This window comes from Sminthopsis crassicaudata, chromosome 3 (genome assembly GCF_048593235.1).
Source record: "Sminthopsis crassicaudata isolate SCR6 chromosome 3, ASM4859323v1, whole genome shotgun sequence".
NCBI classification, from domain to species: domain Eukaryota; kingdom Metazoa; phylum Chordata; class Mammalia; order Dasyuromorphia; family Dasyuridae; genus Sminthopsis; species Sminthopsis crassicaudata.
The window spans coordinates 257,824,193-257,939,894 of NC_133619.1; the positions used below are offsets into that span (position 1 = coordinate 257,824,193).

Genomic DNA, 115,702 nt, shown 5'->3' on the forward strand with positions numbered 1-115,702 from the left:
ATACCAAAGTGGCAGAATCAAAGACCCCAATAGATCAGTATCAAGTTGAGTTCTACCGCTTAAAGGCGGGGAATTCATGGTGAATATTACAGCTCCTACTATAACTATTCCTCCATTCTCTACTATTGATGTTCAGATTCAGACGAGTGGAGGAAGATGTTTGTAGGTCTTCCTGCTCCATCCCCAATTATAGTTCATACAATTGTGTTATATAATGGGGAAAATAGTATATCAATAATCAATCCCCATGCATTTTCCACTACTTTATCTCCTCAAGATACAGTGGCTCGAGCTATTCCATTGAAATTGGATACCAGAGGAAATCCCTCTGTTATTTCCTCTGTGCAAATTGCCTTGGCACAACCCATTGATTTTCCAATGCCCAATGTTAAAAATATTAGTTGAAGGCATTCCATTTATGGGCATGTTAGATACTGGGGCTGATACATCTGTAATTAGGGAAGAAAAATGGCCTGCTATATGGCCCTTAGAAGCAGGCAGAGTTGGGGGTAAAAGGAGTAGGAGGGAGTCAACATGCTGCATGCTCACAATTAGGTTTAAAGTGGGAAGTAGATGATCAACAAGGGAGGTTCCAACCCCTGGTGCTTCATTACGGGGCTAGGATATAATGTTTGAGATGGGAATCACCCTACAAACAGACTATTGGGGGCCATTGTTAAGCTAGTAGTACCAAAAATAAAATAGTTGGATTTAAAATCTATTTGGGCACAAATGACCAATGAGTCATAGAGGTTATGCAACCACTGTCAATTCTGAAAAATACCAAAGAGCTCACAGAGGTCTTAGGCAAAAACAAAAACTTTATTCTCTTGAAAGAGGAAAATAGATACTCGCTGAAGGTCTCCTCTAGGAGGAGATACATTGTAGCAAGGCTGATCCTTGAAACATACAGTAGTGACTGGACAAATAAACATGCAGAGAGCTGTAGCAGTGACAGTGAGGGTCTAACAGCAACAATGAGGTGAGTCTGATTCACGGGCAGGAATTCATGACCAGAATGTGGTTCCTGAAGGTGCCTGCAGAACTCAAGGACCACCTAGGGCTATTGTGAAATAATTCTGTGATTTATCTACATTATCTACATTAGAATTCATCCAGAGGGGGCACAGAAATTCCTGCTCACAGCTCATTGATTTTTGTGTAGAGTTCTGTTCTTAAACGCTATTCAGGCGCTCAGATCGTTGCTGAATCCTGCTGCTGCTTCCAGTGAGAAGACAATCCTATGGCTTGTGCCACTTGGGTTCAGGGTTGTGACTACAAGTTCCCATTGTATCTGCACCTGCTGATTTGCCACTTGTCCATCACCACAGAACTTTGAGATGGGTAGAAATGATAAAAATGGTATGGGGATGTCTTTTCATTCCTGTATAAACTGGATTTAAGTGAGGCAGAGTTGCATAAAGTCCTCCTCACTCTGTCTTCCAGAGTCATTACTGTCCAGTGGCAGGAAGAGTCAAGATGACTAATGATGACTCGAGATATAGTAGATGGGGGGCCGCTAGGTGGCGCAGTGGATAGAGCACCAGCCTTGAATTCAGGAGGATCGGAGTTCAAATCTGGTCTCAGACACTTAATCCTAGCTGTGTGACCCTGGGCAAGTCACCTAATCCTAATTTCCTTGGAGAAAAAAAAAAAAGAGAGAGAGAGAGAGATAGTAGATGACCTTAGTGTCCTTGGTGTCTAATCAAGCTCTAAATGCTCCACAGAACCAGCTTCACCTGCCTTCATGGCCATTTGTTAAGAGCCTCAGACAGTGGGGAACTTCTGGGTGAGGTATAAGACCCTTCAACCGGTGTCTGGTTCAGCTCCCATTTCCCCTAAGGTCTCTGCCTTTCTGAGAAGTCAGGGAGTGCAGACAACCTGTATTGTGATTGAAGCAGAGATACCAAGTGGCAAAGAGTCATCTACATACAAAAGCAAGTTGTTTATGTGGTCCTGCAGGTTAGCACATTGGCAATGCTGCTTTGGTTATATAAGGCTATTAGAGTATATAAGGCTGAGAGACTCCAAAGGAGTCTGAGTCCAAAGGAGGCTGAGACTCCACGTTTGACTACCCATGTGAATCCTTCCTCTTCACTCCTCTTCTAAGACCAAGGACTCTTGCTGGTACCAAGATCCTCCAGAGCTAATCTGGACACAACAGCCATTGGAACAAATTGTTCTCATCTGCCCAGTCCACTAGGGGAAGTCTTCACATCCTTGGGGTAGACCTGCTCCTAATTCACCATAGGATTTGAGATCCCTTGGTTACCTTCAACCTAGTTTAACTCATCTGCAGAAACTGTTTAATGGGGTGTGGTCACTGTGCATGCTACAGCTTCTTGGAGCTGTGGGTAAGAGTTAGGTAGATCTAGTGGACACCGGGAAATGACTTGGCAGCCCTCATCCCAGAGGTACCAGCTTTCCCTGAACACATACTACCATCTCACATCTGAAGAGACACTACAACTCTAGCTTCTGTAGTCACATTTAAAAAGAAATAATGTTGAATGGTTTATTTTGGCCTTACTTCTGCTCCGGGACCCCAGAATCACTTTAATCTTTTGATACTTACTTTTAGTTACTAATTAAGGGGATCTAGAACTGCAATGCTACTTTTATTTCCTGGATTCCTTTCTGAAGATTTCATTTGTTGTTGTTATCTTAAATTGGGCAATATGTCATTCAAGTTTATACCAGATATATATTAATTTCATTTTCTGCTTTCTCAAGTTTCCTCTGCATGGGTGGTACCTGTCTTTTCTCAAAGCTCAATTGTATTTTCTATGGTGATATGGTTCTATGTTATAACAACTATTACCACATAAGGCTATGTTCAAGTCCTGAAATGTAAGACTTTAGTGTCCAATGCATTCTTCTCCTAATAATATTGTCTTCCAGAGTCTTCCATGAACAAGGTACACCATCTCTTCACTCCAGTTATTTTTTCTGGCTATTTCTATTATGGAAGGAAGGATATGGTAGAAGTAGAGGAGGAATGATAATGTGTATTTAGGAATGAAAATGGAATGATATTAGGGGAAGAGAAGTTTGCCTAGATCAGCAATTCCCAAATGAGAAACCTCTAACAAACCAGGTGGGAACTTTTTCTGAGATCCACAGTCTTTATTTATTTATTTATGTGTTTGTTTATTTATTTATTTATGTTTATATAAATCTTTCCAAATTTTTCTGAAATCATGATCTTCAAAATTTCTTATAACACAATATTACTTCATTACATTTATATACCATAAATTATTCAGCCATTCCAAAGCTTTGGGTCCTCTCCAGTTCCAATTCTTTTGCTACTAGGGAAAAAAGAAGAAATGTATTTTTGTACATATTGGTCCTTACAAAAAAATTTCCTTAGGATACAAGCCTGCTAATGTTATTATTAGGTCAAAAGGTATGCAGTTCAATAGCTTTGGAGGCATATTTTTAATTGCTCCCCAGATTGAATTTATTAACTCATAATTTTATCAATAGGGAAGTAATATACTTGGTTTCCCTGTAGCCCCTTTAAGACATCCTTTTTCTTTTTCATCAGATTTTCCAATCTGATAGGTGTAAAATAATCTCAGAGTTTTTATTTGTATTTCTCTAACTATTAATAATCCAGGGAATATTTTGTATTTTACAGGGCACACTTTATTGTCACCTATTTATCATTTATGATAAAAGCAGTATAAAACATTTATTAAGCACCAATATATAACACTATTATTATGTATTTTAAATAATGATTTATCTATATCAAGTTTTTAAAAATATTGTAGATCTATATTTTCTTCTTAAGGTTGGGGAAATAGTCTAACAGCTTAACTATGTAACTCATTGGGAGAGATTTCTGAAATAAAAACGTGCAGTCATTTAAGAAAGGTAGGAATACAGATAACACAACATATAATAGGGAGAACATCTGAAAGAGAAAAAGAGGTGGAGATTCAAATATCATTCAAAACCTTCTATTCATCCATGGAGAAATCTTATGTCTAAATGTTCAAAATATATATTGTATGTCTTTTAGGTATAGACATAAATTAAAAGACCTGTTAGTTTTTGTTTTGTTTTTAATTCTGGTTTTATGTCAGCAAGCTACTGTACTAATAGGAGTTTTCAGCTAACTTCTTTCATATAGAAAAATAGTAAGTGACAGAGAAAAGCAGCTAAAGAGATTGTAGATAACAAATACTTGGCATTGAACTTGAGGTTCTTGCCTCAAATTGATAATCACATTAAAACAATAAAAGCGTTCTCAATTTTCTTTGATTCTATAAGTAAAATCACAGGAAGGAATTAGAAAAGTTGCCATGTTTTTAGCTAAATTAAGTTATAGCTTGATCAATAGCAGAGATAAGAGACCTCTAATAGTAGCAATGACTCATTTAGGTATGCTAAGTACTTCCTTATTTTTAAGCTCAGGCTACATTCACTTAAGAAAGAATATGTACCCCGAAGTCATTTGAACAAAGGAAAACATTTGGAATAGGGATTGTTTCACTGTTTCTTTATATCCCTAACAGCTAGAATAGATGTCTGATACATGATAGGTACTTATTTTTTTTTTAATTGAAGCTTTTTATTTTCAAAACATATGCAAGGATAATTTTTCACCATTGACCCTTGCAAAACCTTGTGGTCCAGTTTCCCTCCCTTTGTCCCCCCCTTCCCTATATGGTAAGTAATCCAATATATGTTAAACATGGTAAAAATATATGTAAATTGAATATAGGCATACATATTTATACAATTATGCTGCACAAGAGAAATCAGATCAAAAAGGAAAAAAATGAAAAAGAAAATAAAATTCAAGCAAACAACAAAAGAAATGAAAATGCTATGTGGTGATCTCCGCTCAGTTCCCACAGACCTCTCTCTGGGTGTAGATGGCTCTCTTCATCATAAGATCATTGGAACTGGCCTAAATCATTTCATTATTGAGAATGTTGAGGGCGGTAGCCCCTTGATATTCCTTGTTTGATCTACAACTTCCTTTGGGACTTGGACCTTTGATACAAGATCTGGTCAAACTAGTCTGGGCTTGTACCCAGTCCCCCACTGGATCTAGCTGGCTTGGATAAAGCCCGCCAAAAATCTGGCCTTCTAGGAATTAACCTGAGCTCTGCCCATTACTTCTTCAAGCAGATAAAAAGAGCAAAGCTAGAACCATCTTTGGTTCAGAGATTTGAAAGATGCCAGTCAAGATGCTTGCATCAGAGATTCTCTGTCCCCGCCGCTTTCGGCGTTTATCTTCCTCTATCTAATGCCTTTTACTAACCAGACCTTAACCTAGCTTCCAAACTCTGCAATAAACATCTTTTACCCATCTAGGTTTTCGGGCCTGTAAATTCATTTACAGGGGACTCTCGCCGCCACTAGACCTGATTTAACTTTGTATCCTTGAGCCGAATCCTAAGGGGGTTGGAGGGGAGCTCCATGTGACTCCCTGTACCCCGAATCCTGCCACTAGACCTCACTTAATCCTATTGAGGTATATACCTCATTATTAGGTATTTATCTCATGATTTGGTTCAAGTTACCTCATCATTTTGGGGTTCCCTATTACCTCATCAAGTAGAGCCACATCCATCAGAATTGATCATTGCATAATCTTGCTGTTGCCATGTACAATGATATCTTGGTTTTGCTCATTTCCCTTAGCGTCAGTTCATATAAGTCTTTCCAGTGTAGAGAATTTTTTCATGATTGTTAATTGTAGTGTTCTTGGTGGGTTTCTGGAGGTGTCTGGAGTCAGCCTTTGTTTCAGTTCAGTAATCACCACAAGAGTAGCCAGGGGTTAAAATCCAAATCCTTTATTGTCTCCTTTAAAATCTTGTCTCCTTGCCTAGGGCCTAGCTAGCTTTCTTAAAGGCCTTCTGGAGTCTTGGATTCAGTGGAAAAATGAAAGAGGAGAGCCTGTCACCAAGGTGGTGTGAGATGGGATGAATGAATCTAAGTCCAAGGACTTGTGCTTCAGCCTTCAGTCCCCTTGTCTTCTCTAGCTCTGAATGAATCTAGCTGAGGTTCCTAGCTTATATGCTTTACACTGAGTATAAACCAATCATTATATCACTAGGAAACCATTATTTGTTGTAAGATTAAATGAATCATACTGAACCATGCTAAACTAGATAACCATTGTCTCATCAATTCCACTTAGTAACTACTTGTAAGCGTCCTTGTTTCAAGTTCAGAAGTCTGGCCATAATAGTTAATAGCTCAGATTTTTTTTTTCCTCTGAAAATAGGATGTTTACATTCTTTGATCATGTATTACTTGGGGAAATGTCCTTATTCTTATAAATTTGCAATAGTCCATTATATAACCTAGAAATGAGGGGTATTATCGCAGAAATTTGCTGCAGAGGGTTTTGTTTGGTTTTTTCCCCCATTCAATTATTTTAATATCTGTATTGTTTCTATATTCACTTAGTCCTTTGGCTCTAATAAATCTAGAGTTTTCATTTATGGTCAGGCTCTTTTGTGTTTCATTTATGAGTAGCCAGGCTTGTTTTATCAGTTTTCACAGATTCTGATGATGCTTAAATTATTACTTTGACCTTTTTTTCCAGGTCAGCTTTTTTTTTTTTTTAAACTATCAGTTCTTGCATTTAATTTTTAAAATGTTGATATTTCTTGTTAAGTCATGAAATCAGTAATTATTTGGTTTTCAGGAAATCTTTTTCTGATATGGTTAACCCTTTCCTGATATAAGGTATTCCTCTTCTAATTCTCTCTTATTATTGTAGATCCACAGATTTACTCAAAGAAGGAGCAAATGACCTGGCAAAAATTATAACCAGTGACTCAAAGGAAAAATTAATGTCCTCAAAAGACTTCATGACTTACCTTCTTTGAGCGAATTACCTACAATTATTTTTATACTATTTTTCTTTGATTTACTTCTCTCTCCAGCTAGAGCTCCTGACTTAAAACTTTGTATCCAAGATCAGATTCTACCAAGTTGTGTTTTTCAGGGAGAGGTTAGGCTATCTGCCCAACTCATTATGTAATGCTGGAGAAACTGAGGCAAGACAGAAATTAGTTTTTAATATTTTAAAATGTAGAATTTGGACTAGCCAAAGCCAGCTGGTTGAATTGGATTCATCTCAAAGCATTCAGCACCAAGTGATTAATTCCAGAGACTTTTATAGGGTTCCAGTTATCAGGGAAACAAAAGCAAATTGGGGTGGGGCTGAACACTGGGTGAGTGGAAAGCCATAATTCCAGGCCTGTCAGGATGGGGCTCAACATTGGGAGCAGGAGACAGAGAATATAGGACGATAGTGAGCAATACACAGGCATTTGAGATAAGCCACCTGAACTCAGTGGAATGTAAAAGTCAGAGCTTAATAGGGTAAGGAAGAGAGAGTGGCCATAATAATTTTATTCAGAGCATAGCATAATAATTCAGGAAAACTGAGGTAGGGAAGTTGATTAGAAATTAGTATGTAGAATAAGACTATTGGCTCAAATAAATCAAATAAATCAAGGAGATTTCAAGGCAAAAGCAGAAAGGAATTTTATTACAATTTTTCGAGAAAGGGTGGCTCTCTCCTCATAAGCAGTTACGCAAGGAGAGGCAAGGCCCAGTTAACAGACAAAAATTAAATAGGGGCCTCCTATTTAATAAGAATTAAATAGGTAACACTCCCTATAGGTTGGATCTTTGCCCTGATTAGCCAGGATCAATGGCCTCACATTCTAAGTCATAAATGAGGAAAACCTTTCAACCCAACCATATCTTTAATTTTATTAAATTACCTTATCTGGGATTTTCAATGCCAATGTGGCCCCAATTCAGTCTCACTATGTAGTCCTTCTCCTTGTAAATCATGTGATTTCTGGATACATACATATATATATATATATATATATATATATATATATATATATATATATATATATATATATATATAGGGTTTAATATTACCTTGGTTCTTTTCATCAAAACCAAGTCTATTCCACATGCTTTTGCTCCCATCTTCTCCCTCCTTTGCCACTAGAATGCATTTTCAATCATACTCCCATCTTGAATCTTTAATCCTTCCATGTCCCCATGTCCCTGAGGCACAGCTGACCTTCACTCAATTTTTAAAACACTGTCTCCATCTTGAGAATTAGCTTTTGTTGGAATACACGGGAGCCACCTGATAGTGGCTGCTGGAGATCCAACCCAGAATGGATCACGTCTTGTGAGAGAATGATACAAGGAGACGGAGAGCCAGTTCCTGTTCTCTAACAGAGGCCATCGAGCTGTCTGACCTCTCTCCTCTTCCCTCTGCCTCCAATTTATCTCATTCCCAGTTCTCAACACCTGTGTCAGCAAAGGCTTCCCTGCAACTCCTTCAGATGTTATGATCCACAGCTGTGGAGGCTCTCAGAGAATTGATCTGCCCCTTAACAAGCTTTCACAGTTCTCCTTCATTCATTACTAACTATAGTTTCTAATTTGATTTCTTAATCATTATTTGGTCTTTTATAAAATCAGGTTTTAGGGGGCAGCTAGATGGATAGAGCACCAGCCCTGAAATCAGGAAGATCTGAATTCAGATCTGGCCTCAGACACTTAATACTTCCCAGCTCTATGACCCTGGGCAATTCACTTAACCCCAATTGTCTCAGCAAAAATAAACAAATAAAATCAGGTTTTGATGTAATATATATAAGCTGGGCTTGTTTGTCAGGCAGCCATTCTGGCCACAGTTCAAGGATGTGAAGTTGATTTTGAGGCTGGAAGTTGATTTTGAGGCTGGAAGTTGATTAAGGAGTGCTCAGACACCTTGAAGAACTTTACTTAAAACCCTTTGATGTCATCTTGCAACTGTCTTTCTTCCCTCCAGATCCTGACAATATGGTAGTCCTGTTGAGGTTGGGAATGGGGGGGACCCCAAAAGTCCCAGACCAGTGTTACAAAGTGTCTCAAAAGAATTTGTAGGCTTAAACTCATCTCTTAGTCAAGGGGCAAAATTTTATCAAAAGTAATGATATGCTATTACAAAGTGGACTGAATTCTAATAATTAATTAAAAAAACTGAAGCAAGGAGATACACTTAAACAGTTTTCAATAAGATATGCTAATTCTATGGCTAATAGTAGGAAGGAGAGGTCTCTGGAAGAAGTGGTTCTCGGTTGATCAGATTATTACTGACAAGATTACTAGTCAGCAATGAGTTGGAATGGTCTTATTCACTATTGTCTCAGGAGTTGATCTGTGGGAGTTTCCTGAGGCCAAAAGCTATCTAAGGAGTGGTTAAAATCAAATAGATTGGGCATAGGAGTTTCTTGAGGCATGTATGTATGTAATTATACTAATATAAATTATACTAATATAAAATTTACATCAGGAAATGCTGTAATATAAAAATTACATCAGTTCTCTTCATCAAAACCAAGTCCATTCCACATGCTTTGCTCCCATCTTCTCCCTACTTTGCCACTAGAATGCATCTTCAATCATACCCTATCTTGAATCTTCAACCCTTCCATATATATTGAATCTTTTCTTGTTATTTTCAAAATGCCCAAGCCTTTAATATTCTAAAAACAAAAAAATTCTACTACACTCTACCATCCCCACAATTTAGTATTTTGAGTCTTCTCTTATTTAGCAAAACTTCTTAAAGACTGGCTCTACTGTCTCCACCTTTTTCTCCTTTTCTTTGTACTCCTATGTGCTTAATTTTTTAATGTTATTTTTCCCTAATTGCATGTAAAACATTTAGCATTTTTAAAATTATGAGTTGAAAATTCTCACCCTTTCTTTCCACTCATTTCCTTCTGTTCCCCTCCTTTGCCTCCTTTTCCTTGAGATGGTAAACAATATTTGTACTCATGTAAAAGACTTACAAATTAGTCATGTTGTGGAAAAAAACCTGAAGTTTAAAAAAGTGATAAGTAGTATGCTTTGGTCTTTATTCAGAAACTACCAGTTCTTTCTCTGGAGCCAGATAACATTTTTCATTATAAATATTTTGCAATTGTTTTGAATCATTGTGTAGCTAGGTTATTCACAGCTGATCATCATACAGTATTGCTATTATTGTGCACAATGTTTTCCTGGTTCTGATCACCTTACTCTTTATCAGTACATATAAGTCTTTGCAGGTTTTTCTGAGAGCATCCTGCTCTCTGTCATAATTATTTACAACTTGTTCAGCCTCCCAATTGATAGATATCCCCTCAATTTCCAGTCCTTCATCACACAGAAGGAACTGTTATATTTTTGTACAAACAGGTCCTCTCCCACCTCTACCTCCCCCTTTTTTCTTTGGTATATAGACTAAGTAGAGATAGTGCTGAATCAAAGGATATGCAGTTTTATAGTTCTTTGAGCAAAGCTCTAAATTACTCTCCAGCATAGTTGATTCAGTTCACAACACTCACAGGGCATTAGTGTCCCATATCTATTCCAACATTTATCATTTTCCTTTTCTGTCTTATTAGCCAATCTTGACAGGTGTGAGCTGATATTTCAGAATTGTTTTAATTTGAATTCCTTTAATTAATGACAATTTAAAGCATTTTTTTTATAAGATTGATTACTCATCTGAAAACTGCTTATATTCTTTGACCATTTATCAACTGGGGAACAATTTGTTTTCTTACAAATTTTACTTAATTATCTATATACTTGAGAAATGAAGCTTTTATCAGAGATACTAACAATAAAAGTTTTTTCCCCAGTTTTCTGCTTTCCTTCTCATTTTGGATACATTTGTGTTTTGTGTGTGCAAAAACTTTTTAATATAATCAAACTGAACCATTTTATATTTCATAATCCTCATCTCTTATTTGGTCCCAAGTTTTTCCTTTACCCATAGATCTGAGAGGTAAATTATTCCATATTCCACTTTAATTTTCTTAGGGCATCACTATGTCTAAATCATGTATCCATTTTGACCTTATATACATATATATATATAGTGTGAGAGGCTATAATAGTTTTCCAATTTTCCCAGCAGTTTTTTTGTCAATTAACATGTTTTTATGCCCAAGATTCTGGTTTCCTTGAAATCTTTTGAAGTCTAGCTTTTCAAATTATTTTTAATTAGCCTACTAGCCAAACTAAATCTGCTCTCTTTAAAGTTATCAACAACCTCTTAATTGTCAAATTGTCTTCTTAGCTTTTATCCTTTATCTGTGGAATTTGACACCACTAACTTTTCCCTCCTGAATTCTAATCTTTTAGTTTTTGACTTCTCTCCAGTTTCTTCTCTGATCTATCTGATCATTCTTTATCCATATCATGCCTCTAACTCTGTTTCCCAAAGCATCTTTCTTCTTATATATCTATATGGAGATGACTCAAAGATTATATAGTAAATATTCTGTCAAATCTCTCTTGAGCTTCAATTCTGCACCTCAATTATCGACTGGATATTCTAAATTGACTGTTCTAAAAATACCTCAAATTCAATATTCTACTATTTGTCTAAGGGTGTCTGTATCTTTCTAATAAAGGAGCTGTTTAATTAAAAATTAATTTTAATTTAATTTAATTAAAACTAGTTTTAAACATAGGCAAATTTTATTGACTTTTAAGTTATGATTTCTGGAACTCTAGGAAGGCCTTGTTGCTTCCCAAATATCATTCCCTCCAGCATCTGATCCTATTTTACATCCATTCAGAGCTTTTTTTCTTTTAAAATTTCTTTTAGTTAATGCATAGACCTATCAAAGTCCATGTCTCCAGAAAGTTCATCTTTCATAACACCTTAGAATTTTATCCATTTTCTTACTGGCAGATTTTGGTTGAGGAAGAGGAAAAAGAATATGAGTGTACTAATCACTTGAGGAAAGGATAAAGGTGGGGGAAAAGGGTGAAGAATAGAGTTTACAAAACCATATTTATTATGCAATTTTTGCTTAGTATTAACTCTTAGTCCAAAGTTATTTTAAGAACATCCACTAACTATAGCATATAGGGGCCTGTACTCTCAAACTAATGGCTAAATGCTACCAAGTACTTTCTAACTATTTACCAATACTATATAATAGCTCCTTTAACAAGAAATACACAGTTCATCAGCAAAGTGAGCGAATCCAATTCTTAAATGTCTAGCATGCAGATTAAAAAATCCTGAAATAAATATAAAAATAGGTGTAAGAAAAGAATTTGAGATTAAAAAAAAAAAAAAAACCCAGCCTCTCAATAAGCTATAATAAATTACAAGTAGATACTGGACTTAGTAAATAACAAAATATAAAACAGATCATTTAGAGCATATGGAATTGATAAACTTTTCCCACAAATAAAAGCAATGGTACCTAGAATAAGAAGGAAAGCCGAAAAGATTATTTTTTCTGATATGGGATGTATTAATCGAAAATTCATAAGTTATATCACACAAATATGGAAGACCAAGAACCATTTTCCAATGAATAAGTATGTGGTCAAAGAATTTTCTTGAAGACTTTTCAAAAGAAATGAAAACTTTTAATAATCACAGGAAAGACTTTTTAATTAATTTTAAAAGATGAAGTAAGGGAAATAAAATCTTGACACAAGTTACTCTTGAATTGATTTTATTTATGGAAGAGAAAATGCAACAACTCACAATTTGAATCACAAAGAAACTTGAAATTTTTCTTTTGACTCAGTTGTCTAGGGGACTCTCACTTTGAAGATTGCTGAGGCTACCTAAATAAAAATTAAAAATCAAAAGATCCAAGTTAAAATCTAAGAAGGTGTAAGTGTTGAAGTCATGATGCTTTAGGTTCTTGTAAGTAGAATTTTCAAATGCCTCAGCATTTTCAGTCTCTGTGGAGGAAAAATAAAGCTAGTAAGTTGAAGAGTAGAAGACTCAATTACTTCTTGGATAAGCAAGTCATTTAAAATATTGGGTTACTTAGATATTAAAACATTCTCCAAATGCCTAATCCATTACACTGTAATTAAAATTTGCTAAATTGTTTTTTTTTAAAGAATGCTTGCTTATTAAAAATAGTTGTTCAAAGCAAAATGAAATTAGTCTTACTTATATTTTAAAAATATGAACATTTTCAAGATCAAAGTAGTAACTAATCATGTCATTAACATTTGCTTATTAATATCCTCATATTTCTAATAACATATGGCTGCATGATTTATATGCTAGCCAGACAAATTCATAGAAGCACATTTAGCAAGCTTGAAAATGAAGGTAAACAATAGCGGAATATTTTTTAAAAAATCAACGAAAGCTGAACTATTTTCCCTTAATCTTAATGACTACAGAACATTTAGATAAATTTCACCAGTAAACTGTCGTCAATAAATATTTTCTTGGCTATAATTAAAATGAACAGATAAGATAATTTAATGTTTTTTGTTTTTTTTTTAAATCACTAGTATTATCACTAAAGCCATTGGATTTGCCTGTTTTTTGTTTTTTAAATGGTAAAAAACATAACTTTATTTCCTCATTCAAAAAATACAGAAATACAGTGAAATGTCTGAATAATAATTTGATAAAACTATTTTAAGCAATAGTCCTCATTCCCCCCCCCATTCAAAGGTTCATCTGTGAATCTGACACTTCTTATACTTGCTGTCTTCCCCATTAGAAAATGAGCTTATTGAGAACAAGGACTATCTTACTTTTCTATTTATGTCCCCAGTGTAGAGCACAGTGCATTATATGTAGTAATCACTTAATAAATGCTTTTTTCATTCCTTTAAATAAGTTTCTTGCTGGTTGAAAATCCATTGAAAACTGAGAAATAACATGCTTTCCAGAAAATGAGCATGCTGCATAAAATGAAATAAAATAAAAGTTATATGAAATATTATATTTTTATTTAAAAGTACAGCTTCTAGACTAATGAGTTCATTAAAAATATCTCTTCAATTTCTGTTTCTTGAAGCCAAGAATAATACCTGACTTTTCTATTGCACTTTAAGTTTACAAAGTGCCTGGCATATAGTGTCACAGTTGATTCTCAACAACATGGTGAGATAAGTGTAAACAGGTACTATTAACTCCATTATAGAGAAGAAAAAAAGAGAAGCTAAGGTTAAGTGATTTGCCTAGATAATGATAACTGAAACAGAACCTATTATCCAGAGAACCATTCTATTTTTACTTTATTACTAAATTAGCTACTATAGTAATATATTGGCTAAGAACCATACAGAAGGTCTGAGTTTAAGATTCCTACCAACTTTCTCTCTGGCTCCATTTCTATTAGATCACATTGTCTCAACCCAGATATTACAGCCTTTGTTCCTTTGCTTTCTATGTTTAAGTTAAATTAAATGTGACAAAATATTGTTAAAAGAAATTTACCACTAACTAAACATATCCAATGTCTTCATTGGTGCATAATTAAATCCTCAAAAAATGCTTGAATATATTTAGCTATGTCATTTTGAGATTCAGAATTACAGAAAAATCTTATTTCTATAAAAAACCAATGTTACATATCTTTTCCCTTTTAAATTTTAATGTCTTCTTTACACTTAACAGAAGGGGAGAAAAGAGATCTTACAAGGAACATATATCCTCAAGGAATTTTCTCTATGTAAATAGAGACATTTTTGCTAACTGAAAAAACAAGGTACTCACAGAATACTGAACTCACAAAATATAATTAACCTTATTTCTAAATTTCTAGTATTACTATACAATTCAAAGGATATTTTTAAATGGAAGTAACAGAAAAAAAAATTATTTTTTGCAATCCTGGAGCAAGTTCTGTAAGCTAACAGCATACATGCATGATGTTAGAATAAGTTAAAAAAACAAAAAACAAGCATAAGAGCAAAGAAAATACATAAACTTAGTAAACACATTATAATGTATAAAGGAAATATAAATATAAAGATAGCACATAAATTAGTGGGCAATAAGAGATTTTTAACTAAGTTGTATAGAGAAGAAGCAAATAATCTTATTAGCAAACATTGTATTTTAGAGTAGTATAAAATAGTGGTACTTAGAACTATCTATCTATAGAGAGACCAAAAGAGCAATACAATATGTATAATGCATCATGACATACAATCCAAGCCATTAATGTATTAAATACCTCACCCTGAAAATTTTTTTAAAGTAGCACACACACCTAAATTTATAGGAAACTTTCCAGTTTAATGTTCAAAGAAAAGAAAAATTTAAATAATAGCAAGCAAGTTATTAACACCATTTGACTCTTTTTAAAAATATATTTTATCCAAAATTATTTTATAAAAATAAATCTCAGAAACCAAAAATATTAGGTCTCCAATACTGTTTCTGTGGTAAATCAGAGAAAACAATACAGTGCAGAGTACATAAACATGCTTAAGCCTGCAATCACAAAAAAGGTAGGGTTTGCAACCTTTTAAAATTGAGATTTCTTTTTTTCCTTCTCAGGGATGCTGTGAGATTAAAACAGATAGCATTTATATAGCATTTTAAGGTTTGCAAAGTGTTTTATAAATATTATTTCATTTGACCCTCACAACAGACTTGTGAGGTAGGTCCTATTTATTATCTTCTGACAAGTTGGAGAAACAAAGGTAGACAAAAGTTAAAATTACTTGCTCAGTGTCATATATACCTTAGACACTTAGGTAAAATATACTTTGAACTAGTAAGCATAAAAAAACAATTATAATTAAACCAAAGACCATATTGTCTTTAAATGATATTACTTAACTAGATGATTACTTAGTCACAATGACATGACATTAGAATACATGACTATGCCCTACACATAAAAGTTAAGGCAAGGAAGAAAGCTGTCAATGTTCAAAAATTTTATTTCTTATACAATCCAGATTACTATGTCACCTTTCCTCTCCAAATAGAAATATACATTAAAAATATTGTAGAGCTGTCCAAAGTATATCATTAGCAAAGAGATGAATAAATCTGCTAACCAGAGAAATTCTCAGAAGCCATTTTTTGGTAACAATGTAATTAAACAAAACGTATATTTATAAATTTAAAAATAATTCTTTTTATCACAAAAACCTCTCAATGACATAACAATGCTTTGACAAATTAAAGTTGTACCCAGTATGATGACTTGATTTTTCAACTTCACTGGTAACCCTGGAAAGACTTCTTCCTTTGTACCAGTATTTCCTGCAGGCACATTTTCCTCTAAGATGTCCTCTTTGGTCTGAGGAAGAAATGCTTCCAAATTTAGGATGGGTACCTGTTCCTCTAAAATGTCTTTGTTCTTAAAATGATCTGTTGTAAAATCAACAACTGTTGGTTTCTTTTTCCTATTTTCTTCCTTTGTTATCAATAGTTTTATTTCTATATCTAACCGGGTTAATGAAACTACTGTTTTGGTTTTTTGAGTTTTTTTTGCCATTTAATTCAACTCAAATAAAGAATTCTGCAAATGTGCCTCTTTTTGTACCTTGTTTTCTAAAAGACTTCCAATTTGGGCATCTTAGGCTCTTTTTGGCTTCGGATCACTCAACAGTGATTTTCATCTCTGATTGATGAGGTTTTTCCACATATGTAGAGTCCATGCGTACTTTTTGGAACTGGGTCTTCTTGGCTAATCTCAAATTTCTTTGGGCCCTCCGCTCAAAATTATCTCCTTGTGGAAACTCTCTTTTAGTTCTGATGGTAATCTTAAGTTTCAAGACAATTTCTGAGACACCATCTTCTCTATCAGAATCTGAGTCAGATGAAGAGGATGCTAAATCAACTTCAGCTGGTTTCTGGATCTTTTGGTGATTTTCTAAATAAGTATCCTTTGCTCTGAATGAAGGTGAAACTTTTTGTGGAAATTCAACTACAGTCTTTTCTGGTAAAAGTTTTCCAATTTCTTCATCTATCGATTGCTTGATGTCATCAGAATTAATATTAACTATGGTCTTGCCTTTATTCACAGCTAATGGATAAGAATTAGTTGATGATAATTTTTTGGGAAATTCAGCTCTTGGGGCTGTTAATTGCTGGATCCCTTCCTTTGGTGCCACTACATCTAGGAAATGGCATAAAAAGAAATATTAATCTTTTTTATCAAATATAATTTTCTTATAATACAGTTTTAAATGTTTTTAAAAGTATAAAATAAATCACAGTTTAGTGAAGTAAGATGCACCTAAATGCATGAAAATCAGTTTAAAACCATTTATTCAGATATTAAAATAATATCTATACTGCTTGGAGGTCAGGATACACATATAACAATCAAAAAACTTATACATTTTCTACCTAATTTTCATATTACATTTATTTGAGCAAATTTAAAAGACTGTCTCCATAATGTAAAAAAAAAAAAAAAAAAAATCAAAGTAAAGCTGTTCAACATAAAACAGGAAAAAAAAAATCTGTGAATACATACTACACAATAGCAGATTTTACTAAAATTTTTTTTTCAATAGCGGAATGAAAAAAAGGCTTACTATAGTATATAGTAATAGGAACAATGAACAATTACTAATGAGTTAATTAGTGACTCAACTAGCCAGACATTTTCTACCATTACCATAAAATATTAGTAAACAGAATTAGAAAACACAGCGAAGAAATATTATTGGGTCAAAGAGCAATTTTAGATAAATGAAACTGAGAAAAGTTTAACATTCCAACAAAAAGAAATAAGCAAAACCTCAGAGCAAAAAAAAAAAATCACCTGAGCACAAAGACTTTTTTAAGTTGCTAGAAAAATTGAAGCTTGAGATAAAGAAATAAAATCAAAAGTGAAAAAAGAGCTCAGGGGGAAAAAGTGAAAGGAAAAAAATAGTTGACAACAGGAAATAAAAAATCTGAGTCAAGAAACTGACTATGAAAAATGAATCGAAGCTAACAAAACTTAATGACTCTAAGAGAATAAAAATAAATAACAGAAAAAGGTTAAACAACTGGAAAACTTGAAGAAAATTTAAGATAGCTAACATATTTATATAGATAATATCTACCTTTCAAAAGACCTGGAAAACAGGTCGAGAAATAATTAAAGAAATGTAAAACTTACTAAAAACTATGACAATGATTGTGCCATCATATTTCAAGAAATTATGAATGAAAATTGCCCATATTTAATTAGAATCAAAGGGCAAAAGTGGAAAAAAAAAAAAGGAAAGAATTCAAAAACATCTCTCCCCCCCAAAAAAAACCCCATAACTGAAACTGCCCAGGACTGTCATATCTAAAATCAAGAACTTCAAAATCAAAGAAACAAAAAAGTTGACCAGCAAAAAGACAAATTTCAAATACCAAAAAACCTGGGTAACAGAAAAGAAAAAAATACATACATCATACATAAAGGTTTACAACTAGAAACAATTAAACCTGAAAAACTTAAGAATAAAGGTGGAAAAATTGATTTTTACTAGGATAGTGAACTTTCCCCATATTCCTGCAAAAAAGCTAGAATCTTTGAAATGCAAATACAAAAGACAAGAGGAACCAAGAAAGGTATAACCTTTTGAGGAATTGGAAAGGATAAAACATTGAAGTGCTAACATTCTAATACAGAGAGAGGTGACAAGTATTCCAGTAGAATACTAATTTCTTCAAGGATCAAAGAGGAAGACAAAAAAATAGAGGAGTTGTGTGGGTTTATTAATTTAGTTGGTTTTTAAACATATGTTGGCATATATTTTAATTTTTAAAAAATATTTCCCAATTACACAAGCAAATTTTTACACTGATTTTTAAAAATTCAGTTAAAAATGCTAGATAGAGAGCAGGCCTGAAAATCAGGAAGACCTGAGTTCAATTCAACCTCAGACATCAGCTCTGTGAACCTGAGCAAGTCACTTTACTTTGTTTGCCTCACTTTCCTTATATGTCCAATGAAATGGAGGGGGAAATGACAAATCATTCTAGTATCTTTGTCAATAAAATCCTAAATGGCATCATGAAGAGTTTCCTGGATGAATGAAATAATTGTTTATTTAAAGCATTTTTGTGTGTGTGACTATCATATCTTTGATTTCTTCTGAAAAATACCTGTTCTTATCTTTTGATCAAATTATCAAATGGGGAATGGCTCTTATTTTTATAAATTTGGCTCATTTTCCTATGTATTTGAGAAATGAAGTTTTTAATCAAAGAAACTTGCTGCAAAAAGCTCCCTTCCCCCGTTTCCTATTTCCTTTTAATTATGCCTTCATTAGTTTTCTTTGTACAAAATATTTTTTAATTTCATAGAATCAAAATTATCTATTTTACTTTCATCTTTTTACTTTTATTTTTATTATTTTCTTATAAATCATTATTTATTTTATTATTTTTATTACTATAATCTTCTCTATTTCTTGTTTGGTTATAAACTCTTCCCTGATCCATAGATCTGACAGATATATTTTTCCATGTTCCCTTAATTTGCTAATTGATAACAATTTTTACCATCTAAATCATATATCCTTTTTGAACTTATCTTGATATGTGTTGTGAATTCTTGGGTTAAGCCTGTTTTCTTACAATTTGCTTTTTAATTTTCCTAGCAAATTTGTCAAAAGGTAAGTTCTTGCCCCAAATCCTTGGATTTTGGGGTTTATCTAATATCAGATTATTATAGTCATTTTCTCCTATATATTGTGTACCTGATCTATTCCACTGATCCACCACTCCATTTCTTAGCCAGTTTCAGATTGCTTTAACAATTATCACTTTGTAATTTGACATCAGGTATCCTAGGTTGTCTTCTTTCACAATTTTTTTCATTTATTCCACTAATATTCTTGACCCTGAACAAATTAGGGTATATGAGTGGAATAGAATATTGTTGTTTTAAAGAAAAGGATGAAGGAGATGGTTTCAGAGAAACTTGGAAAAATCTATATGAAACTAATTCAATGTGAAAGGAATAGAACAAATTATACAAGAAAGAGGCTTATAAATCACCTAGACTCTTTCAGTCAGTGAGTAATATGTAGCCAGTATGTATGACCAAAGAAAAGTAAATTGCCTAGTATGGGAAGAAGCTAAGGATTTTACACTCTAATCAGAATTCACAGCATCAAGAGAAAAGTCAGAATGTAAGTGACAGGATGAACAAAGGAGAAAATGACAAAAACCATCAAAGATTTTGAGGAAAACAAATTCAATTAAGAACCTAGAGAACAGCCATTCATGAATGGATAAGTAAGTGGTCAAAGGACAGCTAGGTACTAGCTGGCTTAGTGGATAGAGCACCAGCCAGGCCTAGAGTCAGAAAACTTACCTCTCTGAGTTCACATTCAGCCTCAGATATTTACTAGCTTGTTTGATCCTGGACAAGTCATTTAATCTTGCTTGCCACAGTTTCCTTATTTTTTTGCTTTTGCTGAGGCAGTTGGAGTTAAGTGACTTGCCCAGGATCACACAATTAGGAATGTTAAGTGTCTAAGGCCACATTTGAACTCGGTCCTCCTGAATCCAGTGCTCTATCCACTGTGCCACCTATCTGCCCCGAACAAATAACTGTTAAAAGAATGACAAACTGTTAAGAGTAAGGAAAAATACTTCCAATAAAGGAAAATTGGCAAAAATTAACAATGGACGGGAAAAGTTAATGTTGGCATTGTTGATGTAATTGTGATTCAGTACAATCATTTTAGAAAATCCTAAGAAACTTTGTAATTAAATGGAATAAAATATCCATACTCATTGATCCAGAGACTATTTTACTAAAGATCACTGATAAGAGAAAAGTTCCTTTAAACACCCAAATATTTGTCACAGTACTTTTCATGGTAGCAAAGAATTGGAAACAAAGTAGATGCCCATAAATTGGGGAATGACTAAACAAATTGTGGTATTGAACATAATGGAATATTACTATAATGTAAGAAACAAAGAATAAGATGAATATAGAGAAGGATGAGAAAGATTCCCATGAACTGATGCAAAGATTAAATAGTACCAACAAAACAATGTAAATGTAAAGAACAAAAATTAAAGTGGAATTTAAAATAAATGCTGCAAAATTTCAAAGAACAAATATATCCCAATGTTAGGGGTCTCAGCCCTAACTCCTAAGTGGAACAGGTCTTATGTGACTGCACTGCCTGTCTACCTGAACTGATGAAGACTGTGAGCAATGAGGGGCAAGAGCCAGGGTGGTGTGACTCCATTAATTACAAAGACTGCAGGTCCTATTATCATCTTGGTGCTTGTTTCTAGTTACTACTTCATATGTAATCACATCCTAGCCTATAGTAGATACATAATTCTCTACAGGAAGCTACACATAGATATGTTTTGTGCATTTCTTTCCTAATAAGGATATCCAAGATACTCCCCTCTAAGGTCCAGCATGCCTCTCCTAGGCCACGTTGCTCCTTAGGGTGGGACCCTCTTCCCCCAGAGCTATCTTGTTCACCCATAAAAGGCTACCCTCAAATTACCTGAGCTGTGTCCTGTGCTGTATCCAAGACTGCCAGGGGGATTGGCAGGCCCTCTTACACCCCAAATGAAAACATACTTTCCTTGGCTGATGCGAGAAGACCACAAGTGTGGTAGACTGCATAATTTTTAGATTTTTTCAAAAGTATTGATCAGAATAGTTGTATCTTTCTCTTATTCCCTTTCTTTAAAAACTACTGCTATAAAAGATGGATCTCTAGGAGATCAGGAATTGAAGGGATATGAGGAAAACTTAAGTGATATAAAAACAAAAGATATCAATAAAGTTATATTTTAAAAACTGGATTATAAGCAGTTGAATTAACATAGGATACTAAAATAAGAATAAATAACATGAAAAGAATTATAAAATTTTAAAAATTAAGTATTACAATAAAGAAAATCAAACTAATACCTGGTGGTTCAAAACTCTATGGAATCCCCCCCCCAAATAAAACCATCAAAGAATTTCCTAGAAGGTTCAAAAAAGAAAATCAAAAATTTCAAGAATGGTTCAACAAGAAATATTCTTTTTTCCAAAAAAAGTGGTAAGAGAAGGTAATAATGTAATAGTTAGAAAATTTGAAAAATGTGTACGGAAAGTACTAGCAAAGTACTAAACCTCCCCCAAAAAAAATGTAGAGGGAGAGAATATCAGAGTTTGAATACAAATATGGCACAATGAAAAGATAATTTTGAAGAGAAAAGGCAATAACTTTGGAATAACAGCCAAGATAATTCTCTGAATAACTCTGAACAGAGGAAGATGGCTCAGTTCCCTGCCTCCTCCACAACAACTAAAACTTACAATTTCAGGAGATTTAGGATGGTAATGACATCCTCATCCAGAGAGAGAACTATGGAGACTCAATAGATTGAAATATACTATTTTCATCTTTGTGTTTGTTTGCTTTATCTTTCTCATGTTTTTTCCCCCCTCTTTTTTGTATAACATGCCAAATTTGGCATGATTTGTCAGATTGCTTGCTATATTGGGGTGAGGGCGAGGAGGAGAAAGAAAAAAAAATTTGGAACACAAAATTTTATAGAAATGAATGTTGATGGGAAAATATTTTTACATTCCAAGGTTCTGAAAAAAGCCTTATTACCAAAATATATACAGAACTGACTCAAATTTATAAAAAATCAAGCCATTCTCCAATTGATAAATGGTCAAAGCATATGAACAGACAATTTTCAGATTGGCTAAGATGACAGGAAAAGATAATGAGGATTGCTGGAGGGGATGTGGGAAAACTAGGATACTGATACATTGTTGGTAGAATTATGAACAAATCCAACCATTCTGCAGAGCAATTTGAAACTATGCTCAAAAAGTTACCAAACTCTGCATATCCTTTGACCCAGCAATATTACTTATATCCCAAAGATATTAAAGAAGGGAAAGGGACCCACATGTGCAAAAATGTTTGTGGCAGCCCTTTTTGTAGTGGCTAGAAACTAGAAATTGAATGGATGCCCATCAATTAGAGAATGACTGAATAAATTGTGATATATAAATGTTATGGAATATTGTTCTATAAGAAATGACAGGCAGGATGAATACAGAGAGGCTTGGAGAGACTTACATCAACTGATGCTGAGTGAAATGAGCAGAACCAGGAGATTAATATACACAGCAACAACAAGATTATATGATGATCAATTCTGATAGATGTGGCTCTCTTCAACAATGACATAATTCAAACCAGTTCCACTTGTTCAGTGATGAAGAGAATCATCTACACCAAAGAAAGGACTGTGGGAGCTGAGTGTGGACCACCACATAGCAATTTCATTCTTTCTGTTATTGTTTGCTTGCATTTGTTTTCCTTCTCAGGTTTTTTTTTTTTTTTTTAATTTCTAGATCAGATTTTTCTTGTGCAGCAAGATAACTGTATAAATATGTATATTGGATTTAACATATATTTTAACATATTTAACATGTACTGAACTACCTGCCATCTAGGAGAGGAGGTGGGAGGAAGGAGGGGAAAAATTGGAATGGAAGGTTTTGCAAGGGTCAATGTTGAAAAATTATCTATCATATGTTTTGTAAATAAAAAGCTATTAAAAATAAATGAATATTGAAAACTATCTTTACATGTGTTTGGAAAAATAAAATACTATTGAAAAAAACTTCAAGAAAACCCCCTAAAATTTATCCCAGATTAAATAATACTATTGTATTGTTTCTACCTTCACCAAGATTAAAACATATAGCAGTTATATATAAGCCCTCTCTCTCATCACATCAAGGCAGGAAATCTGGCTGTTCTCCCTACCACAAGTCTCTATCCACTGCAATCCTTTTTCCAGTCAATCACCAAAGAGTTTTTTTTTTTTTTAAATGTAGGTCTGATAAGATCATTAATCTTGTCTAATTTTTAGCTCAAATATAAACCACAGTCATTTGAAGTCCTTCATTGCCTGGCCTCTTTACTGCCTTTCCTTTTCCCTCTTATTTACTTTCCCCTCTATATCCTCTTAGATCTAGTAGATGTTCCTCATAAACAACATTCTGTCTCCCAAATGAAAATAAGCTACATAGTTATATAAGGAGGGAGGTATATTGTAGTCAGATACACTAGAACTGTTCGTAGAACTGTGAAACTGATTCAATTATTCTGGTAAACAATATGGAACTTTACTCAAAATATTACCTAATTATATATATCTACAGACCCAATGATATAGATCAAGGTCATAAGAATATGTATGATTACGTGTGTGTACATACACATAAACACATTTGTTTTGTAGGAATAATTCTTGTTCTAGTAAAGAATTCAACAAAACAGGTATTCAACAAATAGAGAAATGCTAAAAGAAAAAAACTGTAGTACATGAATGTAATTTTACTGATTTTAATCTAAGCATTATACATAAAACCAAGATTCCTAATTTTAACATTATCTTTAAAATGATGAAATATGAAGTATTCAAAGAAATACAGAAACTTATGAATATTGCAGAGCAAAATGTATACAATCAGGAGAACTACAACAATAATGGAAGGAGAAACTGTAAAAGATCAGAAAATTATCAAAATGGTGTCCAATGATAACTTCAAACGACTGAGGAAGAAACATACCTTCCACCCAAAGAGAAAGATGCAAGAGTAGCAGAACATAACTAGGCATGCATTTTCAAATACAATCTATGCTGATTTGTTTTGTATATTTATTATAAGAGGGAAAGAAAGGAAAATGTTGTTTATGTGTAGTAATAAACATGAAAAAAGTAACATTGTATTCATTTTAATTAATTCACATTTAATTGTAAATGCTAATTGTACTGATAAATAAAAAAAACTGACAATAAGAAAAGAGGGTAGAGTTCAAAGGACTCTGCCCAATGTCCTCACGCTTTGGTTAATGATTTTCTATGAAAAAAGTCATTGAGAAAAAGAGGGGAAGAAAGCATAGGAGGTTATATGGAAAGGAAAATTGCTGAAGAAACCAAGAAGGAGATAGTATAATGAGACTCATCAAAATAGTGAATCACAAGTGTATCTTATCCTTACATTATAAAAACAACCAGAGAATAGTATATATGTTAAAGAAAGGTGATTAATAATGAAAAAATGACACATGAGTTTAAAGGACACAAATATTTCAAGATTAAAATTTTAAAAAGCAGGGTAATAAGAAATCTGGTTTATTGTAATGTGTTCATTAGAAATGAAAGCATAACACATACAATGTTGTAACATAAAACAATAGTAACAGAATACAAAGAAGTGATTCAGAACAGCACTAAAAGATGAATAATAGACCGAAAGATTGTAAATTTCAGTTATAGAGTTAATAATCTATCTGACTTTAACCTGGGCAATGTACAGAAAATGAAAATTCATAATTTAATGCTATTTTAAATGACTATGCATAGTTTTATTTATACTTTGTAGAACTTTCTTTTTGTTACTATAATAATCTTACTTTTTGGTGGTTGTTGCAATTTAGCCTTCTTTTGTTTTTCCTTTTCATTGTCTCCTGATTTTGAAGAGGGGAAAACTGTTGAAGCAAATTCTCTAAGCCCCCATGCTTTTAGTTCTTTGGTCTGAAAAAAAAAAAACAAAACCAAAACACATTATTGGCATTTCTTATTACAATTTCAGTCAATTAATTTTATTTATTCTGGCTATTATTGTTGTATTGTAGGATAAGAAAAAAATTTATAACATCTTTTTACTGATAAAAGCTAAGGTTTATCTGCAAAACAGTATCACTTATTTTTGCTTTCAACTTCAGCGAATTAAAAAATCAAATGCTTTACAAAGCTTTACAGAGAGAAAATATGTTTTTTTAAAAAAACTTCCAGAAGAGCAATCTGGAATTATGCCCAAAAAGTTATCAAACTGTGCATACCCTTTGACCCAGCAGCGCTACTACTGGGATTATATCCCAAAGAAATACTAAAGAGCGGAAAGAGACATATATGTGCCAAAATGTTTGTGGCAGCTCTTTTTGTTGTAGCTAGAAACTGGAAGATGAATGGATGTCCATCAGTTGGAGAATGGTTGGGTAAATTATGGTATATGAAGGTTATGGAATATTATTGCTCTGTAAGAAATGACCAGCAGGAGGAATACAGAGAGGCCTGGAGAGACTTAAATCAACTGTTGCTGAGTGAAATGAGCAGAACCAGAAGATCACTGTACACTTCAACAACAATACTGTATGAGGATGTATTCTGATGGAAGTGGAAATCTTCAACATAAAGAAAAACCAACTCACTTCCAGTTGATCAAGGATGGACAGAGGTAGCTACACCCAGAGAAGAAACACTGGGAAGTGAATGTAAATTGTTAGCACTAATATCTGTCTGCCCAGGTTGCATGTACCTTCGGAATCTAATGTTTATTGTGCAACAAGAAAATGATATTCACACACATGTATTGTACCTAGACTATATTGTAACACATGTAAAATGTATGGGATTGCCTGTCATCGGGGGGAGGGAATAGAAGAAGGGGGGGATAATTTGGAAAAATGAATACAAGGGATAATATTATAAAAAATATATATATAATAGAAAATTATTAAGTAAAAAAAACAAAAACAAAACAAAAAAAAAAACTTCCAGATCTCCTTCTGTAAAAATTTATAAGCTCTAAATCATATTGTGTGATTTGGCATCTCAGATTTTATTACTTTCCCTTATTAACCAACTATTTTATGCTAATGCTTAGGAACCCGGATTTTACTGACCTCACATTCACATTCTAGTATAGGCTTTTTTGGGAAAACAATCTAGTTTCTCTCTGGCTTATGTAAAACAGCGTTTGTCGCTGCCAAAAACTGGGATTAATTTGGGTAAACTGATTAAATTTTAATTAATTAAATTTTAACCAGTTAAATCATGAGCTAATTGGATTGACAAAGATGTCTACAAATCACACAAAGCTTCTGTGATTAAAGAAGGGGATGTCAAATAGGATGGGGAAATTTTGTTCTTTCTCTGGCTAAATGGAATAAGTCCTGCTTTTATTGCACCAAAATATAACAGTCAAAGACAAATAACATAGTTAAGACTCATGTGACATCACATCCAGCACTGCAGCACATGCGCACAGGTTCTCTTCTCTTCCCTCTCCTCTTCCCCTCCCCCTTTCCTTTTCCCTCCAAGTTTAATGTGCCCGTGGGAGAAGACTTGGGCTCATCCTTGCTGAGAGATCCCGTGCTGGGCTCTCCACCTCGGAGGTCCTAATGGATCCCACTACCTACACAAAACTTTCCCACTTTACCTTCAGTACGGCCTCTCGGCCTAGTCTCAGAACCGAGGAAAGGGCCATGGCAGTAGAGTGGGGGGACTCTAGGTGAGGTTAACCCGGTCGACGTTGGCTGGACGCCCCCAGAGTTAGCTCGAGCTCACTTCCCTTCACCTAGGTGTGAGCATAACCGGGGGCGGGGCCAGAGTCTGCCTTCCTCTGGGGTGGGGGAGGGCATCTCAGCTCAGGGTCCTTGTGATGCGCATCCCTCTTACCCTCCCCCACTTGACCCCCCCCACCTCCACTGACCCCGCCCCAGTGAAAGGCAGCAGATCGTCTTGATCACAAGATGTCTAAACCCAGCTTCTGTTGTGCCAGGGCAAGAGTGGCATGTCGATAAATCAATAAAAATCCTCAAAACCAAACCAAACCAAGCCAAAACCCAAGAACTCAAATGCATAATTAATACCTTTAGCAGCACCCCTACCTTACACAGTGATTGGGAATCAGTTCCAGTGATGACTGATGTCTTTTCAACATCTTAAAATGCTAAATAAATGTCACTTCTGATTTGTGTGGGCTTTTATTCCCTCCAACTCCCCCTCCCCCCAAGACTAAGCAAGTGGAAGAACTCCATTTACTGAATAAACTTTTTGGGTTTTATTTAAATTATCATAATATATCAAGCAGCATTTTTCCCTCCAACACCTCCTCCTCTACAGAGAATTCACTACGGTCATTTGAAGTATGGCTCCATGATTTCATCTAGTATAAATACTGTCTCTGCTACTAATGGAGAATTCCGATTCTGTTCCTTTCTACCCGAGTAGACTTCAGTATGAACTGAACATATACTCCAGTGCCTGGTGACTTCCTCTAATATTTTATGTATACCAACTAACATTATAGTAGCAAATATTTAAATTTTCATTCTTAATTACATTTTAAATTTTGATAATTTTTTTTAATTTCTATATCAATTTTTAAATATCTCTCCCTGCACATATATAACCTAATTATCCTTCCCTTAAAAAGAACAATTATCTAAAAAGCAAAACTAGCCCTCACAGTGAATTAATTTCCTCCCCTTCCTCCACCCCCCTTCTGCTTACTTAATTGTTGAGTTCACACAAATTCATACAGATCTATGTTTCTTTAAATTTCTCACATTTATTGTTTCTTACAGAATAATAATATTCCAATACTTTCATGTAGGACAGTTTGTTTAAGCATTCCTCAATCACTATGTGCCACTTTGTTTCCAATTCTTTGTTATCACAAAAAGTGCTGACTGCTCTGAGCATTTTGGTATATATAGATGAAATTTTGGTCTTGGCAGTCCTTTGATTATATTCCCAGCAGCAGGAATTTGATTCCTTACAGGAGTCCACTCAGACTCTAAAAAGTTTGGGATCCATTCATTAACCAGTTCCAGTTTCTCCCCAAACCAAAGGGTCCCAAAGTCCTTTGGAATATGGAGCATTGATCTCATCTTCTGAAATTACTTCCTATTAATAATGGGAGAGATCTAAATCATCCCATAGATTCAATCCCATAGACCCATCCTGTAGAGTCACAATTTGGAAGGGTGTGCCCTGCAGGAACTGATTGAATCAGTGACCTGTCCAGCAGGTCTTCAACGTGGGTCAAAAAAAGAAGGACATAGACCGAAATTAAGGCAAAAGCCTGCGGGGGCTAAGACAGCCCGGGAACAGGATCTAGAGAGAGAGAGAGGGGAGACTACTCAAAGTAATGGTCAAGCATGTCTCGTTTATTAGCTTACAGTTACAGAATTTATAGGCAGAAAACCGCAATGCCATGTATGCATAAGGATTGGGTAGCATGATAGATGAGTCAAATATTTTTGTAACATTTACCAGGTGCAGATTATGAGACGGTTAGGGGCCCAAGGACGGGGTGGAACAACGTAGTTTTGTCTATTCCATATCAGTTCTGGGAACTGTGGTCTTGACATTCCTCAGAAATCATCAGCCTCAGGGCCGTGGTGACCTGGGTTTGTTCAAGAGGGGGGAAGAGCAAGGGGAAAGGTTGGGGAAGGTTCCTGACAAATCAGCATTCAGTGGATTTCTGAGTCAGATCCCTGAAACTGGTCAATACCTCTATCCAATGCTAATTATTAGAATTAACCAAAGTCTAAGAGACAAAAAGAGCTAACAAACAGAGATTAGGGACGGTAGCATAGCAGATAATAAAGAAGTTGATTGTGTAGATAAGGTTGCTTGTGCCAAAGTGCTCAAAACTACTCAGGCATTGGATAGAGTTGGTGACAGGTTTGGGAAGAGGCGGTGTCTTCAATCAGAGGTATTTTTCTTGATAAAACCTTCAGAAATATTTAAAGAAGGTTCCTCATACAGCCTGTAGTCTGGTCAAAAAGTCACTCCCCACTTGTATAAGCCCACAAGGTGAGTCAGGGAGGCTGTGTGCACATGCCCAAGAGAGAGAGAGAGAGGGAAGGAGGAAGGGAAGGAGAGAGGCAAGGAGGGAGGGAGGGAAGGAGAAAGGAAAGGAGGAAGGGAGAGTGAGAAGGAAAGGGAGAGGAGAGAGAATACTTGGAATTAGAGCCCTCATTCTTGGGAGATATCTTCCCTAAAGATTCTATAAATAGTGACTTAGGCATCGTTTCTTTTTATAGGTACTGCATTATCTGTAAGAAGAGACTTGCACTCAGTTGATAAAGCCCAGAAGTCATAATTAAAAAGAGGATGAGGTTGAGTCTCCAGAGATCTGGTTTTCCAGGAACCTCCATCAAAAGCCTATTTAAGAACAAAAGACCCCTGTAAGCTTGGGATATTTATTAGAAGTGAGGTGCCAAGTGAGGAGAGTAGCCAAGATTCCCATGAAGGAGACTGCTTTGTGGTGCTGAGGTTAGTTTAACTCAAAAGTAATTTTCAGAAAAGAGGTTCCCATCAGGCTAATAGAGGCATCCAACATTTCTATAACAAGGATATGAGAAAAATCACCTGGCAAAAATCAGGATGTTAATTAACCTAAACTTCTATAAGAGGCATATATGTAAAGTTTTCTTACCAGTTTTTTTTTTCCTAGAAAAGTATCACTCCTCTGAATAATTTTTAGAAGAGAGGGTTTAATGAGACTTTCAGGAGTCACTTGCACACAAAATATCAGACCTTGGGCATGTCTGATAATCTCACCTAATAGTTTCTCCTAGCTTCACAAGAGATTGAAGGGCATTCTTTGTAGCCTGCTGTAGGTTTAAGTTTCCACTGGCTTGTCTCTGGGATTAGAAGTTGGCCTGCAGATGTTTAAAACCATTCAAAGGGGAAGGAGTATATCCCCTCTTTGCTAAGGTCTGTTATTGCATGTACAGGGAGAGGAAAATATAGATTGGCCAGCAGCTTTTCATATCAAGTAAATTAGTTATGAGAAAACATATTTGTCACAGGACACATAGGACAAATATGTTATTCCCCATTAGTTTAAATAAAATTGATTTTTTTTCCTCATGGCTTTTAAGCTAACCACTTGCTCTGAGTATTGAAATTTGTTGTAAGAGAGAAAAATCAGGGACAGGAAAAAGCATCCTTAGTTTGACTTCGGTTATGAAAATGGCAAATAAATTCCATCCCATTGCCAGACTTGGGAATAGATGGGTATCATTCTTATAGAAAGGAATACCACTGGGAAACTTATTCAGAAGAAACTGACTTTAAGTAGAGGTCAACTTTGTCCCTCCAGTTCTTGTCCAGATGGCATCCCTCTGAGTAACTCATGGCTTTTCTCTGGGATGATAGGTTTCCTTCCAAGAAAAGGGCTCAGGCTCATGCTAAGGAGAAGCCACATCCCATGGGGGAAGGATAGACTATGCCATCATCTTCCTGGGACAACTGATCTAAAGTAAAAATATGAAACTATGCAAATAACTAGTATGCAGTTTTCAATCCTAAATTTCAAATGTACTTCCAAAAATCCTAATCAAGAATTTTCATAAATTCAAAAGTGAAGAAAATTTAAAACTATTTCACCAGAGCAAGGGAATTTTATACCTAGGACCAAGCTTTTCCCATAGGGCTGGTAACCTTGTTAGCAAAATGGTTTCAAGAAACAATTAGGCAAGTTTATAAATTAGGGAAAGGGACTCCAGAGCAAGGACTTAGTCTAACCCCCCTCTTTTCTAGCTTTAGAGTTATTGTGGGCTTTTCACACATACTATCAATTTTAGGTTGCAATATTATAACAATAATCACAAATAAGTTAGTGACTATGTCTTTTTTTTTTTTTTTCTCCAAGGAAATTAGGATTAGGTGACTTGCCCAGGGTCACATAGCTAGGAAGTTTTAGGTGTCTGAGATCAGATTTGAACTCTATGCACTGTACTACCCAATAATTGACAATATCATAATTTTCATAAGTGATAGCTGTCAGGAACCTTCCCCAACCTTTCCCCTTGCTCTTCCCCCCTCTTGAACAAACCCAGGTCACCACGGCCCTGAGGCTGATGATTTCTGAGGAATGTCAAGACCACAGTTCCCAGAACTGATATGGAATAGACAAAACTACGTTGTTCCACCCCGTCCTTGGGCCCCTAACCGTCTCATAATCTGCACCTGGTAAATGTTACAAAAATATTTGACTCATCTATCATGCTACCCAATCCTTATGCATACATGGCATTGCGGTTTTCTGCCTATAAATTCTGTAACTGTAAGCTAATAAACGAGACATGCTTGACCATTGCTTTGAGTAGTCTCCCCTCTCTCTCTCTCTAGATCCTGTTCCCGGGCTGTCTTAGCCCCCGCAGGCTTTTGCCTTAATTTCGGTCTATGTCCTTCTTTTTTTGACCCACGTTGAAGACCTGCTGGACAGGTCAAACTGGCGCCCAACGTGAAGGCTCAAAAATAGGGACTTTGACCCGACAGAACGCTCCCCCCGCCCGTCCGGACCCCCAGAGACGATTTCGCTCCCCCAGGCTGCTGGCGTTACGGAGCTCCGTGAAACGAAAGTAAAAAGAGGTAAGTGTTCGCGTCTGTCGATATCATGGGATCTAAGTTGAGTAAGGAAGAAAATTTTGTTAGAGAGCTTAAAGAAAATTTTAAAGAGAGAGGTATTAAAGTTAAAAAGAAGGAACTTATAAATTTTTTTATCTATATTGATAAAGTTTGCCCCTGGTTTATAATAAACGGTCCTGACATTCATCCAGGAAAATGGCAAAAGGTAGGACAAGACCTAAACGAACTCATTAAAAAAGAAATCCAGGGAGGAGAAAGCGTCCCCCAGAAGATTTTAACCCTCTGGAAATTAATTAATGACATTGTAGAAGATTCAAACAATAGTGGCAAAATTAGACAATTACTTATAGAAGCAGAGTCTTGCCTGCGTCCTTTGTCTCATGCCGTGTCACATAGCTCTATTCCACCAGAATCTGTCCCTAAAAAGGCTCCCTCTGTGATTATTGAAATGCCCCCCTACCAACCTAAATCCATATATCCGCCCATCTCATCATCCCCCCTGCCCCCTTTGGAAGGTTCCCTCCTGGCCTTTCCTGTTTTTCCCTATAAACAAAACCAGCCAAGAAATAGAAAAGACAGTGAGAGTCTCACTGAAAAAGAAGTAGCAGAATTAGAAGAGGAAGCCGCTGCTTACGATCCCTATGGGGTGCATGTCTCACAACATCCTTCGGCCCCTCCTATCCTTAAGAATTCCCTTTCTCACCCCTTTGTTACTCCAGATCTTAGTCTAGTCCAGGAGGATATTACCAAACGCATGTCTGCCTTGCGGAAAACCTTAGATTTACAGAAACAATATCTTGAAATGACAAAGGAATTTTCGGCTTTACAAGCCTCCCTTCAAACCTCCCCCTTGCTCAATCTTGAAAATCTGGCCCCGCCTTCCCAGACTTTAGCCAAACACAACTCTAGCCCTAAAAAGGATCCTAGGAATAACCCTACAAAAGCTAAACAACGTAGCTCCTTTAATTTTCCCGTCATTACTAGAAAGAAAAAAGCCACTCATGGCGCCGATGCGGCGCAAGAGGGGAGTGAGGAGGAAGAAGCAGACAATACTGATGAAGGGACAGATGAGGAAGAAAATGAGGAAAAAACAGAAGAAAATGAGGGAGGGATGGATTCTGAGGAAGAAACAGACTTTGTCAAACCCCGATTTAAAAATTTGAAAGATCTTCTTTCAGCTGTTAAAAATTATGGCCCTAATGCTCCCTTTACCTTGTCGGCCTTAGAAGCTGCTAAAAGAGGTGGTCTACTGACCCCTACCAAATGGGTGAAAGTTGCTCAATCGGTATTGACTAAAGGACAGTTCATAAACTGGCAATCTGAATTTGACCACCAGTGTAGGATTATAGAGAAAAGAAACCTTAAAACCAAAAATAAAGATTGGACTTATGAGAAATTAACAGGCAGAGGACCATACGCCCTAGAGAAAAAACAGAAAAAATTTCCTACAGGACTCTTAGAACAAATTGATCACGCTGCCCATAAGGCATGGCGGGCCCTCCCTGTTACTGGCTCTCCTTTTATGCCCTTAAACAGAATCAGCCAGAAAAAGGATGAGGAATATTCTGAATTCATAAGCAGACTTCTAGAGACTGCCGAACGTACTTTAGGGAATGCTGCGGCTGATGACCCTATTATAAAAAGATTAGCTTATGAAAATGCCAATAGTTCATGCCGCGCTGTCCTTAATGGCCAGTGGCAGGATAAATCCCTTAATGAGATGATCAAACTCTGCAGAGATGTTCAGGACACTACTATGAGCAAACTAGAAAAAATGTCTCAAGCAGTATTGGCCCTGCAAGATCCCATGAAAAACATGTCAGAGGCAGTACTCACTATAGGGGCAGCAGTTAATACAGGACAGACTGTTGGGCACCAGAAAACTTGCTTTAAATGTGGCTTGGAAGGACATTTTGCCCGACAATGCCCCTCTAACTTTCAGGGATTTCCTGGCAATACGGCTCAAAATAGACGAGCGCTGCCAGCCTCTGTGTGCCCTAGATGTAAAAAAGGCTATCACTGGGGCAACACTTGCAAATCCACACATGATATTGAAGGAAGACCTCTGCCTCCTCTGCCTCCCCTTCCGGGAAACGGCAGACGGGGCCCCCCCCGGGCCCCTCAAGGACCTGTTCACACAGCCACGGGGCCCCAATTCCTCCCCAGCTCCACAGGGCAACCCCAGGGAGCGCAGGGGTGGACTTGTGTACCTCCACCACCACAGTATTAAAACCTGAGGACGGCCCAAAAGCCTTGCCTACTGGCTCTTTTGGACCTCCGCCACCTGGGTCTTTTTTCCTCATTATAGGCCGTGCCTCATGTACCCTTCAAGGGATAATTATTCACCCCACCTTGGTTGACAATGACTATGAGGGAGAAATTAAGGTCATCGCTTCTTCCCCCCACCGCACTATTACAATTCCCCCGAAACAACGTTTGGCTCAAGCACTGCCACTCCCTTTAGACACTAGCTTCCCAGCTTTCAAAAATAAGAGAGGAATATCTAACCCTGGGTCATCTGACATATATTGGGTACAGTCCTTATCACAAGAGAGGCCCACCTTAAAACTAAAACTACAAGGCAAATCCTTTACGGGACTAATTGACTCAGGGGCTGATGCCACAATCATTTCTGCCTCCCAATGGCCCAACTCTTGGCCCCTGCAACCATCTCTCACACATCTCCAAGGCATAGGACAGACTCAGGAGACTATGGAATCTACACAAATGCTGATATGGGAGGATGCAGAAGGAAACAAGGGCATAGTACGCCCCTTTATAGTTCCTAACCTCCCCATCAACCTTTGGGGTAGAGATATTTTATCTCAAATGGGCATTATCATGTGTAGCCCCAATTCTATTGTCACAGAGCAAATGTTGAGACAAGGATTCCTTCCCAAGCAAGGACTAGGAAAGAATAATCATGGAATTCGGGAACCTATACAGCTGCAACCCCAATCAGACAGAACAGGCCTTGGCTTCCAAAACCAAAACCTTTTTTCATAAGGGCCACTGATCCCCCCAGCCTACAGGCGGATAAGATCACCTGGAAATCAGATACCCCCGTCTGGATAGATCAGTGGCCCCTCCCAAAAGAAAAACTAGAGGCTGCAACTAAATTAGTTCAACTACAATTAGACGTGGGTCATATAGAGCCCTCTAATTCACCTTGGAACACACCAATATTTATAATCAAGAAGAAGTCTGGGTCATGGAGGTTACTCCATGATCTTAGAGCAGTCAATAAAACCATGGTACCCATGGGGGCCCTTCAGCCAGGCTTGCCTGCCCCCGTAGCAATCCCCGCTGGGTTTCATAGGATTGTCATAGACCTTAAAGACTGCTTCTTCTCCATACCATTAAACCCTGAAGATTGTAAAAGATTTGCCTTCACTGTCCCTGTCATTAACTGTATAGGCCCATCTCTTAGGTTCCAATGGAGGGTCCTGCCACAGGGCATGGCCAATAGCCCTACCCTTTGCCAAAAATATGTTACTCAAACGGTAGACCCCTTTAGATTAAAATACCCACATCTCTATATAATCCATTACATGGATGACATCTTAATCGCAGGCCCTTCAGAATTAGAATTAGTAAAGGTATCTGATAGTCTAGTTTCAGCCCTCCAAAAGAGAGGCCTTCAAGTTTCACCAGAAAAAGTCCAAACTACCCTCCCCCAACTTTTCCTTGGGTTTGAGCTACATTTTTCTCAGGTAATAACCCAGAAAGCCCAGATACGTACCGCCCATCTTAAGACATTAAATGATTTCCAAAAACTTCTAGGGGATATTAATTGGCTACGTCCCTATCTGAAATTAACTACAGGGGATCTTAAACCCCTCTTTGACATTCTAAAAGGAGACTCGGACCCTTCCTCACCACGCTCCATAACAAAGGAAGGTGAGACTGCCTTACAGAAAGTCAATCAGGCAATATCCACTCAAAAGATTGGATACTATGACCCTGCAAAAAAACTCTGGCTTCTCATTTTTTCCACAACCTTTTCTCCCACCGGTTTGCTATGGCAAGGAATGCCCCTGTTCTGGATCCATAGCTCAGCAACTCCTAATAAAATACTTGCCACTTATCCCATACTTGTATCAGAGATTCTACAAGAAGGAAGGACCCTCTCCATAAAAATTTTTGGGAAAGATCCCGACCATATTGTCTGCCCATACACCAGCACAGAACTGACGCAACTCCAACAAAGGAGTGACGCTTGGGCTATTGCCACTATTTCTTATCAAGGGACATTGAACAACCAATACCCTCCAGATAAACTTATTAAGTTCCTTACAGAAAATTCAGTTACCTTTCCACGTATAACCAAGACTAGCCCTATAAAAAAGGCTCATCTAATATTTACTGACGGCTCTTCATCAGGGACAGCTGCAGTCACAATAGACTCAAAACTCACTTCCTTTCACACGCCTTATGCATCTGCTCAACTTGTAGAACTAGCCGCTATCCTCTGGGTATTCAGGAATATCCCCGGTCCCATGAACATTTATACTGATAGTGCATACATTGCCAATTCTGTTCCACTGCTTGAAACTGTTCCTTATATCAAGCCCTCTACTAATGCTTCCCCTATGTTTGCTCAATTACAAAATCTGATTCAGGAAAGAAGTCACCCCTTCTTTATTTGCCACATCCGTGCACACACTGACCTTCCTGGTCCCCTGACAGAAGGAAATACGAAAGTAGATCTAGCCACCAAACAAGCTCTCTTAGCTACAAGTGAATTAGCCTCTCCTGTTGACCTAGCCACTGAGGCACACAAGATGCACCACTTAAATGCTCACACCCTACGACTCCTATATAAGATCACAAAAGATCAAGCAAGACAGATAGTTAAACAATGCCCTGGCTGTTTAGTACACTTACCTGAACCACATTTAGGAGTCAATCCACGGGGACTGATACCTGGAGAGCTTTGGCAAATGGATGTCACCCATCTTCCATCGCTTGGTAAATTAAAATACATCCATGTGTCCATTGACACTTTCAGTGGGTTCCTTTGCGCCTCCCTTCAAACTGGAGAAGCCACTAAGCATGTTATCAGCCATGTTGTGGCCACCCTGGCTATGGCACCAAAGCCTAAAATTTTTAAAACAGATAACGGCCCTGGATACACCAGCTCCTCATTCAAACAGTTCTGTGCACACATGGGTATTAAACATATCACTGGCATCCCTTATAACCCCCAAGGACAGGGTATAGTGGAAAGAGCACATCAGACTCTAAAGAGAATGATTAATAAACTACAATCAGGCCCTGAATTACTGTACTCACGAGCTGGCAACCAGAAGACCGTCCTTAATCATGCGCTTTTTGTGCTCAACTTCCTAACGTTGGATGATAATGGGAAGTCAGCAGCAGACCGTCTCTGGCACCCCTCTACATCTGATACTTATGCTCAGGTCAAATGGAGAGATCCACTCACCAACAAGTGGTATGGTCCTGACCCTGTTCTAATTTGGGGAAAAGGACACGCATGTGTTTATGACTCCCAGGCCCAGAATGCCAGATGGCTCCCTGAGCGCCTGGTCAAACCCTTTCAACCACCCAGGGGAAAACCCTGAGAAAAGCCCCTTCTGCTTTCTTACAGGTACAGATAGGCCAAGGAGCCTGAAAAGCTTTATTCCCTGACCCCGGACCACCATCCCAACACTCGGCAGCTCCAGAGGCCCAACGCAGGGGTAATGTATTTTTCTCCCCTTCTTATTGCAGCTGTTGTCATCATAATAGCGCTTATTCTCCTTATTAGCTTCTGCTGCTGTTGTCCAAACACATCAATTCCCTGCCCTGCTTAGTATATTAGTTTACCGCTATGCAACTCATTTTTTTTAATCCTCCTTCTAGTGACCCCCTCAGTGCTACCCTCTGCTTTTACTCCGATAAATTAGGCCTTGTAGAAAATAGCTTACAGAAGGTTAGAGATAGCCTAGAAAAAAGAAAGAAAGAGAGGGAACAACAAGAATCCTGGTACCAAAATTGGTTTTCTACCTCTCCTTGGCTTTCCACCCTTCTCCCTAGCCTTCTCGGGCCTATTATAGGTCTCCTTCTACTCATCTCTTTTGGCCCCTGGGCCTTTAATAAACTAACATCTTTTGTAAAAACCCAAGTAGATACAGCAATTAGCAGGAAGAATCACATATACTACCATCGCATACAAGACCAAGAAGAAGGCAAAGCTGAAAACATCGAACCCCTGCATTTTAATGACCACCTCTTGAAGAAATCCAGACTTCGGCGGGCAGCAGAAAGAATTCGAAAACTTTGCCTCTGTTTTCAAAAAACCTAACAATTGTTCACCCTACTATAACTATAATTGTTCACCCTACTATAACTCCCTTATACATGCACAGTTTGCTTTGTAACACCATTTCATATCCCTTCTCCAGAGACATATTGTATCTCTCTGATATTAGGACCTTGTGTTATGCTATCAATTGTATTCCTAAGAATTGTAATTCATGAATTGATACTGCGGGTGCATTGGCACTCGAAACTACTTTTTAATATTCTAAGAGTACTTCATGTATTGCTTTGAGATGATTCTTTGTTTTTGGTTAAGCCTGATGCTTTTAAGAAATCACCCTCCCCTTACCCCTCTTTCCCTGTACCCCTCATGGATCCTGACAATCTGTTCCTTGCCATTTTTATGAAAAACTTTGACCTCTGCAATATGTAACCCGGGTATCTTTGGAAAAGGTTTAAAAATGAGCCACGGCTATAAGACCATTGTGATGCCATGACGGGCAACCTTGAGTGATCGATCTATCCATCTGAGACAGGGGTTGGCGTGGCAATCCCACGGATGGTATGGACAATCCCAATGACCTAAGACAGCGTCCAATGGCCAGCTACCTCCAGGCTGTACTGCGTGAGTGTTAAGACACCTGCACCAGCCATTACACTCCCGGTATTGCTGGAAATGGGTCACGAGGCCTGAGTGCCTCATTATTAAAGAAAAATGGGGGACATGTCAGGAACCTTCCCCAACCTTTCCCCTTGCTCTTCCCCCCTCTTGAACAAACCCAGGTCACCACGGCCCTGAGGCTGATGATTTCTGAGGAATGTCAAGACCACAGTTCCCAGAACTGATATGGAATAGACAAAACTACGTTGTTCCACCCCGTCCTTGGGCCCCTAACCGTCTCATAATCTGCACCTGGTAAATGTTACAAAAATATTTGACTCATCTATCATGCTACCCAATCCTTATGCATACATGGCATTGCGGTTTTCTGCCTATAAATTCTGTAACTGTAAGCTAATAAACGAGACATGCTTGACCATTGCTTTGAGTAGTCTCCCCTCTCTCTCTCTCTAGATCCTGTTCCCGGGCTGTCTTAGCCCCCGCAGGCTTTTGCCTTAATTTCGGTCTATGTCCTTCTTTTTTTGACCCACGTTGAAGACCTGCTGGACAGGTCAGATAGCCAGATGGTCTTAAAATATAGATATAACATATTTTATCACAAAAATGGATAGGAATCTCATGTAATTTACTGTCAAGTTTCTAATTTTAACATACATATCAATTGGGAAAGTTATTTTAAAATAAATCAGTATGTTAGTTTATGAAATTCCCTAAATTATAACTGGATGTTCCATTCAAACTCAATTACCTTTCAGTTGTTTCCCAATTCACACAAAGTTTATATCATCTATGCAGCAGAGCTGACAGAATTTTAAAGTATATCTCATACAATTTTTACAAATTGCACAATATACAAACATGTGATCTCTTTCAGTAATTTACCAGAGAACTCTGTTTTAATACCACTAGCCCCATGGTTTTTTGTTTTTTTTTTTTGGCTTATAAGTCAAATACAGATTTAAATTTCTAGTAGCAATACTTCAATATTAATATACAGATTTCTAAAATCTTATTCCCAAGTGAACCAACTGAAAGTAATTCTAATCATAAACAATTTAAATATGCAAAAATTTGGTTTACATTTTTGAGAGAAAACTCATCTTTTTTCTCAAAAAATCCACTCTTTTAGACTCCCTAAAATATTTTAAATGGCAGTAAACCATTTGAGACTTGAAATGGAGACACAGGCTCCTAGGAGCAAAATTGCAGTGGCTCTGATCTCCCCCCAAACTTTGTACTCTCTCCCAAATTCATGTGGATGGCTTGTATTTTACTGCTTCTATAGAGAAGGGGAAAAGATTTCAAAATGTAAGTGGATTCTTCTAGATTTCCCCTAGCCATGTGCAGATAAACCATACCCTTCTACAATGGAAAGAATTTTAGGATTCTGGGGCTCAGGGATGCAGGAATCCATCTAGAGAGAAACTAAGCACATGGAGTGGAGATTTTGGAAAGTCAACCATTCTTTGCAGAGGCTGGATTGGACATATCATCTCAAGTGATGACCTGGCTATTCCTCAGTTCCTCCAAAAGAGAGAAGCTTAGAGGCTGTTTTTATCTCTAAAAAAAAATTCAATTTAGTTTGAATCATAAAGAGAAATAAATTTTAGACTGAAAGGGGTCTGAGAGGCAAACAGAGATAGAGCACAGAAACAAAGAGAAAGCAAGCTTTAAAAAAAAGTCCTAGATGGCCATATCTTCTTATTTGTATTACAGCTGACTGAGATTTAAAATAGAAGACAACGCACACACACAGTCTTTAATTTTTTTTTCTATTTAGTACAGAATTGTTCCTTTCCTATTTTACCTCCTATTAGAGGAATGTTTCCACACTTTCATGATCCTAGAATACCCTAATATTTACTTAATTCTAGTTTTATTCTTTCCCCTATGGACTATTTTGGACAATTCCAGGGAGGGGAGTCTTCACCTACCTCTTCCCCAGGTGCCTTTGTCTATTAGTTTTCCTTCCCATCCTAAGACTCTTCCTCCTAAAGTTCTTAACAGGGCTGGTCTAGTTTAGGGTAGGATCCTGGACCAACAAAAAGTACTATTGGCCCAAATTTTATTTATTATTCTTTTTTTTTTTTTTTTTTTTTGCTGAGGCAATTGGGGTCAAGTGATTTGCACAGGATCACACAACTAGGAAGTATTAAGTATCTGAGATCAGATTTGAATTTAAGTCATCCTGACTTCAGGGCTGGTGCTCTATCCACCTAGCTGCTCCTATTTATTATACTTATTTTGTATATCAATTTGGATGTTCAGCTAGCCAGTTTCCTCTTTCCTGGATTTGTTTAGTAACTCTGCTAGGCCAACACTGATATCTTGGATCCTGTGTGCAGGATCCTCAGGAGCCAGAGGAGAGAGTTGAGGATCAGCAAAAAGTTAGTAGGAATGCTCTTCATCCAATCACCTCTGTGGCAGCCATCTAGGGATCTCAAGGGGTCCCAGATGACCCCCCAAGTTGTTATCAAAAGACCTTGGCAGAATTTAGCACGATCAGGGAGTAAACTTGGAATGCGCTGCTGCTGCCCACAGCTTCCCTGTTTGCACTTTTTCCAAGAGTAGTGTTACAATGAACACTTTTTTAGAGTGAAAGAGGAATTCTTTATTCAATTTGTATGAGAAGCAGGTATACTCCCAAGGGAGACATACTAAATACAGAATCAGGAACAAGCTTTATATTGTTAGTTGGGTTCCTTTGTGCTCCCCTTCAAGGCTCAGATTGGTTGGATTTATAGTCAGAGTTAGTTACAATTGTTTGGCTTAATCCAATCAAAGTTACAATTGGTCGATTTATAATCCTTTTTATTCATCCATTCCATATATCGAAAGGCTTGTGTTCTTTTATTGATCCTAGCTGGTTTGGGTTGGTTTAAGCCTGAGTCCTTTTGACTGGAACTTTGTTGTTTAGCCAGTTCCTTGATTCACAGGATAATCAGTTGAAGATATTTTAACAAGATACCCCCTCCCTTCATCCTGTTTTGATATCTGTGGAAACCTAACTTCTCATCTCCTCACATATTTGATGGTAATTGGCAATTCTTTTGAAAACTATTTTGATTTTTTTGGACAACTTTTCTATTAGACAATGGTCTTTGTTGTCTGTATTAATTTTGCGTTAGTTTCCTTTTTTGGGGGGCTATACCAGGCTTTTATCAGAGGTATCTGACAAAAATTTCCCCTCCAATTGATGTCTTTTTTCTTATATACTTGCACTGATATTACATATGCACAGACTTTTTAAATTTTAGAATGGGAATTAGATCTATGATTTTACTTATATAAGGAATTCCCAGGTGAGGAAACAACCTAGGGAGGTGTCACAGTGGATAGAACCTGGAATCAGGAAGTTCAATTTTAATTTTAATTAAGGCCAAGTCTGGCCTCAGACCCTTATTAGCTATATGGTCCTAGACAAGTTATTTAACCCAGTTTGCCTCAATTTCTCAGTTGTAAAATGAGCTGAAAAAGCAAATGGCAAACCACTATAAGTATCTTTCTAAAGAAATTTCCAAATGGAGTCATAAAGAGATTGAAAACAATACAACAATTTTCACTCTGTATGCAGTTCAATCTTAAAGATATCTAGCATTGAGAAAAGTGACTTATTTTGTTCTGTCTGTTTTTAATTTCATGTAGTTGAAATTGGAATCTCTATTTCTTTTCTCTCTTAGTCATAGTTGAGAAAGGTACATACTTCTATGCCCCTATATCTTTCTGATATGACCTTTTATGAGAGGCAACATGGGGTAATGGATAGAAAATTCTGGCTTTTATGTTACAATTCCAACATGTACTGGCTGTGTAACACAGGACAATTTAACCTTTCCATGATTTAGATAGCTGACTAAGATTATAAATTTCTTTTTTTTTTTTTTTTTTTAATTAAAGCTTCATATTTTCAAAATATGGGTAATTTTCAACACTCTCTGTTATAAAAGCTTGTGTTAGTTTTTTTTTCTCTCTTCCTTTTACTGCCTCCCTGTGATATCTGGATTAGCTCTCTGTTGACCTCAGGATCCGCCAGAATCAGGATCAGCAAAGTCCTTGATCTTTAGGGAGAGAAGTAAAGGAGACAGACAAACCTCCATGAGGCTTGCCACCAACCTCCCTTCTCCTCCTCCTCCTCCTCCAAAATGACACTGGCTTGTCTTACTCCACCCCCTAATCCCTCCTACAATTATCTGTATATACCAAACGACTGGGCCAGCACAGAATAGTGAGAAGGGCCATTTTCCAAGCATATGCTAGTAGAGTATTGTCCACTAGGTAATTAGCCTTAAGTGCTCTGTTGTCTGATTTCAATGCACCTATTCAGAGTTTCAGCCCTTTATACCTCCCCTAACCGACAAGTGATCCAATATGTGTTAAATATGTACAATTCTTCTATACATATTTCCACAACTATCAATTATTATCACAACTATCACAAGAAAAATCAGGTCAAAAAGGAAAAAAATGAGAAAGAAAACAAAATGCAAGAAAACAATAACAAAAAGAATAAAAATACTATGTTGTGGTTCACGTTCAGTTCCCACTGTCTTCTCTCTAGGTGCAGAGGGCTCTCTTCATCACAAGTTCATTGAAATTGGCATGAATCGTCTCATTGTTAATGAGAACCATGTCCATCGGAACTGATCATAACATTGTTAGTTTCAAAGGAGGTGATGACCTTCATTGGTAGAACTGTGGCGTTTCCTTACTATAGGAGTCCAGCTCCAGTGAATAGGATGATTGGATGAGTTTGGATATGATGATATACCTACCAGTCAGGAGGGAATCTGTTGAGAAGTCCATTTATTAATCTGAGAGTCAGAGTTTATATATTCTTTAAGCTAGTGCTACATTAATGCCAAGATTAAAACCAGAATTAAACTAATTTTGCATTAACACCAGATATTTCCAGGTGGCACTAGGTATATTCCAGGGTTAATGTATATACCATACTTTGACATTTCAGTTTGACATTAACTTTAAGCAGTAACATTAACAGTTGTAAATAGCAGTAACTAACAAAAACAATGCACTTATCATAGTAAAGTTATAAATTATATAGTTCATGATACCTTGTTCCTGTTACATGTATTCTTCACCAGGATTATCCTAAAGTTATATGGAGCATGTCTTTCATTCATTGTTAGGAGATGATGAGCCAGTGCTTTGAACTGATGCCCTTACAGAGAGTAAATCTCAAATAATACCTGTACTAGACTCTTCCTATACTTGGACTTTTTCAATACTGGCCCTCTTCACCTTACCTATACCAGTGAAATCATAGGTCCAGACCCTACCTTACCTCTAGCTTTTTTATATTTCCTTTGCATATCTATTTGAAATTTGAAGGGCAGAGAGTTATGTGGCATATGGTTTTAGATTTGCTTGCCACTTGACAAAAGTCTATATAAACCATTATCTACCTAAAGTATAACAGTAACATTGTGCAAAATGACACTCAACACATATGTTTGGGTGGGTTTTAAAAAAAAAATTGGGAAATATGGATCTGTGATTTTATCTGTGTAAGAAACCTGTGGAGGGGTAGTTAGATGGTAAGTGGATAGTGCACCAGCCCTGGACTCAGGAGGGTTTGAGTTCAAACCTGACTTCAGATACTTAAAACTTCCTAGCTGTGTGATCCTAGGCAAGTCACTTAACCTCTCTGTTGCCTCACAAAAGAAAAAAAAAGATTTTAATAATTTAATTTAATATATAATAATATGTTATAATTATATATTTAATATATAATATGATATATAATAAAATAAAATATTATATAATAATTTAATAAATAATAAATACAAGTTACTCCTGGAGTAAAAGTTCCTTCTGTTTAAGAAGATTGATGAAACCCAAATAGGATCAATTAATTTATTGCCAAACTTGATGGGAATAAGTTTTATTGGCCTCACATACAGTGAGCCACATAAAGACTCTTTTTTTTAATTATTATTTTTTAATTTTATAATTATAAAAAATTTCTGACAGTATATATGCATGAGTAATTTAAAAAAATTTTTTTATTAATTTTTATAATTATAACATTTTCTTTGACAGTACATATTCATAGGTAATTTTTTTTTTACAACATTATCCGTTGTACTCCCTTCTGTTCCAAATTTTCCCCCTCCTTCCCTCCCCCCCTCCCCTAGATGGCAGGCATTCCCATATATATTAAATATTTTATAGTATTTTATAGTATATCCTAGGTCATGAGTAATTTTTTTTTATAACATTATCCCTTGTATTCATTTTTCCAAATTTTCCCCTTCTTTCCTCTACTCCCTCCCCTAGATGACAGGCTATCCCATACATTTTACATGTGTTACAGTATAACCTAGATACAATATATGTGTGTAAATCTAATTTTCTTGTTGCACGTTAAGTATTAGATTCTGAAGCTTTAAGTAACCTGGGTAGAGAGACAGTAGTGCTAACAATTTACATTCACTTCCCAGTGTTCCTTCTCTGGGTGTGGTTGTTTCTGTCCATCTTTGATCAACTGGAAGTGAGTTGGATCTTACATAAAGACTCTTTAGCCATTGTAAATATCATAACTTCTTGGAAGAGCATGAAAAGGAATAGTGTCCTTTTTGTCCCATGCATAGAACATGGCTGTTGTAATTCAATGAAATATTCCCACCACACTTAGCAAAATACATTGTTTTGCCATGTTCACATCAATTTTCTTCAGAATCATGGTTCTTTCTTTCTTTCTTTCTTTCTTTCTTTCTTTCTTTCTTTCTTTCTTTCTTTCTTTCTTTCTTTCTTTCCTTTCCTTCCTTCCTTCCTTCCTTCCTTCCTTCCTTCCTTCCTTCCTTCCTTCCTTCCTTCCTTCCTTCCTTCCTTCCTTCCTTCCTTCCTTCCTTCCTTCCTTCCTTCCTTCCTTCTTTCTTTTCTTTCTTTCTTTCTTTCTTTCTTTCTTTCTTTCTTTCTTTCTTTCTTTCTTTCTTTCTTTCTTTCTTTCTTTCTTTCTTTCTTTCTTTCTTTCTTTCTTTCTTTCTTTCTTCTTTCTTTCTTTCTTTCTTTCCTTCCTTCTTTCTTTCTTTCCTTCTTTCTTTCTTTTTTTTTTAATAGCTTTTATTGACAGAACATATGCATGGGTAATTTTTCAATATTGTCCCTTGCACTCACTTCTGTTCCAACTTTTCCCTTCCCTCCCTCCACTCCCTTCCCTAGATAGCAGGCAGTCTCATACATGTTAAACATGTTAAAGTATATCTTAAATACAATATATGTGTACATATTTATACAGTTTTCTTGTTGCCCAAGAAAAATTGGATTTAGAAGGTAAAAATAACCTGGGAAGAAAAACAAAAATGCAAGTAGTCCACATTCATTTCCCAGTGTTCCTTCTCTGGGTGTAGCTGATTCTGTTCATCACTGATCAATTGGAACTGAATTGGATTTTCTCATTGTCGAAGATATCCACTTCCATCAGAATATATCCTCATATAGTATTGTTCTTGAAGTGTATGATGATCTCCTGCTTCTGCAAATTTCACTTAGCATCAGTTCATGTAAGTCTCTCCAAGCCTCTCTGTATTCATCCTGCTGGTCATTTCTTACAGAACAATAATATTCCATAACATTCATATACCACAATTTACCCAATCATTCTCCAATTGATAGGCATCTCATGGTTCTTTATTTCAAGATAGTGTAAAGGACTAATTTCCTTTTCATTTTAGATTTGATGTTAGAATAAGAGGAAACAAATTTAATTCATTTCAACAGTTAATAAAAAGTTTATTCATATTTTGGATTACTTGCTATCTAGAGGAGGGGTGTGGGGAAGGGAGGGAGAAAAAATTTGGAACATAAGTTGAAACTTTGCATATATCTTGAAAATAAAAATCTGTTATTAAAAAATTAAAGGTTTAGTTACCTTTAGCACAATAATAGATATCTGCAGCAGCACTTGGATTGATAATTTTTGGAAGGTTCCCCTGCCTTCTCTTAAATCCTTTCCTAAGCTCCATATTTGCCTAATCAGTAGGGCATAGTGTAATGACTCAAATTGTCATTAGACATTCACCAAGTTTTAAGGACCCCAATTCCATGTGGCTGGGCTTTTTTTTTTTAATGTCCTTAAATAACCAGAAAGTAAAGGCATCCTAGAAAGTTTATGCCAAGGGAGGCATAGATTGAGTCTTAGTCACTTCTTACATTTAAATCTAGGGGACAAAGTTTTGGTATTTGGAGTTTTTTCTTGGGGATTGGAGGAAAACAAGAATGTTGCTTAACCTTCATGGAGGGTGGGAAGGAAGGGGAAATGCTAATAGATAGGGATTCTTTCTAGCAATGGGAGGACAAATATCATTGGAGAGTAGTAAAGACTTATTTTGATAATATTTTGATGGATCTAAAATTTCAAAGTATCATTATTATTATATAACTTTCTGTGAATACATATATAACCAAAATCTGAAAATAAACAACCAGAGTCATAGTGATCATGCAACCACAATTCTGAAAAATACAAGAGTTCACAAAGATACTATCCTAATTTTAACTTTGAAAAATAAAATAAGACAAAGCCAAAGAGCTTACAGAGGTTAGAGGCAATAGGTTATTCTGCTGGAGGAGAAAACAGACAATTGCTGGGAGTCTACTCTAGGAAGAGACATTACAACAAGGCTGATACTTGAAACAGTGACTGGACAAAAAAGCTGTAGCAATGGTAGTAAGAATATAACAGCAACAATGAGGTAAGTTTGATTTGTAGCAGGAATCTATAACCAATATGTAGTGCCTGAATGTGCCTGTAGAACCCAGGGACCACCTGAAGCTGTTGTGAATCAATTCTTGATTTATCATCAGCATTAGAATTCATGGTGTGACATGCTGGTGTCACAAAGGATTGCTACTATATCAAACTCAGGGTAATGGGGCAAATAAGATCACAGAAAAAGACCATTTTCCTGCTAACAACCTATTGTCTAAGTAAACCATAGGAAGCAGCATTGACAAGATCTTTTTTTTTTTTTTTTTTTTTTGAGGCTGGGGTTAAGTGACTTGCCCAGGGTCACACAGCTAGGAAGTGTTAAGTGTCTAAGATCAGATTTGAACTCGGGTCCTCCTGAATTCAGGGCTGGTGCTCTATCCACTGTGCCACTTACCTGCCCCTGACAAGATAATTTTGAACCCATAGTTTCTGTATACAATTGGATGTTCAAGGTATAGCTGTCAATTGCTGAGATTATTTTATTTCCTGTAAAAAGTCCCCCATTTCTCCCTATTAGTGGAGAGTTCTACCCACTTTATGGTGTCATAATAAAGCTATTTCTCTTTAACAAACAGTTTTAATTATAGTCCTGATGTTAACTGGTTAGTTTCAGCTATCTGACTGAAACTTTACAGTTTGAGATCTATAACTCTGTGGTAGTATTTGTAAGAGTCCTATTTTATCTGATACAGAGTTTCCTTTTTTTTTGCCATCCATTTTTTTGATGTATAAATTATTACCTTCCTCTTCTGTTTCCTGGAAAATTCCCCTGTGCCCATCCTATCTATTTAACAAATAATTATATAAGGTCACTGAAATTGCTGCTAGTACCTTACTGATTTTTGTGTAAAGTTGGTCTGAGCATAATAAACTGAGCTCTGAGCATAACAACAATTTTTTAATCTCTATGTTGTTGATGGTTATGACTGGCAACATTATCTATCAATGGATCCCTGGAAAATTTCTGCTTGGAAATTTTCCTTTGAATTATATGTTAATAATCAACATAGAGACTATTATTGGATTGAAGGAACCCAATGATGTCAAGTGAAAAGCAAGAGCAGAAACAGCTACACTCAAAATCAAAGATTAGTCAACATTCCAGGGAACCAAGACAAGTCCATGGAGGAGAGAAGTGGTCACAATTTAATTAGTCAGTATTTCTTGTAATTGTTGCTATGTTTATGTGTTCATGGCCTTAATTTTTGCTAACTGATGAGTTATTCTTGTAAATAAATATTAATAAATTTTAAGGCATAGTATGTGTTATGCAAATCCTATGTGCTATGTATCAAAAAAAAGTCATGTTTGGGAAGCAAAACAAATACTTAAATTGGCAATTTTGATATATGATTCTGTATAGTACTGTTAACCTGGGTAGGAGATCTGAATATTATTTTATTCGTGTTCCTTGGCACTTTCTAATATCTGAATATTTACTATAGGTTACACACATTTCTTTATAAATAAATATTTTGGGGGGGAGACTGCTGATTAAGATTAAAAAATAAAACTTACCCAAGAAAGCTCTCACCCAAGTGTCAGTTCCCTGAAGTCTATATTGTTGCTTTCTTTTTATCCTTAATTTTCAAAGAGGACTGAAATGACATTAAAATATTAGAGCCAAATTAGCATGTCCAAAACGTGGAAATGTTCTCCCATAGGTTACACACAAATAGTCACTAAGAACATTTGGAGTGGATTCTCTAATTTTGTTCATCTCACATTTCTTCTGAGCTAATTTATTTCTGCTTTGCTTATAAAGAACAGCACATTCTCTAATAAAGGCATTCTATGTGAGGCAGTCTTGTGCCAGTGTCTTCCATATCATACAATCAATTCTAAAATTATTAAGACTTTGAGGCTTAGGACCTTGAGACTGTCCTTGTTTCACTTTTTTCTGACCATCTTGTGAGTGCTTGCCTTATATGAGTTCTCCATAAAATAGTCTTTTTGGCAAGTATACATTAGGCTTACGAATAATGTCACCAATGGAATTGTGCTCTCTCTGCAGTAGAGTTTGAATGATTGCTATTTATTTTGAGAAAGGACCTCAGTGTCTGGTATCCTATCCTGCTAAGTGATCTTCAGAATCTTCCTAAAACAATTCAAATGGAAGCTATTCGTTTCCTGAATGACACTGGTATATTGTCCAGGTTTCACAGGCATTCAATAATGAAGTCACTATAACAGCTCTATAGTCCTTCAATTTGGTAGTCAGTTTAATACTTTTGCTCTCCCACACTTTCATTTGGATTCTTCCAAACATTGTGCTAGCTCTGGCAATGATCTTGGTTAGCACCATTATCAATGTGGCCATTCAAAATAAGTGAACTTACCACAGTATTCAGAACTTCTTCATTTGTTGTAACTGATGGTTCCACATAAGGATGGTGTGGAGTTGGCTGATAGAAGAACTGTGTTTTCTTGTTGTTAATTTATTAGGCCAAAAAAAGAACTGTGTTTTCTTGTTGTTAATTTATTAGGCCAAAATTAGCACAAGCAGCAGAGAATCAATCTGTACTTTGTGGCATCTCAGCTTTGGAGGCTGCATTAACTGCACAATTATCTGCAAACAAAAATTCATCTACCAGCCCTCCCTTCACTTTAGTTTTGGCTTGTAGCCTTTTTAAGTTGAAAAATTTACCATCAGTGCAGTAATTTTGTGGCCATGCTTGTAACTCATTAAAGGCATTTGACAACATCCTGAAAACATCACACTATGACAAATATGGCCATATATTTAGAAGAACTGTACATATTTAACCTATATTGGATTGCTTGCTTATTGGGTAGTGGGAGAGGGGAATAGAGGGAGAAAAATTTGAAACACATGGTTTTGCAATGGTAAAGGTTGAAAACTATTTTTGCATGTATTTTTAAAAATTAAATATTAAAAAGCAAAAAACAAAAACAACATCATGCTAAAAAAAATAGGAGCATGCATCCATCTTTTTTTTATTTTTTTATTTTTTATTTCTGGTCTTTTAAAGTTGAAGAATTTACTATCAGTGTGGTAGCTGATTCTGATGCCATTAAAGGCATTTGATAACATGACTGAAAAGATCATGCTAAAAAGCATGGGAGCAAGCACAAGGCCTTCTTTTACACCATTGTTAACTAGGAAAGCTCAAGAGCATTGTTCATTGTCTTGAATTCAGGGAAGCTTGCCATCAGTGTACTATGTACTGATTAGTGTACTATACTGATGAACTTCTCTGGGCAACCACATTTTGATATAATTTTACATAAGCTGTCAAGAATGACAGTATCACAGGCCTTGGCCAGATCTACAGTTGTTGATTATACTCTCTGTTTTGCTCCTGACCTTTATTCTGGAGTTGTCAGGCAGAAAACACCATATTGACTGTTCCTTGGCTCCTTCTGAAGCCACACTGGCTCTCAGGTAGATGACCTTCTTCCAGGTATAGGATTAGCCTATTTACGAGGATTGTGGCAAAAATATTACCAGAAATGACTAAGTGAGAGATACCTCTGTGATTCTCAAAGAACAATCTATTTCCTTTACCTTTACAAAAATGGACAGTGGAGACTTCCTTGAACTCCCAGGGCATAATCTCCTCTTGCCATATGATCTAGAAAATTTTATTCAGCTTTTGTATAAACAATGGACCCCTTCACCTTGTAAATTTTAGCTGGAATAGAATCAAAACCAGCTGCTTTACCACCTGAAAGTAGCCTAATGGCATTCAAAACCTCTTCTTCAGTTGGAACTTCATCTAGGGAGTGATTGATTTTAACTTGAGGTAAACAGTCAATTCAGCATTGATTGATGACAATCTGTTGAGAACTCTATGGAGATGTTCAGCCCAGCTCTCTAGAATCATGTCCTTATCACTAATCAGTGTGGCTCCATCAGCACTCAGTAGTTCAGATGCACCATAGGTCTTTGGCCTATAAATTGCCTTTAGTGCATCATAAAGGTTCTTTGGATTATTACTATAAGCATAAAATTGAATTTCATCTGCGTTTTTACTGAGCTAAGAATCCTGCATCCCTCTAAGTTTCAACTGTACTTTTGCCGGAATTGAATGCTACTTTCTTAGAGATAAAGTATCCTGCTGCTACACCTTGTGGGGTTTTTATTTATCATTTAGCAGTTTCTGAATTTCTTCATCATTTTTGTCAAAATAGTCTTGTTCCTAAATGTTTTGACCCACATGAGTAAATACAATGTTGTACATCAGATCTCTGAAAACTGTCCACTCCTCTTCTGCTACATTGTTGCCAACTGTGTGTTGGCTCAATTTGCCCTCCAAATTAGCAAGAGAGAAGTGCTCTAATCTATTGATATTAATTCTTCTGATAGTCTTTTTGCCTTGGAGCCACGGTTTTGTTAACTGTGAATATTCAGCTTGGAGAGGATAAATCTGTGATCAGCCCAGCATTCTGCACCACACATTGCCTTGGTCACTCTCACATCTTGTTTCTTTCTTTTCTTGTAGTTAATAGACTAGGTTACTAGTCTATTAAATGCCAATGTTTTGCTGCGAGGGTCAAAGTTTTATTGTTTTAGGTAAATGGAAGACAGTGCTGGTGATGAGAAAGTCATGAGATGCACAAGCCTTCGTTATTAATTGACCATTGGTATTGCTGCTTCGAACTCTATTCTTCCCAAGGACTCCCTGCCACATCTAGTAGTCCGAGCCTACCTTGCATTAAAATCACCCAGAATTATAAGCTTGCCCTCTTTTGGCATTTGATGATAGAGGTCTCCAGACCTTCATAAAATTTTTATTTGACTTTATTAGCCTTGACATGATGGGAACATATGCACCAATGATGGTGGCCTAGTATTTTCTTGCAAGTGGTGATGAGATAGTTATGAGCCTATCATTCTCTCCTTTTTCAAAGCATACAAACATGTTTACTAGATTAGTTTTGATTGTAAAGCCTACACCAACTTCATGGCACTCTCCTTCACTGTGGCCTCTCCAGAAAAATGTGTATCCAGTTCCAATTTCAGCAAATTGGCTTTCATCAATAACCTTATTTCACTCAGGGCTGCTTTTTGAGTGTAGTGTCCATTGAGTTCTCTTGCAACAAGAGATACTTGTCTTTCAGGTCTATTGGATTTTGTGTTGTGTGTAAGTGTGTACACATTCCAGGTACTGATGGTGAGTGGAATCAATGTTGTAGAAGTTTTTGTACAATTTTTAGTGGTTTGATCATAGGGTAGGATTCCTGCCTGCCAGGATAATCAGGCCAGGATTGGGTAAGCAGACAATTTTTAGGGAACTTTTTCTAACCTCTTCGTCACAGCTGGAGGTGAGCAGTTCAAGCCTTAAAACGCTATTCAGACGCCTAGGTGGTTGCTGAATCCCACTGCTGCTTCCAATGAGAAGACAATTCTATAGCTTGTGCCACTTATGTTCAGGGTTGTGACTACAGTTCCCATTGTATCTGCCCCTGTTGATTTGTAGATATGGGTAGAATGGTAAAAATGGTATGGGGATGTCTTTTCATTCCTGTATAATTTGGATTTAAGTGAGGCAGAGTTGCATGAAATCATTATCTCTGTCTTCCAGAGTCATTACTGTCCAGTGACAGGAAGAGTCAAGATGACTAGTGATGACTCCATTTTAGCATAATTGAAATGCTAGTTGGATTCATTTTGTTAAATTTAAAAAAATAGCATTTGGAATTCTGGTTTAAGTATACTCATTTCCTTTTTGAGAATCACTTGAGATATTAGTGTTAATATTTATTGTCTATTTCATTATTAGATATTACATTTTCTGAAGTTGACATTAAGTTTAAATAATTAATTTTTTTTCTCTTAACAAAATTCTATTATGTCTCTCTCCTGCCCTCGTCCATTGTGTATTTTATGATTTTTGACAGGATATCAGAGACAAAGAGAGAATAAAGAGATTTTCTATAGTAATCTTCTGGTTCTTACTTGGGACTTTCTCTATTTTCCATTCTGATTAAGGATATTTATAGGATGAGAGACTACTCTTACTACTGGTATCCTTCATTAATATTTACCTTACCAATTGAGGCTAGCCATGGAATTAATATAAATTCCTTCTAAGGGTACTGATCTGGATAAGATGTGTACATACAGGACATGGGGCAAACCTAATTTTCTAAATCTCCCCATGTTATATTATTTAATGGAGGCAACATTCTTAGTTTTATATTTATATAGTAAGCTTAAGTGTTAAGTCTATATAATAAGTCTCATTACACTTAAGCTCTTATGAACTGATATTAGTTATTTGTTTCATTCTGCAACTTTTTGTGACCCCAGTTGGGATTTTCTTGGCAAAGAAACTGGAGTGGTTTGCTATTTCCTTCTTAAACAGAAGAGAAAACTGAGGTAAACAGGGTTAAGTCACTTGTCCAGGGTCCCAGAGCCATTTGGTTTCTCAGGCCACATTTGAACTCAGGAAGAGGAGTCTTTCCGATTCAAGGCCCAGCACTCTGTATTATGGCGCCCTCTAGCTGCCTTATGGGCTGATGTAAGCAAATATATAGCAAACTGGGGATCAGCATATAAAGATAGCCATTTCCTCTGATTTTGGAATCTTTTCCTTCAACAACCTGAAATGGAATTGATCTGGCCATTTTCACTCTTGAGCCTGGAAAAAGAGGTGCCTAAAATGAAAAGAACCTGAAGAGAGAACCTGAAGAGAGTAAAGAGACTTCAAGAGACAGCAAGACTCTCCCAATTCTGTCCTGATCTCTGCAGAGGAAAGTCCCTTGTGACTCTAGTGACACAATTCTGTTTGACTATTTTTGTGTTTTGTAGCAGTGTGAAGAATGACAAGGCCCTTTTGCCTAGACTTAGGTTTGTCTAGATTGCAAAGACTGGTCAACGAGATTGAGGAGAGCTTTAGTAGAATTCCTATATCAAGTATAAGGAGAATGGATTTATCAAGATACTTGAGATAGTGACTCTGATTAGTAATTTTCTAAGCGAGAAGTAAGAAGAATCTGAAGAAGTATAGTGTTTGAGTGAATGGAAAGACAATGTAAAAAATCTCTTGTTGCAAAATCTCTAAAGATCACTCAATACTATGTGGTAGAGAGCAAGGCTTATTAAAATTTTGCACTCCTGATCTCTTTTTGCCTGAGAAATTTTTACGTGACTACAGGTATATAACATTTGCTGATACCAATCATAATTTGCGACCCCAAATTCAGTTACCAGACACCAAATAGGGTCATGGAACACAGTTTAAGAAGTTGGTGTTTAGAAGACGAACACGTTAAATTCTCTGCACTTTTCCTTTCAGAAAAACCTTTATTTGGCTGTAAAATATAGATGATGCTACCTGCAGACCTACTGATGTGACACATAATAAGAGTTTACAGTTAATTCAACTGCCAGATATATCAAGGAATGCAAGGAAAGGTTTGTGCGAGTCGTCTCTGCGCATGCCCCTTTACTCCCAGGGAGTCCGCCTTCCCGATAGTCCCATCTCTGGCTCCAAGCGAGTTTTTGACGTCAGCACGCGGCGCGCGTTGAAGCCTGCGCGCGTTGGTTCGCCCCAGGGTCTCATGGCGGGCTCTGCTGCTCTGGACGTGTCCCGAGTTGGGCTGGTGGTGAGAGGTGGCAGCCGATTTCTGGCGACAGGTACAGACTGCAGGTTAGTGGGGTCGGGGCCTAGGAGCCGCGGATCCGAAGAGTACCAGGCTGTTAACTTCCCCACGGATTTCTGCTTTAGGGCCAGTGAGATTGTTGCGGGCGTCTGGTGTTTTTCTTCCTCTCCCTGAACCTCTTGGATTGCTGCATGCCGAGAAAGTTAGAGTTGTGTGCTACAAATTTGCAAAATAATATTTTAATATGTATCTTGCATAACACAGAAGACACAGCGTCATGAAATAGGTCGAGACTGCCTCATGCTTCTTAACTTCTTGATGGCATTTTTTTTTTTAACCTAACATTCTTTCACATGTGTTCATAGTTTACAACTCTTTCCAGATTCTTGCTAAATCATTTGTGCACGGCCGCCCTGATGTTTTCACAAAATTACGTCTTAATCATTAGAGAGCTGACCTCAGAACAATCACCAACATTTTAAAAAATGCTTCCTATGTGCCAGTCAGAGACCAGATGCAAAGCAAAAGACCTTGTTCGAGCTAGGACCTAGCTAGTTTACCATGTGGCGGAGTGTTATTCTGTAATTGATTCCTCTTTCTGCTTGACACAGTAGCAGTTAACAAAACTTTTCATCTCACAGGAATCTTTTTTAATACTTTCTTGCAAAGGGCCTTAGCTCATAACTTCACCCCGCTCTCCCACAGTCGCGACCATTCGTCTCTTCTCTGCGTCTTACATCTTTATTAAATTTATCCCCGACTTTCATCTGTTTGGAAACTCTGAAACCCTCCTATCTGTATGTTGTGCGCATCAACTCCCCCATGCTAATTTTCAATCTCTCCCTTTTTACTGGTTTCTATGCTCCCTACAAATAACACCCAAATCTTCTTCATCCTTAAAAAAATTCGTTAGATCTGATCATATACCATAGCTATCTTTATTTATGCCTTTCCTTCCCTTCCTAGCTACTGTGATTTCACTTTCCGCCCTCTATACCATCTTTCTATCTTATTAGCATTCAACTAAAATAGCTCTCTCCAAAGATCTTTCGCCAGTGATTTTTTTTCTCCAATTATGAAACTTTTAAAAAAATCCCTCATAAGTCCCTCCACTCCACTTGAAAAAAAGGAAAAATAAAACCCTTAATTAAAACTAATTCTCATGCTGTCCATGCTTAGAAACATCTCTCTTTGACACCTCTCTGACTTGATGTGGCTAGCATTCTTCATCTTTAGATTTATGGTCCTTTAGAATTATGGTCCAGAATTTTTTTTTTTTTTAACTTTAACATAATTTATTGTGTAGATTTGATTCTCATTTTACTCTATATCAATGCATGTTCTCTGAAGCAGTCTAATTATTTCAGCACAATAATATTATATTCAAATACCATATTGTATTTAGTAATTTTTTAATTGATGGGCACCCTACAAATGGTTTCTTAATTGTTAAATCTAATGGCATTTTCATTATCTGCATCCTTTTTGACTCCCTTTTTCCTGGACACTTTCTACTGTAGATTTTTTTTCCCCTTCTCTCTGCCTACTGAGTCTAATATAACTTCTGTTCTCTCCACAAACACTGCTACTACCTTTTCAAGCCTTTATCACATTTCTTTGACTATTGCTGTAGGTTTTTAATTGGTCTCCCCGTCTTGTCTCTCTCTACTGAGTTTCCAAACTTTTTCTTAAAGCATGGGTTAAGCATGGGTTTAACTGTCATCCCTCTTCTCAGTATCCTTCAATAATTTTCCATTATTTTGGGAAATCAAACATAAAGTTCTTAATTTGATGTTGATAGATTGATTTTTGTGTTAATAATATAGAAGTGATGTATTTCTGAAGAGTGACTTGCATTTTTTTATTAAGCTCCTGATTTCTCCTGAGTTTTGCTCAAGGAAAATGAGTTTGGGTAACTTTGCAAATATTTATTGAGTGTTGTCTTATTAAAACTGATTTTCAAAGAGTTTCAGGACTTTAGAGACTATGTATTGTCTGTGATTTCAGACTTGCAAAAATTTTGAAACCACAAACTATGTATGGGTAGTAACTTGAATTTATTACAAGAAAAAGAAAAAGACTGAGAACAAGGCAGGAATCCTATGATTCAGGAGAAAGCTTTGTGCATTTAAGTTACAAGGAAAATGGGAAGTCATGGGGAGGGGTACTGGAAGAGTCCTCACCCCAGGGGAGGAGACAGCAAGAGTGGGGCAATTCTTCCTCCATAGGAAATACTAACCCATGAACTTATTCACCATGTTTTAACTGTACCAACAGTTAATCAGCTTGATGCTGACTGTAGCTGCTCTGACTCCCAAGGGCACTCTGAGAGTTTAATCAAGGTTGAAAGTAGCAAATAAACAATTAATTAGGAGAGGCTTCATCCTTGACTCAAACTTCCTGCATAGTTCAATCTTGAATATGACAACTCAAGAAAACAAGTTCAAACCTCACTAATTCCCAAATAGGGGTAAAAAAGGATATGTAACTTATTGGAGAAGCAGATGAAATTTTTGGTAAGAATGATTGCAGTAATCTCTTATCTAGACTCTAAAAAAAAATTAGTTTGATTAAACTCATTGTATAGCTATGTATGACGTTTTATGTACCTGGTGGTCATTTAAAGATTATTTTTAGATCCTCCCAAACATTTTAACCACAGATCTTTTTTGTGGCAAAAATATTTTAGTCTTATTTAGACAGTTACTGACAATGCTGAACAATGAGCACCAGGCTTATTAATTTACTCCAATTTCATCAGATGATTTTAAATTATTTGAGAAAATCTGAAGGGTGGCAAACACAGATTTTTAATAACAAAACAATAATAATAATAATAATGTTAACTTTTAAGTGAGAAAGTAAATGAAATGCAATCCCTTGTAAAACTTGACTTTCTAATGTTAAGTGTGTTTCAGGGTATATTTTTCTAAATAGGCAAGATTAATCCTGGAATTAGAATAGAAATTTCAGTTCAGTCTTGCTTGACTTGCAGATCTTTGGCAAGTCCTTAAGTCATTGCACAGATGCAAAACTCAGAGGTTTTACTTGATAAATTTTTCATAGACCCTTTTCCTTGTCATATGTAAGAAACATTTAATTTGGAAGAATGTGGCCTTCTGGTTAGAATATTGATCTCACTCTGAGATCCAATTCTAGTCACTAGTTTTGTGAATCTAGTTTTCTCAGCTTTTGTTTCCCCATCTGTAAAATTCGAGTATAACAACATCATTGTGAGAATCAAATAAGGTAATAGTAATAATAATGATGATGATAATGATGATAGCTGACATTTATCTATTTATTATTTATGCTAGATACCAGGCATTATGCTAAGTACTTTACAATTATTATTTCATTTAGTTCTTTGCACCACCCTTAGATATTATTATTGTTATCCTTATTTTGCAGGTAAGGAAACTGAGGCAAACAGAAATGAGATGATTTCCCTAGAGGTCACACAGGTAGCAAATTTCTAAGCTGGATTTGAACTCAGGTCTTTCTGACTCCAGACCTATTGCTTTATCTATCAACTAATATATGTAACATCTAAACTTTAAAATTATTATTTAACAAGATGGGATTTAACTTTTTGTATTTTTATTTTTTACAATTTGTAATTAGAAAAAGGAAATTTAGATTCTCATTCTTTTTATTGATTTACTCAAGCACAGTAGTGACAACTGCTGACAAATTAGCACCTCTTTACTAATATGTTCTTTTTAAAATTACTTTCAGTGATGATGACAACTTCTTTACATATGACTGCAGCAAGGCAGAAAAGAAGCCACAAGAAGATAAAAGGTGAGATGATTGTGGGGTGTCAGGGTTCATTAATGGTTTTGAGATATTGAAATTATACTAGTGAAAGTTATTTAGAAACTGAATCTCTTAATTTTCCTGCAACTTCAGGAAATGGTATTGAAGCTTCTGATTTTGAATTTGAGAATTTTTTCAAGGCTTCTGTAGATTATCAGTGAATAGTGATCAGGAATATTAGCAGATGTGTTTAATATTAACAATAACAAAAAATCAAGTATTCCTTTAAGTTAAATGAATTAAAATGGTTTTGCTCCCGAAAAATTTCTATCCCTCTTCATCTCTTATTTTAGCTGGAAGTTTCTTTTTCCCTTCTATTAGGCAATCTTTTCATTAAAGACATTCCCTTTTCTTTTTTTACCTTCTTCTCCATAACCAGCCAACTTCCCATTTTCCCTCTCACCTGCTCTCCCAGCAGCTAACCTCTAAGATTTGGAGGTAGCTCAGGAAGGAGAGGCAGAAGATCTTAGGCAGCTGTGAGATGCCTGGGGAAATTATTTGTGATATATAGTGTTATAGGAGGGATTTCTTTGATTCAATTCTAATTAGTTTTATTTTTAATACAGTAATCACATATTTTAAAACATGAAATCTTTTACTTGATGGATTTTATGAATTAATTTGTAATGTTTTAGCTTAATTTTTCATGTGCATATTGGTGCCCAATCATGAAATTCAGATAGTGATATTTATTTGATGTTTATTCTGTCTTCTGCTGCTTAGAGAGGAAGGACAAACATTATATAAAGGAAGTGATAACATCCTGGCTTCTACCTTCTCAAGATCTGGCAACTATTTTGCTTTGACTGATGACAATAAACGTCTGATTCTTTTCAGTACAAAACCTTGGAAATGTCTGAGTATCAGGTATGAAATTCTGCTTTTTAAATCACTCAGGATATCATAAACATAAAATAATATGTATTGTCCAAGACTTGGGGAGCACTTTTTTTGTTTGTTTTGCTTTTTTTCTTAAATATTGTTGAATTTATGCAAGTCATAGTACGTTAGTACTTAAATGCTTTAAGGATTTGCAAAATAGTTTCCTAGTTGCTATTGCATTATTGTTATTTTTATTTTCAGTCAGGTGCATTCATTAACCACCTGTTCTGTGTTAGTTATAATACTAAAATCTGGGGATACTAAGGAGGCTCTCTGCCATCAAGGAGCTCATAAGCTAATGGGAGAGAGAACAAATAAACAAGTAATGTACAGACAAGCTAAAGGAAATTATTAAAAGAGAGATGAGATTAGAATCAAGAGGAGTCGGGAAAGGCTTCTTGTAGAAAGTGGGATTTTAGTTGGGACTAAAAGAAAGGGAGATCAGTAGTTGGAACAGAGGAGGGAGAGCATTCCAGGTAGGGAAGAAAGCCAGAGAAAATACCTGAAGCTAACAGATGGAGTGTCTCGTACTCTTCAATCTGGTGACAGTCATGGGACCATTGTCACTGCATTGAAGAGTATATGTAGGGGAATAAAGTATAAGAAGACTACAAGTGTAGGACAGGGCTAATTTATGAAGGGTTTTGAACACCAAACTGAGCATTTTTTATCTGTTCTTAGGAAAATAGAAAGCTATTAGAGTTCATTAAGTGGTGGAATTTGGGAGGGATGACATGGTTGAACCTGCAGTTTAGGAAATTAACCTTGGTGATTAAATGAAGGATGGATTAGAGTAGAAAGTTTTGATGCTAACAGATCCCCCGGTAGGCTATTGCAATAATCTAGGCATGGGGTGATCCCCTAGAATGGCAGCACTATCAGGGAGAAAAAGGAGCATATTGGAGAGATGTTGCAAAAGTGATATCAACAGGCCATGGCCACTGGATGTGAAGAGTGAGAGATAGCAGGGAGTTTTAGGATGAAACTAGGTTGTGAGCCTGAAGGACTGGCAGGACAGTGTATCTCTCTGAAGTGAAAAGAGTTGGAGTGGGGATGGTTTAGGGCTACAAAGATGAGTTTTGTTTTGGATATGTTAAGTTTAAGATCTTTACTTATGATGAGTTTTTGATGTCTGAAAAACTTTGGGAGATTTGAGATTGGAAATCACCAGAAAGTTAAGGAAAGGGTGAATAGATTTGAGAATCATTAGCATAGAGGTGTTAATTAAATCCATGGGAGCTGATAAAATCATCAAGTGAAGTAGTATGATAGGGGAAGAGAAGAGGGCCCAGGATAGATCCTTGAGGGATGAGTGTGGTTAGAAGGTATAGGCTAAATGAGGATCCAGCCACAGAGATAATTGGAGATAGAAGAGAGGTCAGATAAATAGGAGGAAAACCAGGGGAGAGTGATGTTCTAAAAACCCAGAGAGAGAAGTGACAATCAAGGGGAGGGGGTGATAGATAGTATCGGAGGCTGCAGGGGGGTAGGAGAATGAAAATTGAGAAAAGGTATATGATTTGGCAACTAAGAGGATTATTTGTAACTTTGGAGAGAGCAGGAATGATGAGGAACCTAAACTTTAGATAGGTCAGTGCCTTATTCATTGTCACATCAGTGGGAGATATCTGAGATAGACTTCAAACTATTTCTATTAGCTTTTCAAAGAGCTGTTGGTTTCTAGAAGGACTGAATCTTCTCTTTTTAAACATTGTGCCTGACACACTATTTTATTTTTTTAGTCAGGCCACATGCATTTATTTTATTTTTACTTTTTAAAAAATTAATTAATTTTATTTTTACAAAAATTTTATGCATAGGTCATTTTTCAGCATTGACAATTGCAAAACCTTTTGTTCCAACTTTTCCCCTCCTTCCCCCCAGCCCTTACCCCAGATGGCAGATTGACCAATACATGTTAAATATGTTAATGTATAAGTTAAATACAATATATGTATACATGTCCAAACAGTTATTTTGCTGTACAAAAATAATTGGACTTTGAAATAGTATACAATTAGTCTGTGAAGGAAATCATAAATGTAGGCAGACAAAAATATAGGGATTGGGAATTCTATGTAGTGGTTCATAGTCAACTCCCAGAGTTCTTTTGCTGCTCTATTGGAACTGATTTGGTTCATCTCATTGTTGAAGAGGGCCACGTCCATCAGAATTGATCATCATATAATATTGTTGTTGAAGTATATAATGATCTCCTGATCCTGGTCATTTCACTCAGCATTAGTTCATGTAAGTCTCTCCAGGCCTTTCTGAAATCATCCTGTTGATCATTTCTTACAGAACAATAATATTTCATAACATTCATATACCACAATTTATTCAGCCATTCTCCAATTGATGGGCATCCACTCAGTTTCCAGTTTCTGGTCACTACAAAGAGAGCTGCCACAAACATTCTTGCACATACAGATCCCTTTCCCTTTTAAAAAATCTCTTTAGGATATAAGCCCAGTAGTAACACTGCTGGATCAAAGGGTATGCACAATTTGATAACTCTTTGAACATAGTTCCAAATTGCTCTCCGGAATGACTGGATGTACTTACAATTCCACCAATAATGTATCTGCTGACACACAATTTAATAAATGCTTGTTGTCTTTCCTCTACTGAACCCTTCCTTAAGGAGGTAGAATGACTGGAAATTCAGTAAATCATAGTAAAAAGTAGGTGAATTGCTTGATACTAACAAATGGAGTTAACTTCAAATAAGAGCATGCTGAGTCAAAATGTAAGAGAAAAGGTCTCTGTTGCCTAAAAAAGTCTCATATTTCATACTCATTTCTAGCATCTTTATTTTCTTCTATTTCCTTACATACCATTTACTTTTCAACCCTATAACCTTTGACTTTGATTAAATCATATTGAGTAGTTAGGACATTGTTTCTAATGTAATCACAATGTGCTAACTCTTTAATATGTTTTTTTACCTAACCTTCATTCCCCCCCCCCCATGTCATTATAGCATTTTCTTCTGTTCTCTTACCCGTGTGGTAGATGAAAGATGAAAAGACTGAGGAAACAAAGGTTCAATCTTCTGAACATATTGATTTGTTAAACAGTGCATGGTGATTGCGCAATAAACTGGGATCAGACCTCCTCACTTTAAGGAGAATACAGGAAGAGACAGACTTATGTATTAAAAACAACTAAATAAGGCCAATTAATTAAAAGAAACAGAATGCAACATTAAATAATCTGATTTCTAATTGCAGGAAAGTTTTGGACTTTCCAAGTTGAGAGGGGGAAAATACAACTACCTGAAATCAGGAATAGAAGTCTTCCACTCCCTCCCCCATTGTTCTTTATGAACAATCAAAGGAACATGGAAGTAATAACTGATCAGTATGGGGACAGTTTTTAGATAAGGAATATAGATTGCTTGAAATGTACAATTAGGAGAAAATTTCTAGCATCAATCTTTGGGTCCAACTGAGTTTCTGGTCAGTATAGTGTAGGTCCTTTGCTTTAAATAGCTGGTAGAGGTAGTCCAATTTCCCAGGTGACTTACATATCTCTAAATACCTCCCCAATTTCTCTTGAATTCTACTCTGTCATCATTACCTATTAGACTTATTCTAAAATGTCCAAAAGGGAATTCAGTCTTTAGCCCTTCTACCCTACTTTGCTCCTTTCTAATCTTCTGTCTCATACTTTTATTGAGAGCACCACCATCTACTAGGTTTTTCCCTCTTTCTTTCTCACCATTTAAAAAAAAAAATTATCTTTTGTTTTTGTTGATGTAGTTGTGTCTCACTCTTTGTGACTTTGTGAACCATAGCATGCCAATACTGACCTTGGGGCTTTCTTTTTTTCTTTTTTTTTCTTTTTTTTTTCTTTTTTTTTAATTTTTTATTTTATTTTATAATTATAACATTTTTTGACAGTACATATGCATGGGTAATTTTTTACAACATTATCCCTTGCACTTACTTCTATTCAGATTTTTTCCCTTCCTCCCCCAACCCCCTCCCCCAGATGGCAAGCAGTCTTATATATGTTAAATATATTACAGTATAATTTAGATACAATATATGTGTGTAGAACCGAATTTTTTTTTGTTGCACAGGAAGAATTGGATTCAGAAGGTAAAAATAACAGTTTACATTCATTTCCCAGTGTTCCTTTTCTGGATGTAGCTGGTTCTGTCCATCATTAATCAATTGGAATTGGATTAGTTCTTCTCTATGTTGAAGAAATCCACTTCCATCAGCATACATCCTCATACAGTATCATTGTTGAAGTGTATAATGATCTTCTGGTTCTGCTCGTTTCACTCAGCATCAGTTGATGTAAGTCTCTCCAAGCCTCTCTCTATTTCTCCTGTTGGTCATTTCTTACAGAACAATAATATTCCATAACATTCATATACCATAGTTTACCCAACCATTCTCCAATTGATGGACATCCATTCATCTTCCAGCTTCTAGCCACTATGAAAAGGCTGCCACAAACATTTTGGCACATACAGGACCCTTTCCCTTCTCTAGTAGTTCCTTGGGGTATAAGCCCAGTAGTAGTATGGCTGGGTCAAAGGGTATGCACATTTTGATAACTTTTTGGGCATAATTCCAGATTGCTCTCCAGAATGGTTGGATTCTTTCACAACTCCACCAACAATGCATCAGTGTCCCAGTTTTCCCACAGCCCCTCCAACATTCATCGTTATTTGTTCCTGTCATCTTAGCCAATCTGACAGGTGTGTAATGATACCTCAGAGTTGTCTTAATTTGCATTTCTCTGATCAATAGTGATTTGGAACACTCTTTCATATGAGTGGAAATAGTTTTAATTTCATCATCTGAAAATTGTCTGTTCATATCCTTTGACCATTTATCAATTGGAGAATGGCTTGATTTCTTATAAATTAAAGTCAATTCTCTGTATATTTTGGAGATGAGGCCTTTATCAGAACCTTTAACTGTAAAAATGTTTTCCCAATTTGTTACTTCCCTTCTAATCTTGTTTGCATTAGTTTTGTTTGTGCAGAAACTTTTTAATTTGGTGTAATCAAAATGTTCTATTTTGTGATCAATAATGGTCTCTAGTTCTCCCTTGGACACAAACTCCTTCCTCCTCCACAAGTCTGAGAGGTAAACCATCCCATGTTCCTCCAATTTATTTATGATTTCGTTCTTTATGCCTAAATCTTGGACCCATTTTGATCTAATCTTAGTATGTGGTGTTAAATGTGGGTCCATGCCTAGTTTCTGCCATACTAATTTCCAGTTTTCCCAGCAGTTTTTGTCAAATAATGAATTCTTATCCCAAAATTTGGGATCTTTGGGTTTGTCAAAGATTAGATTGCTATTTTTATTCACTATCTTGTCCTGTGAACCTAACCTATGCCACTGATCAACTAGTCTATTTCTTAGCCAATACCAAATGGTTTTGGTGACTGTTGCTTTATAATATAGCTTTAAATCAGGTACACTTAGACCACCTTCCTCTGACTTTTTTTTCATTAGTTCCCTTGCAATTCTTGACCTTTTATTCTTCCATATGAATTTTGTTGTTATTTTTTCTAGGTCATTAAAATAGTTTCTTGGGAGTCTGATTGGTATAGCACTAAATAAATAGATTAGTTTGGGGAGTATTGTCATCTTTATTATATTCGCTCGGCCTATCCAAGAACATTGAATGTCTTTCCAATTATTTAAATCTGAACCTTGGGGCTTTCTTGACAAAAATTTTGGAGTGGCTTGGCATTTCCTTTTTTAGATTTTTGTTTTTACATTACCTTAACTTCTAATTTTTCCACCTTTATTTAGTGAGTCATCATAACACAGAGGTAAAGAAAAAAGTAAATTGGCCTACATATCAAATGTAATTACTAATTAGTATCCTTGCTGCTAGTCTTCTCTGTACAATCCACATTCCATACAGATGTGAAAATAATCTTTCTAAGACTCAAGCTTGATTGTGTTACTATCCTGCTCAATCAATAGTGAGTAGCTTCATGATACATCTAGGATCAAGTACAAACAAATTTCTGACAGGCATATAAAGCTTTCTACAATTTGGCTTCTATCAGCTCTTCCAGAGTTAGTTTCAGTTACTCCTATTCATATACTCTGTATACCTGCCAAACTAGTTTACTATGTGTTCTCTAAATTTAGTATTTCATCTTCACTTTTCCCCCTTTATCAAGAATATATCCTATTAACCTAGAACTCAAAAATCTTAAAAACAAATAAAATAATTGTTTTGAATGTAACTGGGGAAAAAAATTTAAATAAATAAAATTAGAAAAAGAAATTGATTATAATCTTAAGAGAATTATATAAACTGTATCTGCCTCAGTTTCCTTCTTTAAAATGGGAATAATAATAATAGCACTGATTTCAAAGAGTAGTTATGAAATTAACAGGAGAGAATATGTATGAAAAACTGAAAATCTTGTGCAATATAAAATTCTAGTTATTATTTATTTAAAAATATATAGAGATATATGTTTATATATCTCTCTATATATTCTATCCTTACCCTTATGTGTCTGGATCCTTATTTTCATTCAAAGTTCAACTTAGGTGCCACCTCTATGAAGCCTTTCTTATCTCTTCCCTAATTTATATTTATGTTTTTATATATGTTCAACTTATATCTTTCCAATAAAATGTCAATTACTTAAGGGCAAGACCTCTTTATTTTTGCATCTTATTCCCTAGCCTTTAGTACAATTTTTGCTACATGTTTAGTTAATTGAATTGAATAGTGTGACTGTTTCCTTTTTTGTAAAATGAAGCAGGTGGATTAATTAATGTCTAAGATTTCTTTCATTCCTCACATTCAATGATAACATTATAAGGATATATGATATTTTTCCTTACTATTTTTATTAATCACTCCTTAATATTCTTTGACTTCCAGGACAGTGGTGAGAAGATGTACTGCTCTGACATTTACAGCTACAGATGAGAAGATTTTGGTGGCAGACAAGTCTGGAGATGTATATTCATTTTCAGTATTGGCACCATTTCAGGATGGAAAACTTGAACTTGGACACCTGTCAATGTTGTTGGATGTGGTATGTAGTTGACCAACTCTTTTTTCCCTTTTTCTTTAAAGACTAAGTCTCTTGATCTCATCTACACTGAAAGTATTGGGGCTATTTGTAGGCTTAGTCTTACTTCTCAGCATGGGAGCTTTGACCTGCTCTATTTCCAATCTCGCCTGATTTGTCCCTTCTTAAGCAACCTAGTGATTGGCAAAGCACACTGCAGCTTAGAACTCCTGAGTTCAAGAGATCCATCAGCCTAGTTTCCCTAGTAGCAGGGATTACAACTGTGTACCATTCCCAGCTCTAACTTTATCTTAAGTTCAGTCATGTGATTTTTAAAAAAATGGTCAATAACTTATAATTACTTCTACATTGAGTTTAATGATGTTTTCTCTCTTTTTTTTTTTTTTTTTTTTTAAATCATGTGAAGATAAATTGAGAAGGTATCTGTCTATGGAACCTATTAGTCCTAGGAGAATACAAAGTATCACTGTTATTTTCTTGGTTCAGTTCTTCAAAGATCTGTAACTTTGTAGGGATGGATATAATTCCTCCAGTATTATGGATTATAAATTCCATATTACTCATAGACAGTTTTCTGAAGTTGCTGTGGTTGAAAAATTCACCCCTTTAAAGCAATTTGACAATAAGCCTTCTCAAATTTAATTAAGTTAGCTTTCTTATAGCCTGCATAGGATCTTTCACCAGGCTTATAAACTCTTTCCAACTTATTTTAAGTGGAATAGTTTACATTTTCCCATTGAATTGGGAGAGTTAGGAAAAATTGAAGACAAATCCCTAAATTAAAATTCGCTTCTTATTTTTTTCACTATACATTCAAGGCCTGTGAAATTTTGGGATTCAGAATTTAGAACTTAGTTTTGTCAGTGTTTTACATTTGGAGGAATATAAAAATTAAAATGAGAAGCATTTCTGCCCACACAATGATATAATGCTGAGTTTGGGGAGCAGTTGGCACGCCAAGTTGGCTAATAGCTAGAGCATGTGAAGGACAGAAGTGTGGAATAGATCTGGAAAGGAAGTTTGGAGCCAAATTTTGGAGTGCTTTCTGACCAAAGGAGTGAAATGGTTAGATCTTTGTTGAGGGGAAATTGTTTTGGGCTATATAGAAGGATCAGTTGAAGAAGTGAGGCATTAGAAACAGAGAGCAATTAGGAGACTATTAGATACTCTATGTTGTATCTATAATTCATGTAGAAGTTTGTTGTCTTGAACTAGTGTTGAGTTAAGGGAATAAATAAGGAAAATGTTGTGGAGGTAGTTAGCATGATTTGAACAATTCAGATCAAGTGTTTGTTAAAAAACAAAAGTTAAATTGTGCCTGCCTTCATGGAACTTTTGTTATGTTATGATATATGAGCAAGAAAGAGTCAGGAATAACTCTGAGATTAAAAATTTGAGTAACAACAGGTATAGGCAAACTTGCAAGAAGAGTCAGAGTGTGAGAAAAGAAAGAATTCAGTTCCGTGGCTCCTTATTGCCTATAGAATCAAATACAAAATACTTTCTTTGATATCAAAGTCCTACATAACTTAATTCCCTCCTATCTTACCAGATTTCTTACACTTTAGTCCCCAATGCATAATCTTCAGTCTAATGACATTGGCTTCCTGAGTCTTCCATGAACAAGACATACCATTTCTTTGCTTCGGTTATTTTTTCTGGCTGTTTCCCATACTTGAAACATTACTTCTTCTATTGACTTCCTTTAAGTCCCAACTAAAATTCCATGTGGAAGAACTGTAAGCCTTCCTTAGCCTCCCTTGACGATAGTCTTTTCCCTTTTAATTATTTCTTATTGATCTCATAGAAATCTTGATTTGTATATATTTGTTTGCATATTGTCTCTCCAATTAGATTGAAAATTTCTTGAGGGCTTTGAGACCATTTTTTGCTTTAGTTTGCATCTTCAATGTTTAGTACAGTGCGTAGCACATAATAGGTGCTTAATTAATGTTTATTCATTGATTAAGTTTTGGATATATCATCTAGATAGAGATGGTAATTGAAATCATGAATGGTGATAAAGCAGATTCAGGATTAAATTGGGATAAATTGGGGATCATAAACTTATAAAGGAGATTAAGAAAAAATGGTCAGGAATGTAAGAGAATCAAGAGAGACCAATGTTAGTAAAGCCAAGGAAGGAAGTAGTATAGAGGAGTGGTTAAAAATACTTAAAATAACGAGAGAGATCACATTAATAAGTTGGATGAGAACAGAAGAAACCAGTGAATTTATCAGGTAAAGATCATTGATAGCCTTGAAGAGAACAATTTTGGTTTAGTTATGACCAATTGTGGTTAATGTAATGAAGATATATATGGCTTTAGCCTTACTCCAGGAAGATTAAATTTTTCCTTAAAAAGTACTGAAATTATTCTTAATACTCATTGTCTACATCTAAAGATATGGGCTTTTTACTTTGTGATAACTTAGATATAAAGACATGGCACAAGCAGCCATCAGCTCCGACAACAAAGAGGCAGGAAATTGTACCACATTGAATTAAAGCTGTATTGTTGCTGAATATCCTTTCCCTACTTTAACTAAGCAAGTACCTTTTTGGTAACTGTTATGTGTATTGCAGGTCCCATTTCATTCTGCTCTTAAACTTGTACTAGATTGGCATGAGTTGCAGGGGCAGAGTGATCATCAAAGTTTATATTCAGGTCTATGTATGAGAATAAATAGTTTTAGGGCAGAGAAGACCGAGGACATCATTTTGTTTTAGCTTTTTGTGTTGGGTAATGTGAAAAAAGTAGCAATCAGTTGTAGAATATGGAGCACAGATGAAAAGTTATCTGTAGAGAGGTTCCAGATGTTTCTGTTAATACATAAAGAATGAATGTGAAAGGAAGAAGTCTAAACATGAAGTGAAATTGTTTGTCAGTAGAATGGTAATTTCATTTCACTATTATAGAAAGAGGGATAGGGTAGAAATAGAGGAAGAATGATAATGAGTGAGTTGTTTGGGAATGAGAATGTATTAGGCAAAGAAAGGTTTGCCTAGATCAGCAGTGTCTTCAAATGACAGATTAGGAGAAGAGGAAAAGGAGTTAGCCATCATATATTTTCAGATACTACCAGTATTGACCAGGGTTTCTGCCTTATAATGTGATCATAGAAGATAGTATGATTTAGAGAAGAAAAAATTAATCTATATAAAAGATGGGGATAGGGATTGATTCTCTCATTTCATTAATTTAGGAAATTCCTAAGTGAGGAACTTGGTACTTTCTCTGAGATTCAAGGTCTTATTTATTTATTTATTTATTTGTTTGTTTGTTTATATTTTTTACCCTATTTTTAATAGTATTTTATTTTCCAAATACATGTAAAGATAGTTTTTAACATTCATTTTTGTAAGACTTTGTGTTCTAAATTTTTTCTCTTCTACTTTTTTCTCTCCTCTCCTCTTGCTAGCAAGTAATCTGATATAGGTTAAATATGTGAAATTCTTTTAAATGTATTCCCATATTTGTTAAGTTGTTTAAAAAAAAAAAAAGATCCACAGGGAAAAAACTCTGTGGGGGGAAAAAAAAGTGAAAATAAATATCTTTGATCCATAGTTAGTCTCCATAGTTCTGTCTCTGGATATGGGTAGTATTTTCAATCCCAGATCTGTTGGAATTATCTTGAATCATCTCATTGTTGAAAAGAACCAAGTCTGTTACAATTGATCTTCATATAATCTTGTTACTGTGTACAATGTTTTCTTGGTTTTGCTTGTTTCACTCATTCACTCATTTTTCTAGATTTTTCTGGAATCAGCCTGTTTATCATTTCTTAAGAACAATAATATTTTACTACATTCATATGTGAAAACTTATTCAGTTGAGATTTATAGTCTTAATTGGCTAGAATATTAAATTCAGAAGTGAATTGTCCTGAAAAAATAGCATCTGTCTCCCAGATAATAATTATAAAGATCTTAGTACAGTGCCTTGCTCATAATAAATATTATATAAAGGTTGGCTATTATTAGCTGGTATTCACGATCATTCAACTATATTCTTGAACCTAGGTCATCCTGATGTGGAGTATACATATTGCCTGTATCTAGTGAGATAATATTTTGGGTAAATATCTGTTGATTAAATCCTCATGATCCTTCTTTATAACTTTTAACTAACTTGACTATTTTTGCTTCACCTTAAAATGGATAGTGAGATATGCCTAAAAGATAGCTTGCAGATGTAGTTTGTCCTTGACTTCTAGCCAAGTGAGAAAGCCTACTAGCTTACTTTCTGGGTGCATAATGTCTGTGTGGCCCTAGTTCACTCATTTTTGGTTTTCTGATGGCAGAATTGAAGTGGAGTATATAGTTCTTGCAAATCTGGCATTAGCTTCTGGGATAGGCAGACTAGTTTAACTGACTGTTTGGGATCCAGTACTCTAGTGTTGAGTGAGTGCCATAGTAAGTGCCTAGATATGAGTGCCAGCCCTTAGTTTCCCTACCTTAGATATCTGGTTCATGAGATTTTGATTTTATTATTTTTTGATTATATTTAATCAAATATAATTAATGATTTGTGGAAAGTTACTTTTAACTATGTAGTCCCCATCTAATAAAGTACTAGTGCTTAGGGGAGGTTTATTTTCTCTTCTCAGGATAGACTAAGTGGCACTACTTTCTGGGGTAAAATTTTTTCAGCACTAATTCCTAGAATGGGAACAGGATTTGTGATGTAAATAGACAAGTTGCTTAGAGGCCAGTTGCCTCATTATCTAGTTGGTTTTTTATTGTATTGGAAGGTTAAAATACGGTTTTGTGAGAGATTTAGTGACATAGGTGCTTCTAGAACTTATAGCAGGTTCCAGGATAGTAAGGTACTAAGTAGATTATCTAGCACTGTTTGCACGTTCTAGTTCTTAATTTATCACTACTTCCCTAATTCGTAGCAATTAATAAGCATTTAAACACTTTCTATATGTCAGGCACCATGTTAAGTACTAGAGATTAAAAAAAAAAAAAGGTAAAAAAAATTTTTTTTCCTGCCCAGAAAGAGCTCACAGTTAACTTGAGTTAATCTCAGAGGAAAGGCACTGATTATCATTAAGGCATTACCTATCATTTATGGAGACAGAGAAAATCTTCTTGTAAAAGAAAAGATTTTAGCATAATTGAAGAAGTCCAGGAGGTAGACATAGGGAATGAAATCATTTCCAGGAAGGCTAACAACCAGTGGAAGTGTTGGAAGATGTAATGAATGAATGAATAAACAAACATGTATTTAGCACTCAACTATATTCCAGTTATATACTGTGTTAAATATTAGGGATTCAAATAAACTTTAAAGGAGCTTACAGTCTAACAGGAGAAAGCAAAAAGAAAGCTGAAAATTGGGAGAAAGGTGAGGGAGAAGATTCCCAGCATAGGGCATGATGTCTAGGGAGAGGAGCTGATGATTTTAATTGTTTTCTGATTTTAATTTTTTTTCTGATTTTCTGTTCATTAATTTTTTAAGTACACATTTCTTTATGAATCATGGTAGGAGAGAAAAATCTGAACAAAAGGGAAAAACCACAAGAGAAAAGAAGGGAAAAAAGTAAGCATAGCATGATTGATTTACATTCAATTTCCATAGTTTTCTTTCTGGGTGCAGATGATATTTTCTAACCAAAGTTTATTGGGATTGCCTTGGATCACTGAACTGCTGAGAAGAACCAAGCATTTCATAGTTGATCATCGCACATTCTTGCTGTTACTGTTTATAATGTATTCTTGGCTCTGCTTGTTTCGCTCATTATCAATTCATGTAAATCTTTCCAGGACTTCCTAAAATTAGTTTTAATATACTATAACTTATTCAGCCATTCCCCAGTTGGTGAGAATCTACTCCTTTTCCAATTTTTTTGCCATCACAAAAAGAGCTGCTACAAACATTTTTGCACATTGAGTCCTTTCCCCTCCTTTATTATTTCCTTGGGATATAGATAAAATAGCAGCATTGTTGAGTTAAAGGGTGTGGAGTTTTGTAGCCCTTTGGGCAGAGTTCTAAATTGCTCTCCAGAATGTTTGGATCAGTTCCCAACTGCACTAACAATGCATTAGGTTTTCCCACACCCCTTCCAACATTCATCATTATCTTTACCTGACATTTTAGCTGTGAGCTTTCTTTAAATGGAAACTTTGAGAGGTGTTCTTTACTCTGCCCTCCAGTCCTTCAATCAGAAGAGTAGAGGGTCCTGAGAGTATTAATATTAAAGAGGTCTAAGTACCAAAGATGATGGCAGTTCTCAGCATGATGCAATTCCTGATGAAAAGATTGCATGATAGGAAGTAATTGTAATATCCATATATATATTTTTAAATTTCAGTGGTATTTTATTTTCCTTTTATATATATATATAATGTAGTTTTCAACCTTTGTTGAATAATTAGGAAAATAATATAATTATATATATATACATACATATATATATATGTATGTATATATATATTATATCCCTCAAGACTGTAAGCAATTTGAAATAGGTTTTACATGCACAATCATTTTATTTATTTATTATTTTTATTTTTTTAATTTTATAATTATAAATTTTTTTGAGAGTATATATGCATGAGTAATTTTTTTTTTATAACATTATCCCTTGTATTCATTTTTCCAAATTTCCCCCCCCACACTCCTTCCCCTAGATGATAGGCAATCCCATACATTTTACATGTTACAGTATAACCTAGATACAATATATGTGTGTAAATACCATTTTCTTGTTGCACATTAATTATTAGCTTCCGAAGGTATAAGTAACCTGGGTAGATAGACAGTAGTGCTAACAATTTACATTCATTTCCCAGTGTTCCTTCTCTGGGTGTAGTTATTTCTGTCCATCATTGATCAACTGGAAGTGAGTTGGATCTTCTTTATGTTGAAGATATCCACTTCCATCAGAATACATCTTCATAAAGCATTGTTGTTGAAGTGATGTACAATCATTTTAGACATATTTCCATATTACTCAAGTTTGAAAGAAAAACCAGAACAAAATGGAAGAACCAAAAAAAAAAGTAACTCCCCTTCCCCCCCCCAAAAAAAGGTGAAAATACTGTACTTTGACTCTCATTCAATTTCCCTAGTTCTCTCTTTGGAGACGGGTGGCATATTCCATCCCAAGTTTATTGGAACTGTCTTAGATGTATCACTGTATTGCTGAGAAGAGCTAAATCTATTATAGTTTAATCATCACACAATCTTGTTCTTACTGTGTACAATGTTCTCCTGATTCTGCTTACTTTATTCAGCATGAGCTCATGTAAGTATTTCCAGGCTTTTCTGAAATCAGCCTGTTCATCTTTTCTTATAGAATAATAATATTCCATTACATTCTTATATCACAACTTATTCATCCATTCTCCAACAGATGGGCATCCATTCAGTTTCTAGCCGCTACAAAAAGGGCTACTACAAACATTTTTGCAAATGGGGGTCCTTTTCCCTTTTTAAAGATCTCTTTGGGATACAGGGATATAGTAGAGACACTGCTGGATCAAAGGGTAAGCACAATTTGATAGCCTTTTCGGCATAATTGACTAGGAAGATGTTGATGTCCTTGACAATAATAGGACATTTAGGAGCAGATGAATAAAATATTGGCCCTGGAGTTAGGGAGATTTGAGTTCAAAACCAGTACTAGCTGTGTGGCCCTGGGTAAGTCATTTAACCTTGGTTTGCCTCAGTTTTCTCATCTGTATAATGGAGATGATAACCTTGTGGACCTTCTTTTTTAGTAACCAAAATCTTTATTTCTTACCCACTATCAAATAGTTTTATGATTCTAACTTTGTAGTATAGTTCGAGATAAGATGCTGGTAGGTTCTCCTCCCTCCCCCCCCTTTTTTTCCCAAGGATTACCTTGATATCCTAGACCTTTTGTTCCTCCAGATGAATATTATTTATTTATTTTTTTTGTTCTGTGAAGTTTGGCAGTATGATTGGTGTGATCCTGAATAAATAAAGTTAGGCAATATTGTCATTTTTATTATATTAGTGCAGCCTACCCAGTACTTATGAGCAGTTAATATTTTTCCATTTATTTATATCTCTCCCTTTATATGAAGAATAATTTGTAATTTTGTATATATAATTGCTGTGTTTCCTGGCAAGTAGACTCTCAAGTATTTTATTCTGTCTGCAATTATTTTAAATCAAATTTTTTTCTTTATCTTCCTCTTGAATTTTATTGGTAATATAGAGAAATGCTGATGATTTGTGAGAATTATTTTATATTTTGTATCTTTGCCCAGATTGTTAATTGTTTTCACTAGGTTTTCAGGTAACTTTCTAGGGTTCTCTAGGTAACATATCATATCATCTGCAAAAAAGTGATAATTTTATTTCCTCTTTGCCTATGTGCCTATTCCTTCAAGTTGTTAACATTTTTAGTACAGTATTGAATAATAATGGTCATAATGAATATCCTTGCTCTATTATTGATTTTACTGGAAAAGCTTCTAGTTTAGTCCCCATCATAGATAATATAGATAATGCTTGCTCTTAGTTATAGATGGATACTATTTATCCATTTTTATCAGTTTTAAAAAAAGCTTTTTTTTTTTTTTTTTGCTTTCTAGTGTTTTTAACAGTAGTGAGTTATATTTTGTCAAAAGCTTTTTCTACATTTATTGGAATAATTATATGAATTTTGTTGCTTTTGTTATTGATATGGTCACTTATGTTTACAGTTTTCCTAATATTGAACCAATCCTGCTTTCCTGGTGAATCCAGTCTAATCATAGTTTATAATCTTTGTGTGTAATATTGGAATCTCTGACAATGTTTTATTTAAAGTTTTTGCAACAGTGTTCATTAAGGAAATTAGTTTATAGTTTTCCTTTGCTGTTTTTCCTCCCTGTTTTAGACATTAAAACTGTATTTATATTGTAGAAGGAATTTGGAAGGACTTCTTGCTCTGTTTTTTCAAAGTTTTCTAGTATTGGAATTGTATTCTTTACATGTGGTAGAATTTGCTTGTAAACCTGTCTGGTTCTAAGTTTTTATTCTTTGGGAGTTCCTTTATGACATGTTTAATTTCTTTTTTCTGAGATTGGATTACTTAAGTTCTCAATTTCTATTTCTGTTAATCTGGGCATTTTATATTTTTGTAAGAATTCTTCCATTTTCTTAAGATTGTCAATTTTATTGACATTTAATTGGGTGAAATACTTTGACAACTTCTTTTGTTTCTTCACCTTTTTTTATTTTTGATGCTAATAATTTGAATTTCTTTTTTTTTTGCTGAGGCGATTGGGGTTAAGTGACTTGCCTATGGTCACACAGCTAGGAAGTGTTGTCTGAGGTCACATTTGACTCAGGTCCTCCTGACTTCTGGACTGGTGCTCTATCCACTACGCCACCTAGCTACCCCCCATTTTATTGTTTTTTGTTTTTTTTAAATACAAATTCCTAGATTTTGTTAATTCCATTGTTTTTCTTTTAGTCTTAATAACCTTATCTTTGTTCTTCAGCATTTTGTTTTTTTTTTTTTTGGATGTATAGTGGTGCCTTGGTATTCATCATTAATTGGTTCTAGAAGGCATTACAAGTGACAAAAATGATGATTACCAAACAAGTTTTTCCCATAAGGAGTACATCGACACTTAGGAGACAAACCATTCTTCCCCATTCAATTCTCCAAAGGGGCAAGTTGCACATCCAGCTACAGAGAAATAAGCCAGCTCAGCCCAGCTTGACTCCTCTCTTCTTGATCTAGCTCACTTTCTGAGAGGAACTCTGATCTTTATACTCTCATCCTACTCTACTTTCTACAAGTTTCCTTGAAGGAAGGGAGCCTGGATATGTAGGCAGAAGCTATGGTCCCTTGCCTGCTGCCCAGGACTGTGGCTGCTCCCAGGAGTCCTAAGTCCTTCCTGCCACTGCCTTTGGCTGGGCTCCTGTCATTTCTCTTCCTGCTGAGCATGATGGCTTCTCCATCAAAAAAATTTTTTTTCCTTGTTGAAATGCATCAGTTACTGAAGCAGATGAGTGCCGAGGTATCACTGTGTAATGAAGGCTTTTAATTTGTTAGTTTTCTACTTTTTTTAGTGCATGGAAATTTCATTACCAGCTCTTTCTGTTTTATTGATGAAAATGTTTGGACGTATGTTTTCTTTTAAGAACTTCTTTGGCTGAATTCCACAAATTTTGACATGCTGTGTCATTGTTTTCACCATTTTAAATAAAATTTGTTGTTTCTGTGATTCACTCATTTTTCATTTCATTTTGTTTCACTCTTTGTTTTATCTGTTTTTAGGATTAAGTTATTTACTCTAGTTAATTTTAATTGTTTATCTATAGTGACTTTTTGAATATATTAAAAGAGATCAGTCAGCAAAAATTATCAAGAGGCTAATTTTTTAGCATACAGTCTGCATGCTTAGCATGCTTAGTGCTTAGTATACAAATACCTAAGAATTACAGATATGAAAAGCAGTCTTTTCCTTCAAAGAACTTATATTAGAATGAGGGAAGATAACACAAAAATGAAGCTGAAAGGAGGAGGCAGAGAGAGCGTTCAGGTTTTCCTTACATGAAAGTTCTGGGAGGAGCCCCAGGAATAGAGGGTGTTGATGATGAGTGACTTCATGGACTGACGTGATCTTAAATGAAGAAGTTCTTGTTAGATGTGTTTTAATATTTCTGTTCCTTTACTTTTTTTTTTTTTTAATTTTAAAATTTAAAATTTAAAAAATTTTTTCTTTATTAAAACTTTTTATTTTTCAAAATTCTTCAACATTAACCCTTGCAAAACCTCGTGTTCCAATTTTTCCCTCTTCCCCTACTCCCTCACTTGGATGGCAAGTAGTCCAGTATATGTTAAATATGGTAGAAATATGTTAAATCCAATATAGGCATACATATTTATACAATTATCTTGATGCACAAGAAAAACTAAACCCAAAAAAAAATGAAAATGAAAATAAAACGCAAGCAAACAACAACAAAAAGAGTGAAAATGCTATGCTGTAAACTACACTCAGTTCCCATAGTCCTTTTTCTGGGTGTAGATGGCTCTCTTCATCACAAGATCGTTGGAACTGGTCTGAATCATGTCATTGTTGAAAAGAGCCACGTCCATCAGAATTGATCATCATATAATCTTGTTGCCTTATACAATGATCTCCTGGTTCTGCTCCTTTCACTCAACATCAGTTCATGTAAGTCTCTCCAGGCCTTTCTGAAATCATCCTGCTTATCGTTTCTTACAGAACAATAATATTCTATAACATTCATCCTCTATTTTTGTTATAGAAGTTTTTATGTGCTCATTTAATTTTTTTTTTTTTTTTAATATACACAGTAACTACTAAAAGAGTACCTTGCACACATAAGACATATGTATAATCTTTTCCACTTCTATTTTATGATCTCTGGAGGCCTATCATATCAACTTTTCTGTAATTCTGTTCTGATTCTTCATTTCTTTCTTTTTTTTTTTTTTCCTGGATTCAAAAATTGAGGTAAATTTAGGCTCCCTATTTTTGGAGTTTTACTTTGTATTTCTCCCTTGAACTCTTTTGTTTTAAGTATTTAGATGTGGTTTCATTTGTAATTATGTTATCTATTTATATGCATTCATTGCTTTGGTTACTTTTGAGCAAATTGTAGTTTCCCCTTTTATCTCTTTTAATTAAATCTTTTCTTGATTTTTCTCCCTCTCCTTTTTGACTTCAACTAGCAAAGTAAATTTTGCTCCTGCACTTTAAGTCTATTTGAATCTGCGTTCACATGCTTTTCTTGCAAATAACATGTTAATGAATTCTTATTTCTAATCAACTCAATCCATTTGTCTTTACTTTATGAATGAGTTTATTCCAGTTATATTCAGTTATGATTATTAATTATGCATTTCCTTTGATTGTTTCCTTTTTTAAAATAAGTTTTTAGTATTTTTTGTTTTTAATATTATAGTTGTCTCCAATATTCCTTCTCTTTCTCAGAGTTTTCTCTATAACAAAGTATTTCTTAAAGCCAATTTTTTTTTTTTTAAATTTAGGAGGAAAAAATAAGTACAAACTGATCAATTCTTTGAACAGGTCTAAAACATTCAAAACATATAATACCAATGTGAAAAAAATTCAAACTTCCAAAAAGGGTTTGTCTTTAGATATCTTCATTCTAATCATACTTGATCTCTTATAATATTGTTATATCACTTTTTAATTTTTTTGATTTGGTCTCTTATTTATTACATTGTTGTAGTTAGTGTGTACATTTTATTTTTCATCAGTTTCTGTAAGTTGTGGTTCTTTGTAATCATCTCATACATTGTTTTTACAGCACAGTTAATATTTCATTATATTCATGTATCATAATTGATCTGGCCATTCCTCAATGAGTACTCTATTTTATTTAATTTTTTTGCTGTCACAAAAATGCAACTATAAATATTTTGAAGAGAAGGGGGACTTTTTTTCTTCTTGGTGGATTCCTTGGAGTATAACTCCAGTAATAGTCTCTGATTCAAAGAATGTGGACATTTTCAGTAACTTGATCTTTGTAATTTAAAAACTTTTTTATGTAACTTTTTTTTCCCCAAGTATGTGCATAGTTTTCAACATTTATTTTTGCAAAACCTTGTATTCCAAATTTTTTTCTCCCTTCTTCCTCCTTCCCCTCTCCTTTAGAAAGCAAACAATCCAATATAGGTTAAACATGCAATTCTTCTAAACATATTTCTATATGTCATGCTGCACAAGAAAAATCAGTATAAATCTAGTATGAAAAAAATCTGTATAATTTAACATTTTTAAAAAAATGGTTATGTCAATTTATAGCTCCACCAAGAATATATCAGTATTGCTTATCATTCCATAAATCCTCTGAAATTGAATATTATACTTTTCTGTTATTTTTTACTATTTGCAGAATGTGAGGTTAAATCTTAGAGTTGTTTTGATTTGTATTTCTTTATTTTAAAAAGTATATAAAGTATAATCTGGAGCATATAAACTGTAAAAAAAAAACAAAAAACTGGAAAAGTAGGCTATATTATGAAAGGTATTGAAGGCCAAATTAAGGATTTTGTATTTGATCATGGAGGTGATAGGGAGCCACTAGAATTTAGTAGGATGGTGACATGATTGTGTCTGTGCTTTAGGAAAATCACTTTGTGGCTGAATGAAGGATAGATTGGAGTGGGGAGAGACTTGGGGCAGGCTGACCCACCAGCAGACTTTTGCATTTGTCTAGGTGGGAAGTAATGAGGATCTATACTAATGTGTGATAGGGTCAGAGGAAAGAAGATTTGCAGAAGTGAAGTGGGTAGACCTTGGCAACAGCTTGGTTATGAGAGGTGAAAGGTAGTAAGGGGTTGAGAATAACTCCTAGGTTGCAAGCCTGAGGGACTGGAAGGATGGTGTTGTCTTCTATAGTAATAGAATCTTGAGGGGAGGGTTTGAAGGACATACTGAGTTTCAGATGTCTGCTCGTTATGCAGTTTGAGATGTCTGAAAGGCAGTTGGAGTTGTGAAATTGGAAGATAGTTTGTGGTAGGATAGGTGGATTTGAAATTCATCGGTACGGTGATAAGAATTAAATCCATGGAAATTGATGAGATCATCAAGTGAAGTAGTAATAGAGGGAGAATGGAAGGGGGCACAAAAGAAAATTCTGAGGAATATTCGGGGTAAGAGAGTATGATCTGGATGTTTTTTGACATGACCAGTATAGGAATTTGTTTTGCTTGATTGCTAGATGTTTTTATTTGTTCCTCTCCACTACCTTTTACAGGAGTGGGGCTGGAAAAAAGAATAAAGATTGTTTTTTGTCTTTGTAATTCCAGTTCTCAACACAGGGCCAGGCACTTAATAGAAGCCAAAAAAAATTCTGAGTTGTTGGTTGGAGTTTTGGGAGTTGTCTACATATGAAAGACAATGGAAGGCTTTAGGATAGATGGAATCATTTAGGGAGAGTATAGACTTTACAGGAGATGGATGGACAGATTTTTGGGGTGACCTCTTTTTAGAAAGAAAAACCAAGTTACTATTTTAAACTGTTACTCTTTTGCTTGGTAAGAAGTAAGAATTTTGTAAAATGAATTTATGTGAAATGAATTTTTTTTCTTTTCATGGAGGCTATGAGTCCTGATGATCGTTATATTCTCACAGCTGACAGAGATGAGAAAATTCGTGTTAGTTTGTTTGCAGCACCACACAACATAGAATCTTTCTGCTTGGGGCATACGGAGTAAGTAAATTGTCCATCACTTTTGGTAATAGTTGTAATAATCATTCATGTTGATATAATATCTTATGGTTTGTAAAGGGCTTTCAGCACAATTCCGTGAAGTAAATAATATAATTAGTTTTATTCTTAGTTTACTCGTAAAGGAATTAGGTGACCTGTATAAGGTTGTAGATCTAGTAAGCAGTAGAGCTGAGAATTGAACACAGGTCTTTTTACTGCAAGGCAAACATATACTGCTTTTGTTTGATCATAATTTATTTATGAATTCATGTATCAATCATTACTTTTATTGTCTAATTGATGCTATGAGTCAACCTAGTTTTGTTTAATCCTTATTAGCTTCTCTGCATTGAAACTTAGTCTTCTAGTACATGTATCTATAGGTAGTTAGTATTGCTTTGGAGTTTCTTCCGGAATTTGTGGTACTTGCTAATTGTTTATGCTAATTAACCATGTTTTTTTTTTTTTTTTAAAGAGGGTTAATTTATTTAAATAATTTTCTTTTAGAACAAAATCCAGTAACTTTTTACAAGTAAGACAAAGTACAGTTTACTAGCAGAGTGATTTTAAAGGACTGTATTGGGTAGCCATTCTATTTATTTAGTTAGCAATTTAAAACTTATTTTTGATGAACTTTTTGTTTTAGGAGGCTGGCCATATAATTTGTAGGTATAGAAATTTCCTTATATCATGGATAGGTATGCAGGCAGCAAGAAATATATAACTTAACATTTTTAACATTTAAGAATTGATTCTCTAAACTAACAAGTTGCTTTTTTATTTTTAAATTTCAGTGTGCTTAATTTTATTCTTTTTCACTTAATAAATATATCATTATATATTCCACAAAAAGAATTTTATTACCTTGTTGCCTATTCTGATTCCTTCACTTTTCTATTCTTATTACTAGCATTTTCTAATACAATATTGTATAATATTGGTGACAGTGGGCTTCCTTGTTTCACTTCTGAACTTATTGGAACAATTTCTAGTTTATTCCCCATTAAAAATAATGCTTGTTAATGATTTTAGAGATGCTTCTTACCATTTTTCAGAAAAAATCCATTTATTTATTCCTATGTTTTTCAACAGAAATGAGTATTATATTTTGGGAACAGCTTTTTTTGTGACTATGTAATTAGATAAATAGAGATGAACATTTTCTTCTATTGTTTTTGCTGAATCATATAGGCTTTGATATATTGTCTTATTGTTATTTTCTTTAATGAAATTATTATTTCTATGAAAATGCAGATTAAAAACTTCTTGATGACTAAATAAAGAATGAGTGGGTTAAAGAACAAATCATAGAACATTATCAGTTATGTTTATAGTTTTATGTTATATCATTCTTGTATTCTTAATATAAATATCAGTTGGTCATAATGTATAACCTTCGTAATATTTTGTTGTAGTCTCCTGGCTAGTATTTTATTTAGAATTTATGGCTTCATATTCATTAATGAAATTAGATTATAATTTTCTTTCTTTGTTTTGGCTCTTTATGGTTTATGTATCAAATGAAAAAATCCCCAATTAAACATCACATTGGAAATCCTAAAAATTATAGGTGAAATTAATAAAATTGATGTGTTTTATTTATTAATATGATGATTTTGGTGAAAATCATTGAATTAATAGATAAAACTTTTATTAAAGTTTATTATTTTATTTTTTAAAAAATATTTTATTAAAAAAATCTAATGAAAATAAAACAGGTTAATATCAATTCTTTTTTTTTTTTTTTTTTTTTTTTTTTTTTGCTGAATTGCAATTTGGGTTAAGTGACTTGCCCAGGGTCACACAGCTAGGACATGTTAATATCAATTCTAAACTTATGTGTGCCAAATGCTATAGCATCTGAATTTTTCAAGGAAAAACTAATGAATTACAGGTGGAAATAAATAGTAATATGATAGTAGTGGGGAGCCATTAATCTTCTTTTAGAATTAGATAATTTTAACTGAAAAATAAATAATAATGAAGGAGGTGAACAGAATCTTAAATAAGTTATATACCTGTAAAGAATTAAATGGGGATAGAAAGGAATACACCTTATCTCAGTGGTAAGTGGTATTTTTACAAAAATTGACCATACATTAGGGCATAACTTTAAAGTTAGGCAGAATAGCAGCAATATTAAAGGTAATTTTTTTTTAGATCACAATGCAGTGAAAATTATTTTCAATATATAGAAAGAACAAAGGAGAAAACCAAATCACTAGTATAAAAATGAAAAGGGTGAATATATCACTAATGAAGAGAAATCAAAGATATTCTAAGGATTTATTCTGGCTGCATTTCACAGATTTTGGAATGTTCGCAATTGTTATTTTTAATTAAGTTATTGATGGTTTCTCAGATTTGTTCTTATTTTCTTTCTAATAAATTTTTAATCTTTATTTCAAATATTCTTTGTTGAATATAATTTTTGTACATTATGATCAGAAAATGATGCATTTATTATTTCTGTGGGTTTTTTTTTTGTTTTTTTTTGTTTTTTTTTGCATTTGTTTATGAAGTTTTTAATGCTCTAATTAATACATGATCCGTTTTTGTGAAGGTGCTTAGAAATGGGTATTCTGTTCAGGTTCTTTACTTTCTTCTGTAATGCCTGTTTCATAGGCAACAGATCTCTCCCTTCAACTTAAATCATTTTTCCCACTCCTATATTTTAGCTTACTGAAACCTGGCCACCTTTTATAGCATTGGCAGCCCCTTCACTTATTACCTCCAACTCACTAGTCAAGATTGGGGAGTTGGAATACTCCTTGTTCTCCACTAGCAATTCTAGGTTTTCTCCTTACCTCTGCCATTCAGTAGCTTTTTCTGCTTTGAGGTTCATAGATTAATTTCTCTCTGTCTTTCTCGAAGAAGGCTTATTGAAGGATATCTTCTAGCGGAATCCTTTTTTTAAAATTTATTTTATTTTTCCAAATACATGCAAAGATAATTTTCAACATTCATTTTTGCAAAACTTTATGTGCCAAATTTCTCTCCCTTTCTTCCTAAAAAAAAAAAAAAAAAGATAAAATAAAACTTTATGGTATAACCGTATACCTTACAAATTATAGTGATAAATGGAGTAAACTTCATTTACCACTGCCATTTGGGACACAACTGTGTGTATGTTGCAAGGTAAGAGGAAGTTTCAAGACTAAAATTCCCTTAGAAAAAAACACAGCTCTGATCTACAAAAATAATGTCATATTCTCTCTGGGACTATAAAGGGAAGTGGGGGTAGAGCAGAAACTTATTTTTAGTGACATATGATATTGATACTTTGTATATAAACTGATGAATTTTGTGACAGTATTCATCCTCAAAAGGTCATTGGAAATGGGCGTAGGAGGAGAGTATGGCTTACCTATAGAATGAAGATCTCTAGTTAAATGAGCAGCTCCACAGTTTTTTTTTCAGACCATGGCAATTATTACCAAGAGGCAAAGTGGTTTCATGGAATGCCGGTTTAAAAATGCCTAGCTGTGATGTTTATTAATAGTGTGATAAAAGCAAGTCAGAACATCACAACATCTGTTTCTAAAATGTAATAGTGACAATAACTTTTCTACCTATATGGAAAAACCATTTAGATGTTTTTTATAAAAACTTTCTCCTTCTCAACCTGCTTTTAAATAGCACTCACACAGATGATGGCTACTGAAATGAAAAGGGAAGAAAATAATTTGGTGGTAAAACTGAAAACAATCCATATTCCATCCTAGAAACTGAAAGGAGAAAGAGGAAATGAAACAAAAAAGTGGAAGTTTTCCAGATACTCTTGCCCCCAGGATTAAATATAAAACTCTTGTTTGGTGGCATTTATAACTTAGCACTTACATTTATAAGCACCTGCATTTTCAGTTTTCTGAAACTTTACTCTCCAAAACATAAATTCCATCTGTCAGCTTTGGACATTTTCTGTCGGCATTTTGTTTTCTTTCTCATTTCTTTTTTTTCCTTCTTGATCTGATTTTTATTGTGCAGCAAGATAACTGTATAAATTATGTATACATATATTGGATTTAACATATATTTTAACATATTTAAAATGTATTGGACTACCTGTCATCTGAAGAAGGGAGTAGAGGGAAAGGGGATAATTTGGAACAGAAGGTTTTGCAAGGATCAATGTTGAAAAATTACCAACGCTTATGTTTTGTAAATAAAAAGCTTTAATAAAAAAATGCAAGCAAACAACAGAAAGAGAGAGAATGTTATGTTGTAATACACACTTAGTTCCCACAATCCTCTCTCTGGGTGTAGATGGCTCTCTTCATCACTGAACAATTGGAACTGGTTTGAATGACTTGACTCTTTTCAACAATGAGATAATTCAAGGCAATTGCAATGGACTTGAGATGGAAAGTACCATTGACATCCAAAGAGAGAAGTATGGAGACTGAATGTGGATCAAAACAAATAGTATTCTCACCATTTTTGTTGTTGTTTGTTTGTTTGGGTTTTTTCTCTAATTTTTTTCCCCCTTTAGATCTGGTTTTTCTTGCATTCTCCATGCTAGGAATGCTGGCCCTTTTTACTTCTATGGATTTTCCTGGCTTCCTTTAAATGCCAGCTAAAATCCTGGCTTCTGCACATGGCCTTCCCCACCTAGCCCCACTTAATTTTAGTGCCTTCTCCCTTTTAATAGTTTCTTTTTTATTTTGTATATAGCTTGCTTTTACCTATTTTTTGCTTCTTGTCTCCCTCATGTTGTAAGATTCTTGAAAACAGGAATTGTCTTTTGCCACTTTTTATATCTCTAGCATTTAGCACAGTACTTGGCATGTGGTAGTAATATGGAAATATTTATTTAAGACTCAATAATATATGTTGATTTACAATTGTGATTGCTAACTCTATTTTCATCCATCTTATTCTCATCATTTTCCTTGTTCTTTCTTCCTTCTTCTTTATGGGTCTGTCTTATTTTAGTCTAACAGCTCTCTTATTGTTTTTCCTCCTTCTTGTTCTCCTATTGCCCCCTTACCATCTTATTTTCTTTTTGGGTAAGGTATAGTTCTGAATTAACTACGTACATATATGTATTCTTCTCTTCTTTTAACCAGTTCGAATGAAATAGAAGTTAAAGTATTACCCAGTTACTCCAACACCAACTGTTTCTTCTGTTTTATATATTCCCCATTTTTTACATTACTATTCTCATTTGGATTTCAAAATCTTTTTTTTTTTTTCTCTTTTAAAAAAAAGCCCAAATTTTTTTTAAAAAAGCTTTTTGAGTTTGTGTTCAGTCTGACTTTCTTTACTTTCAAATTATTCTCTTTATTTTTATCTTGAATTTCCTGTCACCACAGTAGCTATTTATGGTTTAGTTCATATTTTGCTTATTTATTCTTCTATTACTTCTTCACTTTAGATTTTTAAGTTAGTCCTGGGTTCTGTACAATTATTGGATTGATGTCTGTTATCGACTTAATCTTTTTATATCCTTCCACTGCTTTCACAGCTCAATTTTGGGCCTGCACATTTTTAGTTTTTCTAAAGTATTGTGATTTGGGAAGTGATCTGTTCATTGTCTTATTAGTCTCCGAGCTCTGCACATTAATGACTCAATTAGGTTCTGTTGGCTTGTGGATTGTTAATTTTAAGAGACTTCTGCTGGACTTAATTACTGTTAGTTCCTTGGGAGATTCTGCAGTTTCAGAGAGAGAACTGCTGACTCCCTTCTGGTTTGGGATTGCTGCCTTGGTTATTCTACTGTGAAACTGATGACTGGAACTGAATTGTGTCCCTGCTCCTCAAAGGCATATACTTATGTTTCAAGATCTTGTTTCTTGCCTAGTGCTCATTCAGGGCCCAGGCTTACTTTCAGTTATTTTTTTTTTGTCCTTTATCTGTGAGCACCTGTCCTATATCCTAAACTAGTTCTGTGATCCCTTAGGTTCTGCCTTGGTGCTACATGCCCTGGGGTTCTGTCTTGGCTTCCTTTTGGTTCCTTATTCTTCAAAAACTTTCTGCCACATGTTCCTGCCTAATGCCTATGCTCAGTGTCCATTGACCTCTCTGTTGGTCTCCATAAATTGCCCTGGGTTGAAAGAATGACTCACTAGGACTTTTCTTGGCTTGCCCAATCAGACATTTATCTAATATGTTTTCTATGTGGTGGAGAAAGTATGCTGGGTGAGTTGGATAGAAGTACTTCATCTCATTCTTCAGACTTGACTGCTTCTTGTTTCTAAGACTGCTGATTATTTCCAAATTGTTTCTTTAACAATATATGAAAATTAGCTAAATTATCATGTCATACACTGTTTTTGGTATTGCCATAAAGCATGCTATGTGTTTAAAAGTCTTATATGTATTCAGATAATTTTAGATCTTTGGAGAAATTTTCTTAGATCTATGAGGAGAGATGTGGGAAAAATTGTTCTAATACTGCTAAGATTGTGATTTTGAAATAGGAAAGATGATGCCATCACTAGGTAGGTATTCAGTAGTAATAATTCTTGAACTTTTTTGTCTCAAAGTCCTTTTATGCTTTTAAAAATTATTGAGACTCACAAAGATCTTTTATTTATATGACTTATGTCTCTTGATATTGTAAAATTTTGAAAAATTACTTATTAACTAAAAATAATAAAACAACTCCATGTTAACACAAATACTATTTTTAATGAAAATAACTTTTCAAAAATATAAATGAGTGACATTGTTTCACTTATTTTTGCAAATTTCTTAATTGTATGGACTTAAAAAAACAACTCCCATCTGTTTCTGCCTTTGGACTATTGCCATATATTGATTTGGTTAAAGTATATGAAGAAAATCTGGCCTCATATAAATATGTAGTTAGAAAAGTAGGGGAATATTTTTAAATTGGGAAATAGTGTTTAAGTTGTATTATGAAAATAATTTTGACTTTGTGGATTCTACAAAAAGGTCTTGAGGACCCCCAGGGGCCTGCAGACCACAGTTTGAGAATCACTATTCTAGAGAATTAACAGTTGTGGAATATAAGATAGTATCCTGAGGCCTGCATATACCATCTCTTGTAGAACTCTAAAATGTTATGTTATTTGGAATCATCAGCATAGTATGGAGGAAAGAGCTCTGCATTTGGACTTAAGGGCCTTGAGTTTAAATTCTGGTTCTGTTGTTGAGGTTTGACCTTGTGTAAGATTTAAGCTTTCTGGATCTCTTCAAAGGTAAAATGAAGAATGAGTGGAAAGGAAGAATTTAACTAGATTTTCTCTATAGTCTTTTCTAGTCCTAAAGCCTATGATTCCAATTCTGTATATATAATCTGTCATGAAGTCTTGCTCCAATTTATTTTTTTTTTGGGGGGGGAGATAATTATTTGGTGAGAAAAGGTAATTTTCTGAGGATAATTGTCTTTATTTAGACATGTACTGATGATCTTGTTTGGCAAAGACAGCATGGTTGACAAAAGTTTAACATCTTTATGTCAATTTTTTTTATCCTTAGGTTTGTGAGCAGAATATTTGTGGTGCCAAATTATCCTGATCTGTTATTATCTACCTCAGGGGTAGGTATTTTAATCATATCTCTTTGTTTTGTTTTTTTTTTTTTTTTTTAGTTTGGACAAGATATGTACGCAGTTTGATACTACAACTAGAGGTTCTTTTAGAGATAGGCTTTTGTTTATTTTTTATTTTATTTTTGTTCGTTATCCTAGATGGTATTTTCCTTCTTCTTCCCCCAAGATAAAGAGGTAATTGTAATTCTTATTTCCAGCAATTTATTAGACAGAAAATATTAATTTCATGGTCCTTTTAATTGATCCTGATATGGACTTAATCTAAAGTGATTACCATCATTAGCTCTAAAAATGTCTTCATTATCTCAGGTGCAGGAGATGAGAAGAGAGACATTTTGAATCTCTGGGACATTTAGATTCTACAGAAGTGCAAAATGTAAGGCTATGTAGAATGTAACTCTCTTACCTAAGTAAGATCCTAAGATTTAGTCTTCTAATATGTACTCCAGTAGATGCCTTATCATGTCATACAAGATTACACAGTTTTACTTTGACACTAGAAAGCAAGCTTATGTAGTTCCTAACATTCTGGCTTCATAATGAATTGTTGCTCAAAGTCCAGTCTTATAATTTTAGAGAGATTTATCACTAGGTGATAAATTTTTCAGCCATGATGTTCACAAAGCTCATTTGTTTTTCATAAGAAATTGTGATCTGGCTTAGTTAAAGGCAGACTTCATACTAATGAAATTATAGCTTTTTGAAGTATTGAGATTCTAAGATTTGTTACTATTGTATTTTTTAAAAACCATATTAATAAATAACTTTTGTCTTAAAAATAGTATCCAAAACCTAACTGCCAAATGAAAAGAAATTATGATTATTTTTCACAAAGGGATTAATCTTTTTTTATTTTTTTTTTTTATTCATTTTTCCAAATTATCCCCTCCCTCCCTCCACTCCCTCCCCCCGATGACAGGTAATCCCATACATTTTACATGTGTTACAATATAACCTAGATACAATATATGTCTTTAAATACCATTTTCTTGTTGCACATTAATTATTAGCTTCCGAAGGTATAAGTAACCTGGGTAGATAGACAGTAGTGCTAACAATATACATTCACTTCCCAGTGTTCCTTCTCTGGGTGTAGTTATTTCTGTCCATCATTGATCAACTGGAAGTGAGTTGGATCTTCTTTATGTTGAAGATTTCCACTTCCATCAGCATACATCCTCATACAGCATTGTTGTTGGAGTGTATAGTGATCTTCTGGTTCTGCTCATTTCACTCAGCAACAGTTGATGTAAGTCTCTCCAAGCCTCTCTGTATTCCTCCTGCTGGTCATTTCTTAACAAAGGGATTAATCTTAAGAAATCATTAAATTGTAGTTTTGTTAAACTTCTCAGTTATTAAGCAAACTTTTAAAAATAGTTTCATTTCATTTTCTTCAGCAGTCTTCCTTTTGCCCATAAACCTTTTCCCTTGTTGCTTTAATTTTTAGATTTTTTTTTTTTTTTTTTTTTAATGTACCCAGATTCCTGTTTTTGCCTTTCATGGCTTTTTTGTCTTTGCTAATCGATTTTCTAGTGTTTTTTTCTTGTTGATTTTTATCAATATCTGGGGCTTACTGAGTTTTTGCTTTTCTTTTACTTTGCTAAAACCTATTTCCCTAGGATCTTAAAATTGTCTTTGAATTTTTCTATGAATAATGGAAAGTTTATTATGCAGGTCTTTCAATTAAGTAAATGTTTAACAAGTTGCTTATTATTTATTAGAATTTATTTATTAGAATTCTTGCAATAGGCATGGATAATATAAGTGGTATTGGTTTTGACCTAAAAGGGCCAACTCACTAACTATTTCCAGACAGGACAACCATTTAATCTCTTGGAAATTGTGTGATTTTTTAATTTTATTTTATTTTTTAGCCCTCTGTGCCCCTAACCTAAGGGTTTTACAAATAATATTTCTTACAATTCCTCAAAATTGGAAGAGAGGTTGTTTATTATGGGGTCCTTCAACAGATTTCCTCCCACCTCTGAATTCTTATTTCTTTAAACATGGAAAGAATGGCTCTTCAGAAACAAGATCTTTGTCCAGATGAGATATTGTCTCATTTGTGTTAAGTGCTGCTCTCTGAGTCATTAGATCTGGATTGAGTGAGATCCAAAAGGTGTTACCTGGGTGAGCTCAGGCAAGGCCTTTAACTTCTCTGGTCTTCAGATTTCTCTTCTATTAAATGAAGATAACAAAATCCACATAGTTGTTGGGAAGAAAATGCCAACAAGCTTCTTGTGACATAGAAATGTGAACTATCATTACTATATTAATATACTCTTATACTTTTATCCACAAAAAGGGAAAAAAAACCCAAAACATTGATATATTCTTAGGTAGGGGCAAAAGCAGAGGGCTGCCTTTTGTATCCATTCAAACTAGTGTGCTGACTATGCCAATGGCCTTTATAAAACATAGAGGAAATTTCTTCTACTTGAAAATACTTTGTTTTTGCGCAAACAACCAAGCAAGCAAGATTAGAAAGGAAGCAGAAAGTTGGGTAATGATTTTTTAGCTAGTGTTTCTGATAAAGGCATTTCTCAAATATATAGAGAATGGGGTCAAATTTATAAAAATGGAAGTAATTCTCCATTTGACAAATGAGGAGAAAAAAGGTAGTAGGGAGTTTTCAGAAAAAAAATTTTTTTATTATAGCTTTTTATTTACAAGATATATGCATGGGTAATTTTTCAGCACTGACAGTTGAAAAACCTTTTGTTCCAACTTTTCCCCTCCTGCCCATCCCTTCCTCAGATGGCAGATTGACCAATACATGTTAAATATGTTAAAGTGTAAATTAAATACAATATATGTATACATGTCCATGCAGTTATTTTGCTGTACAAAAAGAATTAGACTTTGAAATAGCTTATGAAGGAAATAAAAATGCAGGCAGACAAAAATAGAGGGATTGGGAATTCTATGTAGTGGTTCATAGTCATCTCCCAGAGTTCTTTTGCTGGGTGTAGCTGGTTCAATTCATTATTGCTCTATTGGAACTGATTTGGTTCATCTCATTGTTGAAGAGGACCACATCCATCAGAATTGATTATCATGTTGAAGTATATAATGATCTCCTGGTCCTGCTCATTTCACTCAGCATCTGTTCATTAAATCTCTTCAGGACTTTCTGAAATCCTCCTGCTGGTCATTTCTTACAGAACAATAATATTCCATAATATTCATATACTACAATTTATTCAGCCATTCTCCAATTGATGGGCATCCACTCAATTTCCAGCTTCCGGCCACACAAAGAGGGCTGCCAGAAATATTTTTGCACGTACAGATCCCTTTCCCTTCTTTAAAATCTCTTTGGAATATAAGCCCAGTAGTAACACTGCTGGATCAAAGGGTATGCACAATTTGATAACTCTTTGAACATAGTTCCAAATCATTTTCCAGAATGGCTGTATGTATTCACAATTTCACCAGCATTGTATCAGTGTCCCAGTTTTCCCACATCCCCTCCAACATTCTGTATAATCTTTCCCTGTCATTCTAGTCAATCTGACAGATGTGTAATGGTATCTCAGAGTTGCCTTAATTTGCATTTCTCTGTTTAATAATGACGTGGTGCATCTTTTCATGTGGCTAGAACAGTTTCAATTTAGAAGAAAAAAATTAAAAGAAGCTATAATCATGAAAAAAATACTCTAAATCACTATTGATTAGAAAAATGCAATAACCCTAACCTGAAATGCAATTCTTTAAGTATCATTTCATACCTACAAGATTGACTAATATAACAGAAAAGGAGAATAGTAGATGTTAGAGAAGATGTGGGAAAATTGGGGCACTAATGCATTGTTGGTGGATTATAAACTGATTTAGCCTTTCTGGAAAACAATTTGGAACTATGCCCAAAAAGCTATAAAACTGATCCAGCAGTGTCTCTACTGGGTCTGTATCCCAAAGAGATCATAAAAAAGGGGAAAGGACCCACATATGTAAAATGTTTATAGCAGTTCTCTTTGTAGTGGCAAAGAATTGGAAATCAAAAGAATGCTTATCAAATGGGTAATGGCTGAACAAGTTGTGGTATGTGAATGTAATAGAATACTGCTGTTCTATATGAAATGATGAGTAGGCAGATTGTAAAGACTTATATGAACCTATGCTGAGTGAAGTGAGTAGAATAAGGAGAACATTGTACACAAGAACAGCAAGATTGTGTGATGATAAACTATGATAGATTTAGCTTTTCACTTCCAATAGATTTGGGCCAGAAAGTTCTATCCATATCCAGAGAAAGAACTATAGAGTATGGCTGTAAATTGAAGCATTCTATTTTCACTGTGTGTGTGTGTGTGTGTGTGTGTGTGTATGATTTTTCCTTTCTGTTTTGTTTCTTTTACCACATAACTAATGTGGAGATATGTTTTCCTGATTGCACACACACCCACTGATTTATATATATATCAAATTGCTTGCTATTTTGGAGAGGGGGAAGGAAAGGGAAAGAAGGAGAAAAAATTGGAATTCAAAATCTTATATAAAAATGTTTTTTTCTTTATTTTTGTTTTTTAATAGTATTTTATTTTTCCAAATACATTTAGAGTTTTTGACATTGATTATTGTAAAACTGAGTTCCAAATTTTTCTCCCTCCTATTATCTCTTCTCTACTCAAGACAGAAAACAATCTAATATAGACTAAATATATGCAATTCTTTTAAACATATTTTCATATTTGTCACATTGTCTAAGAAAAATTAGATCAAAAGGAAAAAAAAATGGAAAAAAGCAAGCAAACAACAACAACAAAAGGTAAAAATATTATTCTTTGATCCACATTCAGTTTCTGTAGTCCTCTGGATGTGGATGGCATTTTCCATTCCAAGTCTATTGTAATTATCTTGAATTACTGCATTGTTGAAAAGAGCCAAGTCCATTACAGTTGATCATCATACAGTCTTGCTCACTTCATTCAACATCAGTTCATATAAGTATTTCCAGGCTTTTCTGAAATCAGCCTGCTTATCATTTCTTATAGAACAATAATATTCCATTATATCCATATATCATAACTTATTTAGCCATTTCTCAACTTATGGTTATCCATTCGACTGCCAGTTCCTTGTAAAAGAGCTTTTACAAAAAAATTGTTGCAGCTATGGGTTCCTTTTCTCTTTTTTATTATCGACCCAGTAGAGACACTGCTAGATCAAAGGGTATGTATGCATAGTTTTATAGCTCTTTGGGCATAGTTTCAAATTGCTTTCCAAAATAGTTGGATCAGTTCACAACTCCACCAACAATACATTAGTGTCCCAGTTTTCCCATATCCCTTTCAACATTTATCATTATTTTTTCCTGTTATCTTAGCCAATCTGAGAGGTGTGAAATAGTACTTAGAATTGTCTTAATTTGCATTTCTCTAATCACTAGTGAAAGTCTTATAAATATGAATGTTGAAAACTATCTTTACTTGTAATTGGAAAAAATCAAATACTATTTACAAAAAATCAAAAACAAAACAATGGGTATCTTCTGATCCGTGCAAACCTTAACTTTTAAGGATTTTTAAGGATATGTGTGTGTAAAAGATTTAATTTATTTGGTTGGTGTGCAAAGGGCAGAACCTTAAAGAAATGAATCTTTTTTTTTTTTTTTTTTTTTTTTTTTACTTTATGTAGGATTGTACTCTAAGACTCTGGGAATACAAAATTGGAAAAGAATTGCAGTGCTGTCATCTTAACAAACTGAGAAATACTGAGACAACACAATGTGATAAGGTGGGGTTTGTAATTTTAACCTTGTTTTTGTTAATATATTTGTAACCTTTTATTGAGTTGCATTGACTCTACAAAGCAAAAAGGAAAGCTAAAAAATGTTTAGTATCTATACTAGACTTCTGGCAGGGTTAATTTAGTGTTAAAAATAGTGGAAACAGTCATCATTTTGTCAATCACTCTAGTTCAGGGGATGGGAACCTTTTTTTTCTGACAAGAGCCATTGGAATATTTTTAATTGGTTATACAAAATTATCAACTTAGTAGAACTCAAGCAGTAGGGGGTTTTCAGTATCTAGCTTTCAGCTCATCACCACCTGTGGTTGGTTGCTTTAGCAAATGATATCACAGGCATTATATAAACCTTGGGCTGGACATTCCCCACCTCTTTTCTAGGTTGCCATTAAATTTTTTTTTATTCAAATGTATCTCATCTTGCTAAGGAATTGTTCCTTAGTTGTCAGGATCAATTAAAAATATTTTAAAAATCTTGTTTAGAAATGTTTTTGAAATTAGTGAAGAATGGGGTTTCAAAAGCAATTAATATTGCAGTAATGAATTTGGTACTGTCATTTTAAAAATATTTTCCATTTTGTAAAAAGGTATTTTTTGTAGCTATATTGCCTTGTGATAGTCACTGAGTTTTATGGTTGGGGGAACTGAAGCAGAATAAGGGGCAGCTGTGCCACCTGAGGCACATGGTGTAAAGAATAATGACTTGGGAGTCAGAAGTCCTGGCCTCTAGTCCTCTTCTTAGCTATATGATCATGGATAAGCTACTTTTATTTGGGCTTTAGATGTTTCTTTATCTATAAAATTAATGTTTAGACCAACAGAAACTCTTAACCTTGAAATAGCAAATTTTCAAAAAAACCTTAATTTTAAAAATTATTTTTTACAAAAATTTTATGCATAGGTAATTTTCCAGCATTGACCAATGCAAAACCTTTTGTTTCAACTTTTCCCCTCCTCCCCCCCAGCCCTTACCCCAGATGGCAGGTTGACCAGCACATGTTAAATATGTTAAAGTATAAGTTAAATACAATATACGTATACATGTCCAAATAGTTATTTTGTTGTACAAAAAGAATCAGACTTTGAAACATTGTACAATTAGCCTGTGAAGTAGGCAGACAAAAATATAGGGATTGGGAATTCTATGTAGTGGTTCATAGTCAACTCCCAGAGTTCTTTTGCTGCTCTATTGGAACTGATTTGGTTCATCTCATTGTTGGAAAGGGCCTCATCCATCAGAATTGATCCTCATGTAGTATTGTTGTTGAAGTATATAATGATCTCCTGGTCCTGGTCATTTCACTCAGCATCAGTGTAAGTCTCTCCAGGCCTTTCTGAAATCATCCTGTTGGTCATTTCTTATAGAACATTAATATTCCATAATATTCATATACCACAATTTATTCAGCCATTCTCCAATTGAGAAATAGTAAATTTTTAAAAAATGGATTTTGTTAACTGTATAATTGCTATTTTTTTGTAATCATATGTATTTTGTTTTATATATCTTATAATGTCATTTTGAGGAGAAGTCCATAAGCTTCATTAGACTGCCAGAGTTCCATGGCTCAAAAAAGATTAAGAACCTCTGATTTATTTGGACTTTTAAGTCACCTTTTGCATTTTGATTCTGACGTCTTTAAACAATATGAGGAAAGGTCACTGGAATCTTTATGGGTAAATTTATAGATATTTTCCAGCTCAGAGCTTTATTTCCTAGTAATTTATTTCTAGCTTTTGAGCTTCACTTATGCAAACCAATTAATTTTATGTGTCCACCCTTCCCCTCCTTTTTTTGCTTTTTGATTGATCATTTCTCTTTTCATTGTTGCCCTACACTAAAGGCTTTAAGGTCTTTATTATTTCTTATACATTTCAAAAATCTCTCTGATAACAGATCTTAGAGAGACATGAGATATGAGATTAAGAGAATTGTCCAACAGGCAAGGACACAAGTGAAATCTCATACAATGATTTTTCCAGTCAGATTTTTCTCTCAACAAAACTCTTTTCTAATGGTCTCAAACCAAGTAGAGTATAATGAATAAAACATTACATTTAACATGAGAATTCCTCATCCAAATCCTTTGATGTAGTATTATATAGTAACCATTTATTTATTTTTTGAACAGTGATTCTAATATATGCAAATCTTAGAATTTAGGTTATTCATTAAAGAAGAGTCAGTTTAGTGATTGTGAGTTTTCCTAGATGATCTTCCTTGGACATTTTAGCTAGCATAACAAATTTCAGGTTTTTTTGTTTTTTTGTTTTTTTCTTTTTTAAACAATGAAATAAAATTTCCTTCAGTTACCATTATGCTATTATTCTGTTCTTTCTTGTTTATTTCTTATTGATTCTCATTGTTCATGTACCATATATCTATAATTGCCAAGCATATTTAATATCGAAAATATTTTTAGTGCTTTCTGTATTTTTTTTTTTTTAATATGATAGTAACAGTCATGGTGAACTATTCAGAGCTCATAAATTGAATAATTGGACTTTTGTGTGAATATATGGCTTTAAGCCATTGTGTTGAGTGGGACAGAGAATCAAAGACTTGTTTCAGATGTTATAACATAAATTTGTACTGAACCCTGTCAGCCTGATAACATGATTTTTCTCTACTTTTGTTCAGGAGCCCTTAAAAAAAGAGTGAAGGCAGTGGATATTGGGAATAATCCAGGATTTAGGCTTGATTGACATTGGGATTAAAAAGATAAGGAACTTGAAAGCAGATGGTAGGCATTATAAGGAATCCTAGTGAGTAAGGAATTTTAAGTAAGTCTCGGCCATGTCTTTTTTTGCTGAGAACATGAGAATGTATTTGCAGTTATCTCATGGAATGCCAGGGAAGCACACAAGAAGAGTCAGCCATCCTTCTGGTGCCTTAATTAATGAATATCCTCTATTTCAGGCCTTTATTTACCTCAGAAACTTGGCCAGTTCCTGCAGTAAACATAATCCTCCTAAAGGAATGAACAAATATTCTCCTTGGTGGGCTTCTTGTGATGGAGCATCCTGTACCTGAGAGGCTACTACATCTCAAAAGTCATGTATCAAATGAAAATACTTAGTATAGTGCCTTCTTTGTTCTAAGCTTATAGAAACCCTTTAGTGGAAAGGGACTTTGAGGGTTTGGACTGGGAAACATTGCACAGCTTGCCTAGCAGCTGCTCCTACTTGGGGCTCTGAATAGCTGTGACTACGAGTCCTCCAAGCCAAGGAATTCAGATGTTGGTGCTTCCTCGGAGTGGTGGTGATGCGTGTTGTATGTGGTTTGTTTGTTACAGTGTCTTTAGTGTGGCCACTGTGTTTTGTTAGCTGTATATTACTTTTGTACTGTGAGTTTCCTCTTCCCTTATGTCTTATTTAAATCAAGATTCTGAGCAGTAATATACTTGTACCCACCCTCTTTTAAAGCAAAACCTGCTGAATGCAAATTCTGAACCTATTTTAATTGTACAGGTATCAAGGTAGGGAAAAGAGAAAAGTGTAGCCTATGAAGGGATATCTAATTCTTTTTATAGATCAAGTTCTGTGTCTTTAGCCAACATGAAATAGTTTCAGTTAATATTATTTTGCTAGGTCCTCATTTCCTAACTTCTCCCCCCATTATTTCCCTTGAGATTTTTGACTTTTTGTTTTTCCAGATAATATGGTTTTTTAGATATGTAAAAGAATCCTTTTTGATTAGTATGTGTATTGTATTAAGTAAATTTATTTAGTTAGAATTTTCATTTTTGTTGCATTGCTATCTACCATCTACAACTAATAATATTTCTCCATTTAGCTCTATCCCATCCTTATTTGTGTAAAAAATCTTTTTCATATAGTTTTTGTATGTGGCTTGATTGGTAGGTGGATATTTTATTCCAATATTTTATACATTTTGTAGATTTTTTGAGTGGGATTTCATCTTGGATTTTGTTTGTTATATTAGAAAATCTGATTACTTGTATAGGTTTAATTTATATATAGTGCCATTTTGCTAACATTTTTGTTTTCACTTAATTTTAAAATATTCTCTAGGGTTTACTACTAGGCCTTATGTAAAAAAGATCATAATTCTGTTTCATTTTTACTTACTCTTAGACTCTCACTTTATTTTACCTGTATTATTGCTATATGTAGCAGTTCTATCACTATCAAAAATATTTGTGATAATGAATATTCTTATATTATTGCTTATATTATGGTATTTGGGATTTTTTATTTGTGTTCTTCTGACAGACTTGTAATGCTTAAATTATCTATGAATCCTGTCCTCAACATCAATATTTTCCTTTTATAGAGATTGTGTTTTCTTTCCTCATTCTTCTCTGATACCACTAATTAATTTATATGTGGCAGCCCTCATCATGGCCTGCTGTATGAAAATCTTTTGAAAGAACTGGGATACAGAAATATAAGTTGTTATCCTTTCTTCTTTTTCCCCCCCTAGATATTTGCAGTGTCAAGGATAACTTACTGTTGCAAGGAAAACTGCATTGCTATTTTATGTGACTGGTAAGCTACCAAATTATTGTAATTTCTTTTCCTTATCACATACCATAAATTTTATTTCACTGGACACTATAGTGTACCATGACTTATTGATAATATAATATATTAGTGGACTATTGTCATTAAAAATGACCTTTCCTTTTTGAGGCAGGGAGATCTTTGAAATCATTAAAAGAGCTGTTCTTTTTAAATCTCTGCATAATTCCTTATTTGTTTGCATTATTTAGTCAAGGTATGCATATATACACAGAAGCACACACACATACTCCCCACATAGACACATATTATACATATAGTGGTGGATGAGCTCCATAGGTTCAACATCTACTTTCCTATTAAGTTCCAAACAGTAAACATTCTAAATTCAGTTGTTTTTTACTCTTTCCTGGCTAGTCTAAAATTTTCAGTATCACACAGTGAGCACTGAAGAGGTACATATGAATATGAGAAGGCTACAATGAAGAACCCAAATGAAGGATGTTATTCAAGAGGTTAGATGGTTGATATGTGTTTATTTGGCAAAAGTTGAGGGATAACTATTGTATGGCACATATGTGCCACTTGTGTTCTTGCAATGTCAAGAGAAAATAAGGAAAATCATTTAAAACTTTGTCCTCCCCTTCCCTCCCTCCAACAACTTTTAGGTCTTTACTATGGCAGGACATAGGAAAAAGAAACAAGGGGTTGGATAGTCATAGGTGTGAATACTTAGAGGGAATATCTACATAAATAAAATCTCACATCTGTTTAAGAATTTAAATATATCAAAAAAAGAAGAATCGATACTTATTATTTCATTAGACCTTTTCCCTCTAATCTGAGTACTATGTAATTATAAAGCTAGACTTCAATTTGAGAAATCTTAATAACTGCTTCATTGTCAGGATTCCTTCCTCTAGTGAATTTAGGCTATTACATAAGCTATATATATGCTTATACTATCTGCTTTATTAATATAATTGTAATTCAGCTCTTTAGTGGATGTGATCTCTTTCAGTATGGGTATTCTTTCCATTTGATACAGATCATAACTGAGTTTCTCATCCTGTGCAAACTTGTTCATGTCCTCCCGTAAATTTGTCATAAAGAATTCATTCACTGGGCTTGGGATCTGCCTCTAGTGTTTTCAATTTTATTTTATTTTTTATTAAAGCTTTTTATTTTTGAAACATATACATGGATAGTTTTTTAACATTAACCCTTGCAAAATCTTGTTCCAATTTTTCACCCCCTCTCCTAGATGCCAAGTAATCCAATAACCATGGTAAAAATATGTTTCATCCAATATATGCATACATATTTATTCAATTATCTTGGTGCACAAGAAAAATCAAATCCAAAAGGAGAAAAAATGAGAGAAAATAAAATGCAAGCAAACAACAACAAAAATGATGCAACCTTCATATTCTAAATCTCAAGGAAATTTACAATAAAAAACAAATAGCGAATTCCCCTCCCCCAACTATGTCATAATGTAGGCTCATTGGTCTTGCACTTCACTAAACCCCCTAATATTTTGCATGTGAATTGTTAGATCCAGGTGAATTTAATTAATTTTTTCTAATCTTTCTTTTTCTTCCTTAAAAGCATTCCTATAATCTACATCTTCCAACTTGATGACACCAAGAAACAGCTGATTTACAAACAACAACTTACCTTTAATTACAGAGTGTGGGACATTGCCTTTGAGGAAACACAGGGGCTTTGGGTTTTACAAGAATGTAGAGAAATGCCAGTTTTGCTTTATCATCTTGAGAATGGACAGTGGCAGGTAAGCAGCGTGCTTTTTAAGTAACAATAATTATTCACATTTTTATACTTGTGCTGTGCAATATATTTTTAGTTTTTCTTGAAAGTTTTATATGACTACTCCAGATTTTTTTTTTTTTTTTTAATTAGGAAGAAGCATTATAGTATAGTTGAGTACCAGATTAGAATAGTGATGGCTTGGATTCTAGTCCCAGTTCTACCAGTTTGTTTAATTGTATCATAACATTATTTTAGCTTCATTTTTTTTAATCTGTAAAATAGGTTTATGATACCTTCTCTACTTATCTGGTCATTTATAATGATCAATAAATAATGTTCGTAAATCACTTTGAAAACTGGAAAGTATTATATAAACCCAAGGTAATTTCATTTCTTTTGCTTTCTTCTGAAACATTTGTTTTCCTCTTTATGGTGAGAGCTCCATGTGCAATGCATTTTAGTTCTGAGAATTGTTTCTATTTTTTGTCTTTCTCAGCCCGTTTCCAAAAACGAAGTGTTAAAGAAAATCTCGAATAATCTACATGAGAACTGGACCATGGTAGAAGGTGGTGAGATATTTACTTGTTAATGTAATGTTTCAAATTATTTCTAGCATTTCTGATGAGGCATTTTTGTTCCACAGAGCTCTACCGACCATTTTTAGCATTTCCTTTCTACTTCAGTCTACAAATGAAAAGAGAAGTACCTTTACCATTTCATGTTGTGGCTATTTTGAGGAAATGGATTCTGCATCTATGATTTCATTTGGTGTTAATAATTCCTTTGACCAGAGCAGATTAGCAGCTGTTCTTCAACCTAGTCTCAGAGATCAAGTGACTTACCCAGAGTTAGCTTCTATGTTTAAATCCTAGATCTGCCACTTAACTCTGTGAATCTTAATAGGTCACTTTATTCTTCTTGACTTCAGCCTTTACAATACATAAAATGAGGGTGGGTTAATTGATTCCTAAAGTCCTGTGTAATTTTGAGTTTTCTTTTTAAGTTCATCCTTGTAAAGTACATACATGTAAAGATAGTTATTTCAAGATCATAACAAATGATCTCATGGCAGATTTAATTTATTGTTTGTATTTGGTCAGAGAGGAATAAAAGTCTTTAATCTTTGTGGGTAAAAGACATTTTAGCAATGTACTAGTCAAATTCAGGAAACCTGTAATCATTTGATCTAATTTTAGGGGTTTTGGAGTTACATGTGAATCAAGTGAACCTTTTATTTTAAGAAAGGCACAGGAAGATTTTCATTCACTTCCTTGTCAAGTGCTGAGTCTTCCTATCTATCTGAATCAGCAAAGTTAAAACTGCACGTAAAGGAAGTATTTAGGAATTCATTTCCCCATTTTAGCTGTTTTTACCTGCCTAGTCTCTCCCTTTCTGTTGAGTGAAGGGAATGAATCTAATGGTCCTATCTATATTTCCAAACTTTTATATATTTAGCTCAAAACTCTTAAATATTTCATAAAATTTTCAGTGTATGAAACACTTCATCTAGTCATGATGAATGTTTTAAATTTTAATTTGCAATCAGTCTAGTTATTCTTGTTAATAAGGAAGCATTAGGGTATATAAACTATTGACATCATTTTCATTTGTTTTTTGTGGTGTGAAGGTGATAAGTTTTGTTTTTACATGCAGATTTGCTTTCTAAATTATGCTTTTTTAGGCTAATAATAAAAATTATTTCTGTTCTTAAGAACCCACTGGCCAGGCACTATGACCTAGGAGTAACTGCACTTCATCCAAGACTGGTTATTAATTTAATATCCATATTTTTCATATTAATACTAAAAACGCCAATCACAAAAACATAAATTGTTACTACCCTATTTTCCCATTGTGCTGTGTCCATTACAAATTTGTCACATAATTTCAACTAGGCCTTATTGTGGCAAAGTAATCTTTTTATACCTTTTAATTGATTCATTATTCCAGTCTCTACAGAAGCTCTTCCAAGCCTTTTCATCCTTCTTTTATTCTTCATTGCTCTTGGCCCTCTCAACTGAGAATCTTGCCTTATATTTCATTGAGAAAAGTTGAGTCATTCACTATGAGCTTGTCTTTTTTTCTCCTCATGTCACAGCATCCATGATCTTCTTCAACTATGTCTCCCTCTGTATATTTCTATTCCTCTATATACCTCTGTATGCCTTTTTCTCTTTGTTCTCAAAAATCCCTTGTTTAATCATCTTCAAAAGCCTTCATCCTGGATCAGTCCTTCTGTGGCTAAATTCCTTGAGAAAAACACTTATAGTGGGTGCTTCTATAGATTTCCTATTGTCTCTAGGATCAAATTCAAAATTCCATTGGACTTTTAATGCTGTTTATAACCTGACCCTTTCACACCTTCTCACTCTTCTTATACTGTATTTCCTCCATGTACTCAGTGATCTAATGACATTACTTTTTTTGAGTAGAAGTTATCAATAAAAATCTACAACTACAGAGTTCTCCACAAACAGTAAAAACAAAATTGACTAAATAAATAATTAAGAAGAGTATTAATTTACTTTGCCTGTTAAAATTTGTGTGTTAACATATGTATGTATTGCATTATGCTGTATTATGCAGAAAGATTTACTTATATTTAATTTAAGATGGGTCATTCTATTGGATATTCAAAATTTTTTCTTTGATAAAGAATCAAACTAGAAAATATGTAATGAGGTAAATATCAACTTCACATAAGGATAAAAAAGGGATAAAAAATAAAACTATTCTCTTTAGGCATGAAACATGTTAAATTCATACTAATACTTAGTAGAAAATATAGTCACCTAGGTCAATAGCATAATGCAATGAAAAGAGCAGTGGATTGAAAGTCAGGGACCTGGGTTCATATTGGTAACATTGGACAAGTTCACTTATTTGGCCTGTTACTCATCTTTAAAATGAAGGGGTTGCACTAAATTTCCTCAGAGGTACTATGCTTCAAATTTTTCAAGAACAGATGATACTTGTGTTACAAAGATTATTCAGAAATATCAGAAAAGATTGGCTGTTACTCATTTACTTGAAGCATACAAATATGGAATTGATTTTAAAAAGTTTGAGTTCCAAACTTTTTTTTTTCCCTTCTCTACCCTCTTCCCCCAAGACATAAAGCAATCTGATATAGGTTATTCATGGAATAGTATGGTTTATTCAGAAGAGCTATTCTTCTGTAAAGTAAGGAAAAATATAGGCTAGATAGCATTCATTTAGATGGATTTATAACTGGTTGAATGTTTGGACTCAGAGTACTCTTTAATGGTTCATTGCTGCATTGGCAGAGGTTTCCAATGAGGAGCCCCAAGGAGTTATACTTGTCTGTATTCTATGTAGCATTTTTGTGAAGAACTTGAATAAAAATCATAGTTATTAGAGTTGCAGATGAGACAAAGTGGGATGGGATGAAAGAATAAAAAAAATCTTGACTGGCTAGAACATTAGGCTGAATTTAACAAGTTGAAATTTAATAGGGATAAATATAAATTAAAATATTTCAATTCAAATCTTATTTTACAAGTATGAGATGGTAGAAGCATAGTTGGATAGCAGTTTGGAAAAGATTTGGGGTTTTTAGTGAATTATAAACTCAATTCAGTAATGTGATATGCACTGGAACTGCAGTTAGGAAGACCTGAGTTCAGATGTGACTCCAGACACTTATTAGCTGTGTGATCCTGGACAAGTCACTTAACCTGGTTACCTAAATGGCAAGCCACTCCAGTATCTTTACCAAGAAAACTCCATGGACAGTATGATCCATGGGGTCACAGAATCAGATATGACTGAACAACTAAACAACAATGTGGTGATATGACTGCTAAAAATACAACAAAAAATAAACTAAACTAATTTAATCTGTTCTGCATTGAAAAAAAGTATAGCTTGTAGGAGCTAGAAGCAAGATGGCAGTGGTCTTGATGTAGTCTGTCCTGATGATAGCATATTTAGAATTCTGGATTTTATGAACTGCTGCTTAAGAATTTCATTGATAAATCAAAGGGTGGTCAACTGAGGGCAGCTAGAATTCTAAAAGATCTACAATCATTGCCATATAAAGATCAGTTGATGGACTGGGAATGTTTAGCCTGGAGAAGAGAGGACTCAAAGGTCAATGGTATCTTAACCTTTTTGAAGAATTGTCTCTTGGAAGAGGAATTAGATTTATTCTGTTTGTCCCCAGAATTCACAACCAAGAACAATGAATAGAAATTGCAGAAGAGTCAATTTAGGATTTATGACAGGAACATTTCCTTAATAATTTCCACTAAATTCATAATTGGAATTGGCTTCTTTGGAAGGTAGTGTTTTCTCCTTTCTTAGGGGTATTCAGTTAAAGCTTAGGTTATATCCTTTTTGTTCAGGTACACATTGCATAGTTTTGTTTATGTTTTGTTTTGTTTTTTGAGTTTGGGTTTTACTAGATGGCCAGTGAAATCTCTTTGAGTTCTAAAACTATGATTCAGTGGAAAAATAACTGAAAAAATCTTCAAAGAAGTCTAGTATAATATCAGTAGATTAAGAAAATATCTTTGATAAGATCCAATGACATAAAAACACTAAACAGTAAGTACAGAAAAACTTTTCCTTAACATAACAATAAAAAGTCAAATAATAAAAATAAGTCATTACTATGTAATGGAAAAACAGCAAAAGCTATTCACACAAAAAACATATACAAATCATGAATACTACCTAAATTGCTGTTATTTGACATATAATATTGAGTTATTTGATATAGCAGATAGTAAGAGATTCACACTGAAGATAAGAGGTCAGGATGTTAGTATTTTTAAATAATGAGCTAGAACATTTGGATTGTAAATGTAATTCAAAAAAGTTCAACTTTCTCAACTAAAGAACTCCTTAACTAAAGAACTAATGGTTATAGAATAATCCATACAAAAGTCTGCATTTCTTATTTACAAGTAAAATTAATAAACAATTTTTAAGAATCTGAATATAGTGTTTGATAAACTTACATCCAAGTCTTTAGGTCAAGATCTCTCTGTTGACAAAAATTGTTGGGATGAGTAGAAAGCACTTTGACAAAAATTAGACAAAGAACAACATCTTACACCATATACCAAGAGAAAAATCAAAATGTGTAGATAAGATTAAGATATAAATAAAGGGTGATATCATATGCAAATTAGAGACATGGAAAATTTGACCTGTCAGATCTTTGGACAAGGGAAGAATTTATGACCAGACAAGAGCTAAAGAGAAACACGGGAAGTAAAATGGATAATTTTGATACATAAATTAAAAAGGATTTGCACAAACCAATGCAGCCAAAATTAGGATAACAGGAAACTGAGAGGAGATTTATAGCAAGTTTTTTTGGATTAAAAACCTTAGTTCTTAAATATAATGGGAACTGAGCCAAATTCATAAAAATAAGAACTCTTATTCAATTGATAAATGGTCATAAGTTATGAAGAGGCAATTTTCAGAAGAAGAAAATCAAAGCTATCTATAATCACATTAAAAAAATTCTCGAAATCACTACTGATTAGAGAAATGAAAATTCAAACGACTCTGAGGTAACTCTTCACACTTATCAGGCTAAAATAACAGATAAGGAAAATGACAAATGCTGGAGAGCATATGGAAGAATAAGAACACTAACGTGCCGTTGGTAGAGCTGTAAATTGGTCTGACCATTCTGGAGAACAATTTAGAAATATAGCCCAAAAGACTGTCAGACTGTGCCTGCCTTTTGACACAGCAATACCACTATTAAGTCTGTATCCCAAAGAGATCAAAGGAAAAAGGGGGAAAGACTTATATGTCCAAGTACATTTATAGTAACTCTTTATAGAAGTGACAAAGAACTGGAAATTGAGGGGGATGCCCATCAATGGGAAAATGGTTGAATAAGTTGTGACATATGAATGCAATGAAATATTATTGTATGATAAGAAATGATAAGAATTATTTCTTTTTTTTTTTTTTTTTTTCCTGAGGCTGGGGTTAAGTGACTTGCCCAGGGTTACATAGCTAGGAAGTATTAAGTATCTGAGACCAGATTTGAACTCGGGTCAAGAAGAATGATTTCAAAACAATCTGGCATATGAATTGATGCAAAATTAAGGGAGCAAAACATGGTACATAGGAATAACAATATTGTAATGGTGATCAGCTATGAAAAACTTAGCTATTCTGATCAGTGCAATTAATCAAGACAATTCTAAAGAACTTATGATGGAAAATGCTGTCTATCTTCAGATGGAGAACTGATAAACTCTGAGGGCAAATTGAAATAAAATTTTTCAATTTCTTTTTCTTGCTTTCTTTTTTGCAACACGGTTAATATGGAAATATAATTTGCATTATTTCTTACATATAATGGATATTACTGCTTTGCCTTGTCGATGACTGAAGAAGTCTGGAGGAAAAAAGAGAATTTGGAAATCAAATTTTTAAAAAATGTTAACAAATAAATATGTTTTTTGGGGAGGCAAAAAAATCTGTATAGGATGACAAAAATCATTGAATGTTTGACATTTAATGTACCTAGAAATACAGAGAATCTCCATGCCAATAACTATAAAACTAAAAACACTAAAAAACTTGAAGTGGTAAAATTTCTTTTTTTCCCTATAAATATTTGTTATATAAAATGGCTTTCACGGAATCTGGAGAGATATTTGTAGAAATTTTTATGATAAAAGATAGTGAAAAACTTAATTTTTAAAAAATGAAAATCATTGTTAGCCAAAAGAAAGATATACTCATTATTGACTTAATTGGAGTTTTCAGTCATTTCCAAATGTAGTAAAATTCATAACATGATTATATTGTTTGACTTAGCAATTCCATGGTTTGAGACGTACCTGAAGGTATTAGATTTCACCATCCCTCCTCCCAAAAAGAGAGGACAGCAGTGTTGAATTACTTATTCGGAAATTTTTAGAGCAGCATTTTATGTCCCACAGTAAGCCCATTAGTTTAATGATTTACTTTGATTTGATTAAGACCAAAATGTAGGAGGAATATAAGGAAATTTGGATTTATGAAAAAATGTGTAATATGAAAAAAGCACAGCTGGAAGAGTGGAGTATATGCTATGAAGATGAGGATAATTCCTGATGGGCAGGAGTTTAAAGGGGAAAAGAGAAGGAAAAAGTGTTACTACAGACAATGAAATTAATTATAATTAGTTAAGTTTTGAATAAAATATTTCCATTTTTTAAATTTAAAAAAACATTGGCTTAAATGTTTGATGAGTCATTGTAATAAAACAATCTCAGATTTTTAGAGTTGAATGATCTAATCTAGTTTTAACAATAAGAAATCTGAGGCCTAGCATTTCATTTGATTAGTTAGACCAGTCTCAGCCGTCTCCTTTTTGGAAATCAAAAGTTATAATCTAGGTTTCTTTATTGTAATTTTCTATACATCATCTCCTAACTGTTTCCTAATTCCTAAGGCTATCCTTTCATCAGTTTGATATAAGGGCAATCCATTTTTCTTTAAAAAATGTAGTATATGTGTTTAATAACTTTATAATGTGGCTTTGAAAAAGTTTAGTTATATTTTGGTTGTATAGCAGCATCCTACTATTAAAGAGTCCCTATTATTATTTTTTCTTTTTTTCCCATTACAGGATCCCCTGGCATGGATGACAGTTTTAGCAGTCTTTACAAGACCACTTTTGATAACATGACTAATTACTTAAAGAAAAAAGAAGAAAGAGTACAGCAGCAATTGGAAAAAAAGAAGAGAAGGAAAAATCCTTGACTTAGGGGGCAAACAAAAAAAATAAAATGAAAAACATCCATGTGACAGTTATTTCCCTAATTGTTTTGAAGGTCATAGGATCATAGTTTTAAAAGTTTTTCTATCTTTATTTTACACATCAGAAAATAGTTTCAGAGAAGTTTTGACTTGTCTAAATTCACACAGGTTGACAGTGACAATTGAATATTAGTTCTATAACTCCAGATCCAGTACTTAGTAAAAATTCATGAAGGCAAAAAATTGACTTACTTGTTTTTCCATTACATTTGAAAAAAGAAATGGTCTAAACTATTTGTATCTCCTAAACATGGTGATGGTTAGTGCTATTTAGATCTAGGTACTTAAATCAAGCTGTTTGAGATAAAATGGCATTATCCTTTGTTAAGAGGAAATGATACTGTACCTATGGTCCTTTATTGTATATATACTTTATCCTCCAATTGAGGGAAGAAATAAAGTTTTTAAGTTTAACTGAAGATGTTATAAATAATTGTAATAAGGAATATAAGGCCAGTTACCTTCTTTTTTTGAAGGTAGTAATCTAGGACCTCTTGTTTCTCACATATGTTATTTTGGGTCATCAGCTATTTTAAATAGCTCAGTCTTCTAACACTCACCAGTACATCTCTAAGCCAGACTCTATAAGATGCATGAATTTCAAAGCAGAGGCATAAACTGAAAACAATAGTAAGGTAACTAATCAGGAATTGAATGAAATCTTCATTTCTTAATTTCAAAATATATTTTTGACATATCCCTAATTTGTTTATTAGAAAGTCTGATATGACCCATCACCTTCATATTTAAATATTATTTTTAAGTATTGGTAATTTATTTTACCTATGTCTGAAGGGATCTTTATAGAGTGGTGAAAAATAGGGACAAACTGATCTTTTTCTCTGAACTTGACGAATGTGAACAAATATAGATGTTTTTATTAAAAAAAAAGGTTGCCTGCAAAACTGCATATTGTCATTATATGCTATTTTCTTTTTAAAAATATATAATAAATGCAACACTAGTTTCACTGCTGTTGTGGTTGTCCAATTCTGTTTCCTAATTTTCTCTAGTTCTCTTTTGTGCATTTTTTCCTTTTTCTAGAAAAAAGTCTGTTTAAAAAAAGCCAAAAAAGTTTATAACAAATTATGCATGACTAAGCAAAACAAATCCATACATTGGCCATGTCTGTTAATGTGTAAAATTGTCTTCATCAAATGTAGCAGAACTTTGAAGAATGATAGAAATTATTTTCTTTAACATGTGTATGAAGAACTGGCATTAAAAAACAATAGGTATTCAGCAAGGAATATATTTTATTTGCCCTAGGAAGTTCCCTAGGAAATCATAAAAAATTGGTTTTTTGAATCTTAGTGTAAGACTTTATGGTTATTCCTACTGAATTTATCCTCATCAAAGCCCTGTGTGAAACAAGACTGGCAAAGGAAACCAGCTTATGAAAGTCAGAGCTGGATATGTGTTTTTCTGGAATAACCGCAATAAAGGAATGCTGTGAAGATGGCATATGTTTTGTCATTAAAATTAATCTAGTCAGCAAGCTTGTATACTTACCAAAAAGAGTGAATGACAGATTCATGAAAATGCAATTGCTCCATGATGAACCCTGATTTGATGAAGACCTAGAAGCCGCCATCATCACGTGCTAAAGGAGGACAAGCTTATAATTCTGAATAAGTTTAGTGTAATAGTAGGCAAAGATTGCCAGACATGATTGGAAGTCCTTGGAAGGAATGGAGTTGGAATCAGCAACAGCAATAGTCATTTATTGCTGAAGACATGCATCTCATGATCATATCACCAATCATTTACCTGAATGTAATAAAACTTGGTGGATGCGCCCTTGCAGTGAACAGGATATGAGAGTGACCAACACTATGTGTAGCACAGAGTCTGGACTGGTCATAGACTTAACCTTTCCAGGCTAAATATTCACATTTGGCAAAAGTGGCAGCCCTCACATTAAGATGATCAACAGAAGACTTAACATTAACAGATTAGAGCACTTCTCTAGAGGGAACATTATGTTGCTAACTTGGAGGATAAGTTGAGTCAGAACACAGTTGGCAACAGTGGAGCAGAAAAGGAGTGGGCAGCTTTCAGAGACTTGGTATACAGCACCACATTTACTCATCTAGGCCATGCCCTTCACAAACATTAAGATTGATTTGATGAAAACTATGGGGAAATTCAGAAGTTGTTAAATGAAAGTGAGAAGTCCACAGTTTACTAGCAGTATAGTTCATCTTTCTCTTAATAAGGCCACATTTAATTTCATCAGAAGCAAATTGCAAGGAAAACTTAGAGGGATGCAGGATTTATGGCTCAGTAAAAAGGCAGAATGAAATTCAGTTTTAATTTTTTAATTTAAAAAAAATAATAGCTTTTTATTTTCAAAATATATGCAGAGATAGTTTTCAAGATTCACCTTTGCAAAACCAAATTTTTCTTCCTCTCCCCACCTCCTCCCCTAGATAGTAAGTAATCTATGTTGAACATGTGCAATTCTTCTATATGTATTTCCACAATTATCATGCTGCACAAGAAAAATCAGATCAATAAAGGGAAAAAATGCTGGCAAACAACAAAAAAGATGAAAATACTATGTTGTGATCCATACTCAGCTCCTACAATTCTCTTTCTGGGTGTATTTGGCTATCTCCATTACAAGACCGTTGGAACTGGCCTGAATCACCTCATTATTGAAAAGAGACATGTCCATCAGAATTGATCACATAATCTTGTTGCTACTGTATACAATGGTTCTGCTCACTTCACTCAGCATCAGCTCATTTAAGTCTCTCCAGGCTTTTCTAAAATTAGCCTCCTGAACATTTCTTAAAGAACAATAATATTCCATAACATTCACATACCATAACTTATTCAGCCATTCTCCAACTGATGGGCATCCACTCAGTTTCCAGTTTTTTCCACTACAAAAAGGGCTGGTACATACATCTTTGCACATGTGGGTCCTTTTTTGTTTTAATTGGGATATAGACAGGGTAGTGGCACTGCTAGGTCCAAGAGTATACACAGTTTTATAGCCCTTTGGGCATAGTTCCAGATTGCTCTCCACAATGATTGGATCATTTCACAACTCTCCCAGCAATGTATCAGTGTCCCAGTTTTCCCAACATTCATCATTATCTTTTCCTGTCATTTTAGCCAATCTGAGAGGTATGTACTGGTACCTCAGAATTGTCTTAATTTGCATCTCTAATCAGTGATTTAGAGCATTTTTTCATATAACCTGAAATGTTTTAATTTCTTCTTCTGAAAATTGCCCATAGGCATTGGCCATTTATCAACTGGAGAATGGATTGTATTTTTATAAATTTGAGTCAGTTCTCTATATTTTAGAAATGAAGCTGTTATCGGGACCCTCAGATGTAAAGATTTTCCCCCAGTTTTCTGCCTCCTTTCTAATCTTGTCTGCATTGGTTTTGTTTGTACAAAATCTTTTAATTTAATATAATCAAAATTTTGCATTCCATTTTGCATTTCATACTGTACTCTAGTTCTTTGACCATTAATTCCTTCATTCACAGATCTAAGAAGTAGACTATCCTTTGTTCTTCTAATTTGCTTATGGTATCACTCTTTATGTCTAAGTCATGAACCCATTTTGACCTTATCTTGATATAGGATGTTAAGTGTTGGTCAATGCCTAGTTTCTGCCATACTATTTTCCAATTTTCTTATCAATTTTTGTCAAATACTAAGTCTTTATTTCAGAAGCTGGGGTCCAGAAGTATAGATTACTATAGTCATTGACTATTGTGTTGTGAACTTAACCTATTCCACCGATCAACTAATCTATGATTCTGATAGTAACAATTCAAAATTCTTTTATGATGACTTGAGGACTATTTCTGAGCCAAGATCAATGATACATCTCAAGTACTTAGTGTTGATGAATCCACATTCATCAGTAATAAGGCCATGATCCTGGAGAGATGGGCTGAACACTTTCATAGTATTCTCAACAGACTTAACAATCAGCGCTAAAGCCATTAACTGTTTATATGAAGTTGAAGTTAATTCCTTTTTAGCCAAATTTCTGACTGAAGAAGAGATTTTGAATGCCATTCAGCTCCTTTCATATAGTAAAGTGCCTAGTACAGATTCTATTCCAGTTGAGATTCACAAAGCAGGGAGTCTGCTGCTTATACAAAAGTTGCCCAAAGTCATCTAGGTTAACAGGCAAGAGGAAGTCATTCCCCAGGATTTCATGGATGTTTCTGTTGTCCACTCTATAAAGGGTAAAGGAAATAGGTTGTCCTATGACAATTGGTGGAAGGGGGGAAAAGAAAGGAGGGGAGCATGTCTCTTAGTTACTGCTAGTAAAATTCTTATCTGAGTCTCCTTAATAATGACTGAAAGGTCATCTACCTGAGAGCCAGTGTGACTTCAGAAAGATAGGATGTTTTCTGTCCAACAACTCCAGGTGAATTGCGAGGAACAGTACAGATTTGTACGCAATATTCTTTAATCAAAGGCCTTTGATACTGTCGGTTGTGAAGACTTCTTAAAAATTGTCAACATTCAGTTGCCCAGAGAAATTTCATCAGTATTGTATGTCATTTTCATGATGGCTTGCTTGCTTGGATTCTGAATAATGGACAACGCCCTTGTGCTTTTTCTGTTACCAGTGGAATGAAGCAGACTGTGTGTGCTTGCTCTCATGATTTTTATTTATTATTTTAATTTTAATTTTTCTTCATGTTTCTTAATATGGTGTTTTCAGCAGTGCTCTCAGATTACCTTCAGTCAGGATGAAACAGCAGACATCAAGATTAGCTAATACACTGATGGCAAATTATTTAACTTGAAAAGGTTAAAAGCCAAAACATAATGTGGAGGGAGAGTTGGTGCATGATTTTTTGTTTGCCTTGGAAGCTGAGCTACAGCAAAGTATGTATCAGTTCTCTGCTGCTTGTGCTAATTGTAACCTAAACAATTAGCACCAAGAAAACATTAGCATCACACCATCTATATGTGGAGCCATTAATTCTAGCAAGTGGAGAAATTTTGAATACTGTGGATAAGTTCACTTACCTTAGCAAAATACTTTCCTTGGATATCCCATCTAAATGATGTTGATATATGCATTGCTGAAGTTCCTTCATTTCTGATATAGTAGAGGTGAAATGATTCAAACATGTCCCAGGAATACATATCAGTGCAATTCATTGTCATATGAAGCAAATCCTGCTAAAACATTTCATATTCTCACAGTTTTGCATGGTTTATAATGCTTTTGTATTCTGAATCAAAGAAAACTAAGATGAGTTAAATTTCATATTTGCTTAGACTTTTCTAGAAAAAATATTTTAAATAAATGCATAAAGATTGGACAAACCAAATAATCTAGTCCTTTTTATGTGCTAATAATTGACTTCACACAGCTAATGGCACTTAATTTAAAAAGCCCAAGGGCACCCTATTTACTCTGGATCATCATCAGTCATCTTGACTTTTGTCTTGCCTCTGGACTTCCATGGCTCAGGGAGAGAATAAGACTGATGATTTTAAGCAACTCTGTGTCATTTATATCCAATTCATCCAAATCTTCTTTGAGAATTAAAGACAACAACAAAAAGTTCTCCTTGAACACTTCACATAGCCCTTTAATTTTTGTACAACTATTAGTATTCCACATCACTACAACATTAGTATGGATTTACTTCCCATGTGGAAAGTTCCTTCCAGCTAGATGTTCAATCAAACACAAAAAAATTGGAAATCCATTTACCATTGATAAAAATGAAATTGGTTCTTCAAAATGAAAACAAGGTCCCATACTCCCAAAGGATCTTTTAAATCTACTAAACTACGATTAGTCATATTGTATACTGCAAAGTTTTGTTAGGTAAGGATTATGCAAACCATGGGTAGTTTTTCCTGTATTTTTGAGTTGTATTCTCTGGTATTTTCCTTGGGAACCTGTGCAAATGTACCAACTGAGTAGATTTCTGTCAAGAGAACTGGTTTCATTCTTCTTTGAAGTTCTGAGACCCAAACAGACTTCTTGGAGAATTGTTAAATATACGGTGGTATATAAATACCAATGAAATATTATTGCAGTATAAGAAATGACAAAAGATCAAGGGAATAAGTGAACAAGCATTTATTACCTAGTATGTGCTAGATTCTTTACAAATATCTCATTTGATCATCACAACAACTTTGTGAGGTAGGTACGATAGTTCCCATTTTACAATTGATGAAACAGAGGCGGAGGTAAGGTGATTTGTCTGGAGTCGCACAGCTAAAAGTGTCTGAGGTTGCCTTTGAATTTGTCTTCTTTACTCCAGGAACAGAGCTCAATCAGTATAACCTCATAGCCATTTTATGCTTCTCGAGTATTGTGTTTGAATATCCTCTTTTCCATTCAGCTCTTGTTTTTTTCATCAGGGATTCTTAAAAGGCTTTTTTCCCCCATTAAATATCCATTTTTTCCCCTGAAGAATTAGGGAGGAAGGATTCCTGTTTTGCCGGGTAGATTATTCTTAGTTGTAATTATGATTCTTTTGCTTTTGGGAATATTCCAAGCCCTTTTCTCCGAGAGCAGAGGAAAGCTGCTAAAGCTTGTGAGATCCTGCCTATTGCCGTGATATTTGAATGGTTTCTTTCTACCCTTCTTGCACTGGTTTTTCCTTGACTTGGGAGTTCTGGAATTTATTTAGAATTTTTCCTGGGAGTTTTTATATTGGGATCTCCTTCAGGAGGAGAGTAGTGTATTCTTTCAATTTTTTTTATTTTGCCTTCTGTTTCTAGGATATTGGGGCTGTAATTTCTTTTTTTAAAATTTTTTTATTATAGCTTTTTATATACAAAACATATGCATGGATAATTTTTCAAAATTGATCCTTGCAAAAACTTCTGTTCCAACTTTCCCCCTCTTTCCCTCTATCCCCTCCCTTAGATGGCAGGTAGTCCCATACATGTTTAAATATGTTAAAGCATATGCTAAATACAATATATGTATACATATTTATACAGTTATCTTGTTGCACAAGAAAAATCGGATTTAGAAAGAAGGTTAAAAATAACCTGGGAAGAAAAAAACAAAAATGCAAGCAAACAATAACAAAAAGAGTGGAACTGTTATGTTGTGGTCTATTCTCATTTTCCAGGGTCCTTTCTCTGGGTGTAGCTGGTTCTGTTCATTACAGATCAATTGGAACTGATTTGGATCTTCTCAAACATCAGAATTGATCCTCATATAGTATTGTTATTGAAGTGTATAATGATCCCTAGTCCTGCTCATTTCACTCAGCATCAGTTCATGTATGACTCTCCAAACCTCTC

The 115,702-nt window shown here is 34.6% G+C and overlaps 2 protein-coding genes and 1 long non-coding RNA gene across 8 annotated transcripts; 2 read left to right on the plus strand and 1 right to left on the minus strand.

The window, feature by feature from the left end:
* Window positions 1-12,513: 12,513 nt before the first annotated feature.
* On the minus strand, window positions 12,514-27,302 carry LOC141561226 (uncharacterized). Of its 5 annotated transcripts, none has more exons than XM_074300552.1 (5): window positions 27,021-27,205; window positions 25,213-25,333; window positions 15,986-16,916; window positions 13,585-13,734; window positions 12,514-12,765 (listed from the first exon to the last, which is right to left on the minus strand). In XM_074300552.1, the coding sequence occupies exons 1-3, from the start codon at window positions 27,066-27,068 to the stop codon at window positions 16,396-16,398; spliced, it is 690 nt and encodes a 229-aa protein (XP_074156653.1). In that variant the 5' UTR covers window positions 27,069-27,205; the 3' UTR covers window positions 12,514-12,765; window positions 13,585-13,734; window positions 15,986-16,395. The 5 variants fall into 5 exon arrangements, with proteins under 5 accessions (XP_074156653.1, XP_074156654.1, XP_074156658.1 ...); XM_074300554.1 differs by having other exon boundaries at window positions 12,656-12,765; window positions 16,341-16,916; XM_074300553.1 differs by lacking the exon at window positions 13,585-13,734 and having other exon boundaries at window positions 27,021-27,302.
* A 4,387-nt stretch (window positions 27,303-31,689) lies between these two features.
* Window positions 31,690-39,279, plus strand: LOC141561227 (uncharacterized). The gene is made up of 2 exons (XR_012487994.1): window positions 31,690-31,975; window positions 37,584-39,279. It is a non-coding gene; the product is annotated as an uncharacterized LOC141561227 (long non-coding RNA).
* A 15,732-nt stretch (window positions 39,280-55,011) lies between these two features.
* WDR4 (WDR4 tRNA N7-guanosine methyltransferase non-catalytic subunit) lies at window positions 55,012-109,397 on the plus strand. 2 transcript variants are annotated; one of them, XM_074300566.1, is made up of 11 exons: window positions 55,012-55,208; window positions 58,900-58,965; window positions 59,704-59,847; window positions 66,751-66,907; window positions 80,981-81,093; window positions 88,540-88,600; window positions 94,253-94,351; window positions 98,811-98,875; window positions 100,460-100,643; window positions 101,118-101,187; window positions 108,237-109,397. In XM_074300566.1, exons 1-11 carry the CDS (start codon window positions 55,120-55,122, stop codon window positions 108,368-108,370), a joined length of 1,182 nt encoding a protein of 393 aa, XP_074156667.1. In that variant the 5' UTR covers window positions 55,012-55,119; the 3' UTR covers window positions 108,371-109,397. The 2 variants fall into 2 exon arrangements, with proteins under 2 accessions (XP_074156667.1, XP_074156665.1); XM_074300564.1 differs by having other exon boundaries at window positions 55,064-55,208; window positions 101,118-101,190.
* The last annotated feature ends 6,305 nt before the right edge of the window (window positions 109,398-115,702 follow it).

What these genes read in the sequence shown, in the direction of transcription:
- LOC141561226 (XM_074300553.1), bottom strand. Translation starts at nt 27,068, where the DNA reads ATGGCCCTTTCCTCGGTTCTGAGACTAGGCCGAGAGGCCGTACTGAAG. An exon ending in GCCGAGAGGCCGTACTGAAG is followed by an intron (nt 25,334 to 27,020) that starts GTAAAGTGGGAA and finishes TTTTTTTTTCAG; the next exon opens with ACCAAAGAACTAAAAGCATG. An exon ending in ATTGCAACAACCACCAAAAA is followed by an intron (nt 16,917 to 25,212) that starts GTAAGATTATTA and finishes GCCATTTCCTAG; the next exon opens with ATGTAGTGGCACCAAAGGAA.
- WDR4 (XM_074300564.1), top strand. Translation starts at nt 55,120, where the DNA reads ATGGCGGGCTCTGCTGCTCTGGACGTGTCCCGAGTTGGGCTGGTGGTG. An exon ending in AAGCCACAAGAAGATAAAAG is followed by an intron (nt 58,966 to 59,703) that starts GTGAGATGATTG and finishes TCTGCTGCTTAG; the next exon opens with AGAGGAAGGACAAACATTAT. An exon ending in AGACAACACAATGTGATAAG is followed by an intron (nt 94,352 to 98,810) that starts GTGGGGTTTGTA and finishes TTCCCCCCCTAG; the next exon opens with ATATTTGCAGTGTCAAGGAT.